Source organism: Candoia aspera, chromosome 4 (genome assembly GCF_035149785.1).
Source record: "Candoia aspera isolate rCanAsp1 chromosome 4, rCanAsp1.hap2, whole genome shotgun sequence".
NCBI classification, from domain to species: Eukaryota; Metazoa; Chordata; class Lepidosauria; order Squamata; family Boidae; genus Candoia; species Candoia aspera.
In genome coordinates, this window is record NC_086156.1 from 97,851,054 (window position 1) to 97,955,148 (window position 104,095).

The window sequence follows — 104,095 nt, forward strand, 5'->3', positions numbered from 1 at the left end:
ACCGTTCTCTAGGATGCCAAGAAAAAGGAGCAAAAGAGTTGGTGTCTACAAGTGTCCTCATTAAAGCTTCTTGCTTTAGTGATGATGCTCAGGCTACCCCAGGAAGAGGCTGAATATTCTGAGCACATTTGAAACAAGTGCTATTAGAAGGAAAGGCCCCTCAGCCCTTTTTTTCCAGTAGGACTAAAAAATGGAGTTGTCTGCACTTCCTATAAGTCTTGAGGCCTTTCCTGGCAGGGGGAAAATGTTTGTTATGAGCTGTTACATCAGTTATCAATTCAGCATCTATAGCATTACACAATTCCTAAACAAAAGTAGTTTTGCTGCCAGGGAGACCAAATACTCTGTTTGTACTTGGGGGGTGGTGAATGCAGGTAGTCCTCAACTTACAATCATTCATTTAGTGACCATTTGAAGTTACGACGGCACTGATTTTTTGACTTACAGATGGTCCTCGCACTTATAACTATCGCAGCATCCCCGTGGTCATGTGATCAAACTTTGGGCGCTTGGCAACCAGCATGTATTTATGACAGTTGCAGCGTCCTGGGGTCATGTGATTGCCATTTGTGACCTTCCCAGCCAGCTTCCAACAAGCAGAATCAATGGGGAACCGTGCAATTTGCTTAACAACTACTACAAAAGTTGTAAAAACAGGTGCAGTCACATGACACCTCACTTAACAACAGCACCATTTAATGATGAATTTTCCAGTCCCTATTGTGGTCGTAAGACAAGGATTACCTGTACTGTGGGGAAAACAAAAGGGAAAGTGGCATCTCTGTTCCTTTCCTCCTTTTTTGATCTGGCCAAACTGGCAAACTGTGATTGAACTTTTTCCTATCCCACTTTTCAAGGCAAGGGCAAACCATAGCTTGCCAGTTAAGCCAGCCAACTCATACCAAGAGAGACGAGAGGAAGATCGACCCAGATGTGGAAAAGAGGACATTTGGGAAAAGAGACTTTCCATAGGGCCACTATATTTGTTCCACAAAGCCACAGCAAAAGAGATTCAAGTTGACCTACTCTCATCTCAGCTCTGCTGACTTTAAAACACAGAGGAGGCCCCAGGAGACAATCCGTGCCCCGTCCTGACCCTAAATAGGAAGGCACAAAAAGCAGCATCCAGTTATTGCCCCCTCTCTTTTGATTGGCATTTAAAAGGTCTGAGCTTTCACAATCAGAATCAGCAGCAAAGCCACTAAGGCAGTGTTTTTCAACGTTGGCCACTTTAAGATGTGTGGACTTCAACTCCCAGAATTCTGGGAGTTGAGGTCCACACATCTTAAAGTGGCCAACGTTGAGAAACACTGCACTAAGGTGCTATTTCTTGGTCCCATTTATTAAAACAGCAAAGGGATAATAGCATGAAACTATAATAGCTTAACCCCTGTGGGGAAAGGAGAGAGTCCAAAAACGGGAGCAGATACAGCAAAGTTCCTGACAATGCCAAATGCCCCATCTCCAAGATTAACAGAATCTCAGCATTTGTGCCAGGAGACCAGAGTCAGTATATTGCCTGCTGAGCAGCAAGTGAACTGGGAAATCTTTTGGCTCCGCTGTCAAACAGAGATGATGTTATGGGGCCACCTGAGCAGAGGCAATCTGGGAACTGTGCAAAGGCCATACGTGGATGTGCTCTGAGTCTTGAACATCTAACATTACCTCTCAGTTACCACTCTGCCTTTCCTGTGCCTGTCCTGTGCAGTGGTTCTTCTCCACTGCAGCTTCTCCAAACCATCTCACTGGTCTCTGGAATTAGACAATAATCCCCGTGCAAGAACTTCAGCTCCTTTGTAAATGAGTCGTAACAAAGCCGGATTGTTCGAACAGGGCTCCAACGTATCTGACACCACCCACATTTCCCAGGTGCCATTAACATTGCAGTGAAATTCTCTGCCATTGTTTTCACACAGCATTCATCATATTGGAGGAACTAGGATTATCGTATGTGCCAGCTGGTCTGAGAATGTTCCAGTTTTGCACTCAGGTCCAAGCATCCTGGCTGGTTTGCAAAAAAGTCCCAGAAAGTGGCTTGTCCAGACCCAGAAGGGAGGAGTGTGAGTTTAACCACCTGAGACAACTCACCTCCCGTTTCTTGCACAGGGGAGGGAGGCAAAGGGAGCAGGTTTTGTCAGATGGCGAAGCCTGCGCTCTCCTTTTGCCTAAGGCAGCACAGACAACCATCTGGCAACATTTGCTCCTCTTTCTCTGTGCAAGCTGCACAGGCAAAGGGGGAGCAAGCACTGAAAGAGGGCTAAAGCTTGCCTTCCCCATTTTTGCCTGGCAAACCTGCTGATCATGACATTTGTTCTGGTTTAATTGCTTGAAAATATGGTACTTACTAGTTATCGGTATCATCACTAAGAGTGACCACCTGCAGAAAAATACCAAGGTCTAAGCATGCCTGAAAATTTATTTATTTGTTTGTTTGTTTATTTTATTTTATTTATTTATTCTCTATCCTGCCTTTATTATTTTTATAAATAACTCAAAGCGGCAAACATACCTCATACTCCTTCCTCCTCTTATGTTCCCCACAACAGCCACCCTGTGAGGTGGGTCGGGCTGAGAGAGAGGGACTGGCCCAAGGTTACCCAGCTGGCTTTCGTGCCTAAGGCAGGACTAAAACTCTCAGTCTCCGGGTTTCTATCCCGTTGCTTTAACCACTAGACCAAACTTGCATTTATTTAAACTATAGCATCCTACTCCTAAATCTGGGACTATAGACAGAATTTGGACAGCTGCTTGCAAGATTTTAGATCTGAGTTGTCATCAAATGCAGCAGAACATGGACCTACTTATATAAAAACAGCCCTTAGCCATGGATGGCTGGTTATGAACTCAATGAACCTTTTTGGAGGGTGACAGGAAAGACTAGAGGTTGTCACGAAGCTAGCAGGCCATAATACATGTCGGGAGGCAATGAATAGCTTTTAATCAGTTGTGATTTGAGCAAACTACAAATAGCTCTTGCCTCGTCTCCATGTAACTTTCAGCCTTCTGATTGCACATAATTGTGAACTTCCAAATCAGGCTAGTTTTGCACCACCTAGCTTGATTGCTGATCTGGGCAATGAAAAAAGCCAGAAAGCTCACGAGATGTTTTACCAAAGAATATGTACAGGATATATTCAAGACCCACTCTGCATATTCATCATGACAGTTAAGTACCGCACGTTACTAATATTCTTTAAATAGTATTCTATTCCAATTATTCCAGCCTTGGAATACCCTATAACCTGTCTGCATCTCTGAAACTATTTATTCGTACTTCCATCACCTGACTGGGGACCATTAAACTGCTTGCCATCTGAGGCTACACCTATGTAACACAAGATACATTGGTTTAATTGATATGACAGCCTTCTACCACCATCACAGAATTCTGAGATACATCGTTTGGTGAAAATATGGAAGAGTCTTTGGATACATCTACATGTCCCACTAACAGAAGTTAACCATTCTTGAAGGACATGCCTACATGACATAACTTTCCTCTCATTCCACAGCCCACAGACAAGGCTAGCTAACTTTGCATTTTTCTAAACTGAAGTTCAAGGGTTGTTTCCATCTTCTCCCAACACAAGCCTTATTATTTGCATGACATCTGCACCACTTTGGTGGTGACCAAGCTTATGATGAGGCAGGGCTAGCATCAGTCCAGCTCCTATTAACTGCTTTCAGCTGCTCTAGGCAGTTTTTCCAATTGCCTATTTCAAGTCAAGCTCGCTGCCTACTTACTTCCACCACCACCACCCTACACACAACATATTAATGCCTAGATTGATAGCATGCATAGATGTTTCCCCCTTGGACAAGTGGACTTTTGTTGTCGTCCATGCCCTAATCCTAACCCTTCTCCCACCGTCCCCCTAGCACTCCCAGGCAAGTTTTGAAGTACAATAACTGCTCCCTCAGACAAGGCTACACTCCAAACCAGGTACGAATGACAATTCAAGGCTTCAGCCAAGAGCATGTTGGCAGTTGGCCAAGGGAGACAGCGTTGGCTGAAGCAAGAGGGTCCACCTGTTTTGGCCAGAGCACGTCCTGCCTGCACTGCTCACCCAGTGGGTCAGCTGCAATGCCAAATCCATTGGGGTGGGATGCTGAACTTTCACCCCACTCTTGTAAATCAGGCCTACAAGCTGGATAGGGACTTCCCTGAGAAGCAGGAGGGGAGAGTCTCTCTTGCTTTACCAGGATCTCCATTCACACAGCCTGATCCATGGAAATGAGTTGAGAAAGGTTGCAGTTTCCCGTCAACCCAGCTCCATGGATTAGGTGCTGCAGGTGGTGCACAGAGTAGGTAGAAGCTTCCTACTAACTCTACCTCTGCTCATCATGTTCTGACAAAGGGGTAAACCCACTACTCCACTCATCTGATGACATTAACCTCACCCTATCCCACATTAGGAACATGATTGGTTGATGCTTTTTCTATCAACAAGGTAATCCACCAATTGCTGAAACTTAAGTAAACCATTAGGACCAGGGGCATCCATTGGGGGTAGTCAGAAAAAGTCAGGAGGCTGGCTGTGACTGTGCAATCAAACCCTTGCCCGTTTTATGTGGGTCATGTAGGTAATCCACATAAGAAAGGGGCAAGACTTTGTAACTGCAGCCTTAATTTTGACTTTTTTGACACGCACGCATGCACACACATGCACAGATGCCCCTGATTAGACAAAGCCACTCATCGGCCTTGTGAATAAGGCGAGCAGAGATGTTGGCTATGCAGACCAAACAACTTTATGCTATCATAATTTTTGCTGCCTCACAGCCTGGAGGACGGCACGTTAAAGCAACCGTCTGGATGCACCCAAATTTAGATCACTCACATTCCTGCTCAAAACATCAGCAGTCAGCACAATTTTGAGCAGAGGCTTGAAAACACTTTCGGTCTTTACAGTGGACAATGCAAGGAAGATGCAGTGATGGGATCTTTTCTTGGCTGCTTACACTCCACTAGAGCTTACCTTTCAAAAACAACAACAAGAGGATTTGGGGGCACTCACTAAATCATCACTCAGACCCATTTAACTGTTTCTTGCAACAGCCAGTGCTCACAAACAGGAGCAGAACCGATACAAAAATGCTTCTCAGGAAAGGCTGCAGGTGGGGGTGGGAAGACATTACTAAAATGCCCCTTTGGCTGGCCATCAACGCATCTTCAGATGGCATCCTTGCATTACGGAAGGCAAATCCATCGTCTCTTCTTGTTCCTGAGCCAGCTTGTTTTATGTCTTAATGAATCGGCACCCCTGTTAAATGGACTCTGTGTCCTTTCAAGGAGCCCTGGTGGGATTGTGATGCCTCAATGGTTCGCAAAGAGGCTGCCAGCAAGAGAGAACTGGCTGCTTTCCAAATCCCTGTCTCTGTGCCAGAGATGCTCCCTCAGCACCACCGTGGACAAGGATGCTGGCCGAGAAAAGCGCAGACAGATTGTGGGGGAGACAGTAGGGATGAGGGGGGCGGATGAAATTGGTGCCCTCCAAGGAAGAGAAATGCCATATGTTGTTATCCACCAGACTAACTATTTCTGGGTGACTAAGAACATGTGTAAACATGTCAACAAGATATTTAAAGCTCTCTGAAGCAACTTTCACTGACACCTGTCATTCTGTGAAGAAATCAAGATGGTGGCCAGACTGGAATAACATATTCTCTCTATTAATTCATATAGTTATTATACAAAATTAAAGTTAATCCCGCCTTGACTCTCTTTGGTATATGATTTCAAGATTCTGTTACCATTGCCTGTATCAATAAAGTTCCAGGATTTCTTATAGAGTCCATTTCTGGAGTTGGCCTACTTTTTGAGGGCTCACATCAGTCTAGGCCAGTGTTTCTCAACCTTGGCAACTTTAAGATGTGTGGACTTCAACTCCCAGAATTTCACAGCCAGCACTGGCTGGGGAATTCTGGGAGATGAAGTCCACACATCTTAAAATTGCCAGGGTAGAGAAACACTGCTCTAAATACTTTGAAATGCTTCTTCTCAGATTTCTCTCCACCTGGGCTGAGTTATCCCTTATGAGATAAGCTGCTAAATGAGTTGCCTGCTGATTTCTCTTGATTGCTTATGACTGTGTCCTCTTCTGGTCCTTTCCCAGCCTGCCCACAATCTCTCACAGAAGGCCAGATGAGACATAAAGAGGCAACTGTTCATGTGTTTGTCATGGGGAGAGCAAAGTATTTTTACAAATAAAACTGAGTGTACTGCGTAGGGAATTAAAATTTCTTTCCTCTCCACAGACACACTTTACTGTGCTCTGGTTTTTGGAGTAGCATTTTCTAGCACAATTTCAGTAGAGTGAACCAGGCTTGCTTGGAGAAAATCGCTTAAAATTGGGTTCCCAAATACATGTTACAAAAATCTAGAGGACCACTAGACGCCAGGAAAGAGATATTGAAAATCCTAACCCTTTGCTGCTCTCTAGTGATCACCCAAATGTTTGCAAGCCAATAGCCATAGCTCTACTTAAAAGCAATGAGATACAACTGGTAGGCACCTTTTAATAACATTAATGAACTCCATCCTAAATAGGCTGACCATACATCCTGTTTTGAATGGGACAGTCCCGTTTTTTAACATTTCCAGACCGTCCCATCGTTTTAATATAAATGTCCATTTTGTCCCGTTTTCTTAAAAACCTTACTTAAAAATTTGAAAGTTCCCGCAAACCTGTCAAAATGCAGTGTGACTTTGAGTGGAAGGAGGGGGAGCTCAGCAGAAATGGTGGGAAAAAAGCCTCAGAGTTCAACCCGGCGGGAAACCTAAAAAGGAAAAAACAGGATCAGCTGATAGGCAATGATCAAAGGGCAAACGCGAGCCAATTGGCTCCTACCTTGAAACGGCAGGAAGAAAAGAACGTAAACGCATGGCCAGAGGACAACTGCTCACTAGACTTTCCAGCTCAGCCTTGCCTCTCGCAAACGAAGCAATCCGAAGATTCCCAGCCCGAGAAAACCGGAGAAGTTCCTGCCTGCCGATCCAGCCCATCGCCCAGCCCTGCCCTGTTTTGCCATCCAATGTCCCATTTTTAACCCCATCCCGTTTTGCCATCCCAGTGTCCCCGTTTTTGCCTCAAGGAAATATGGTCAGCCTAATCCTAAATAGCTTTGTTTTATATATGAATCAGACAGACATAAAATACATGGTTTTTGTATTCTGTTAAACAGAGCCTCTCCAAAGCAGTAAACATGTATGTGTTGTACTGTTTCAGATTTTATGGAGGTTTGGGGCTGAGCTATAATATAATAATTCTTGCAAACAAAAACAATAGCATTCAGTAAAGAAGCTAGGATAGAACATTCCTTGATGATGTGGCTACTTGTTAATTTATAAGGCAATTTTTGTGGGAAAAAGTATTTTTGGGAACACTCTAACCTGCTTTCTGGTTATAGTTCAACAGTATCATTGAAAAGTCCGCCTATATAGTAAAGCGTGGCTGAGCTGTAGGGGAAAGAAACATGGGAAAAACCAATTTTCCTCCCTATTCAACAAATCTTCTATCTTTCCAGGAGGCAATGAACAGGACAACAGTTTATAGCTTACTTATTTGCAGCATCCTTCTCTTCCTTCATAGCTAATTAAATGCCTTCACCCAGAGAGGATGAATTAATGAGAGTTGAGTGCATGCTGGCTGGGGAATTCTGGTAGTTGAAGTCCACACATCTTCAAGTTGCCAAGGTTGAGAAACACCCCCCTAGAGGAACCCTGATAACATTTTTCTCCCTGCATTTTGCACACACAGCCAGTACTATCAATACAAATCTATTTCATATTGCAACAAAAAGTTGATATTTATTATAATTAGTTAGTTCAGACATTTTTTCCTTGTACTTTCTTCTAAGCCTTTTCTTCCCCTAAATTGAGGAGCCATATATGCCCACTCTTTTTATTTCAAAATTCAGGGCTTTCACTTTTCCTCTTAATGGAGATGCCAATTCTGTGAATGCCACCATTTTGAATGGACAGCATTACGAACCGTTTGGAGCTTGCTCCTGCCTTCTCTAGTTTGTCACAGTCTCTCTGCCAGACAGAGATGGTTTAAGCAAGTGGGGGTCCAGTGCCACTCCAACTGTGCAGCCTGCTCCCCACCCCCAACATACAGCCCTAGATAAATATTGCATAGTTTCCTGCAAAATTAGACGGAGGAAGAGGCATGTGGTTTTAGAGGACATAGTCTTTTGTGTTGACTAATCTGAGAACAGCACAGCACAACTCACCACACAAACCTTGTGTTGGAGGATGATGCCGTCAGCTGAAACTACCTGTCGGCTAACCCAGAGCCGTGTTAACCCATAATTGGACTGCGCTCCCTGAAAATCCTATCAGCCCAATCTACCTACCAGTTAACATGGGGCTGTGTTAATCAATGTGTAGACCAACTCATTTCCCATTGGGTACCATGCAACTCTGTTCATTTGTGCGGTTTGAAGTAATCATGAGATATTCTCTCAGGAGCAGAGTGGTGAAGACAGGAGATGTGGTCTCTTCACTTTCTTGCCTTCAGATTGCTTGCCACAAGCCACACTGCTTTTCTGCAGCTGCAGTCTTCTTAAATTGACTTTCCTGCCAGCTGTTGTATGCTGACCCTAAGGCAGAAAACCGACCAATAGCCCCTGACAATTAAATTTATATTTTTACTTTGTGGGTATTGATATATTTAACAACATTTTGGTCTCCTTTCATGGCACCCACATTCAATTGCTAGAAATCTTCTGTCTCCTCTGCCCAGGGATGTCCACAGGAGGATCAAAAAAGTCAAGATGGTGCTTGCAGCCAGGCAGTCAAAGCCCAACCTCTTTTTTACATGCATTGCACACAAAAAGGGGACAGGGCTTTTATTGCATGGTTGCGACTGCCATCTTGACTTTTTTGACCCCTCCCTGCAGACAGCCATGTCTCTGCCTGTTTGATGGCTTTCTTTATTAGATATGATTGTGCTGTCATTTACTTCGACACTAAGGAATTGGCAGCAAGTACAGAGCTCTTGATAATTTGCAGTAGATCAACAGGGACCTCAAACTCCTAACTGTTTCAGCATAGTCATAACAAAAACTCTTCTTTCTCTGACCCCAATACACACAGACACATACTCACACAAAACCAGTAATTCCAATTATTCTGCTGACATGAAAAGTCCTTGGAGAAATAAAGGGTAAATTTCTGGGTGTGGAAAAACCTATGAGCTTCATTCAGTGCCATTACTCAACATAATTGTATACAGATGTATATTCTAAATATATCTTTTGCAGCAGGCTGTAGTCAGTGGCTGTTGGGGAACCCATAAAAAAGTAGGTCCTGGGACTTTGAAGGATATTCTTCTCTGTTAAATAATACAAAGAAGTGTAAGGAATGCCTAAGACCAAATAAAAGACTCAGACTCTAAATCAAGTTTAAGCTCTGGCTTTTATTTAGAATAGAATGCACACCAGTAAAAAGCTGAGAGTGAGGGAAGCACACCAAAAGTTGAATTAAATAGTCTCGCGCCAAACAGCGCTCCACCCCCATACTCCCCAGGTGTGCCCCACGAGTTCCACGGAGTGACAGGCCATCAAGACTTGATAGGTGAGAGGTCGTCCAGCCCCATTCGCCCCAGGCATCGCCCTGTTTATCTTCCTGCGAGGTAATGGTCCATTACCGGGCGATTAGACCTCGATGTTCCTCGAAAGCCTGGACGCGCCTTTCCGAACCTCGCCCTGATCCTTTATCAGGGGCGTCAATGGCCAATTACCGGGCGATGGGACCTTGTTTGTTCAGTAGATCTCTCAACCCCATTACCTTCTTTGTCCGGTTTATCGCCCGCACCTCTCCAGCCATTGACACGCATCTGCGCTTTGTCATGCGAGCCGTTATAATGTCGCAAACATCGCAACAGCAATCATGACATACCGCCCCCCTGAAGAAAATCAAGCTGAGGGCTTGGAGGGATATGCAACGTGGAAGTTGCGGACTAGCTCGGGGGCCTGAATGTCGCGGGCAGTGACCCACTCGGGGTGGGGAAAGTGTTTCCAGAGCACTAAGTATTGGAGAGAGCCACGAAGCTTGCGGGAGTCGAGAACCTCCTTGACTTCGAAGTGCTGCTGTCCGTCGATCATGACGGGTGGAGGGGGGGGAGTGCATGGATGCCACCGGGAGGAGTCACTGGCCGGCTTGAGTAAGCTGCAGTGGAACACAGGGTGCAGCCGCTTCAAATTATGAGGCAGATCCAAACGCACCGTGACCGGGTTCACAATTTGTGTAACCTGAAAGGGGCCAATAAATTTGGGGGCCAGTTTCTTGGAAGGCTGAGGGGACTTGATAAATTTAGTGGAGAGATAAACCAGGTCCCCTACTCGAAAAGGTGGCTGTTGGCACCTGTGCTTGTCAGCCTGAAGTTTGTATGAGGTCTGTGCCTCATTGAGAGCATCCTTAATGACGGGCCAGGAGTCTGCGAGTTTAGAACCCCAATCACAGGCCGCCACTACTGGAGACGGCGGCCGTGGGAGCTCGGGAATGGGGACGAAGTCCCGACCCGATACCACCCTGAAGGGGGTTTGTCCCGTGCTTTGATGCACAGCGTTATTGTATGCAACCTCCGCGAAAGGAAGCAAATCCACCCAGTCGTCCTGGTGGTAGTTGATGTAGGAGCGGAGGAATTGTTCAAGGGTGGCATTGAGGATCTCAGTAGATCCGTCAGTCTGGGGATGCCAGGAGGTTGACAATGCTTGCTCAGTGCCAATTAATTTCAAAAAAGCCTGCCAAAACTGTGAGGTAAATTGTGTGCCCCTATCGGTCACCAAGCGAGAGGGGCAGCCGTGAAGGCGGTACATGTGCACCAAAAAGAGCTTCGCCGGCTGTTGCGCCGACGGGATAAGGCACAGGGGACAAAATGAGCTTGTTTGGAAAAGTAGTCTTTGACTACCCAAATGACTGTTCTCTTTTGACTGGGCGGTAAATCCACGATGAAATCCATAGAGATTTCGTCCCAAGGGCGTGAAGGGTTAGCCACGGGCTGCAGCAGCCCCTGGGGTTTACCGGACGGTTGCTTAGACATTGTGCAAACAGGGCAGGATGCCACATACGTTTTGACATCCTTCCTCAGTGAGGGCCACCAAAATTGGCGTCGGGTCAAGTGGAGGGATTTGAGGAACCCAAAATGACCAGCCTGTTTGCTGTCATGAGACCAGCTGAGGATAGTTGATCGTTGCGAGTCAGGGATGTATAAACGACCCTCCACCCAGGCAAGGTCTTGTTCCATGGAAACCTTGTCAGGGTTAGCAAGGAGCCAGGGATCAGACTTTAATGCGAGGGCAAAATCTGCACGCAACCCACCCGGCATCTGTGGTTGCCTGCGGCCTGGGGCGGGCTGCGCCGGAGTCGTTTGCAGGGGGGGGGGAGGCTGTTCCCAAGCGCGGCTCCAGGTGATGGCCAAACCCAATTGAGACTCAGAGAGCACAGTCCCCACGACGTCGGAGACAGGCTCCGCGTCCTGGGGCAGTCGGGAAAGTGTATCTGCCAAAAAATTCTTCTTCCCCGGAATAAACTTCAGCTGAAAGTTAAAACGGCTGAAAAATTGAGCCCAGCGAATCTGCTTAGGGCTGAGGCGCCTGGGTGTGCGGAGCGCCTCAAGGTTGCAGTGGTCTGTCCAGACCTCAAAAGGGCAAGTCGTCCCTTCTAAAAGGTGATGCCAAGCCTCCAGTGCCACTTTTACTGCAAATGCCTCTTTTTCCCAGACATGCTAGCGCCTTTCCGTCTCGGAAAATTTCCAGGAGAGATAGGCACAGGGCTTCAAGAGTCCGGCAGAATCCTTTTGTAATAGGATAGCCCCAATTGAAAAATCAGAGGCATCAGCCTGAACGACAAAAGGCCGTTCAGGGTCAGGATGGGATAAAATTGGCTCCGCTGTAAAGAGAGCTTTCAACCGGTCGAAAGCAGCCTGACAGGCGGGAGTACAATTGAGCATGGCCCCTGGGTTTTTTACCTTGCACATCTCCCCAACGCCTTTGGTCCACAACAAATCAGTCAAGGGCAGGGCAATCTCCACGAACCCTTTTGCGAAGGATCTGTAGAAATTTGCGAATCCCAGGAAACTTTGGAGCTGGCGCCGGGTGCATGGGCGCTCCCAGCTCAAAACAGCCTGAACCTTTGCAGGATCCATTTCGATGCCCTTATCTGAAATCCTGTAGCCTAAGTAATCCAGGCGCGACTTATGGAATTCGCACTTGGAAAGCTTAGCATAAAGTTTAGCGTGCCGGAGCTTGGTGAGAACCTGTCTTACCAATCTTTCGTGTTCTCTCCCAGTTTTGGAGTATATCAGGACATCGTCCAGATAAACCAGTACTCCTTTAAACAAATGGTCATGCAGAACCTCATTAATTAGTTGCATGAAAACCCCCGGGGCCCCTGCAAGACCAAAAGGCAGTACCTTATACTGGAAGAAGCCCAAGGGACAGTTAAAAGCTGTTTTCCATTCATCCCCCTCCCTGATGCGAATGCGGTAATATGCCTCACGGAGGTCAAGTTTGGAAAAAACCTTTCCAGTCGACAAGTGTGCCAACATGTCTTTCACGAGTGGGAGGGGGTACTTGTTTGCCAAGGAGACTGAATTTAACCCGTGATAGTCTGTACACAGTCTTAGGGTACTGTCCTTCTTCTCACGGAACAGAACGGGCGCTCCAACCGGCGAGTTTGCCGATTCGATGAAGCCCCGAGCGAGGTTTTTATTGAGGAAGTCCCGCAACGCCGCCAATTCCTTTTATGTCATTGGGTAAATTTTTGGCTTAGGCAATGGGACATGAGGGAGCAGTTCAATGGCACAGTCCGTCTTGCGATAGGGGGGTAACTGGTCCGCCTCCTCCTCCCCGAAGACGTCAGCGAAGTCTGCGTATTGTTCCGGCAACCCCTCCAGGGGGGAAGCGTGAACTTGAGGGTTGACAATCTCAGCCCTCCCTACAGTCAAAGTGAGGGATTTCCCCTTAGCAGGTGCCTGGTAGAACCCATCCTCAAACGTTATCGTACGGGTCCTCCAGTTAATGTAGGGATTGTGGCAAGTTAGCCAGGGGATTCCCAGAACCACTATAGGCTTGCCCACCGGGTGACCACGAATTCTATGGTTTCCCTGTGCATGCCCATTTGTAGGGTAATGTTCCCTGTACCCTGGGTGGCCGGCCTACCCCCGCTGTGGAACCATCGAGTTGCTGGAAGATCAGCGGCTTTGGGAGGGGGAAACAGGGTAAATTTAGCGCAGTGACTAGGTTGGGGTGGATCAGGCATCTGGAACACCCAGAGTCCACCCAAGCCCCGACTTCGATGGTCTTGGTGCAGTAGCTCAGTTCAATTTTTATGGCCAGGATGGGACAGTCCGCACTCACCCTGGTGGTATCGCGCCCATTCTCCACCACCTGCCCAGCGGCACTGTTTAGGACAGGTGGAAGGCATTTTCCACCAGCTGCTTCGGGGCAGCCAACCCATCCCCCGCGAGGTAGATGTCCTCTTCTTCGTCTGGGGTCGCTAGTGCCCCTGTCAGCCGTCGGGGAGGGTTGGGCGGTTTCTGCGGAGACTTCTGCATCGGTCTAGGTGGGCAATCCACCGTCCTAGCCTTGTGGCATTCTGCCGCACAGTGACCTGCCTTACCGCACTTGATGCATTGCCCACGGGCAAAGCGACGTTGTCTTTCGGCATCCCATGTCGGGCCCGACTGTGGCACTGGCCCTTTCCTGCTGGGAGGAAGCCTGTCTCTCTTAGCCACCAGCATGAAGGTGCGCTGGGCGTGTTCAGCCTTCCCGGCAAGACAGATCCAGTCATGCAGTGAGTCCGGATCATCGCTGTACAGCGCCCATTGCAACACCTCTCGATTGAGGCCATCCTTAAACATATCAATCAGGGTGGCCTCCGACCATTCAGGGACCTTCCCTGCCAAGACCTTAAATTCCAGGGCGTAATCTGCGACCGATTTCTGCCCCTGATTAAGTTCTTTCAGAGCGCCTTTAGCCCTCTCTTTCGCCAGGGGGTCTTCAAAGTACCGCTTCAAGGCGGTAAGGAAGGTGTGGAAGGTAGCCAGGGCTGGGGCTCCGGACTCTGACATTTGTACGTACCAGTCTGCCGCTCTGCCCTTAAGTTTTGTGGCAATAGCTGAGATTTTAGCCCCTTCCGATGCAAAACAATGTCCGTATAGCTGGATGTAGTTTGTTGCATTAGTTAAAAAGAATGACAGGTTCGTGGGGTCACCATCAAATTTTACTGGAAAGTCTTTAGCGATCCCACCAACTGGGGATACCCCAACCTGTGAGTGAGTAGGGGTAACCCCCACCGGAATAAAACCACAGGGCCCTGGGAAAAAGTCCTGCGCCTGGCCCGTTCCTCTCGGGGCCGGCGATAGGGTGGGTGGGATGCCGAGTCCCCTCCCTGCGCCCTGCACAGCAGCACTCTTTGTGAGCTCACTCACCACAGTTGACATGGATCGCAGCATGTGTTCTAATGATTGCACCTTGGACTCCAGAGCCCTGATCCTGTCCGGTGTGACGGGATCATCCATCCTCGGTGCTGTCGGTTGTTGCCCGATCGGCAGTCCTGCGAATTCCCTCTCGGGTGTCTGGGGGTATTGGAGTCTCCAAGTGGTGTGGGATGTCCCTGGCCGGGGGTCCGCTACGCTGTCCCACCTGAAGTGTTGTTGACTCACGACTCCCTCTTCCATTGGGGCCCTCCACTCCGGGCTGGGGCTCCAGGCTCCAAACTGGGGTGCGGTGTGGGTAGGGAGGGGGCTCGTGTCCCATCTCGGGAGCGCCGATTCCAGAAGCTGTCTGGTCGCCTCCCCCACTCGCGTTGAGTCCTTCGCATCTCCGCTCTGAAGCACCGACTCCAGGATCATCCCCGGTTCAGTCATCGCTAGTTGCTTCTCTCGCAAAAAAAAAATTTCCTGGTAGAGGCTAGCGAGGTTCATTCTTAAAAGACTCTCAGCTTTATGTAAGGAATGCCTAAGACCAAATAAAAGACTCAGACTCTAAATCAAGTTTAAGCTCTGGCTTTTATTTGGAATAGAATGCACACCAGTAAAAAGCTGAGAGTGAGGGAAGCGCGCCAAAAGTTGAATTAAATAGTCTCGCACCAAACAGCGCTCCACCCCCATACTCCCCGGGTGTGCCCCACGAGTTCCACAGAGTGACAGGCCATCAAGACTTGATAGGTGAGAGGTCGTCTAGCCCCATTCACCCCGGGCATTGCCCTGTTTATCTTCCTGCGAGGTAATGGTCCATTACCGGGCGATTAGACCTCGATATTCCTCGAAAGCCCGGACGCGCCTTTCCGAACCTCGCCCTAATCCTTTCTTTATCAGGGGTGTCAATGGCCGATTACTGGGCGATGGGACCTTGTTTGTTCAGTAGATCTCCCAACCCCATTACCTTCTTTTGTCCGGTTTATCGCCCGCACCTCTCCAGCCATTGACACGCATCTGCGCTTTGTCATGTGAGCCGTTACGATGTCGCAAACATCGCAACGGCGATCATGACAAGAAGATCCAAGGTGGTTTAGTGGTTAAAGCAATTCTTCCCCAAACTGGTGTCCTTTTGACATGCTGGATGTCAACTTTTCCCAATATTCTGGAAGTTGAAATCTGTTTGGACAGCACCATAGTGTGGAAGCCTGGTTTAGACAACTGGATTGAGCCAGGGGAAAGTCAGGGTCAAAGCTGTTTGAATTATAGTGCTCACTATCATTCAGTCCAATATACCCCACAGGCTTGTATTGAAGATGAAAGGGGACAGACTTATACACCCTTGAATTCTTAGGGTGAAACTTGAGAGGAAATAAATATGGGCTATTCCATATTGTTAGAGAGCCAGTTTGGTGTAGTGGTTAAGGCACCAGGAGATTGTGAGTTCTAGTCCCGCCTTAGGCACAAAGCCAGCTGATTGACTGTGGGCTAGTCACTCTCTCAGCTCTAGGAAGGAGGCAATCGCAAGCCACTCCCAAAAAACGTTGCCAGGAAAACTGCACGGACTTGTCCAGGTAGTCTCCAAGAATCAGACACAATTGAATGGATAAAAAAATCCATATTATTAATATTTATTAATTAATGTTCATATTCATTAATTAGTAATAAATTATTATGAAAAATCCAAATATGGATTATTCAAGTCCACATTAAATAAATGGAGATGGAAATAATTCAAGAACCCTAATGACTCTTGCATCAAATTCTTTCCCTTAGAGCTGGACTATTTTCCTTTAAAAAACAAATGTTCATTCTCTTAGATTGTTTTGTTCCTAGTTCTAAGGTTTAGTTTTTTTAGCCTTCTAGATCAGTGTTTCTCAGTCTCAGCAACTTTAAGGTATGTGCTGGCTGGGGAATTCTGGGAACTGAAATCCACACATCTTAAAGTTGCTGAGGTTGAGAAACGCTGTTCTAGATAGAGGAATGATAGAGACAGATAAATATATAATAGAGATATATAATCTCTAATATAGAGACATAGATTAATGAGAGATTCATCTGAACATATGCAGAATGCCCCCAAGGGAACACTTTTGTTTGTAAAGGCAAAATGCAACCTATGTGTCATGAGTACTGATGGTGAGCAGGAGGGGGCCCCTATCCAGGGGGGAAAATGCATGCGTAGTACTGAGGAGTTAAGCAGCCATTCAAAGAGACACAGATCAGACCCGCCTTAACTTTTGGGGTTTATCTGTCTGGGTTTTTCCCACGCTTCTTCAGTTTGTTAGGATTTTCTGTCTGATGTAGCAGTAATAAACACTAGAGACCTATTCCTTGTCTCAGCATGGTTCCTGGCTGTTAGGACACTATGAGAGGTAGTGAATAACAACAATACAATACTCCATATGCACCTTCTTCACCAACCGAACTATCCCCAATTTGTGCAGCCAACATCTGGAGCTTAGCAGAGCTGTGAAGTTCTACCTGACTGGTAGCTCTGATGGAAAGCTGTGAGCCAGCCAGAACAGAAGACTTGGCTGTCTTACATCCATGGGTGGATCAGGCTGAAGGATGGAGCTTAGCCTTACAGAGCAAAGATCTGAGATAGTGATGGATCAGTGAACAAGGAGCAGGATAAAGTGGGAGCAAAGCAACATCAGTCCCCTACTAGGGTTAATAATCAAGTCAAGGTCAATTTCTGTTGCTCTTGGCAAACATGTGGAGGTTGTTTGCCCTTACATTTTTGACCTCCCAGTCCAGTTTACAGCTCTAGGATTTCCTAGTCGTCTCCCATCCAGGTATTAGCCAGGGCTGATCCTGCTTAGCTTTGGGGGTTCGACCACAGTCATCTAGTGCACGCTGTGCATGCTCCCAGCTTGGATAAAAATAGGTTTTTCTCCTGGGGACTCATAACGGGACTGTGGATCCAGAAATAAATCCCATCTGTTGGGGCAGTGGTGAAAGAGGAGGTACAGATAGCGTAATGCAGCTTGGCAGGGCTGACCTAGATTTCCTCTAGAAGGGCCTCAGTGCAATTTCTTAAAGGAAAAAAAAGTGATTTTTGAGGCAGGTAAAAAAGTGCCCCTCTATTACCCAGGAGCTTTCTATTACAGAATCACACTTTCCTTTACTATTTTAGTAGTAACTTCAGGATAGAAGGCACTCAACAGTCCTTCTCATTCAGCTCACAACAGCTCCCTTAAAGCATGCCACTACTGTAGTCACAATTTACACAGGGAATAACTGTGGCCACGAATGAATGTGCAAGGCCAAGGCTGAGCAAGGTTTTAAAATCACTGCTGCGTATTTTGGAGATCACAGCCCATTGACTCTCTGCTCAGAAATTGTCCCATGGAATCCAGTAAGTTAAATCTCCCTGTAAATGGGTTCAGACATGGATTGTTCAACTTTCAGACAACTAATTCAGCTAAGATTTCTTAAAGATCTCTTGATGGGAAGCATACCTACTTGATCCACTAGGTCAGTTTTAAAAGGGAGATTGTGGGGCAATCAGGATTACCTTCATCACCATTCTGAAAACTGCTTGAAGGGAAGAGGGGCTGTCTTTCAGAAACCCTCCCTTTGTTTAACTAACAGCAGACTGCTAATACTACTGCATTTCCCCCAGCCACATTGCCCTCAAAACATCTAATTTCATTGTCCTGCTCTCCGTACCGTGTGCAAGAGGCTTCGGACAAAGAACAAAGTTTGCCGCTTGGTCTCACATTTCCCTCCTTCATTTCTGACTATGTTTTTTTTCAGGATGAGCAGAGATAAAGACCCCTGGTCAGCAGACTCAGCAGGCTGCCGTCCCCCAGAATGAGTGGGGCTAACTTACCCTCTTTTGAAGGCGGTGGATGAATAATACACATTATTCAATCTTTATAGGTCGCAGTCTAAAGAGGAGAAACCACATCAGAATTTTAAATACAGAACAAGGGAGCCATTTCAGGCAGCAGGGGGTCCGTGCGGTGTGGTCAAGAAAGTCAAGATGTCAGACGTGATGCTTCAATTGGAGCTCTACTTTGTTTGCATGTGCAACACATTTAAAAACCAGGCAGAGCTTCAATCACACCGTTGAGGCCGCCATCTTGACCTTTTTGACCACAGACCCTACAGACACCTTTGATTGGCAAGATGGCACCCCCCACTTCCAGCCATTATTCCCACATGAACATGCAAACTGAGGCATTATACTTTCAGTGACAAACCTTGTTTGCAGAAAGGCCTACTGGCTGTCTCCTTCAGCATATCCCAAACAGTGGCCCTGGGGCAAGGCCTTGAAAAAGCGGCAGGGAGAGAAACCGCCAGTGTGTAAGCCACATCAGCATCACCGATGCGCACAGGCTGCAATGCCCCTGTGCTATCCACTGGCAGCGGCACTACCCCTGTATTGCAGCCTTTGCTTGAGCAGGCCCCAGACAGAGTGGGGAGCCAAAAGCCAACCTCCTTTGTGCCCTCAAAGGGACTGCATTGCCCGCAGTAAAATAGGATTTCACTGCCAGTACAGTCATCTTCATAAGGGATTGGGGGCAGCTTCCATTTTGTTTGTTCCTTACCTCCCTTAGCAAAGAGCCTTGGCTGAGCCCTGACCCAAAGGCCAATGAACAAATCTGGCACATGGAGGCACGTTTGCCCTTTAAAGATTTCAGCATCAAAGCATGGCTTATAAAAGTGAGGCAACACACAACCAGGCCCAAAGGCCCAACTGAAATGCTACAAAACAAAGAGTTCTCTGTAGCATTGCATGCCCCTGCATTACTGAAAAATAAACTAGGAGTGCAGTGTAATTTTAGCAGGAAAGAAGGACTACAGCTCAATAGGAGATCACCTGCTCTGATGGTCTTTAATCTGGTTTCTGCCATCTTGATTTAAAGCAGAAATGGGGACTTATAGCCCCTAAACTCCTATTTGGAGACCTCTGAAATCCTTTGGACCACCACAGCTGAATCTGGGGGCACGGCTTCCTGTCATTTTGAGGCAGGAAATACATTTTAAAAACTGGCATCTGCTCTAAAGTAGGTTTTGGCAATAAGAACCAAAACAACCAGCTCTAAAGTAGGTTTTGGCAATAAGAACCAAAACAACCAGCTCCAGGTGAGAACAAAAGCCCTGAAAATTGAAGCCCCACAGGGGTGTGATTCAGCCCCACTCTCTTTGCATCGTTTCACCTAGCACTGTGACCCCTGGGCCCACCTATGAAAAAGCGGCACACCTCAAATCAAAGATTCCCATTTGAATTGCTGGGGGAAAAAAGGCTTGCTGTGTCTGCAGCCAGGAAAGACAATATGGGAGAAGTCGTCGGAGCTGAGCCGTGTTGTGGTAGCAAAACCTCGGGAGGAGTCTGGTAGCACCTTTTCTGACTAACAAATTTGTATCTTATGTCTTTTAATGAAATGTGTTAGGCAGAAAAGGTAGGGATCTAGTGATCCACACACTGATGTAATCTTCCTTTATTCTGTCCCCAGGTGGCTGAGCTTGGAAGTTGCCCTGCTTTAATACACCACAAGGCCCTCATCTCAGCATCACTTCAGTCTGGAAAATACGGTATCTCAGTTCTCAGAGCCAGTCATGTTCTTGCTACTAAAGGGCATCCAGAGCAACCATTTCCATGAGAAGCCCTCCAACCAGTTCTGTTTCCCTGGTTTGTGAAATGACGTGGTTTGAACAAAATTGCAAATATATACACAAATACACTTTCCATTGCTTAGCCCACATTGAAGAACCATATAGTAGAACCCTGGACCCAGTCATGCTAATATCTCTCTCATTTTTATCCTGCTTTTCTTCCTTCCACCTCATTTTTTCCTCACGGTAACCCATGGGAATACAGAATAAGCTAAGCACAATTTAACTCTATGAAAACCCATGATGCATTTATTCTTTTGCCTATCACACTAAAAATATACAATCCTTTCCAGCATCCAATTGTATTGTTTACATAAGCCGGCCTAAATCTCTTAAAGTGTGCAGGAAGCAGATAATACAATACGTACAAGTGTGAACTGATCTACCTCCTCCCTCTCCCACTCCAAATCAGTTGGGTTTTGTCCTTTCTATCAGTATGCTAATCAGGGACCTCCTCAGGGGGTCAAAAAAGTCAAGAGGACAGGCTTTTGATTGCACGGATGTGGCCACCATCTTGACTTGACCCTCCTCCGTGTCCCTGCTGTAAATCTTAATAGCTTTGCTCTTATATTCCACTGCTGTTTCAAGGAAGAACTTTGTGCATCTTAAGAATTTGCTTCTGCCATTTTAAATACCAGCTGGTCCCATAAAGATTATGTTTCACTTATAATTAGGTTTACATAGATGTAATGTATAGATTATGCCAGAATAATATTTTTTTTAAAAAATCATTGCAAGGCAAGCTGGCTTCATTAACGTACATAAAACTTTCAGTTTGTTGAGATACTAGTAAAACATGGAAACAGGGAAGAGTAAAAGTGAGATTTCTTTAGACCTGTGCACCAAGACTTTCAAGATGTCAAGACTTTTTTAAAATACCCCAAACCAAATTTAATTTTGAAAAGGTATCTGAACAGCTTACAGCTATCCCTGAATCTGGAAAAATAACAACTCCAGAGATTCTTAAGACTAGAGATAAGATTCAAATTGCCACTTACCCATTAAATTATCTGAGTTCATATATGGTGCTAAAGTTAAAGATGGAGTTTAGTTTTTGGTTTTACATGTGGTGCATTGTTGGAGATTCCCCCCCCCCCATAGCTAATAAATCATGGTTTATAGTTTAATGCACTATATAAACCCAGTCACTTGTGGCTTCCTAAACAAACCAGATTTACTATGGTACATGAATCCAATAATTGAATGATTAGAGACATTTTCACAAGGAACACTTTCTGTTGTTCAGGGTCTTCAGGGTCAAGAGGATTAAAAAAGGGGAGGTGAGGAGCACCATATATAATGCCAGGCATATCTTGAAGAAAAAGGAGGAATAGAACACTAATATAAATTATCCAGTGCATCTAGACCAGTGCTTCCCAACCTTAGTAATTTTAAGATGTGTGAAGTTCAACTGGCTGGGGAATTCTGGGAGTTGAAGTCCACACATCTTAAAAGTTGCTGAGGTTGAGAAACACTGATCTAGACTGCAAGAGGCCGATCACCCTCAAGCTGGTGCAAAGCAGAAGCTAAAAGACTGAAGGTCTGAACCTTCTCCTTTAAGAAATCTCTGTCTCTCAGTTCCACTGCAGTTCAGCCTGATGGAGCCTAAGATAAATGCATCTGGCTTCCTTCAAATTCTGTTGTGCTGTTTGAGCTGCAAAATCACTTGAGCTTCTGTAGCTGGGCTGCTCCAACTCTGTGCCGTCATCTAGTGGCTATCTGGATTTTTGCAGCCCAGCTACTATAGCTGTAAGAATATACTTGTTCCTGGAATTGAAATGAGGTATTTGTAGTATTTATTCCTGATTCCCATATTTACAGAAAAAGTAAAGCAGTTGGGAACATTTGCTGGGAGGAAAATTGTAGTTTTGACTGCTGGTTAGGGAGGGTGATGGGGACATTACTGTGGAAACACTTTCAAGAGAGAAAATAATTTATAGGATGATGGAGGCCAGCAGTCTCAGGCATGAAGAAAAAGGTTGCAAATCTCCCAAATATCTAGGGTTGCTATTGAGGGAAATTGAGTATTCTCTGGTACCCTGGCTGAATACTGTCTCCTGTAGCACATGTTGTAGGAGTCTATGGTAGCAAAAAATCAAAAGAGTCTAATACCTTATGCCTTTTAACAAGATCTGTTAGTTAGAAAAGGTGCTATCAGACTGCTTCTGTAGTACATAGGAAACCTGGTTGCTGTAAACCGCAGTTTTTAAAAATGCAACAGCAAGCACTGGGGGGCACAAGAGGATGAGCCACAAGATAGCCCATCTGCAGGATTGTGCAAATGTTCTTATTCCCCCCTCCCCCACCAAAAAAAAATCCCAGGGCTCACTGCTAGGTGTTTCAGCAAGGCAAAAGACAAAGGCATAGAAGCTCAAGAAAAGCCTAGCAGCTGGCCAAGCTTGGTGATTCTGGACAAACTGCCATTTAGTACTGCATCACCGGCTCCCTGCATTGCTCTCCTGCAGTGCTTTGGGGGTGAGGGAGGGAGGGAGGAACGAGGAGGGCGATGCTGCATTCACTGCAGTGGAATCTGGTTTGCTGCAGAGAAGCTGAAAAATGTAAGCTCTTGCAGCCGTTACCCTTCACTCATGGGGTGGGGGTGGGGGGTTAACAGTAACACATAATTTTGCAGAGACCAAGGTTTGCACTCTCTGCAGCAAAGACACAGAATTGGGCTATACCAAGAGACAGACACACCCCCCACACACACACACACATTAACACCCCTGGAATCAGCCCCCTACGAGGACACTCTTGATACCTCATTCTCTGGGTAACAGCTGTAACTTATACAATGAAAACCCACAATATCAATGTCTGTTGGCTTGTCTTTTTGCGGATGGAAATGGCAGGAATGTGCCTGGCTCTTTCCCCTTGATCAGTTTTCTGGAGCATTCTGCCTTCTATTCCTCCAAAACCTGTATTGGCCCACTGCTGTCCCGCATAGGCCTCAGCAGGTAGGCATACCATAGAGGCTGAGAAGTTAAGCAGGATCTGACCTGGAACGTATGGGGATGAGAGGCTACCTCACCATCCCAGGGGTGTAGACTGAATGGAGAAGTCACTAAAAAATTCCCAGAAGGCAGCTGTGGCCAACCACATTCGGTACTGTTGCCTGATAACTCCATGGACATGCTCAAGAAGTCTCCAGCTCAACATTGCTTCACAGAGCAAAGTTCAGAACTCTGGGATCCTTCTATTAAATGATCAGAAAACTCTGATTTTCCTGCAAGATCCAACTCATCTCACAGAGCCAGGAATCCCAATTTTTCTCCAAATATGAATGCAGCAGGCAGAAATTTTAAAAAATACTCTAGTAGGAACTTCCATCCCAATAGGGAATGATCTTACTCAGTGGTAGATGCCAGGCCCAATTTCTAGGTAAGGCCAGGGAAGGTTTTTTGAAATTCTGGACAGCTGCTTAATGAAGGCTAAACAGTCAACTTGTGGCCTGCCATGAATTCTAGCCAGCTTGACAGTATTGATGTGAATTGCAATCCAACATCTGGAGCACTACTTCTAGTGTAGATAATGCTCAGTTGGATGGATCAATGATCTGATCAGACATAAGCCAATCACTGCTTCTCCTTTTGATGACAGTGATAGTGGAAGCTGCCCTATTGAACCTATTACCCTTAAATACAGCAGCATGATAAAATGATTTAATTAGGAAGGTAGTGGCTTCCTTATTGGGAGAGAAAGCAACATGAGATAGAAGTCAGCAATGATGGAATCACATGTCAGGGTCATGGAGCCGCCTCTGCACACACTCTTAAAATTACAGATATACCTTAAATATAAGGTGGTCAGACTACTGTGGCTCCCATCAATAACGTTAGCTCCAAGAGGACAGAGTTAATGAAATGCATCAACTCCCAACCTTTGAACTGGGTTTGTGTTAAAAGATCTAGATACAAAATACTGCAACTGCATTCTAAGCAATCATGTGATCTAGGTGTCACTTGTTTAAAAATCAAGTTACAATATTTTGCGTTAAGATGCCACTAAAATAGATCAACTTGATCACTGTTGGATCTGTTTACAATTCCACTCTCTATTTTTTTTCTTTTGTATCTATGTTCGTCGCTAGTTTGTATTTACATTGCATTCATAGATAGTTTTGGTTGAATTGCTGGCATATTATTTACAAAATCTACTTTCCATTTTTTAAAACTGTGTATTTGTTAAGGGGGTCAGTTAACAACATTAAAAAGAGGAGGCTGTTACTCTCACGATCGAGAGTTCTTGAGGGCCATCCACAATCAAACTGGTTTAAAGAAGTGCAGTACCCAAGGGAAAGATAAAAAGGAATGGCCCTACTCCACTCTGATTAGGGAGGACGAGTGGCTTTCAAGCGCTCCTCTTTCATCCCTCCTCTCTCCAGCCTCAGCCCACCCCACACAAATAGCTCAGGCTGAGCAATTTTCAACCTCCAAAGAGCTGCACACTCAAAGGAATGATGCAATACTTTTAATGTACTTTATAAAGGGGGAGAAAGCCAAGGTAAGGGCTGAGAAAGGTGCTGTTTGGTGGGACGTAGAATAGTATGTGTTCGCACACACAGCTTCAGATCCATGTGCCTGCTGGGCTAGAGAGGCACCGAAAAACCAAGTCTGACAACCTTCCCTCCTCAATGTATTGCGGTTAGTTTATAATCACGTGTTCAAGAGAAAGCAGCAAGCAGGGCACGAGATGAACCTCCAGCCGAAGGAAGCACGAGGCAGCACATCAACAGGAATTCCTTGGCAAAATTCTAAGTAACTTAGGAGTTGGGCCTTCTAGCCTCTATTCCTGTAAGCTGTGATTCTGTGTTTCTCCTAGAGAGAACCCCGCTACAGTAATCGGTTTTCCAGTATGGAACTGTTCTAATCAGCTTTCCTGCATTTCTTCTTAGCAAATAGCTTGGGCATCTCTAACTAACTTCTGTAAGCCAAGGCAGAGGCTTCAGTTAGCAGAAGAAATAGATGCTGCTATAAGATTGAATCTCAACACACAAACCTGGGCCGGGCGGGGCAGGGGGCGTTGGGAGGGGCGGAAGATAAAGATATGTCACCAGACAGACAGCAGAAGCAGAATTTGGGAGGTTCGGAACCCAAATCAGAAAAACAGCGGGATGACAGCTATTAACCTGCTCCTTTCTGTCTTTTTGCACAAACCAGAAGTGAAAATGACCAAGACCTGGGACTTTTCAAGGAAGCCTTAGGTTACGGGTGAAGGCACACTGTGCACACTAAGCCCATTGACTCGATATTCCTACAACTATTTGAACTCTAGGAAGAACACAACTTTGCAAGGCCCCTTGACCTGCCTCCCTCCTAGCCCTCCCCCTGCTCTGATTAAAGTGCTTGTGTTAAGAAGATGGTCATGGTGGCGAGAGTCTTTCACGGAGACAAGCTCTGGGAGGTGGAGGCATCCTCGGCAGGCAGGATTTCGATGCTGCTGTCTGGCTGGCTCGGGGAAACGCTGTCTGTCAACTCCATCTCCTGCACCTGACTGGGTGACAGCGGCTGTGGGGAGCTGGCTGTGTCAGTGCTGGGGGTGGGAGATTTGCCCTCACAGAGGCCCAGCAGTTCCTGGACATTACGGGGTAGATCCTGGCAGGAAGAAAAGCCAAGACTTTAATGGGTAGCTTTTTCCTGCTATGGTTCAAACTTGACATCCCCTAATGTAGCATGCTTAGGTCCCACACAGCTTCTGCGGCATACAAATACCCAGATGATGTCAGTGGCAAATGAAATGTATAAGTTCCGGGCTTCAATTCTTGGATCTCCAATAAAAGAGTTACAATAAATAGACAGTTTAAAGTTTAGGCTGGGACATAATGAACTGATGCATCACTACATAAACTACCATTCACAGACACCAGATATGTGATGGCCATTAGATCTGACAGCCTTAAAAAGGGATTATATATTTATGTATTACTTCAAAATATGAGAGCCAGTTTGGTGGTGTGATTATGGCATCAGGCTAGAAACCGGGAGACTGTGAGTTCTAGTACCACCTTAGGCACAAAGCCAGCTGGGTGACCTTGGGCCAGTCACTCACTCTCAGCCCTAAGAAGGAGGCAATGGCAAGCCACTTCTGAAATCTTGCCAAGAAAACTGCAGGGACTTGTCCAGGCAATCGCCAGGAGTCAACACTGACTGAAAGGCACAAGTATGTATGTGTGTGAGTGTGTGTGTGTGTATTCCTTCTTAATAGCAAAATCCTGCATATTAAAAGCATTTACACATCAGTCTCTCTCTCATTCTCTCACAGCCCAACCCACCTCACAGGATTGTTGTTGTGGAGAAAATAGGAGGAACTTTACATACAACACCTTGAGTTGTACTAAATAAAGGTGGGATATAAATATGATGATGATGATAATGCACCATTTGCACACAAAGCAAACCATTAGCCAGCTTGCAAGAAATTGAAAAAAACTTGGAAAAAACATTCAAGCAGCCCAAGGAAAACTGAGCTTGCTCAGTGTCCATGTAATTCTGACACTGGCTGCAGCCCTGAACAAGGAATACTCCATCCTGCAACACTTTGCTGTAGATCTTGTAAGCGCTGTTGTTAATAACAACACATGACAGATGGAGCACTTATTGTGCTTTTGGGAGGGCAACACTCCACCCAGAAGCCCTTTCAATCTTCCCTGGTCCCAAAGCCACCAGGTTGCTCTTCATTTTGCCCAGCATGAGTCTCGAGCACAGGAAATGCTAAAGGTGAAAACTAAAAGCTGTGCTGGCTGGAAATTTGGGATCAATATTTAAAACATCCAGTTGGGGAACATTCTCTTAATCCAACCAAAGTTGGTTCATTAGTTGAGCATTATTTCATGCATCCCTTTTACTGTGGATGTTAGAAAACAAAGCAAAAGGCTCTCTGTTTGAGCAGTCTGCCTATTGGCTCCAGAAAGGATACTCAAGTGGGAAAGGTTCATGCCTCACTGGCAAAGACTTACTGGAGTAGAAGCCAGCTGCCTGTAGATTGCCTCAGCCCGGCATAAGATGTCTTCCACGCTCATCTTCATGGTCAGTTCGTTAATATGCTTTGGAAAGACACAAGCAAAAAGCAGACACTCTGCTAACCATGAATGTAAAATTCAACTAGATGGAAGGGAACAGTGTGGACAGTGTGAACAATGTTACAGAAAAAGGTACCTTTCTGCAAATGAGAATGCCACATGCCGAGTGGACCAAGGAACTGTCATAAAAGACGTGTAAGAATTATGGATGCAAAGGCCAAAGTGAGAGACCCCAGGAAAAGGAGTGAGATATAGTGAAATAAATACCTTATTCCTTAACCAAGCAAAGCGGCAGCAACTTCACAAAACAGCAGGGGGCGGTAGGGTGCACAACTCCTTGATGGTAGCAGGATGAGGCCAGACCCCAGGAAATCCAAGAGCCGTGCAAAAGAAAGCATTGGCTTTCCAGCATACGCCATTCAGTTTTCAGAAGCAAACTACTAGTATAATTCAATATTTGTTCTTGTAAACTGAAACTGTGAATGGTACCTGTCGATGTGTGGGCAGAGTTCAAACACGAACATACCCTTATGAGCGAGGGATACCAGAAAGAATTCATCTACCCGGCCCTCACCTTGAGGATCTCGCTAAAGCCAAAACCAGAGTTCATAAGAGTCTGTCTCTCTGCATCCAGGATTCCACAAGCCACCAGCAGGTGGAAATTGGGACAAGGTAATTCAGTCCACAATACCTGGAAAGAGGAACAGAAAGACAATTTAGACTGGGGAAGGGTCTTGACTGGCAAAATTATTTACCATACAGGTAGTCCTTGCTTAACAACCATTTATTTAGTGATGGTTGAGCCTTAAGACGGTGCTGAAAAACCAACTTACAACCAGTCCTCACATTTATGACTGTCGCTGCGTTCCTGCAGTCACGAGATCATGATTTGGGCACTTGGCAACCAGTTTGCTTTTACAACTGTCACAGGATCCCATGGCCATGTGATCACCATTTTTGACCTTCCCGGCCAGCTTTTGGCAAGCAAAATCAATGGGGAACCACATGGTTTGCTTAACACCCGTGGTGATTCACTTAACAGCCATCACAAAAAAGGTTTTAAAATCCAGTCAGATTCATTTAATGACTGCTTCACTTAGCAACCAGAATTCCAGTCCCAATTGTCATTAAGCAAGGACTACCTGCATTGCCTAATTAAACACAATATTTATTCTATTATGCCTTTTCCCACCACCAGACAGAGTGCTTCTATTTTTCATTGACCAAGGTTCATCTCAGGGATGAGATGGTGTGGCTTGCCTGATTCTCTCATCTGACCCTCCCAAATCAGTTTCTGCCACAGGACCAGATTGCAACCAAGTTCCTCTGTGACAAAACAACTAAGACTGGGGGAAACTACCTTCAGCAGACCTCATAAAGACCATCCTTGTTAAATTCCACAGTACAGTTCTATGCCAAACAGACAGGAAGAAAACTAGATTTCTAAGCCCAAAACAAGAGCAGCTTATGAAGATCTTCTCAATCCAGGTAGGCTTGTAACACTTGCCTGGTTAATTTACAGCAGGAAGATGAGATTCAAGGGTCTGCTTTACATTCAAAAGGTATTTTAATAGACCCAAACTCTTGGATAAACGTCCCCCATTTAGGATGAGTGAAGATGACTACTGGGCATGAGTATCTCCATACCTGACTAAGCATACAAGCAACAACTCCACAACGAGGTGTCAACATTTCTAAGAGGTTGCAACTGAACCCACCACATTTGTTGTACATGCAGCAATATCACATTTATGTACAAAAGGGGCAGGGCCTCAATCATGACAATAAGCGAGCCATCTTCCAGATTTTGACACACACACACCCCACAGACACCAATGAGTATACAGCGGTCAACCCCATCCTGCTGCCCTCCATATATCCCAGGATTGCACCTTCCAGAATCTGCAGCAAATATATTCAAAATATCTGAAAGGTACCAGGTTTGGAAAGCCTTTGGGAGAACAGGGTACTTAGAAATGTGTAAGACTCTATCTGCATTGTCCTCTTATGCATCTGAATTTATTGCCACCTTCTACTCATCTCTTCTTCTCAGGAACTTTGCATAGTTCTCCTCTCCTTGCTAAGTAATGGTAATCTTGGGGTAGCTGGTATCTAATCTAAATTGGAGGATATTACTATCAGTCCTTTACCATGGTCAGGTCACTGCCTGGTCAATATGCTGCTCGTTGCCCCTGCTGACCTCCAGTTGGGATAGTCCACCCTAGGTATCTTATGGATCAAGGTGGTTTCCTGCAGGTGATGGGGGATTTTCACTGTGATCTAGTAAGTAGTTCCAATATACATTGATCCTTGGAACTCAGAGATGAGAGGAGCACTGGACATGATTGCTTCCGAGCATCAATTCTGAGGACCTCTTTGGCTTATGAAGGAGCTCTGGAAGAAGGTACCGTACACTTAAGAGTTCTGATGGAGGAAGACAAGGGCTGAATTACAATCTAACTCAAGTACAGGCACATATCATGGTGATAAGAGGAGAAACAGTATTTCTCCATTGGGCACTGCCAGAATGATGTCCAGTGACCTAATTCAAAGGGGCCCATTTCTGATTGGAGAGGAATAGGCAGGAATATTTTCATGCAGGCCATGAAACTGCTAAGCAATTTGCCAATAAAATTGCTCATTATGCTCTTAGATTTGGACTCCACATGGGCAGGTGCAGGTAATGTGACTGTGGCACTGTCTTGCAATGTTTATCTGGGATTCCTTGCAGCTAATGGACTCTCTCCAAGGAAGCAGATAGGGTTCTCTGCAGCATAAGCACTGCCAGCTGCATGTTGGGATACCATCTGGGAATGGTATACACAAAAACTTAAATTTGTTGGAGGAATGGCTGGAAAACATCCCTATAAGTCTCTTCCTTCTTAACACTTTTTGCATCTGTAAAGATCCCTCAGACATTTCCCTGCATCTCAATGCTATACAGCAGCCCCCAAAATCTACCTTTCACCAGTGTGTTTTCTCTACTCCCTCCACCAGTCCCCAAACTGAAATGAGTATCATCTATGTTCCCCTAATCCCCCAAATTCCCTTGACGTGACTAAGAATCACGGCCTCCAGTCTCACCTCCCAAAGCTGCAGAATTTCAGGGAAGGGAAATTCTCTCTTGAACCAGATCAAGATCCACCGGAAACAGAAGCACAAGGTGCCAGATTCCTTTGAGTCTGCAGGAAGCAAGAAGAGTAGGGCAGAAGTAGAAGCAAAAGATGATATTGTGTACTCAGGAATTTGTGAGTGTCAAAGGTGTCTTTCGAGCTTTTAAAGGAGTTGTAGGTCAGATTAAAGAAATATGAAAAAAACACTGCATAATTAGACTTAACAATCTTATATCACAACATGAAATACAGAACAAAAACAGACATATCTTAATAGGAACCAGGTCCTTTAACCTTTAACTTCTCTACACCTGTAATACACCTGTACCTAGGAAGTCACAGAGGGGGGGATCCAGCACTCTAAGGAGCAACGTGAGCTGGGAAAGCTGGCGTTTCATGGACTCCTGGCTTTCTTCAAAATTGTGGTGCTGCAAGCAGAAAACAGAAGACCATGAAAAAACCGGTGGGGAGAAGTGATTATTGTTAACTAAATGTATATACCAGCCTCTTCCCTAAAAATAGTCCTCAAGGTGTTCAATAAAATATAAAACCAAGGTTACAATCAAAACACATCATTTAAAAAAATGAAACCACCAGCAAGTCAGGTCAAAGGCCCAAAGCTTCCCTGAATTTCATACTGTAACTTTGTTTGAGAAATGAAGGCTAAGAATACATTAAGTAAAGATCGTTACATGGAGAGTTTTTTTTTATTTTATAACAGGTTGGGCTGACCCAGACAGTGTACTCACCACCAGTTCCATGAAACCACAGAAGCACCAGAAGGCATCTACTTCATTCTGGGTGATATAGAGAATGGGGGACAGGAGATCACTCATACCTTGTACATACCCTGTTCAGGCAAGCAAAAGAAATGGTGTTAATTTCTTAATTCGATCTGGTCTTTCAAGCTTCAAATCAATGCTTCTTTGTCTTTTCTGTGGGCGATTCTTTAAAGAACCTGCACCTTTTCCTGGGCTCACACAGTCCCAGGAAACATGGTGGCATTAAGAAGGCAGTGATGAACACAACAACCTTGTTGCGTCCTGGCAGTGCCTCATTAATTCAAACACACGTGGTCCTGGGCCACATGGCTGCTGGCTCAGCCCCAAAAAAGGTGTGGCTTCTTTAAGGAAACAATGACAGGTACAATGAGCATGTCCGTATTCCCTCTGAAGCACCTGTTTCTTTTCAGATCCGTGTAGCTGCACATGCATCTACTCCTTATTACCCACACTTCTGCTTCCTTCCACCTTTGTCCATTAAGAGGCCCTCCTGTGGCATGATGATTTGGCCTCACATCTGCCCGCCCTGGTGCCCTTCCTCAGAACTCACCCAGATCAAAATTGTACATGCAGTACGTCATCAGCACATCATTTAGGAGCACCAGGCCTGGATTCTCACTGCCCTCATAGAATTTGTTGTTTCTATCTGTGCGGCTGACGTCTCTTTCTGCAAAGGCACACACACTCACAAGTTTATAAAGCTCACTGTACTGCCTCTTGTAAGGGACATTCAGGAAGATAACTTAGGGAAGGAATTCGTAAAAAAAGGCAAACCAAATTAGCAAAACAAAGCAGTAAGAAAAGATGGAAGCATTATAGCCTAAACAAAGACCAAATGGCCATAAGCACGGTTTAGGCCATTTAGTTTAGAAAAAAAGATGTTCCAAAATATTAGGAGATGGGACTGATGGGACTTAATAGAAATCTATAAAGTTATGAATCAGGGTGCTGAGAGACAGAGGAATCGGCCTCATTGTCTTATAATGTAGCATATAAGAGCTTGGGAATCACTCACTGAACTGGCAACAGATTCGGGCCAGATCAAAGAAAGCACTTATTTATACAATGCATAATTCATTCATTCAATTTATTGTCAGAAGAAGTGGTGATGGCTGCTGTCTCGGAAAGCTTTAAAAGTTTCGATCTTCCGTGCATTGACCATTAACTATGAACCAGAGCAGATAAAGGAAAGAACCTCCTTCCTTTAGAATAAAGGAAGAGAGGATTGCTTTTAGAAGCATCTGGCTGAAACATGGGGGTGGGTAGTATGAATGCAATGCCCTTGAGTAGCTCAGCATGGCTAAGAATTCCAGGAGCTGCAATCCCACCATTGGCAAAAAAGATGGGCAAAAACAAATCAGCCACATGTGCTGTTACAGAACGACAGGAAACCTCTGTCAAATCAAAGCCAACAGGCAGCACTTATACCCACCAATGAGGCTGCGATAGCCACGCAGCAAAGAGTTCCGTTGCTCCTGCTCCTCGCTGACCGACTTCCACTGTAGCTTCATGCGGAAGTAGTCGTCTCTGAGGAGAACGTTGACAACGTCATGGGAAAATGTTCAGACTCAGGCCACTCCTGCAGCCCTGGCCGTCCTTCCCGAACCCCGGTTCTAGTTCTCCTCGAAACAGGCCTCTCCCTGATCATGAGACAGGCTTACGTTTTCCGCCTCACTTGCGCCTTGTTCTCCTCACTGGTGTTGCCCCAGGAGTAATAGCTCAGCAGGTACTTCCACACTTCCTTACGTAATGACACGCTGAGACCCTGACAGGGACAAAAAAAAAGCCATTCAAAGAAAGGAACCAATGGGCCAAATTATTATAGGACAAAGCACCTGCCTTGCATCGATTCCAGAGCTTAAATCAGTGGTAGGAAACACAGTATCCCACTTGTCTGCCCAATTTTCATCCACATTCCAACACACAGCCACCATAACCGCCCCGGTTCTCCAGTTCTAGAAACCCATGGCATGCTAGCCCAGCTGTCCCACTTCCCACAAGTCTCACCCCAGCAAAGATCCTCTTCCGCAACCCAATGGGATCCAGCACGCGCCCATCGGGATCCAGATGCTGCTCCCATTCCTGCTCCGTAACAGGGGTCTCCCGTTGGACAGAGGGCCGCTCTCCTAGTTGGGCCTGCTGCTAGGAACAAAGCAAGCTAAAAGAACAATTGTATCTGACGGAAAGAAGTTCCTTAAGAGGAAAGGAGGGAGAGGGGAGGATGAATAAAGCAGCCTTTCTTTTGAATTAAGGGGAGGGGTTTAAAGCTAAAGAGGCTAAAGAACTCTTTCTATATTCAAATGCAAAATGTTTTCATGCTGAGAAGTTCTAGGACCACCTTCCCAGTTTAACTGCAGCAGTAGGTCTAGCAAACAATAGAGAAGCTCTGTTGTGGACCTGCTAACTATTTTAATTTATTTAATCAATTGTTTTAGATACCTTGAAGACCATAGTCTTTTGAAAGAAGCTTATAGAATAAACATATTAGCATAATGTAATCATATTCAATATAATCAGCTCTTCAAACCAGTTCCAAATATAATACGCTTTTAAAATACCCTCAGCAAATATCATTAACACTTTTAGTTAAAATCCAGGAAGAACAAATAAAGTTTTAAGCCCTCTTAAGAGCAACCACAACTGCCCATCTTGCTGGAAGAAATCCCCTAAGTTAAGGGCCATCACCCAGAAGCTGAATCTCTCAGTCCTACAAAACTTTGTGCCTTGGAATCCCCAGTAAGTTTCTATACAAGTAGTCCTCACTTAATAACCATTAGTTTAGCGACAGTTTGGATGTACAACAGTGTTGAAAAAAAAGACTTATGACTCGTTCTCACACTTATGACTGTTGCAGCGTCCCCACAGATCATGATTTGGGTGCTTGGCAACCAGTTTGCATTTATGACCGTCATGTGATCGCCATTTTTGACCTTCCCGGCCAGCTTCTGGCAAGCAAAATCAACGTGCATGGTTCGCTTAACACCCGCGGTGATTTGCTTAATGTCCACCGCAAAAAAGATTGTAAAATTGGTTTAGATTTATTCAATGATTGCTTCGCTTAGCAACTGAAATTCCAGTCTCAATTGCAATGACTACCCGTAGAATGTCAGGACACCTTGAACACTAGCTACTACTAGCTACTACAACAGCAGCTTCATATTAAGTTCTGAGTTCTCTACTCCTCACAAATCACCTACACTGATGGGAAGACTAGATTAGGCAAAATTTGACATTCTGACACATGAAGATATGAAACTGATAGATGCCCATGTAAACATGACAAGGCAGCACGAACCACCTGAGCAAACTAGCTGCCACTCCTCCTACACGCTGTTTTGCAGACTTGCTCTAAAGTTGACATCAGTCCATTTACGCTTCTATGTTTAAGGACGGGCTGGTTGCTCTTTGATCAAGGGGAAGGGATTTCCTTCAAAAGGATTCACCGATCACCTGTTACTTCTACAGTGTCCCCCCTTCTTGCATTTCTACAAGTGCACCCCACAACGTGACCACATTTTCAGCTTCAATTCTATGACTACTGGAGAAAACAGGTGGCAGAAAGGGTAACCAAGCACTCCTTGAGCCAGAAAAACACCTCTCCCCCTTGACTGGTTCCCATTTCTCCTACTCTTCACCTGCCCTCAAAACTGCCTACTCCAACACTTACACAGGTGATGACTTCAAAGCCTGTCTCTTCCTCCACGTTGGCAGCAGCTGAGTCACCGTGGGAATACTGGGCGATACCATCCTCCTGGTGCAGAGCTCCACGGAAGAAATTGGTAACTTTGGAGAAGCCACCAAAGGTGGCAGCGTAAGGATCCTGCAGGAATCGCTAGGAGGAAAAACAACCACAATGTGCTTACAGCTACAAGTAGTCCTCACTTACCGACTGCCTCATTTAGCGACAGTTCAAAGTTATGATGGTGTAAAAAATAGCTTTGTGACCAATCCTCGCATTTATGACAGTTGCAGCATCCTGTGATCTCGTGACACCATTTGGGTGCTTTGCAACCAGCACGTATTTACGACCATTGCAGCGTCCCACAGTCACATGACCACCATTTGTGTGCTTCACAATAGGCTTGCAACAAGCATAGTTAATAGAGAAAGCAGAAGTAAAATCATAAATCACGGTCACATGATGTTTTGCTTAGCAACCATGGCACTTAGCAATGGAGTTGCCAGACCCAATTGTGGTCGCTAAGCAAGGACTGCCTGTATAAACTTCAGTGCATCAAATGTGTGTTACATATTATTCATAGTACCTAACTGATCTGTGATCTAGGAGTGTACAAAACCAACCATCTCAGTAGTACTCATGTTTCTGAGTCTCTGCAGTTAGTTCTCAGGGTATAATGGCAGCCCTCTCCAATGTAGCTTACTTTCTTCTGATGTAAATAGCTGCTGCTGCTGCTGTGAACAGCGCTTAAGTGGCTAGACCTCTTTTTCAACTGTCAGTCTATTATCCGCTACCTGGAACTCAAATCAAGCCTGCCCAGAGCCTGATGGTGCAGCTTTACACATTCAATCATATTTCTAGTTCTGTGGAACCTTGGCAGAGATTCTTCTTATAACCCACTTTGAAGGTAGTACTGTTAAAAAGCATAGTACAAATAAAAATATCCAGTCTGCTTGAGTTTTCAAAGGATCAAAGACACAGTTCTGGAATCTTGTTTGCTGGCCTTATTATCATCTAACTCAGGGTTTCTCGAGCTCAGGAACTTTAAGATGGGTGGACTTCAACTCCCAGAATTCCCCCAGCCAGCACTGCAGGCTGGGAAATTCTGGGAGTTGAAGTCCACCCATCTTAAAGTTCCTGAGCTTGAGAAACCCTGATGTAACTCATTCAACTAATTCCATGTCCCTGCTAAAGGGTGTACCCACCATCTTTAATGTATACTTGATCCCTTTTGGGTTCAAAATCATGCACATATCTGTCCCCAAAGCATTGCAGCATTCCTAAACCCAGGCTAGCTGCCACAGAAAAGTCAAGTCAACAGCTTGACCTTTTTCCCACAAAGCCCCACTCTGCTTTTTGCTCTCCCTCATTCCCTTTCCAGAGTGAGGCACTTCAGAGAACAGTCTTACCGATACTAGATTTGATGAATTCTCATCAAAGAGCTGAAGCTCATCAAAGGAATGAGAAAGGGCATAGGAGTCATGCGTGTAAACCAGGTAGAGCCGAGAATCTTTGGGGGAGCTGCAAGAAGAAAAACAAAAGGAAATAAAAGTGCTTTTTTAAAAATCTGGCAGATGGTTTCAACACTACGATATATTGTCGGGTCCATGTTATAGCAAAGTCCTTCTGAAACTATTCCGCTTCTAACTGCAGCTGGGGATCCTTGTATTTTAACTGCTCTTTGCTACACAAAGAAAACTAGCACATTGGAGGAAGTGCTCTTGCTTTACTCTCTTTTAACTACTATAGAGGAAAGTTCATTTATTTTACACGCAGGAGCAAACACTTTATATCAGTGTTTCTCAACCTTGGCAACTTTAAGATGTGCGGACTTCAACTCCCAGAAATCCCCAGCCAGCCATGCTGGCTGGGGATTTCTGGGAGTTGAAGTCCGCACATCTTAAAGTTGCCAAGGTTGAGAAACACTGCTTTATATAGTTAGAATATTTAGAAACTGTATTTCTCTCATAAAATAAACCCATAAGGTGTGTAGCATGCTATCTTCTCTACTAGTCTGGAGAGAGATACAGAGAATGGTCTCTACAATCAGAATCTGATGAATTTAAGATTGGTTCTTATTCAGTTGAGAAGAAAGCATTTGATTCATTTGAGCAGGACAGGGGGAAAAGCCACCCCAAGGTCACCAAGCATGGCATCTTAACAGTAGCCCCTCAGAAGACTACAAGAACTCCCAAGCAAACCAGGATAACCAGACTTCTCCTGCTGCTGCTTCTCAGAAAGTCATTTGCTACTGCTTTCTCCCCAGATGTTCCCCACTTCCTAGCTTAATCTACAGCTCTGGGATGTCTTGGTATCTAACAATCGCTTTCAAACTTTGCTTTTAGAAGCTGACGTTAGAAAACATTCTCCCATGCCAGGCAATGACTTTAGACTGGATAGAGAATATGTGCTATTTCTTTAATATAAACAGATGCTGAGGTATAATCTCACTCACGTGGCTAAAATAACGTATTTGCAAAGAGCTTTTAGAAGGGCCTTCGTGCCGCCACGGTGGAAATGCAGAGCTTGAATGGAAATGCCCTCTTTGGTGATGAAGATGAGATACGACCAACCAAGGCCTGGTTTACTTTTACGGATGGATTTCAGCTCAGACAAGCTGAGAGAGAAGGCCCACTGACCACGAGGGACTGGAGATTTTGGCCCAGAAACTGGTAAGGAAAAACAACACAGGAAAAGCATCATGACAGAGGACAGAGGGGGGAAAAAATCCTACAATTTCTAGCTACCATCTTTTTCTCATCCCCATCTTCCATTCCTCACTGCAGCTTCGTCAGTAAGCCTGGATGCACACAACTGAAATTCACCAAGGTAAGTTACTGCTTCTCTCTTTACCAGCTGTTTCTTCCTGGACCGGAGACCTGGTCCCCACTGTACTGATCACAGCCCAGTCTGGTTCATATCCTGGATCAAAGCTTTCTTCTTCGGTCTGGGAGCCAATGGTATCCTGGTAAAGAGAAAGCAAGATTAGGGAGCATTTCTATATTTTTAAATATGTCCTTATAGCGTCTTCAGTGCAATATTCCTTTAGGTTCTATTCTCACCAAGAGACATTTGAGCAAGAAAGGAGAAGTACAGACTTCTCCTTTAAGGTAGACACTGTTCAAAAGCTTAACTGATTTGAATTTGCTCTACTAGAATAGAGGATCTGATTCCTAGGAATCAGAATAAAGGAACTGTAGGAGGAGAGCTGTGTCTATGGTGGCAAAAAAATCAGGAGTCTGGTAGCACCTTTTCCAACTAACAAATAGTATTAAATTCTCATGCAGCTCACAAAAGCTTATACCTTTTAATCAAATCTGTTAGTCTGAAAAGGTGCTACCAGACTTTTTCAGAATAAAGGAAGACAATGAGATGTAATTCCAGCATTTCATTCAACATAATCTTTCTTGTGAGGGGGGAAAAAAAGGGAGTGCATTTTGTCCATAAACAATGTGGAAACAATAGGAAAAAATCTTCCCCCACCCTGAAGAAGCCACATAGCTTTGGATCAACCTTTTCTAGGCTCAACATTTCTTCTGGTTTATGATACCACAGGAGACATTTTCTGTTCAGCCATCTCCCACAAGATCTCTGTTGACTAGAAGTGACTAGAAGAAGGTCTACACTCTGTCTAAAGACTAGAACAGAACAGCTGAGCATCTAGCCTAACTTCCCTGATTATCAACTTTAGGCTGAAAAAGCACAGAATATATTCTTGGCTGTGAAGAGCATTTGGGTCATAAAAGTATTAAAAGCACGCTCCTGAATAAATGTTTCAGCTCTATCCAAACCTGCTATGCCCTGAGTAAGACACCACAAGAATAGCTATATAACAATTCTAGCAGAATTTAAGGCACATATAGCTGAAACCCTAGCATTGTTCTATATTCCTGTAACAATTTTCCTCAGGAGACTGAGGGGTTTTTTTAAACTGTTAGGTAGACTGAAAGGATACAACAACATATTGATCTGCAAAGAACAGGCAACCTATACATTGCTTTATAAAACAGGAAAGACTCACTAATCTAAAGAAATTTATTTTTGCTTCTGCCAAAATATTGGAAGCAAATATATCAAAGGTAGAGAATTATATCAGCAGAAAGCCTTACCTTTTTAGTGTACATGATTTGAGCAGTATCTGAAGATTCCTCCACAGGGGTCCACTGTAGTAAAGTATCTGAACCCTGAATAAAAAGAAAAACACATTGTAACAAAATATCCAAATAAAATCCCATATCCCAAACCTTGAATTTTACATTTTGAAACTTAAGTGGTCAAAGCAGTGCTGAATTTCACACATATTTCCTCCTTGAAAAGCAATTAATTTGTAAATACTAAAATGCTGCTCATGCCCCACTTTGTTTTCTAAGATACCATCACAACCTGCCTAATACTTTTTGATGCATACTTCTTAAATCATAAATAGGTAGAAACTTAGAATTTCTTATGAAATAATTAAACCTTTTATGTGCAACATAAATTACTTGTGCACATGAACAAATACAGCATAGGTAGTCCTCGTTTAGCGACTGCCTTGTTTAGCGACCGTTCACAGTTAGGACAGTGATGAGAAAGTAACTTTGCAACCAGTCCTCACATTTACAACTTTCACAGGTCTGTAAAGCAAAGGAAAACTGAAGTAAGACCGTAAAATCATGATGTTTCACTTAGTAACCACTTTGCTTAATGACCAAGTTGCTGGTCCCAATTGTGGTCACTAAATGAGGACTACCTGTAATATGAACAAACTATAGGAACCCTTGGACTTAAATACGATGCTTTCATTATTCTGACCAGTTTTGTTCAAGTGAATCATAACTACCTTTAACCGCAATCTCACAATTAGACAACATGACAAAGCTACAAAAGCTTCAGATTCCTCCTCAAGCATCAAAGAAGGAAAAGAGAAAAGTCTTGAGCCTGCTTTGGCCCACTCACTTAATGGTAAACAAGCCTGAACATGATGCCCCAATATAACCAGTTTTCTCACCATGAGCACACAGCCTCCTGCTTCAGTTTCCAATCCAACCAGTAACCTATTTCAACCCACCTTCTCAATGATGCGGATAACTCCAGGTATGAGGGAATCCTGGTCAGGATGACGCTTTGCACTGGTATGTAAATAGACCCCATCTTTCTCAAATGCGATCTGCAAAAGGACAGAAGAAAAGAAATGGCTCAGGCAGAAAAAGATCCAGAATTCCACTTCTCCAGTTCCTCCCCAATATGCAGCTCAGGAAATAAGATCCAAGCTCCTTTAATGTCAACTCCAAAACAAAAGGAAAGCCCCCCCTTACATAACCATAACGCTGATTAACGAATCCCTACATACTACTGGGGGGAATCTCGTGACACCTAGGTGGTGGTTAGATATCACGTCTCCCTGTAGCTTCCTAGACGGAAGTTAATTTTCCCATTTTAAAAACCCACTGTTTCCATACGGAACGACACAGCCGGCCCTCCACTCCCGGGGAATCATTTTCAGCTCCTGCTGGAAAAAAAACCCTAATCCTCTTTTCCCTTGACAGCCCATTTGTGCTTCACGGAGCCTAACAAACATCATCCGAAGGATTAAAGGCCTCTCTCACCCTGCAGCCCCCTAACTCCATTCTGCCTGACAGCTACTTCCTGAAAAACAAAAACGTCATTTCCTGCTCCGTTTGATCCGCCCTCTTCATAGGGTAGTTTTTTTTCCTGAAGCCGCCATCCTTGTTTCTGGCGCGAAGAAGCTCAAGCTGGAACTGTGGATGCCCTGCCTGGAAGCGCAAATGAAGCTTCTGACGCCATCTTTGGAAAGGACAAAATGGCTGGATCTTTAAACACGACTGTATCGCCAAGTTTTCTGCCGGTATGCAAGTAATACTAAATAATTATGCACTGGGTAAGGAATGTTCATACATTAGAAAAACTTAATAACGCATAAAATAGAAAACATATTTTATGATTTAAAGAGGGAGGGAAGCACGTGGAAACCTCTGGCTGATTTTGGCCTCGGAAGCTAAACTGGGGTCGGTTCATGGTGTATTTGGGAGCTCTTTAAGCAGTATAAGGACTGGATATCGAAAAAATCCCAGAAGAAAGTAATGGCAATACATTATTGCTAAGAAACTTATATGAAGCTCATCTAAAATTTATCTTTGTTGCAATTACTAAGAGACGCACTCGCGAGATAATTTTTATTGAATGAAATAATATATAAAATTAATATTGCAGCAGAGAGAAAGTGAATACATCTCCCACCTTTACAGATAGGGGTAAACAGCTTTCTATAAACTAGCAAATAACTTGCAAACTTTAGGACAGTTTTGAACCGGGGCGGGGTGTTTTCTGAAAATGTAGACTTCAACTCCCAGAATTCTTAGCAAAGTGGCCATGCTGGCTGGGGTATTCTGGGAGCTGAGGTCCAGGTTGTGAAACTCTGCTTGATATCATCATATTCTAGAAACAGACTTGTTTGATGCTGATGATGATTCAATATATATCTCTCCTTTCTGCTACGTTCCCCTCAGTATGTAGAATAATAATTTTGTTGTTTATTCGTTCAGTCGCTTCCGACTCTTCGTGACTTCATGGACCAGCCCACGCCAGAGCTTCCTGTCGGTCGTCACCACCCCCAACTCCCCCAGGGACGAGTCCGTCACGTCTACAATGTCATCCATCCACCTTGCCCTTGGTCGGCCCCTCTTCCTTTTGCCCTCCACTCTTCCTAGCATCAGCATCTTCTCCAGGGTGTCCTGTCTTCTCATTGTGTGTCCAAAGTATTTCAGTTTTGCCTTGAATATCATTCCCTCAAGTGAGCAGTCTGGCTTTATTTCCTGGAGGATGGACTGGTTTGATCTTCTGGCAGTCCAAGGCACTCTCAGAATTTTCCTCCAACACCACAGTTCCAAAGCATCGATCTTCCTTCTCTCAGCCTTCCTTATGGTCCAGCTCTCGCAGCCATATGTTACTACGGGGAACACCATTGCTTTAACAATGCGGACCTTTGTTGTCAGTGTGATGTCTCTGCTCTTAACTATTTTATCGAGATTTGTCATTGCTCTTCTCCCAAGGATTAAGCGTCTTCTGATTTCCTGACTGCAGTCAGCATCTGCAGTAATCTTCGCACCTAGAAATACAAAGTCTTTCACTGCTTCTACATTTTCTCCCTCTATTTGCCAGTGATCAATCAAGCTGGTTGCCATAATCTTGGTTTTTTTGAGGTTTAGTTGCAAGCCAGCTTTTGCACTTTCTTCTTTCACCTTCATCATAAGGCTCCTCAGTTCCTCTTCACTTTCAGCCATCAAAGTGGTATCATCTGCATATCTGAGATTGTTAATGTTTCTTCCAGCGATTTTAACTCCAGCCTTGGGTTCCTCAAGCCCAGCATGTCGCATGATGTGTTCTGCGTACAAGTTGAATAGGTAGGGTAAGAGTATACAGCCCTGCCGTACTCCTTTCCCAATCTTAAACCAGTCCGTTGTTCCGTGGTCTGTTCTTACTGTTGCTACTTGGTCGTTATACAGATTCTTCAGGAGGCAGACAAGATGACTTGGTATCCCCATACCGCTAAGAACTTGCCACAATTTGTTATGGTCCACACTGTCAAAGGCTTTAGAATAGTCAATAAAACAGAAATAGATGTTTTTCTGAAACTCCCTGGCTTTTTCCATTATCCAGCGGATATTGGCAATTTGGCCCCTAGTTCCTCTGCCTTTTCTAAACCCAGCTTGTACATCTGGCAATTCTCGCTCCATGAATTGCTGAAGTCTACCTTGCAGGACCTTGAGCATTACCTTACTGGCATGTGAAATGAGTGCCACTGTTCGAAATAATAATAATAATAATAATAATAATAATAATAATAATAATAATAATAATAATATAATTTATTAAACTTGTGTGTCGCCCAACACGCGGTGACTATGGGCGGCTCACAACAGTCGAACAAAGAAATTAGAATCAATTAAATAAAACATAAAAAAATAAACTATGGCAAGCGTGATGAAGCGAGGGGATCTCATTCGCCAAAGGCGAGAATGAGAAATGAAGGGCTCCCAGGTCTGACCAGTAGATGGCAGCAAATAGCTTAGAGTAGTGTTGAATTCTGGGAGTTGAAGTCTACACATCTTCAAGTTGCCAGGGTTGAGAAACAGTGGCTTAGAGGCTTCGGTCTCTCTTTGCTGCTGCCTGCTGGTCTTTAGAATGCAGCTCAGCAACATTTTCCCTTAGGAACGTGCAGCGTTATCCTCGCCCTGCCTGTAGCAATCTGCCGGTGACTCGTGGCGGATACGGTTTAAATCTCACAGCAGTGGCTGACTGATGTTCTGCATCACTCGTGCGGAAATTCTCAGTGAGGGCGCCATTTTTTAAACGAGTAGCATTGAGATTCCTCGTGTGGATCTTGAGTCCTTGTCTAGCCTCCATCCTTACAAAGTTTCAGCGGATTTTCACTACACAGTGAAAGTGTAGCTTTCTCTCTCTCTTCGTATATGCTAGGGCTACCATATCTAGAATTATCGGTATCTCTTCGCTGCCATCCGGATTTTGGTGGCCCTCATAATGTAAAAATAATTAATAAATCAATTTAACAATTAGTTTAAACTCCTGGCTTTCCTGAACAGTCGTACGCATGCGTACGGGGAAAAGCTCCCCCTCCAATTCCATCTTTGGGTTGGGCATAATAAAACCAATCGACGTCCCAAATTCTTTCCCTTACGCCCTCCTTTGTTCCCCGCCCTCCATCTTTGAAAAGGGCAGCGTGTGGGCGCTGGTTTCATACCTTGTGAGGGCGGTCGGAGGAGGCGGAGTCTTGGGGGTGGGGAGGGGGCGGTGGCGGTTGTTGTTTAGAAGAGGAGGAGGGGGCGGCATTAGTGTCCTGGGAAGGGTTAAAGGTGAGAGGTCAGGATTCCGGCTGCTGACCCCCAAGGGGGCTGGGGAGGGGAACGGGACTCCGGTGCTTAAGCGAGGAAAAAGAATTAAGAGGCAGGAGAAGGTAATATGCGTCCCCCCCACCCGCCGCTTCCTTTCGGAGCCCTGCTCGGGGGGCTGGGGAGAGAAAAGAAAGATTTGTGCCCGTGGGCTCCCTTCTTCCTCACAGTGCTGTCTGTCTGTCTGTCGGTATGTGTCCCCCCACCCCCACCTTTTATTCCAGGGCTGTATCATTTGCTTTGTTGCCTCCTCCTCAGTGGCCCTTTCTGCTCTGCCCCGTTGGAAAAGGGGGCCTTTCCTCCCTGTCGGCATGGCCTCCTCTGCCCCCCCCCCCCCGGGGCATACTCCTTCCAGAGCAGTGTTGGTCATCTGAACTCAACTTTCTGCCCACTGCCCTCCTTGCCAAGCAGACCCCGACTGCTGGCTGCTTGCTTCTTGCAAGCCCACTGCTCTGGCTGCTTCTCCCCATGAGAGGACCCAGAGGTCTGGCCTCTGGCTCTCCCAGATGTGCTGTGGCCCATCTTAGTTTTCATACAGGCTGTTCATCATGGCTTCTTAACTTTTTTGAACTCCTGCTCTATCCTGGTGTTTGGAATTCAATTTTGAACTCCTGCTCTATCCTGGTTACTCTATGCTGCTAAGTTGAATTCCTCTCTGAAGCAGACCAGGTTTCTTGGCCTTCTATTCATTCCAGTTCTCTCATAAAATTGCCCCCAAGGGAACCTGGGCTGTGACATTCAGCTGATTAATTGGTTAGGTGAATTGACTAAAAATATTTTACTTTTTGACTGGGCAAAAGCAACTGTAGGCAGCAGATGCCACCTTATAAAAAGGCATCATGTGAATTTGAATGCCTGTTGCAGTGCGGTATTTGTGTCGCTTAGAAACAGGTGCTTCTTTCCTTCCTGTGAATATTTTATATTTAAATCAGCTCAGCGTTTTAACTATGGATGAGTTCTCTTCCATTGGGCAGTGGTTTAACTTTGATGTCCTTCTCATTTTGTTTGCCTGCAGGATGACAGATATGGCAGATAATCATAAGGAAAATTGGGCAGCCCTGGTGGCTGCAGCGGAACAGTACCGGCGTCAAACAGGCAATGAAATTGTTTTGCTCACAGCCTTCCGGGCAGCACCACCTGGCAACTACGGCTATGCACAGCATGGGAGTGGGGCTCTGGCAGATGCTGTTCAACGCTACCTCGAAGATATTGCAGTGGTTCACAAAACCACTGCTTTCACCTATGCTGCCCGCCCTCCCTCAACCCCTCGTCCGCCTCCCCCACAAGGATCCTACTCCCAGAGTTACCCTCCTACCTATGCTCCAGATGAACCTGCCCCACACAGGACGCCTACCTTCCAGGGGGCCTTGCCTCAGGCTTCTGGAGGCCAAGAACCTGAAGATGAAGATGATGAAGGGGACAGGAATACATTGACTGAGCTGGAACAACCGGGTGGGAGAGAGCCTCCTAGTGACACTACTGGTATGTCCTTGTGTACTGAGTTTGTTTAATGTATTTATAGTTTGTCTTTCTATAAATCATTTCAGGGAGCTTACAATAAATATATAGCTGTCAAAAATCAACTCAATAGTCTGCTCAAAATCACCTCAAAGCTTTTCCTGAAAAGCCAGGCTTGGACAGCACTCTGGGAATCACAGTAAAGTGGTAGAGAGCTATATGGCTGTAGATATGCACTGCTTTTTTTTTTAAGTTCTATAACAAAGGTCAACCTTCCCCAGTCAGGTGTTCTCCAGATGTGTCAGACTTTAACTCCCAGGATCTGCCAGCCAGCATCTGGGTGGAAGGCTCAGGGGAGTTGAAATCCAACCACCAGATCCCTGAATGCTGAAGTCCACAGTGAATAAAGTTAAGAGAGTACTGAACTACATTTTAACTAGATCTGTTGAGAAGAAGCAACCTGAGCCATGTGTCAAACCATGGCTTGCTTAAACATAGTTTTTAGAACAAGCACTGTAGACTTGTATAATAAGAAAAGCCACACTGTCTCAAGTTAAGGCTTGGTGAGATGCCCAAATGCACTAGCTTCATACCACATTCTTTAGCAGGAATAAACACTAGCTATGCACTAGTAGCACATTTCCCTTCCTATTGTTAAAGTTGTGACAAAACCTGCCACTGCTGAAGTGAGAAGGCACATTTGACAGAACAGTGGGTAACAGTTTGAGAATGAGGTGAGCACGCAGTGGTTATGCTCCATTCCTTGTGTTTCTCTCCTCTTCACTTTTGGCCTTTATACTGTACTTTTCTGCTAAAAAGAACTCGCAAATCAGCAAGCAAAAACAGTTTAAAAAGACAATTTTTTTATAGCTAATAAGCCAATGAAAGGGAGCAGAATAATAAATAAATTGTTGTGGTGTCAGAGCCTCAAAGAAAAAATGAGTTCATGTCATTTAAAGGTCACCTGAAAAAGCAATTTCTTAATAAAAATGAAGAGCAATTTCAGTTTGGGAACAAGATGAAACCCCGGGTGAGTGAGTGTTCCAGAATTGGGTTCCACTGCCAAAAAGGCCCAAATATTTATCTGCTGCAGTTCAGAACAAAGTCTTAGCTGTAGATCTAAATTGATTGATAGGCTGATAAACAGGAGTATGAAACCTCAAATTGTTTCTTTGAAAGATGCAATACAGCTATACGTATTAAGTATATATGCGTATTATATATACGTATATATGTAAATTTATCTAGTCACAATAATTCATATTACATATAATTGTAATAATTTACATTTAGAGAACACTTTTTCAGGTGCTGGGAAGCATTTCATGTAGCTTAATTTGAGAATCCTCAGAATTCTTAAAGGTGCATTTGTACTTCACTCATATTGTAGGAGGAGATCGAAATAGAAGTCAATTGTGAGTATGTGGCTGAAAAAGGAGGTGGAATACTTTCATGGCTTCTAGCCTTAGCTCCTGCACTCCAGTAGCTCCACGTTGGGTGTGTCTTTGTACCTTGTCCTCCGAACCTTTAGCCTCTCTTGCTGCGTGTTTAATAAATACAGTGTTCCCAAGTGGAGCTTGAAGTATGCAGAAAGGTGTTTTTAGCTTCCAGGCTTAGGAGAACCAATTTGATACTAGCTGGGATTATTGGGTTGTGTGAAGGGACTTGTTTACTTGCAACTTGTAAAGTATATTGTCCCATGTCTCTTAGGCTCCATTTTGAATCTTTGAATCTATCCTGGGGAGCACACGTAATTTCCTGCAGGCTGCAGCCTGGTTTCAATTCTCAGTTGGCCTGAATGCTCTTACAAGTGCCAGCAGTGGAGGTCCTCCAGATGTGTTGGATGAGAATAAGGGGAGTTGTGATCAAGTGTATTTGGAGGACATCAGGTGGAGTAGGATGCTCTGAACCAAATAGCTGTGTTATACAGTATGTCTCCTGCACCAACATATTCCTACCTTCCCACAGGAATGACCTGAAAGTGTCTGATGTAGTTTCATCTCTCAGCAAAACAGATTTGAGTATAGTGAACACTTGCCTGGAGATAATGTAAGATTATTTTAAAAGGAGCCTTTACACATGCTGTTGGTGTGACATGGTTTTATTCTGCCCTTCTTTCAGGCCAACATGGTTTCCTTCCCCCATTTTTCTTTTAATGATTTATATTTTACTTTTCTTCCCATAAAATGCTCAAAAAGGCCAAACCACACAGCTTAAAATCTCATTAAAACAATTAAAAGGATTATTAAGATAACTCAAATTGAAAAGGCTGAAGGGAAAGGCCTGGACTCCTTTCCTAAGGGTGGAAAGAGCAGGAGCTGTGATTCTCCTTATGGTGCATTCCATAGCTTGGGAGCAAGATAGGGGTCCAACTAATGGAGATCAGAAGATGAAGACAGTGGGATATCTTTAAGAGGACCTCTTCTACTGACCTTAATATTTAAACAGAGGCATATGGAATTAGGCAGTCCTTGAGAAATTAAGACCCTAACAACTTGTTTAACAGCTAGTCTACTACAATCACTGCTGTTATCTTCACCACAACCTTTGGAGGTGGACAAAGAGAGAATAGCTGGTCTAAATAAGATTTATGAGTAAGGCATTGAACCATGGTCTTTCTAGAATTAGATCTAACACTCTAACTATGAAGTCACCCTGGTTGACAGTATAGTCTGAGCTGCTTGAAAAGTAGATCATTATTAGGTATGCAGAACCTAACATTCCAAAATATTCCATTCCTCCTTCAGACTATTCTGATTCTGGCTGTTCAGGAAGTTATTGTGGAGCACCCCAGAACAGCCAGATCAGGCAAAGTCCAGAGAAGTAACAGAATATTATTGTCTCAAAACATGAAGTTGTGCACTACCTATTGTGTATGGAATGCTGTCTTCAGGGAAGTCTGTTTGAGCCCCACTCTTCTAGAATTTAAGAAGATAGCAAAAAATATCATTTGCTAAGCTTTTTAACTTATTTGATTTTGATTTTATTGTTTTCAAGTTTTATATTTTGCTGTAGTTTTGTAAGCTGCGTTGAGTGCTTGTATAAGCAGAAATATGTGCTATAAAATTATATTTATATGACATATCCCACCTTTATTTTATATGTAATATAAAATACATTTTTATAGTGTGCATAATTCTCCTCTCCTATTTTTCCCATAACAACAGTCCTGTGAGGTGGGTCAGGCTGAAGAGAGTGACTGGCTCAAATTCACCCAGCTGGCTTCCACGCCTAAGGGAGGACTAGAATTCATGGTCTTCTACTTTCTGGTCCAGCACCATAGCCACTGCACCACACTGGTTCTCTGTAATGTCCCTAATGTAATAATATCCCTCCTTTTAAAATTGGCTTCTCTTATTTGAAGCGCATTCCTTTCAGATGCCCTGTTGTCATCTACTGGCATGAAAGGGATGTTTGTGTGTGCACATGCGTATAGGAGGACCACATACTCATTTAGGTTGCGACCTAGAACCTTAATCCGCATTTACTAACCAGAGCGGGCCCATTAAGCTATTATGACTTCTGGTTCACCGCGTACTTATTTTTCTTCTCCATCCTTTCCTTCATCTCATATTGTTCCTTGCTGCACCTGAGAATTAAGGTATATTTATATATACTTTCTGCCTTTGCATTCAAGGAAATGTATAAATTAAAGTAACAAGTAGGATCTTCAACCAGCTGTTGAAATGTGCTTTGTTTCAGATTCCCAGTAAGTTGCTGAAAAACTGTTATATTGAGCATGATTGGTTCTAACTGGTCTTTGTTTCAAACACACACACTGTCACTTACGTTGTATTTAGAAAACCTTGATGTCCATCCAAGCCTGTTGATACCTTCCAATGGCAATAGTATTGTTTTTGGATACAAAAGGATTAACACCAAAAAGAGCTGTGGTGTGAGAAAGGCAGCATTTCCATTCAGCTGGGTGATGAAAATTGTAATCCAGCACATGCTGGGGGGCAGGGGGTAACATGAGGGATCCTTGTATGGACAGCCACTGTCATTCTAGATTTTAAGACAACTATCAATTTCTAGGTCTGTTTGTGATGGATGAAGATTCTCCAAGCCAAGATTATGAGCCTTTTTTCGATTCTGATGTAGAGAGCACTGACGGTGAGTGGAGTAGGGCTGTGTAAGAGAGAGAACATTGGACCCAGCTATCCATTTGAGTTTCTCCCTATTTTTCCTGTGTAGGCATTATGCCTTCTGAGAATGGTCCAAGTCTACTGGATCTTCTTATGAATTTTTGGTTTCAGCTTCTCCCATTAAGTCTCCCTTGTTTGTTTTAAGGATCTTCTTGACAAGCCCAGTGGGGTTCAAGGATTATAACTAGCATAGATTAGTGGTTAAAAGTATAAAAAAGAAAGCTGCCCAGCTGTGAAGTTCACTGGATGACTTTGCTAGCCTAGCATACTTTGCAAATTTGTTGGGAGAAGAGAAAGAAAGGGGCAACTCCTTTGTTTGCACCTTGGAGAAAGGATATAAATGTGAGGAATAATTAAACAGAGATCCAGCTAATATGTGGGACAAGGTCTTCTTTACCCAATTGGCTCCCTTAATTGTTTGGTCAAATTAACCTTTAATGGGACTGCTAGGCATGGCTAAGCTTGGATCCAATTCACTTTGTTGGGAAGACTAGTTCTCAGCATTTTTCCTATTTATTTTTAATTTCATTCTTCACAGTTTGTATATTATAACTCCTCACAGTTTGTACATTTGACAGTTTTGTAAATAATTTGTATATAATCACTGGAGTTTTCATATGGCCATTTTTAGTTCGCAAAAACTCAGAACCTTGAATGCTTTATGATAGCCATCCCCAACTTACAGTCTTCAAATCTCTAGAATTTCCTATCTTTGGCCATGCAAGCTAGGAATTATAGGAATTGCAGTTGCAACATAACTGGAAGGTGCCAGATTAGGAAAGGCTGCCGTATATGGAAACTTTATTGATTGGCTGTATTGGTATTTGAAACCGCAAGGAGATGCTTCATTTCATTTGTCTCTTTCTAGATCTTCTATATTCTCTTTGTAATTGAAACTGTATTATGGGGTGAGAGGAAGTTTTAATGTAGATTAAAGATCACTCTACTGGTGAATCACCTTCTGGCTGCTGGACATGGGGATTTTCAGGAGACAGGATATGGAGAAGTGCTGCATAAGAGTAGCCTTGGCCAGATCTAAAATGAGCATTTCAGGTATTATTTGATAAAAGAATATCCTCAAGAATGTACAATCTATGCCAAATACTAACACATTCTTGTAAATTTATTTTTATTTTATTTTATTTTTATCCCTCCTTTATTTTTTTTTCTAAATAACTCAAGGTGGTGAACATACCTAATACTCCTTCCTCCTATTTTCCCCACAACAACCACCCTGTGAGATGAGTTGGGATGAGAGAGACTGACTGGCTCAATGTCAACCAGCTGGCTTTCATGCCTAAGGCGGGACTAGAACTCTCAGTCTCCTGGTTTCTAGCCCAGCACCTTAATACACACTTGAAAAGATTTTTGAATAAAGTGTAGAGAGATGGAGGATCTGAGGTAGTTTGTGGTCATTAGTGTGTTGCTAGACCCCTCCATTGTTGCCCACCTTTTGAAAGAGGCTTGTAATAACCAAAAAGGAAGCCAGCATGCTGTACAACACTGCGCTTGCCTCCAGCATTGTGTCTTTTTGCAGGAATCCCCTTGGGTTTATCAAGGTCACACTGGAATGATAGAGAACATCCTAGTAAATGAGTGTTTTGTGACTGGCCATGAGAGGGCAACTGCCACATGCTGTCAACATTCCAGATGTGCCTTTGTCCTAAAAGGTTGCCTACCTCTGCTCTAGATATTGTTGAGTCGCAACTCCCAGTAGCCCCAGCCAACATGGCCAAAGGTTAACGATTCTGGGAGCTGTAATTCAGCAAAATGAGGGGGATTAATCTAAACCAGGCCACTCCTGCTTTAGATCAAGGTTATGGTGCTTACTGTTTGTTGTTTCAACGTTGTACAGTTGGTCTAAGCATTTTCTCCCCACCCCCACTTTTTCTCAGATGGGAGTCTAAGCGAGGAGGCTCCAGGACAGACAGCTCCTCCACCCCCAAGCCATCAGTATGCCAAATCCCTGCCTGTCTCGGTGCCCATCTGGGGCTTTAAAGAGCAACGTCAAGAGATGCGCTCCTCTGACGAAGAGAACAGTAAGGTGGGTCAGAATAGGATGTGCATCTTGAGAGGGCCGTCAAGTGGGGAAGGGGAATGGCTGTCAGAGCCCCTTCTCAAGGAAAACTTGGGGGTTATTGGAGCCCTGCTGACTGATAAAACCCTTGGGAGGAAGGTGTTGTGGCTGAGCCTGTCTCAGTCTGCAGTCTGAAAGTAGAGTCAAACATCCTTTGATGCAGCATTAAAGCCTGATTAGATTCTAAGGGGCAGGGACTCGACTTCCGTGATGGTCTTTTCAGCATCAGAAGACATTGGGGTGATGCCATCAGAGGGGATTTCCCCTCATTTTGTGGAAGTGGTTGTGATTGGAGGCCTGCAAAAATACATGTGTTATGCTTTGGGTGGGTATAAAATACCTTGTTTTTTAACAGTGGAAAATTGTACCACAACTGAGTCATTTATTTACAAATTTGAGTGGCCATCTTGAGTATATTGTGCAGTTCTGGGTACCACCTTTTAAGGAAGACTCAGAGAATTTACAACAGGTTCAAGGAGGTTGCTCAAGGACTAAAATTATATATTTTAAGAGAGACCTGGGGAACTTTATATATTTTTGCTTTAGAAAAGATGAGTGAGAGGAGAATTGATAGCACCTTCCAAGAACTTAAAGGGGTACCTTACAGAAAAAGGTTGAAATCTGTTCTTCATCATCCCAGAGGACAGAATACAGGGTAATGCTCTCAGGTTACAGGAAAGCAGATCAAAGTAGGCAGACTGAATTCTGTAGAAGGATTTCTAACAGTAAGAGCAGTTCAAGCCAAATACCGAAACAGGTTGTGGGCTCCCCTGCGTTAGATATATTCAAACAGAGTTGTTGTTTATTCGTTTAGTCACTTCTGACTCTTCGTGACTTCATGGACCAGCCCATGCCAGAGCTTCCTGTCGGTCGTCACCACCCCCAACTCCCCCAGGGACGAGTCCGTCACGTCTACAATGTCATCCATCCACCTTGCCCTTGGTCGGCCCCTCTTCCTTTTGCCCTCCACTCTCCCTAGCATCAGCATCTTCTCCAGGGTGTCCTGTCTTCTCATTATGTGGCCAAAGTATTTCTGTTTTGCCTTTAATATCATTCCCTCAAGTGAGCAGTCTGGCTTTATTTCCTGGAGGATGGACTGGTTTGATCTTCTGGCAGTCCAAGGCACTCTCAGAATTTTCCTCCAATGCCACAGTTCAAAAGCCAGAATTTTCCGCGATACCACAGTTCAGAAGCATCTATCTTCCTTCTCTCAGTCTTCCTTATGGTCCAGCTCGGGCAGCAATTTGTCAGCAATGCTATAATTTGGGTTCCTGGACTGAACAGGGAGTTGTGCTCAAGGGTCCAAAAGGCCCCATCAAATTCTCTATTTTTCATAGTCTGTCTTAGTTTTTAATAGGAAATGAAGCACAATCTAATGCAGCGTTTCTCAACCTTGTCAACTTCAAGCTGTGTGGACTTCAACTCCCAGAATTCCTCAGCCAGCATTTGAGGTCCACACAGCTTGAAGTTGACAAGGTTGAGAAACGCTGATCTAATGGTTTGCTCTTTCACCACTATCTTGGCAATTCATTTGTGCCTAGTTCAGTAGTGACTTTTTGCTTTATTTGTTCTTTCTCAACTATCCCTACACGGAGCATTGTGTATCAATAAACCACTTAACTAGATGTAATGATAAAAAGGGAAATCATACGATTAGATACTCCAGAGGGAAAAAACTACAAAAAGGGGCTTGAACGAGTGTGACCAGTATCTGGAGAAAAATCAGGAGTGGCCTGCCATTTCTTAAATAAGTTAAATCTTTCATCCTTCAAGGCAGGTAATGCAAAATGGGCATTTTGTGTGGGAAATCAGCTTTCTGATTAAGAGTGCAAACTGGTCTAGAAGGAATAACAATGGGAGGAAGGGAAAAGTCAGATTCGTAGTGGGAGCGCCTCATCATCAGTGACAGCAGGAACGAGGGAAGCAGCTGAAGGCAGCTGGAGAGGCAGAGGCAGGAGGAAAAGGGGAAAAGTTCTCCGCTTCCTCACTTCCATTCCTCTTTGTAGCATTCATCTCCCGACCTCGAGAAGATTGCCGCCAGCATGCGGGCACTGGTGCTTCGAGTTTCAGATGGCACTGAGATGTTCGGAGACCTGCCTCGGCCACGCCTGAACACGAGCGACTTCCAGAAGCTGCAGCGGAAATATTAATAGATCTGGCCGTTCCTCCTGTGGCGTCGGTGCCATTTTCCTCCACTACCAAAAATCGGCAGACAGGGTTCAGAGCACCTCTCAAGCCATACAGTTCAAATGCCGCCCTCCCGACCAGCCTTTGCTCCCCCAAGCTTTAATTTAAAATGGGTAACCTCAGTTTCACACTACAGATAGGCTGGAAGGGTCAGTTACCTCCTTTTCCCCAACCCGGCAGCCTTGGCTTCTACAATTTGAACCCTTAGATATACCAGCCCTTCCGAGAGGGGCTCCTGACACACTTTGATCAAATGTACGCACAGAAAGACAGGAACACTAGAGACCTCCTGGCAAAAATAGCTCTACCCCAGCGCCCTGCCTCTGCCACCCCCAAGTCTATCTTTCTGCAGCAAGTTCTTCGAAATCCTCCCTGTCCCTTTTCCCTCCCCAATAAGTGTCTTAAAAGAAGATCCTTTGCACAGAAACCGGGCTTGTCTATACTTCAATTTAAATTAACTACCTTTGTGGAACAGCGAATGGAAGGAGGGGACCTTGTCATCTTGCTGTTTTTTGTTCTCCTTTCTCCCACATGTAAATTTCTCCCCATTTCCAGGAGTAGTATTTCAGGGTCCTTTTTACTATTGGGGAGGTTGGTGCAAATGTGCCCTTCTACCCTGTGGCAGATGGGATGTGAAAGAGGGTCTAGGAGCTGTGTACAGCCTCTTGACTATCCCACTCCACCCCAGCATACTTTTGTATCAGATTTTCAGGGCCATTTCTGGCCCTAGCCCTCTATTTTTGTCCAAAGATGATTGGTGAATTGGAAGGGAGAGGATAGTTTTTTCTCCCTCCTGCCAGCCTATAAGCCAATAATAATAATAATAATAATAATAATAAAAAAGTTGTCTTTTACCAGCTCCTTTTGCTGTATTGTCTTTCTGAGAAGAAGTGGGTTTAGGGTGGAAATTGGCTGTGCTGGCTAGGAGTTCTGGAGCACACGTTGGGGAAAGCTAGTTTGAATGGGAAAAGCACCAGGGAAGTTTCCAGGAAGTTAAAGCTTTGAAATTGCACTCCAAGCAAAAATCTGAAAAGACAGAGGATGACTTCTTATAACTACCTAAATTCTGGGACATGGAAGGGCTGCAACAGGAATTTTGTTCAATGAAAAATAGCCATTTCCCATTATTTTTTTAATCTTCAATGGGACTGCTTTGTCAATATGCCCATTTTTCCCTTTGTCAAGGAGAGTGATAATGGGACATCAATAACATGAAGAATTCTAAGGAGTTTATATCCGAAAAAGCTCAGTTATTCGCTTACTCAACCTCCCACCCTTTTTAAGGTACGGTTAGAGGTGCAACTGAATCATAACACAAAGTACAAATAGGCAACAGGTACCAAATGCAGTATCTAAAAGATAAATACTGCTTTATTGGTGCTTAGTATATTTTTGTTATATACAAAGCAGGAGGGTTGAAGGGACTACATCATAAAATATAGGGAGAAGTCAAGATGTATTGAAGGAGCTTTGCTTAGGAGTTAAAAAGCTTATGGGCAACAGAAACAGATGAGGTTCCTCGGGAGAATAGGTTATTCTGGGGAGAAAGGGCCCCTCTTGCAAGCAAGGTATGGACCTACCTTAGTAGGTCCATACCAAGCAGCAGAATTGGCTTTCGCCTGAAGAAGAGGAACTGAAAGATGTGGGAAGGGGCCAATTCAGAAGAGCTCCAGAGGAGCTAAAAATGCCCTTGTTCCTTCTTCTGAGCCTCATGTCTCCAAGTTTGGAAGGACAAGGAGTGGACTGGGATAGAGTCAGTCGTAGTATTTCTCTGCCCTCCGAACTTGGCAATACATCAGCATGGAGAACACGATGCCCAAGACCTAAAAAGAGTGGAGACAGATCTAGTCAGAAAGAGAACAGAAGCCCTAGCCCAGCTTTTCAATACCCTGAAATGCCTGTTCCTCGTTTGCTCCAAAACATAGGCAGGTACTGCCAGCTCTTGCCAAGGCCATGAAGTAATCCTGCTGCTTAATATGTAGAAACTAACCATTGTATAAGCCAGTGTTTCTCACTCTTGGCAAGTTTAAGATGGGTGGACTTCAACTCCCAGAATTCCCCATCCACTGTGGTGGCTGGGGAGTTCCGGGAGTTGAAGTCCACCCATCTTAAACTTGCCAAGAGTGAGAAATTCTGTTCTAAGCCTAGCCGCGTATGGCCTACTCCATCAGAAGGCCTCCAGTTTTGAGGAGCAATGAGTGCAGAAGGTCCCATCTAGCACTGCAAAACGGCTGGGAAAGAACCCCTGTCTGAATCCCAGGGGAGCGGCAGCTGCTGCTAGTAACTGCAAACAGTACTGAGCATATGAACCAGTGCCTACTTTGGTATAAGATACTTTCCTCCCTCTCTTTTTCAAACTGAGTTTAACCAGGCTTAAACCAGAAAGTGAATGGAGCAGGGAGGGCCCTCCTCCACACCCTCCCCCACACCCTCCCCACCAGCCTTAATGGAATCTGGATGGTGCAAGAAGCAGGTAGTACGTGCTATCCTAGTAGCACAACCTTCCTCAGCCTGGCACCCTCCACGTGGGTTGGAAATTACAGGGATCTGGTTGGGGAAAGCCACTTTAGAGCACCTGGTGGGGGTATAACAACAGCCAGGGTGCTGGGTCTGGACTGGCACTGGGGGAGACCCAGGTTCAAGTTCACCCTCAGCCATGGAAGCTCCCTGGCGGTCTTTGGGCCACACCTTCTCAACCAGGAGTGATTGTGAGAATAAAAAGGCAGGAAGGGGCACTATATATGCCGCCTTGAGCTCCTGACAACAAATCTTGAGCTGGATGTTCTCTCTGGGTGTTGGACACATTTAAAAAGTGGCTTAAGCCCAGCTCTATTATCTTCTACTCAGATCTGCAGTATACACAATGCAGACAACTGCTAGATGTCAGCAAAGGAAAACAGAAAACCCACCTCTTTCCTACCATCTAGTGGCTATTGGGAAATTTGTAGTCCAGATACGTTAAAAACCCAGATAAATATTATAAAGTGTAAGCCATGCTTGATGAAACCTTGGAAACCAGTGGAATAAGCTTTTTAACAGTTGGCCAAAGACTTAAATCCTTCGCATTGTTTTTAATTTATATACCGCTTTTCTGATCCCATTGCTCTCTTGCACAACTTTCCTATTATATTAGGACCTAAATATAACACGTTGTCTTTGTTGAACATGCATCATCTTAATGGACTGTACAGCTGGCTTTTCTTCTGCCTGCCCTTTGCCCTTTTTCTCATGGTAGGTAACCCCATTTTTTTAAGGAAAGGAGCACATTTTATTGCACATATTTCTTTTTATCCTCCAAGTCCAGCAGGAGACACTGAGGTGATATATGATATCATCCAAGCAGGCAAAGATTAAAACATTGGCCACTGTTTTGTTTTAGAGTTAGGAGGGGTTAAGCAAAAAAGTGCATTAAGTCTAGTGGGAGATTGCAAGCTCTCTCTTGCTTGTTACTCGTTGAACTAAAAATTGTGCACTCGGATCTGCAAGTGTGACTTTGGGGGATTCAGGAACCTCCCAAGGGGTTGGGAGAGATGCTTGTGCCCCCTTCCTCTATGCCCATTGTGATGAGTATTAAGTTTCTTTCAAGGAAGCCTTGCTAGTTGTCTAGGTCAGTGTTGCTCAACCTTGGCAACTTTAAGGTGTGTGGACTCCAACTCCCAGAATTCCCCAGCCAGCATGGCTAGCTGGGGAATTCTGGGAGTTGAAGTTCACACACCTTAAAGTTGCCAAAGTTGAGAAAGACACTGGTCTAGGTCACTCCATCTGCCACCACTGTTCTGACCACCTCACCTGGACAACAATGATACAGGCAGCAAAAATGCCCATTGCAGAGATGTTCTCCCCTAGCCAGCGTTTCACCTTCTCGTAGCAAGGCTGCAAGGAAGAGGACAAAACAAATAGAAGCACGTGAAACAGAGGTCAGAAACCTTGGGAGGGATGTCCTGTATACTGTGCTGTTGTCATTAACCCTGCTCCTTGAAAAGATCAGCCTGTGATTTCTACCAGCACTTTTCAGGTGCTACTTGAACATAGAGGCATTATACTTCTGTTTAAGCATTTTAAAAGTAAATTTGGGAAAGATGACAGGAGACAGAAAATGAAGGTTGTCAGTACGCTATAATTGGGACGAGATCTATACGTACATGCTTACACACACACACTATTGTTATCTAGTGTTTGAAAATAAATAGACACTCTTAAAAATCATAAACAGACATTTAAAAAATGTAATTCTTACAATCTCTGGAGAAGGCTCTAAATCCGGGAAAGGTGGGAGGAAAGAGAAGATGGGGACAACCAGCAGCAAGGTGGAGGGACTTAGCTGCAGCGGCACTGAGTGCACCGTTGAAGACCAGATTAAGGACAGATCATCATGGGGAATATCTATGTGGCTGCTAAGCGTCGGCGATGACTTGATGGCATGTAACCGATCGATCAATTCTTACAATGCCAATGTCAAGGACAGAATTAACATTCACAACAAAATGTGAATGAGTCTTAAGTTCTCACCCAAAACTAGAAAAGAAGAGTTAGGCCAAAAACCCAGAAAAGGCATTCTGCAATTTAGGTGACATCATCCCAAAGGCCCAGGGCTGAACCCATTTCCTAGATCTCTAATGGCGTCAAGAAACGGGAGAGGCTGTTCTTAAAACATGGACAGGTACACAAGTAAGGACATAGCTCTTAAAATAAAAGCCAGAGCATATCCTGGTGAGCAGAGAAGGCCATTTATTTATGAGTATAAACTCATATTCATACACGTATAAGGCATCTTAATAGACAAGTAAAAAAAATAAATAGTGGTGAATTCATAGTATCTGTAAGGGTGGATGGCAACTAACTAGCAATTCTAAGATGCAAAAGGTTATAAACACAAAGGAATCCCAGCAATTTCTAACAATAGCAAAAGAAAGAAAATCCCAGCAAGCGAAAGGACAGAAAACTACTGGTATATACCTATGGGACTGCAGAACTGTATATCACATGTTGGAGGCCAAAAGGCTTCGGAGGAAACAGAAAAGCACCAAAGGAAGAGGGGCAGGTGAGGCTTTCCTGGTAACCGGTGGTGTAATTATTTTTCCCCCCATTGGGAAGTAAACAATGGTGTTTCACGGTCCACGTTTCCTCACCTTTAGTATCTGCCTCTGGGTTTAATAATTAAGATAAAGGAAAAGAAGGCTTTTCCCTATTATTTAATTCTGTTTAAAGTGAAATGAATCTAGGATGACACCGACTGTCAGTTTTTCACCATGGCTCAGTTTGTGTTCTCCTTGAGCCAGCAGAACACTAAACTAGTGCAAAATTTGCTGTTCTCACTGCCAATCCCTCGCATACCTCTATAGTTTCTGTTCTGGCTTGCTGCTGGGTGGTGATATCCTAATTTTAATCAGTGTGTTACAGAGAGCCAATCTGGTGTAATGGTTAAGGCATCAAGCTAGAAACCGGGAGACCGAGAGTTCTAGTCCCACCTTAACCACAAAGTCAGCTGCACCCACCTTGGGCCAGTCATTCTCTCTCACCCCTAGGAAGGAGGCAATGGCAAACCACTTCTGAAACTTGAGTCAACACTGACTCAAAGGGACACCCACAAAGGGCATGTTATACAAAGCCATGGTGTTGCTTCCCTCCCGCTTTCTGGACTGTCTGCCAATCATGACTCTACTGAGATTGGTGGATGGCTACAAGGATAGACCCATGGTTTTCGCCATCTCTCAAGCCTTGGCATCAAGAGGGCTGATCTACAGGGAATGGTGCCTGAGAAAGTAGGAGAGGCCCTACTGGTTTATTAGGCAGCCCCATCCACACTTGTGAACCAGGCATTGATTCCAAGCTGGTCTGTGGGGAGGGAGGGCTGGGCACGATGAAGAGATTGCTCATCTGGCACCCACCCAACAGTTGATGGGTAGAGGGGGTGCCCATTAAGTAGCTTTTAATGAGCAGCCCTCCCACCCCGCACATTGATTTATTTTGAGAAGTTTAGCACTGTAAACTCATTTACATCAGGTTCCCTCCTGCCAATCAGTTATTTGGGGATTTGCTCTTTTCCCTTCCAGAAAAGAAAAAAGAATGGGGCCAAAGAAGAGTGTCCAGGATCCCAGTGGATGAGGGAGTGAGCAGCACACACCCAAAGTGAGCTGTAGGTGTCAGGCTCATCCCATCCCTGGGGGTCATCAGCCTGTGCCACTGCCATCATGAATGGGAAAATGTGGCCCATGGCTGACACCCTTAAACTGCCACTAACTGCTGCCAACTTAAGTAGAATATGCTACTTTAAAAATGGAACAGCCAAGGATGACCTAAGCCTGTCTCAGTCACGGGCTGAGAATGGGATGAAGGCAATGTACTGAGGCCCAGCAGAATAAAGCAGTTGCCAGGGCATGTTCATAGCATGGTTAGATGCAAGTAGGGAAAGGCCCTAAGATAAGGATCACTGAGGATGTTAAGGGAAAAGAGATGTTGAAGGCCTTCCCCTCAAAGGCTTTTTGTGGGGGACCCTTTCTAAGCAATGTAGAACAGCAAAAACGGACTAACTCAGAGATGATGCAAAAATTATCTTGAACTGAATTTCTAGAATGGCGGCTCTTCCCCTCTATGCGTCTCTAAGGCAGGAGGGTGCAATTTTTTAATGCCAAGAATACAGGGCAAAATCTAAAGTTGATTTCGCCTCATATCAATTTATATTTAATTAAAATTGATATCATACTCTCCTTCATTTAACAATGTCCTCCACTTGGTCACATTAAAAACAACAATTTAGAAACATACTTTGGAGGTCCCTGGGACCTACATCTGGCTATGGAATTTCAGGTTGTGCGTCTTGGCATAAAAACAGAGTCCACCATGGCAATTCAACACTGCATTGGAGTTGGAGAACCTGGAAGGCCACACAGACAGGAAGATGTCTGCAGGGCCTCCCAACCAGGTCCTCTGTGCTTCAATCTGGCATTGAATGTTACAGGCTCCCTTAGAGAAGATGCGATTTGGAAGCCACTGCAGGAAAGGGAATTCCCAATCATCTTTAGCACAATCCTGTTGCTGCTATCTCACCTCCTTCCACCAGCTGGCACTGTCCACTTGACAACCATCACTTCGCTGTAAGCAGCAGGACTCGGGAACCCAAGTGCTGTTCCTCATCTCAAACCAATCTGTGTAGTTCTGCACCCCACAACAACGGAACTGAAAAGCAAGAAGAACGGTGTCTGTCTGTCTGTCTGATGTCAGGAAAAACTCCCAATGGTTTCAATCCAGCCTGCACTGTATGTAGCACACTGAATTGGCTTTTACACGCTCACCTCATTTTGCACAAGGTCCCACGCTTTGGTTAACCCCAAGTTGTCTTCTGTCTCATAGAGCTTGAGTCCTTCCTTGAGGTTGGACTGAGCATATCGGTCAAACTGGAAGAAAGACACACTACATGTACCAATTGATTATTTCAGTGTTGCAAATAAATGCGCAGGGTTGGGGGACAAATGAACCAGGTTTCCAATCCTCACAGTGGTGATTAAGAAGTCTTCTCCAAAACACCTGAGCGGGGTTGGGATGACCGATGCTGAAAGAGGGCACTTTGGGTTGGCTAGAGTCCTGGATAGGAAAACTTGACATTCTAATACACTGTATACTTGCAATCCATATTTGTATACTTAACGCTTCAGTCTGTTCTTTTAATATCACTTTTTAGATGATCAAAATACCATTACCCAGGAACACAAACACTGAGTAATCTGATTGAAGAGAACTCTTATGGCATGGGGAACTCCAAAACAAGCCAACAAGATTCTGTAAGAATATAAAATGCCCTACAAAAGGGCACTTCTGGTGGCTGGAACCTGGGTTAGAACATACTACGCCAGTGGCTGGCTGGCTTGGGAATTCTGGGAGTTGATCCATACATCTTAAAGTTACCAAGTTTGAGAAACACTGTACTAAGTTATGCCCAGATGCAAATTTTCCAGTTTCTTAACAGATTTCTTATAAACCCACAGTTAGGGAAGCAGGAGAGGTTGAAACGAGACCTCCATATTTTTTTTCTCTCATATCATCATCAGTTCTGAACACACTAAGGTAGGGATGGATGGATGGAATGACTACATTGGTATATGATCATTAAATATTGTTCTCTGATGCACAGCCCCAAACTACGTATGATTGACATGACCATGCAGAAACAAAGAAGATGACCTGGCCAGGACAAAATTGTTTCTTCCAATTATTCCGTTTTTAAAGGAATACATGCTATAGCTCTTCTAAGGAAACTTTTGAGGGTGCAAAAATTGAGCTGTATCTTTGTCATCTTTATGGTATGGAAATGATGAATTAAATGCGTATAATGGATTCTTTCCTCATTCCATGAAATTGAGACAGACTTACGGTCTGTATTACGTACTTCTTTGGGCACTGGGAATTCATACTGTGAAGCACGTTTCTGGTAGTGGGGATGCCATGATCAGCTGTTATGCAGAGCACTGAGGTTCTTCCTTAAGTAATCTCTTTCACCCCTATTCCTTCTAATTTTTCTAAATATATGGAAATAAGGATCCTTACCTTATCCCGGCAAGTGACAAAAACTAGCAATCCAACTAGTTCCAGGAGAAAGAGGGTGGAAAGGACCAGGAAGAACTAAGGAGAAATGAACAAATCAATCAGTCCATCCAGGATGGAGGGTTTTATGTTTAGGTACGAGTGTTATGTTTATATACAGATATGTGCATATCTCAGCTAGGATTGTTTCTACCATGTGAACCTTTCTGCTCAGTATTTTTTAATGGACTTACTGGACTGTGCATAGACAACCAGAATGTTAGAAAAATACCTTGGAACACCTTCCTCAACCTGATGCTCTCCAGATGTGCTCCTCAGCTCCACAATTACATCCAGACTTCCCTTCACATAACCCGCCCCCAAAAGTGCACATTTTAATTCTACTAGTTTTAATTCATTAAAGCATTTAGGCCCATTCTTTAAAGCATTTAGGGAATTCAAAACAATTCTCACAGCAGTTTATGTATGATCGTAGAACAAGTCCCTGCCTTGCAGTATATTATATAAAAAGATCCGGTGCAAAGGAAGAAACCTTTCAGAAGAGAAAGAAAAGTGAAGTCCAGCATCCAAAAAAATGAAAGCAATTCTTAGGAAGGTTGTGTGAAATGGAATCGATTTGGGGAGCGGAAAAAGGCAGCGGGGCTTCAAACGCATGGCTGTGGCTGCCATCTTGATTTTTTGAACCCCTCCCTGGGGACATCCCTGGTCAGAAATTTACTGCTTATTATTTTGCATATTCCATGGCTGAGCATGCCTAGCATTTAACCAGGCCCTGTAAACAAATCCTGCTTCAAATTAAGTCCTTTAGATACCACCTTCTCTGACCAGTACAAGTAGTCCTTGACTTACAATCACAATTGGGACCGGAATTTATGTTGTAAGTCGTTGCAGTCGTAAGTCGAATCACCATGTGACTGGATCCAATTTTATGACCATTTTTACAATGGTTGTTAAATAAATCACAGGTTGTTAAGCGAATCCAGCTTCCCCAATGGATGTTTTTTGCTGGAAACCACCAAAAAAGCTCACAAATCACAATTACATGACTGCAAGATGCTGCAACGGGTTGTAAATGCGAGCTGGTTCCCAAGTGCCCAATTGCAATCATGTGACCACAGGGATGGTATGACAGTCGTAAGTGCAAGTACAGGTCATAAAGCACTTTTTCCAAGGCTGTTGTAACTTTGAACAATTGTTAAACAAATGGTCATAAGTCGAGGACTACCTGTATATGCTCCTACCAATGGGCTTATTTGACATTCATTCCACTTGACCCTTGTTCATGCATATGGTACAAAGAGATGCTACTTACCGTCAGTAAGAGGCATCGATGTTCTGTGGCGGCCCCCAAGCATCCGAGGAACCCCACCACCATGATGATGGCCCCTGTTGCCATGAAGAGCCCTGCTGCTGACAGCGATGGGAAGGAGAAGGATAAGGTAGCAAAGCGGCCCTGGGTGGCAGCCAGCCATACACCCACGCCAAGTACCCCACAGCCTCCCAGCTAAAGGGAGAGACAGAGGAGAAGCACATTCACATAATCAAGAATGGAAGGTCAACTCCAGTGTTTCTCAACCTTGGCAACTTTAAGATGGTTGGACTTCAACTCCCAGAATTCCCTAGCCATCATGGCTGGCTAGGGAATTCTGGGAATTGAAGTCCACCCATCTTAAATTTGCCAAGGTTGAGAAACACTGGTTGACTCTTTTCCCATTGTGCTTCAGGACACTGTTGCAGGAGAAATAATTAGCTTAATTCCCACTCTCCCCACCACCCCAAAGGATCTTTCACTTCCCCAGAAGAAACTACTCTAACATTCAATTGTTGTGGACTGTTGGGGTTCCAAGGTTTATAAACATTCCATGACATCATAGAAGTTTAGCCAATGAGCCATACAGGGAATTAAAACCAAGTTTTAGACTGTTTTATCATTACAATATTGAATCGGTAAATATACTCTGTACCTTATTTAATCTCACATCAATCCTACAAGACAGGGGTTTATAACTCTGTTGTTTAGAAGAGCCATGAAGACCTGGCTTTTCACCCAGGCCTTCAGTGAGGGAGAGGGAGACCCCTCACTTCATTGCATTGACATCTTTTACCTTTATCTTTTTAAAAAAAATTTATTGTAATTTCTTTGTTTGATTGTTCTGAGCCACCCAGAGTCTCTGAGAGTGGGGCGGCCTACAAGTTTAATAAATTATGATTATTATTATTATAACAATGAGGAAGTTCCCATCAGAAGAGGATATGAATGTGAGTCGATCACCTATTATTAATTATCATTGTTCATTGCTGATTGTTGTTTTTATCTTGTTTGTTTCTCATAAACTGCCCAGAATCACACTGCTCAAGTTAAATTAGATAGAGATAGATAGAGATAGATAGAGATAGATAGACAGCACAGTCATTAATATAAAATATTCCTGCATCTAGAACAGATCCACCAACTTGTAAGGGATCTGTCCTAGATGCAAAAATTCCAACAATGTGCAGATAGCCTGTTGTGCAGAAAGGTTCTTTGATGCATCATTTTAACTTTAAAACAAGATTCACGTAAAATTCACTATGGAGAGACAGACTTGCCATGACTCACCCAGAAGATGAGATTGAACACAAACATTTTCACTTTAACACAAAGCAAACATCCTCGGCTCACCCCCATGATGCCCAACGATAAACCTAGAAAGAGATGTGGATGAAACACTCAATAACACTGAGTATTTCCACACATTATTCAAGACAACACTCGGCTTGCCAGTAAAAGTACCATGGCCTAAGTAACAGACATACTAAATCCAAAATCTACAGTTGAGTGTGCAAGGGTTGAATGCTCCAAAGTATTTTATCAGATTAGTACCACAAAAGGTAAGAGACAGGGAATTACATTAAAGATTAAAGAATCACATCTTTCTTACTTACTTACTTACTTACTTACTTACTTACTAATTAGATTTATATTACCACCCCTCTCCCCCGGTGGGGGACTGGGCGGTTACATCACATCACTGCCTATAAACAAAGAGTAATACATATTGGGGAGAACAGTTATTGTAACTAGTAACTATTACAATAGAACTAATATTGTAATAAAAACATTAACATTTAAGAGGGAATCAATGGTATCATCTTATAAAAACAACAAGAGTTGGTGACTTTTGATAAGCAAAGTATTTTTTAGTTATTACAATCTTGGACTTCTAATTATTGAAAATTAAGCCTTCTGTCCCCAAACAGGAAAAGAAAACATGAAAGGGAATGAAAAAGGGAAACAAAAGATGTGAAAGAAAGTATGCATGTGTTGCAACAATTGGTACTAATTTCCAGAGTATGTGTTTATGCTGATATAATCATACTTCTAAGCAGTACAGTGCAATTCCAGGTCTCCAATCCCAGTGTCCTCTTAATGGCAAGGCTGGTTCTAGGCCTAGGCAATCCAGGCACTTGCCCAGGGCGCCAATTTTTTTTTAATCTGTTCAATCATGTCTGATTCTCGGAGACTGCCTGGACAAGTCCCTGCAGTTTCCTTGGCAAGGTTCTTCAGAAGTGGTTTGCCATTGCCTCCTTCCTAGGGCTGAGAGAGAGTGGCTGGCTTTGTGCCTAAGATGGGACTAGAACTCACAGTTTCCCGGTTTCTAGCCTGGTGCCTTAACCACCACACCAAACTGGCTCTGCCAAATTTTAGGGGGTGCCGAAATTGAAAAGCCTTCCAAAATACACGAATAGAAAATCTGATAATCTTTCCTGGTTGCTTTAGAACATTTTCTTTCTATGCTTTTTGAAACACCCACAAAGTCAGTCAAGTGGTAGTGAACAACATACTAACCAGACATTGCAAGTCATGAAAAAGAAATTATTAGCACAGCTATGGACCTCAGGAAGCCGATAAGATTAGACAAAGATCTGACCTGAAGGTATTGAACAAGCAAGTCGCATGACCAACAGCTTATCCAAGTTATAAGTGCTAATAGCGCACTCTCTGCACCAGCACACCCACTCAAAGGTTAAATATAATTTCACAAAATGGTTGTCATAGGACAACAATGGGCACTGATATAATTAAAATTATTTACAGTAAATAGGGTGAAAATGTCAGTGAAAAAAAATTGTCTGGGGCTGGAAATCGTAAGCGTAAAGCTCAAAAACTTGAAGAAAGAAAGAAACAAGGGTACTTTTTTGAAATTGCTAAAAAGATCGAAAAATGAGCCAGCCCATAGGGGGTGCCAGACTTGTGACTATCCATACCCCACTGTTAGGTAAAGAGCAAATCATATTTGTGGTCCTATTTGAAGAACATGCTTAATTGAATCACAAGTGGGACTAACTAGTTATACAAACATGAAAACCAAACTGTACTGGAGCAGAAAGGGATAAATATTAACTCAAAACGATGCTGGGCTTGTTCTAGCTTAAATTATCCGACTCTGGTGTGAGCTAAGCCAACAAGCTGTTGTAACTAAGAATTTGAACTTGGTCTTTTTTGTCCAAGTCCCACAAAAAAAGTCATTTTTACCACACATTTGCCAGCTTCACATTGTCCCCATTGAGTTACATGTAAAAAAGGATGGGACTTCAGTTGTGGAATCACAGCCACCCTCTTGACTTTCTTACACACACAAACATGCCCCCGCCCTGCTTAGTTTGGTGTTCTTCCTCTTAAGGAAGTATGCTTCACCAATCTGATGCTGTCTAGATGTGCAGGACTAGAATTCCTCCAATTCCCATGCTAGCTGGAAATAGTCACATTTATAATCCCAACACATTCAGAGAGCACCAGGCTGAGGGTGGCTGGTGTACAGTTTAAAAAGCAGCAACTGTGCAGTGTAGACCAGGGTTTCTCAACCAGGGTTCCCCAAGAGGTCACTAGGGGTTCCCTGGGAGATCACAATTTATTTTAAAAAGTATTTCAAATTCAGGCAACTTCACATTAAAGAGGTAAGTTTCATTCTTTATTTTTAGTGTAAGAACACCGTTAAGACCTCCACGTGAAACGGATGTAATAATTGTGTCACTTCTGGCCTATATTTGAGCCTGAATGTGCAGGGGATCCCCGAGCTCTGAAAAATATTTCAAGGGTTCCTCCAGGGTCAAACGGTTAAGGAAGGCTGGTGTAGAAACTGACCATTTCTAACACAATTGTGAAAGAAACTGGGTTCTCAAAATCTGTATCTCAGTCAAAAATTTGTAAGAAATGGATTCAGCCATTACGTGGTGGAGGTCTTAATGCTGTGCCTGAAAGCTGTCAGAGTCTGGATGGGGAGGAACAGGCTCAAACCAAGCAAGGTGATGCTCAGAAGTCTTCCAACTCTAGGGGAGTTGCCATCTCTGATCCTAGACGGGGTTGTGCTACACCCGAATGGGCAGGCTCACAACCTGGGAGTCTTCCTAGATTCACAGCTCCTGTGAATCTAGAGCAAGTGGCAGCTGTGGTCTGAAGGACCCAGCTAGGGCTGGTGCACAGATTGTACCCTTTCCTGAATCGGGCAGTGCTTCCATGCCTTGTCAATCCTCAACTGGATTACAGTAACTTGCTAAATGCAGGATGCCCTTGAAGACCACCAATGAACTTCAGCTGGAGATCTGAAGCTGGAACCAGAACATGGCTGCCTGTTCAACAGTGGGTCAGACCATTACTGTCATATCACACTGCTATTATCAAAGTGGCATGGGCTTCCAGTCCATTTCTTATTGCAATTCAAGATACTGGCTATCACCTACAAAACCCTGTATGACAACGTGGGGCCTTGGTATCATCAAGACCACCAGTTCTAGGCAGATTCTGCCAGCCAAACATATGCAAACAGAGTCCTTGCTGAGGGTCTCCAAGGACTGGAGAGAACCATGGCTCCTTCATGATCTTCTAAAAGCTTCTTAAAACTTGGTTATTCTAGAACATCTCTGGGGAACACTAAAATTAAGATGTGCTGCTTTCTATTGTAGCTGACTGCTTGGGGGTTCTTTATTATGTATAGTATTGTGTATTTTCATGTATATTGTATATTTTATATATATGCTTTATATATTTATGTGTAATATGTATATAATATAATACACACAATGTATATAGTACAATATACATATATTATATACATTGTTTTGTACACCATTCACAGCCAATTGCAACTGAAGCGGTATAGAAGTTTCATCATTAACTAACTAGCTAATTACAATCTCTCTCACAAAAAAAGGTGGGAGGGGGTCTCCCTCCACAAAGCTAAATGTAGCTTTCCTGCCGTTCTGAGGTGGGAAATATGAAAACAGTATTATAAATCTAAAATAGACTTAACACAATTTAAAGAACCCCCCACCCCACCAAAGGTAGAAAATCTTAGCCTTGCCAGCCTCTGTGATTCTATTTTACATCCTTAATCTGCCCACGGTGGTCCTCAGCCCCTACCAAAAAACATTAACTACCTTCCCCACCAAATGATTGTCCATTCCTGGGCTACTTCTGAGTAAACATGCTTACCATCACCTTTTCAGTTATTGAGCATGATATTATCCTTCAATTTATAAAAAACTGTCTATAAGGGACAAATAACCATGTAGGTTAAGATGCTTAATTTCCTTTTTAATGAAACTGAAGAGACTAATGACTTTAACATCCAGACCCAGTATCTAGGTTCACTTAACAGCTCATGGCGTTAAAGTACTTTATTTCCCCATATCCTGCTTCCAAGAACCAGGCCCGCAACTAGGGTCTATGTCTCCTGGGGCAAACATGGATTCTGTGCCCATTTTGGCACCCCCCCCCCAGCGCAGAGCCCAGGGCACATGCCCCAGTTGCCCCCCCCCCAGTTGCGGCCCTGCCAAGAACAGTGGAAGTGGTTCTCCATTCTGCCCTCACGCCAATCTTCTGAGATAGGTCAGCTTAAGTCCTGTATCCAAGTTCTTGCAGTTCACTGGGTGGCTGAATAAGGATTTGAACCCTAATCTTCCGTAGTCCAACAGTCCCACTTTCTATACCAGATCAACTGCTTCTCCATAACGCTGAACCAAATCCAGATTGAGACTGTGCAAGGACAGCCAGCGTGGTGTGGTGGTTCAGGTGTTGGATTAGGAGTGGGGAGACCAAGATTCTAGTGGCTAGGGAATTCTGGGAGTTGAAGTCCACACCTCTTAAAGTTGACAAGGTTGAGAAACACTGTTCTAGTCCACTCTCAGCCATGGACCAGTCACTCTCAATCAGCCCAACCTACCTCACTGGATTGTTGTTGATCTTACGGGAAAAAAACAGCTCTTGTATGAGCATATACTAAGTAAAACCACCAGAAATGTTAAATATTATACAATGTGAGTTAAAAATGAGGGGTCACAGAAATCAGAGAGATGCAGTAATGGGAGAAGGGGAAGAGGAAAAAAAAACAGGATGGCAGACTGTCTATAAAGACAGAGAACACCCCTTACTCATAACTTCCACATATGGATGGTACAATCTTGGCTTTCAAGACCCATGTATTACCTCTTTTTTAAACATTGCATTTATCTCTTTCTAAATTTCTTCTTGAAAATTGATACCATTTATCATAAAAGCGACCAGGACTGGAAAACTGAAAAGGCAAAGCATTTATTTTGTCTTTAAACATGGGGAGAAATATTTAAGTAATTTTTCAAGGTTATAAAAATATGGCCATTATCTTTTAAAAAGCTGAAATATATCTATATTTAACATTTTAAAAATGGAAACTGTTGCATAAAATTCTCCCCTTTTTCTTTCTTTTTCCCTTTTTCTATTGTTTTGTTTTGTTTTGGTTTGTTTAATTAAAAGCCCCCTCCCCAGAGTTAAAAAATAAAAACACATGTAAAATGTTTATATAGCCTAAATGAAGCGATTTTAAAAAATCAAGTAGAAGTTACACTGAGACAAATCTTAGTTTTGCAAGAAGCGGAGAAACTGAATCAAGTCCTGTTGTCCATCCTTATTCAACAGCATATAAAACAGCCACACTTTTGCCCAGCTCCCTCCCTTTCTAGGATCTTCCCCTCTCAACCTTCTTGCCTTAAATTTCAGTTTCTCTTCCCCTCTCCCTCTCCCTCCCTCTCTCTCTCTCTGCATTTTGGAGAAACCTCCTCCTCTAATTCACTACAGATAGGCAGAACAGACAGACCGCTCTCTTCATTGTAAATTTAGTTTAACAGAACTCTCAGATTTCGACATCTGGTCAAATGTACTTTGTTTGCTTGCTTGTTTGTTTTAATGACATAACCCGTTTTGATTTAATGGATGGGCTCCCTCCCCCCTTGGATAGTATCTCTGAAAGGAAAAAATAAATAAAGAAACCAAAACAACAAATTACTTTTTAAGTCTTTAGAACAAGACCTACTGTTAAAACTGTGTGTGTGTGTGTGTGTGTGGGTGGGTGGGTGTACTTTGTATCCCCCCCCCCCATTTCCTGATCTTGCACCAAGAGGTATGAAGAAGGGGCACGATCAAGCCCATACAGAGGGGTTAGAGGGCAGAATTTCCTCCCCCCCGCGCCTTTCCTCAGGAAAGTCTCTTCTATTTCTTTCCAGAGCATCTTTCTAGCCTTGGTGACGGAGATTGCCTCCGTCGCTCGCCCCCGCGGCTTATCCCCCCTGCCCAATATAAATAACACCAGATGCGCCCCTCACCTTGACTCCAGGTCAGGGGAGTTTGGAAAAAAGAGAGGATTTGGAGCGCGGGCCCTCCCCAGGTACCTCCAAATCTGAAAGCGGCTTCCTCGGAGTGCGAGATGCAGGATGGAAACGGAAGGGGAGCGAATTCCAGCCACGGGACAGGGGAAAGGAAATGGGCGGGGGGAAGGGGGCAGCAGTGCGGGGCGTGTTTGAGGATCTGGGGAGGAGCCCAAGGGGCTCTGGCAAGGGGACGTTTGCTAATACCCGCGAAGCTCGGGACGTCTGCGCCGATCTCAGTCCGCCCCAGTCTAAAAATAATAGTAATAGTTTTACTGGATTCACGCCAATCCGGTTCTGCGGAGCCCTTTTCGGTTGGGGGGGCGAGGGAACGTGGTGGATCTTTCCTGCCCTTCCTGCTTTCCTTCGATTGTTACACCGTCTGCCCCCCCGCTTTTTTTTAAGGACATTCAGCGAAGCGTGGTGTCCAAGTGCAAACGCTTCTTGGAGAAGAACAGCGATGGCACGAGGTGTTTTGAGGTTAAAGGTTCGCGCTCTTCCAAGCGTTGGGGTGCAGGCACAATCTGCAGGGTTTGGGTGAATGCGCATGGAAATAGGGAGTGATAAGCACTCAGTCCCGGGTGCGCGTTCACACGACCACACTGCGCGGGGCTCTAAAACAAAAGGTTAAGCTACAATGTCCCCTGTGCGTTTGCTGCAACAGAGTAACGCCGCTACTTCTCTGCAAGTCGCCTTGCAAATTAATCGCCTGGGAAGTTGTCGCGCCTCGCCGCTCAAGATGACATTGCCCTTCTCTGATATGTTTAATGCACTTTCCCCCCCCCGCAGGAATTGGCGCCTTCTCGAGAGTAAAGCACCTCCCTGCTACGCCTCCCGCCCGGCCAACTTTCGGCGACTTTTCCAAGCAGCCCCCGATGTGCGAGGCGCGAGGAGCAAGCCGGTCCCTTCGCCGCGCCTGGAGTGCCTCAAGCGCGGAGGCGCTTTACCACCCTTCGCTTAATTAAAATGGCCCGGAAAACGTATTGTGGGAGTGAGCGAGAAAAGCGATGCAGGCTGCACAAAACTGCAAAATCCATTAAATGCATTATTCCCAGGAACGAAAGACGGAAAAGTCAAGCCTGCCAACAACAACAACAACAACAACAAAAACCGCTGCCGCGAATTAATGGGATTTATTGTTCAGAAGAGGAAGCAGCCCTCCGTTAGGAAAGGGAGGAGCCCCCCGGCCTTCCTCCGCCTCTTGCGGCGATTCCGCCGCCCTCCACTGCCCTCTAGCGGGCCGAAGCGCGAAGGAAGTGACCACGCTGCTGCGCCACCATTTGCGCCGCGCTCCGAGTGAAAAGCGGACCTCGAAGAAGGTAGGAACGGAGACGGGGCGGGTTGGCGAAAGGAAGGGTTTCTCCGGGCTGCCGCGGACAGGCAGGCAGGGGGATCGATCGGTGCAAGGGCCCGCCGGGTTCCTGCCGGGAGAGAGGGGGAGGGAGGGAAAGGGCCGAGGTAAGGGGGGGCGAGGGACTGGGAGCTGTCGGGGGTGGGGGACTAAAGGAGGGCCGGGGAGCCAGCCCGACCCTCCCTCTCCTGAAAGCAAGAGCCTATTGGGGAACCTCGGGGGAGAATTGACCACCTGCGTTTCGGGGAGGCGTCCCACTCGCAGTAGAGGCAACAATTAAACCGGTGAAGCCTTTTATTTCTCCTCTAAAGCGAATTGGCATAGTACAGTACTGTACAGTAATGGGAAAGCAGCACCTGTTGAAATGTAAGACTGGCGTGCGGGTCTTACAAGCGTAACAAAAGAGGGGTGAGGTCTTCTGGATAATTTGTAATAGTTATGTTCTATCTTTCTGACCAAAATTCGGGTGGGGTGGGGTGGGGTGGGGTGGAATCTGATGGGAGAAATAGGAAGGACTCTCCATTCCTGAGGAGTGAAAGCATAATATGAATAACTTAACCATGGTTTACTAAATTAGCCCATTTGGGGGATCCCCTGTGGTTTAATGAACAAGTCATCCCCATTTGGGATTAATTTAATGTACCAGCTCAGGTTTCCCCAGTTTGTTGGCCCCTCCACTTATTGGAATTGTAGCTCTCAGAACTGCCAGCCAGCATAGCTGAAGACTGGGAATGTTAGGGAGTGTGGTCCCCATGTCTCTGGGGTATAACTGGTTGGGTAAAGCCACCTATAAAGCAGTGTTTCTCAAACTTGGCAACTTTAGGATGTGTGGACTTCAAGTCCCAGAATTCCCCAGCCAGCACCCATCTATTTCTCAAAGACCTCTCCTGCTCCAAGTAGCCATCTGTAGGTCAAGTTTTTTTAAGTGCAATAAAAGAGTGAGGCCCTTTGGTATCTGCTTCTTAACGAAAAACAGTTTTGCCAGGGAGAAACTGAGGCAATATGTGGACCAAATATTAATTGGAGGCAGCAACACTCAACTGCTCATCAAGAAGCCGTGGCTTTGGTGAAATTTCATTGCACTAATTGTGGCGTGCTGCTCTTTTGAAACAAGTGTTTTCTGTTTTACAAGTGGCTTAAAAAGTGTCTTCTTGTTTTATAATCACCAAGGGGGGCAGTAGAGATGTTCATTTCTCACCTCCTCTCTCAGCCCCATTTTGCTTCAAGCAGTGATCTTGCGGTCATCCGTGACTTAGTCTGGAGAGGGTGATGGGTCTTAAGTATTTGAATAGTAGTCGTGGGCACTGCGTGGACTCTGAGTCGCAGAAACTTTTTTCTCCCGTACAGGACTTGGATATGCTGCCTGAAATGCCTAGTGGTCAAGTTATTTTGGCACAAGGTGACCAGATATGGGCTACAAAAATCTGGATGACCAGATGATCTGGTTGGCAGCAAAAAAACCAGCAAGAACTTTTCCTCTAACCTTGATGCAGCACAACACTGTTTCTATGTCTGTTCTTAAAAATAGGACAAACGGTTGAGAAAGATTGGGGGAAATAAATTTGGTCCTATCAGAGGCCTGATTGACTCCAGCTTCCTCTCTCTCTCTAGGCTAGTTCACAATGATCATCCCTGTACGATGCTTCACTTGTGGTAAAGTTGTGGGGAACAAGTGGGAAGCATACCTGGGCCTCTTGCAGGCTGAATACACAGAAGGGTGAGTTTGGAGAAGGTTTTGTTATTTGCTGGCATGTATTGATGTGCTACCAAGTTGGCATTGACTCTTAGCAACCACACTGATAGATTTTCTCCAGGAGGATCTGTCCCAGTCTGGTCCTTCAGGTCTTCCAAGTGGTGCACCCATTGCCTCCGTAATTGAGTCCATCAGCTTTGTTACTGGTTGTCCTCTTTTCTTTCCTTCCACCTTTCCCAGCATTAGAATCTTCTCCAGAGACCCAAGTCTTCACATAATGTGTCCAAAATATGGTAATTTGAGTCTGGTAATTTATGTCTGGAGTGAGAACTTGATTTGTCTGATGATCCATTTGCTTGTTTCCTTGGCTTTCCATGGTATTCTCAGGAATCTTCTCCAACACCAAAGTTCATAAACATCAATACTCTTTCTATTCTGCTTCACAAAAGTCCGACTTCCATTTCCATAGAGCATCACAGAGAATACCATGGCTTGTGCTGTTCTGATCTTTGTAGGTATAGACACATCACAGCATCTGAATATCTTTTCTAAGGCCTTCATGGCTGCTCTACCATGGCTATTTTTTTTCGTGGTATATTTCTTGACCGCTGGTTCCTTTACCATTGATAGTTGATCCTAAAAGGCAGAAGCCGCCCATTTAATTAACTTCATTGTCAGTTCTAAGGTTGGTTGCTGAACCTGTTTCCATTAGTTTGGTCTATATTTGATCTTAGTCCTATTTTCACCGTGTTCCTTGATTTTTATTGTACTACAGTTCACAGACCATTTGCATTTTCAGCTATCAGAGTAGAGTCATCAGCATAGCACAGATTATTGATGTTCCTTCTTCCAGTTTTAAAACCATGTTCATTTTATTTCAATCCAGCTTCCCTCAGTATGTATTCTGCATACAGCATAGGTTGAATAAAGAAGGGGAGAGTATACAGCCTTATCCCACTCTTTTGCCAACCTGGAGTCACTCTGTTTCATCATGTTCTGTCTACACTGTGGCCTCCTGACTTGTGTATTGGTTTCACATGAGGATAATGAGATGTTGTGGGATTCCCATTTTTCTAATCACATTCCACAGCTTGACATGATCAACACAATCAAAAGCCTTTCTAATAATAAAGGCAGGATAAAAATAAATAAATATAATCAATGAAGTATACACTGAATTTTTGGTATTCTTTGTCTTTCTCAGTTATCCAGTGTGCACCAGCAATATCAGCATCAGTCTCGGTGCATATATTAATGTTTCCCAAACTGATGCTGTCTGGATTTGTTGAATTACACATCACCTGTAGATGATTTTCATTATCTGTGATTTTCTAGTGTTTTTGTTTTGTCTTTGTTGTACCCTGCCTAGAATGTTTTTTTGGGGGGTGGATCCAATTATGAATATTGCAAAATATATAAATAAACGGTATCTAAAAGTTTTAAAGATGCACATTATCTGCACCAGTATTATGTATGGTAGCACACTCAAAGTTGTCATGGCCCAGTTTCTCTCACTCTAGCCTACCTCACAGTTTTGATGTATGCATTAAAGAGGTATCCCTGGAAACTGTTGGATCATGGGTGGAATATAAGCATAATTAGGACATTTTAAAAATTAACACTAAATATGGCAACTGTCTAGGGACTTTTAAAAATTTGAGGACAACTGAAAGTGTTTTGTTGGCTACAAAAAATGATTCTAGAAAATAGAGGTACATGGACAAAAGCTTCTGATGTTGCGCTCAATTGAAGGGAAGGTTTATATAAAAAGAGGCTCTTCGGTTTTTAGGGCTTAACAACATTTGCACTTTGCATTTATCCCAGAAATAGTCTAGGAGTTTAAGAAGATACCTTAATCCCAAAGTTGTATAGTATTGGAGGACCATGCTGATTTTTTCCACTGTATTCTTGGAATTTCTGAACCCACCGGCACATTATATAAAATGTTATAAGGATCTGGCTTGAATATTGCTAGAATATGGATAACTCATGGTTGAGTGTATCTATCCAAGAAAGATCTCAAGTTGCACATCAACCATACCTAATGAAAAATGTGGAAACCTACAGGAACCGGTGTGCATCCACTAACTGAATGTGCCAGAATCAGTAAGTAAACCTTAGTAGTAGGCCAGAGATTAGCATTCCTCACCTTCTGAATCAGGCTGCAGGGTAGTGATAGAGAAGTTGGCAGCCTTACACAGAGAAAAGAGATTCACCCAAGTTGCCCTGTGCAAAGATGAGATACACCATTTTTAATTATGTTTCCATTACTTTCCCCAGAGATGCATTGGATGCTCTTGGTCTGAAGCGCTACTGTTGTCGCCGGATGCTTCTGTCCCACGTGGATTTGATTGAGAAGCTGCTGAACTATGCACCTTTGGAGAAATAGCATTAGGAAATCAGAACAGAGCCGAATGGGAATGGGCTATAAACATTTGCATCCCTTAGTTTGTGTTAAAACTGACATCTCCCACTAAATGGCAAAGTTGTGCAGTGGAAAGAGTTCCACTCAGTGATGTATAATAAAAAATAAATACTACGTACATGAAATCAGTCAGGCCTATGCTTTGCTGAGCTAATCATCTATACCAGTTTATACTCAGTGCTGTTTTTAACGGATCTTCATGGAGCTATTGTTTGCTCGCAGAGTGAAAGAACAAAGCAAATATACTAGCAGCAGCTACTGGCAGAACAGAAAATGTTGGCCTGTCCATTCCAGCTATATATTACCACCAGCAACCGGGGTCCAAAGGAGCATGCAGCTCTGAATGTAACAAAGCCACTAATGGCCATAAATTGGAGATTGCTCATGCATGCTTGCTAGCTCCTTAATTGTCAGGAGCACGTGCCTGAACAGAGCTGTCTCAGAAGCAGTTGTTACCTACATATAAATAATGAATATCATACCTTCTTGCTGTATCTGGGTATAAATACAAATCAGGCAGCCAGAAATGTAAGGAACTTAAAAAAAGATGTATAAAACTAAAGGGACTATCATTCCTTAATTCTTTCCAAATGGACCTCTGTGAGTGAGGGAATACACACTGCAGGTGCAGGAGGATTATACTGGAACACACATTGAAATAAACAGTTGTGAACGATGCAGTTGTTTTCAAACATTTGCAGAGAAATTGGGCCATGATAGCTTGTAGAAATAGCCTTCCTTTGTGAGGATAGGGCCCAAGACTGATTCCCTGCCGCAGTCCAAGTAGAAGGAATTTGTTTCAGTACCCAAACCATATTTTTGCTTTCATTGAACCAACAGTGCAATATTAGTATCTTGGTAGTGACAGGGTTTTGTTTACTACAGTTCTCAGCAGCAGTGCATTTTAGAATAAAAATCAGGGATGGGCATCTTTGAAAGGTTGGGGGCCACAACTCAAATCCACTTTCTGAAGGGTCACGGAAAGCAAACTGATGGTGCTTTGATGTCACCAGGGGCACGGCGCATTTCCACTCTGTGTTTGACCACTGGGTTTGTGGGGGTGGGGGTGGCAGAGGCAGACCGCCCCCATTCCCTCTCTCAAAACCATCCAAACACCTGTAAAATGTCCCTTGGTCATGCCTTCAAAATTCAGTGTCATAATCTCAGGGTACTGGGAGGCCTCCAACTGGATGTCAGGGGTGCACAGATCCAGGGGGCCAGCCCTCCTAACATAAATGGTTTAGAAAGTTGAAACATTTCTCTTCAGACTTGTTACTCAAAAATTGACTTTCCAAGGAAGGCAAAACCATTGCATGAGGTAAATGTGGCAAGTTCAGCTATTCAGCACTCACAAGAATCACATAGGAAAAACATTTCATAATTGTGCTCATGCAGTTTGAGACTGCTGAGAAACACAATTTTGCAAACTTATTGGAGTTCACTTAGAAACACATTGCCTAAATTAGATCCATCTTAAACTGGCTGTGGCTGATACATGTTGACAGTAAGATAAGGGGCATATATTGGATGCTGGAAAGAGAGACACGGGGCATCCAAAAAAGAAAAAGCTTATTATTGGTATGAACATTTAAATGCGACTGTTGTCTAACTTCAGATTGAATGATTTTGGTGCCATGTCTCAGGAGGAAGGACTCTTCCTTTATTCAAATTTTGTAACAAGGTGGCCTGTTGAACCATTCAATCTGCCTTCCTTCCATGTTTGGCAGCCTCCATTGCTAGCATCAAAACTATTTTTAACTCCTGGATCCCACAGAAAAGTTCTCTCCCATCACTCACTTCCCTGATTCTTTCACTTCTGAGATTCCAGGGCACGAATCTGCAATCTTCTGCAAGGACGAATATGCCCTCCCACCTCCTAATTCACACTACAGTCAGTCATACGTTGACACTAAATTATAATGGAGTTCAGTTACAGCAACAAATCCTGTTCTTATTTAAGAGTCTGCATAAAGTAGAAACACAAGACAGACAGACTTAAGGAGCACCTTCTAATATGGGCCTTTATTTCAGGAGTGGGTAGCTATGAGCTGCGTGGCATCCCCAATCCTGACCCCAAGATTGCCCCTGCCATTAAATGAACTGTCACTTCACTAAAACTTTCCATTCTGAGTCTAATCCTAATTCTCTGACCCTAATTCTGATATATTGAACACACCAATGCAACTTTAAAACCCATCCTCAAGCCAAGACATTTTTTTTAAAAGGCTTCCTGGAGGCCTCATTGCCCTGCCTTCTGCAACCCTGGACAAACTATTTTAAGAAATATGAATGCATCTGCTGAATCAGTGCTATTTGTTTGTCTCTCCCTACCCATATAGTAGACTAGGACAAGTTTCTGGATATTCACATCCTCCGTGGTAGAACGAAATTTTGGGAAAACAAGATTAGACAGATATTCCTTTACGCAATCTTGTAATATTCTTAATTCAAGCAATTAATACAACAAAAACCCTACATATTCCCTCTTCTGAACTAAATTCCAACTCTTCCTCATCCACTTACTGGATGTCAGCATCACCTATCATCCTAGTTATGCTTGCTTTGATTCTTCGTCTTGAAACGGAATGTGAAGAATTGGGGTTAGTATGTGTTGAGGATGACGACGGAGTCCACCTTTGTGGTGAATGCAGGGGTTGTGTGGGAAAGTGCTCCTGAGTTTCGTAATTCTGAGAGTTTAGGGCTATTCCAGACTCAAAGCAGCTGCCGTGGGCATTGGGGCACAGGACACAAGTGGCCTGCACTGTTTTCCTAGACTGAGCCTTCTTCACCGATGTGCTTATGGAGTCTGTGCTTGAGCCACAGTTGAAGACACAGTTGCTTCAGTTAATTTCTATATATGGAAAGGCTGGGGTGCTATCCTGTCCTTCATCTCTTGGAACTGCCTTGTAAGAAATCCTATAGCTGCATTGGTAACGGGATGGAAGTACTGTGTGTCCTCCTAAATGCCTCCCCAGGTCAGACTGTTTTGGAGTTTTCCACAGCGCAGCCCAACCCACTGTTCTATTCACACATTTTTTCTCACAGAAACTCTGCAGGGAGCCAAAAGAGACATTCTCTTCAAGCACCACCCAAAAGTCATTTGACAGGCAGATGAGCATACAACCACCTTGTCCTATTCTATGAAAAGAAGGAGCAACTGGTTTCAACTTCTTTATTTTTCCTCATGAATGTAACCATATAAAAACCATAAGTTATGAAAGTCACACTATGTCAGCTTTCCAAGGGCAAAGGATTAAAAAACGCCATCACCCTCCACAGATCTGAACAGGAAATTTAAGAGGGAAAAGTACAAAACCGCCAGTGAAAAAACAACACCCACAAAATGGAGATGCCTTTTTCACCCACACCTCCACATGCCCTCTTGATTTAAAAAACCTGTTGGGATGCCCATCCTGCTGACTGGACGCAAGATTGATGGATGTACCCCCGAAAACCAAGCAGCGTTTGCACTGGAGGTGATGACAAGGAACAGTGTTACTCTGAAAAATGGGGGGGGGGGGGAGAAAAATTTTAGGCAACACAGTTTGGCAGAGAAGACCAACAATGATTTAACAAAAATAAAAATTCATGATGGAAGCCTGCTGTTGGCACTCAAGCCTCAGAACAAACGGACGGACAAACCACGTGTGTGTCTTCCATTGTGCTAACAGCCTCAGTTCCTGGTAGTTGGGGAAAGGGAAGTTTTTGAAAACAAGGGGCAATGGGATTTGGGGGTGGGGGATCTTGGCTATTTCCCCCTAGCCTCTAATACTGACCCTCTCCTCGCTGGCCCAGAGGTGCAGCTATAGGGAACTACACAATGAAATGAATTAGTGATACGTCAACTGAATAGGAGGACAGAGGATTTGCTCTGGGTGCAAGGGTTGTTGAAGGAGGAGAAAAAAAACCTGTGGGGGCAAAGGGGCTAACGCATCCGGTAATCCGTTGAACACGACAGCTCACACAACTGGCCCTTGAAGTCCAAGTCGATGGTGAAGTCCAGATCTCGCTGCATAGAGAAAAAGAAAACGAGTCAAAACATTTTTCTTTCCACGCAATGAACTCTACCACACACAGGAAGCTCAGCCTCATCTCCATTAAGAGACAGGTTTACTCGTCATTAGAGTGCTGCAAAAATTGTTATTTCCTCCTTTCGGATGTTAGCCTGCATGTTGGTGTGTTCCTTAACTATTCCATCCCTGCTTCACATAACTGGGGTAAATGGGACTGAGCTTTAGATCCTTCCACAATAAATTCTCCACAGCGTTTTCTTGTCCCCTGCCCTCATCCATCTGCTTCTTCAAGTGGCAAGAAACGTTGCTGCACCAAGCATCACACAGGGTAACAGCAGTAAATGTTGATGGGCGTAGGGAGACGTTAGAATGGCAACCTCCAGTCAAGCACAAACTCTTGTGAAATTGAAACCATCTCATTCCCCTAAGAACTTTAGCTGGAACACCTCGCTGGAGCAAAAGTTAGCCCCCGAATGAATACAGTGATGGGAGCTTCCTGCAGCACATCACCTTAACACACTTAATTTTTGGAACCTAAATACAGATTAAAGTACACTGATGAAAACAGCTGAAATTTCACAAGTTTGCCAAATCTGGCAAGACTTTAGGGTTCTCGCATGACATTTTAAGCGAGAAAGCCCCAAATCCCAATTTTATATTAGTTTTGTACAAGATCTTGCAGGCAAGTTTTTAACAGAGAAAAAACTTTTTTTTCAGAACCAGCTTTATATATTCACAAGCTTATGCAAATTTCATCAGTTAAGCCTGAGTCACGACTAAACAATTTTTCCTTTAAAAAAAAAATAATAAAAGCTATAAATTAGCTGGCCTTCTCCCACAGGCTAAATGCAGTCTATGGTGCAGAGATGAGATGGAAGAGCAACTGGATAAACAAACGGGTAACGTTTTAATGCCTTTTTATGGTTTAAAAATAAGAGGCCAATCACACCCTTTTAAAAAAAAATCCATCTTATTTAAACTCCCAGCAACCAGGAGCATGTAACTGAGAAGGAATGGAGAAATTAGGTTTGGGGGAAGGGAAGGGCAGAAGCCTTTTAAACAGCATATGTATCCACCCTAATGGGGGGAAAATCCATTTCAGATCAGCTTTTGGCCTAGATTATGGCAGGAAGCAACCAATTTTGCCAAACTGGCAGCCTCCTAGACCACTTCAGTCATACCATTGTTGGCAACACAGCCAAAGCCCAGGTTAAGACCTGCCATCTCCTTCACAATATATGTCATTCATCAGTAACTTTAGTTCAACTCATGCACTGTCCACTCAGGGTGTATTTATCAGCTGCTCAGGAGCTAAGAAGATGAAAGATGAGCACTACTAATCCTTTCTCAGAAGTAGCATTTCCTCCTCCCTTTCCAAAGCACACCTTGTCCAGTATTGCAGGACATCCAAGAACATTAGGAACCCAATCCTCCTACGGAAGCAGGAGCTACTAAATCAGATTTTGGTTCTTTAAAGCCCAGAACGATAATAAAGACATGTTCTAATGCCTGGTCATTTTAAATCTATAGGTTAAAGCACTTCCACAGGAATGTGTGTGTATCTGAAACTGACTTTTCTGGAGAAAGATACCAAAGCATGTATCTGCACTTAAGTTTTTTTAATCCGTTCAATTGTGTCCAATTCTCAGAGACTGCCTGGAGAAGTCCCTGCAGTTTTCTTGGCAGGTTTTCAGAAGTGGTTTGCCATTGCCTGCTTCCTAGGGCTGAGAGAGAGTGACTGGCCCAAGGTCATCCAGCTGGCTTTGTGCCTAAGGTGGGACTAGAACTCACAGTCTCCCGGTTTCTAGCCTGATGCCTTAAGCACCACACCAAACTGGGTCTCATGGAAAATTTCCTGGGCCAAAATATACTCTCCAAAAAGTAGTGAATAGTACCAGGACAAAAACTAAACTCAGTTTTATTTCATTAAAATCACAGGGTCTCTGGTCCCCTTCTGTCACATTAAAATTATAATTTGGTAACCCGTTACCTAGGAGCCTTTGGAGTTGCACACACAACTTTCAGAGGGCTCAAGTTATGAACATTTATCCATAGCTGCTCTTATGTCAGAAGTGTATCACATAATAGCAATTATAGGCAAATGTTCCGTTCTGGAACAGAATGTTTCTATGCTCGTTTGTCCAGTCCGTGCATGGATAAATTCACCTCGACCAGAGGAACAAGAAATCCCTGCTTAATAGGAGTAAGTGCTTCTTAACCAGAATTCCATCCAACCATGCCCTTCTCCAGCAAACCATTTCATCTGTCTCCATCACTGCACATCCAACTGACACTCAACACTCCATGGCTATCAATATTCTTGGCCCTCACTGGACTGTTTCTAGTTAGCTGTCTTTTTGCCTAGTATGGCCTTTAAAAAAGGAAATATTTCTGCAAATGTAAGAAACAAAGAAACTTCTGTGGGCTCCATTTCTATTTGTCAAGCAAGTTTGCCATTAAAGGAAATGATGTAAGGTTTCCAGAAAAACACTGCAGGAAAAGAACCACCCTCCTGACTCACATTGTTCTTGGCATTGGGCTTCATGCCAATGGTGCCAAATATCTCCTCTCCTGTCTTCACTGTTAGGTAGTCCTCCATGTAAAAGACTGTCTGTTTCCAGTGGGTGTAGGGAGATTCAGGACCTGAAGGTAGTAAGATGATGAAGCTGAGCAGAGAGGGCAGCCAGGAGGAGAAACCATATGCCCACAACATGTCTCCAACCATTTGCTTGACTTTCGTGGACTTCAGACCTTTTCCTCCAAAAAAGCTGAAGTTCCTCTGAATCCCTCAACAATCCTACATTTCAGTCTCCCAATCAGTAAAACCTACAACAATCTCTACACTGTGGGGATATCCAGGCTCCTGAAAAAACAGACTACACAAACCTGTTGTAATTGATCTATCCCCTTGCCAGCAATAGCCTAGCCCAGTGCTTCTAAACCTTGGGCACTTTAAGCTGTGTGGACTTCAACTCCCAGAATTCCCCAGACAGTCACTGGTCAACTCTTTTTTCATCATGCTCCAGGACACTGTTGCAGGAGAAATAAGTAGCTTAATTCCCACAATTATTTTTTTGTCTCTCCAGCCAAGGTTAAGAAACACCAGGCTAGCCTTTCCCGAAGTGCTGCATTATCATGGATTTTAACTAGTCCTATTTTAAAACTGAAAATTTCATTGACTTAGTTCTATCCTTCACCAAAATATTAACATTTTTAGCACCCAAACTCCCCCACACTGAATCAAAGTCCCTTCTTGACAGATTTCCCAAACTGAAGTAATGAGTGCCCTTACTGGTAGAGAATCCAGTTCGCTTGTGGCATCGGGTAAATTCTATGTTGAAATAGGCAACCAAGGCATGGATGTAGTCGTTGCGTTTCACTTGGAGACAGAAGGGTGATGTGAAGGTCAAGTCCTCCACCTTCACTGTGTAGATGTCTACTTCCTGCCACACATGAGTAGGAAGAAGTGAGAAAACAAGACAGGTTGAAAAAAGTCAACATCCCTTCATTATCCAAAAAAAACAAAATATATCATTCCTTCTGATATCAGTCTTCTGCAGACAAGCCAAAACAGTAACATCTGAAAGCCAAATATCTAGAGGAATCCTGAGGTGAACTAGTGTTTAACACAAAAGGTGAGCGATTTATAATATTTTGAAGAGGATGGAGCATCCGTGCAACCCTCACTATGTAAGTACACCGGTAGTTTGTTCTGCTCTGGGCCTTCAGGTGACTATACCAAATCTGATTGTTTTTCCCTTTTTCTCTGGGAAACAAAAGAGAATACCCCCTTGCTGCTCTTCAATACAACGATCTTGCATTTGTTCTTAGACCCCATTTGCCTATTTCTATCATCTTCTCCAGGTATATGCCAGAGCTGTTCTCTCTTGCCTACAAAGTGCCCAAATGGGTCATCTGCATGCATAATCCAGACCAGCAGGTGTCACAGAAAGAGAAAGCAGAGAGATGCACTGCCAAAAAAACAAGTGAAGCAGAAAGGCAAAGCTCCTATTGCAGTGACAGACACCAAATAATCATAACTAAATACCCAGTAAGATTAGGAGAAAGCTCAAAAGCTGAATAATAAATCCTCTGGGCTGGCGCTATATTTTCTCTAAGTTCTGCAAAGTCCTGGGATGCTGCTCAACCATCTGAGTGGCATTCTTTAGGGATAGCTTAATGTCCCCCCAAATCAGGATCCTTGCAATAGATATTGTTCAGCCTTTTTTTCTACCGGGCGGAAGACCCACTACAACAGAGAAAGTGATCAATGCTAGAAGCAATGTATGACCAGAGAGCACCAACTGTCATTTTAGATAGGGTGCTCATAGCAATGGCAATTAAGGAAAGGGCAGAAAGAGAAGTTATCCCAGCCCATCATACCTTGATGAGACAGGCATTAGTGACCAACTGCTTTGGGTCAACAACATCCACCAAGGGCTCTTTGATTGCCACGTCTTTGATGCATGACATGTCAAATCCATATACATTCTCCCACCCTGCAGTAAGAAACACAGATTTTAGAAGGCGTTCAGATCAGCCTTTGCAATCACAGTCACCCACTAACAATGGGTACAATAAAGAGAAGCCAAGAAAATTTTGTTCCCTCAAAGGAGTCATCAACAAACGTATTTCCCCCCATGGATGGTCCCTTATGTGTTCAAAGGGCCTGGCGTCCTTTCTGGGAAAGCACTTGGTACTTACAGTGGATCTTGTAATCTTTGTACTGCCGATCTTCAATAGCAGTGATATACAGTGTGGCCCGGTCTGGAAAAATAAGTCCATCGGGGGTCTGGGACAAAATGGATGGTAAAAGAAAATTAATTGGCCACAAAACGACAATCCTCCTCCTCCCAAAGAATCCAATTCCTTTTTTTTTTAATTATGGGGTGGGGGGAGGGGGGAAATGGGACACATGATATACATGTTAGAATTCATGTTTCTTACAATTATTTATATTCCAACTTTCAGAATAACAATACAGTACCGTAATACCCAAATGGCTTACAAGCAGCATAAACCATTCTAAATAAAAATAAAGTAAGTATTAGAAAAGAGACAAAGAAAGACACTTCTAGGATCCTTCCCATAGTACCATTGGTACTAATGACCCTATAAGGAGGAGGGGTAATTTAGAGAAGTTAACAGGAGTGTTAATTATGAAAAGTAAAAATGAGTAACTGATCAGGTTTCAAACAACATACCGCATATTCTGACTTCAGCACAAATTTCAAAAAGCCATATATAATTGCTGATATGTATGTCAGTAGTTTGAAACTGCATTCACACTAATAGTCATTACAGTGCAAAACAGATAATGTTAATTCCCTGAGAGCTTGTCATCCTCACAAGTCCTTGAGCTGGGGGTCAGGAATGTGCAGCCGTCTAGATGTTGCTGAAGTACAGTCCCTGCGTCCCTCGCTATGGACTCTGCGATTAGTGTCTGCAGGGAGTGGCGTTCAGTAACATCTGGAGGGCTACAGATTCCACAGCTCTATCCTAGTCTAGTATCGGTATTAATGTTCATAGAAAAGCAGCTTGCCCTGAAAGATACCCCTGAACAAGCTACATTTTCAGAATAAAAGTCAACGTGGCTACCTTCACAGCTCAAGTTACTCCAATGGAAGTGGCTTTAAATACTCAGTGGGATACTTTTGCTCAATGAAGAGGAATATGCCATTTGCCTCATTTTGAGACAGCCTTCACTTCAAATCAAATTCTGTGTTACAGGTCAGCAACCCAGACTGAGTAAAACTTATCAAATAAAACTTACAAAGTAGAGCTACAAGATAGAACAGAGTGAAATAAAGCATACCACATAAAAAATCTACAGTTGTACTTGCACTATTTTGCTGTCAGCAACATACGGTTTTACAACAAACTTTGCAACCTTTACTTGGGCTTCCCTACTATTTCATTAAGAATGAAATTCTAATTATGTTTTATATTTTGTGATTAACAACCAGGGAGAGATTCTTCATGAAGCACAAATGTATTTGGGAGACCCATAAGGCACAGCTTGTTTGAAAACTGAATACCAGGACAGGGCATGGTTTATAACAAGGGCAGAAGAATTTTTTCTGTTAATGGCTACAGTCCCTCAGGGACATATGCCAGTTTGAGAGCAAAATGTGTTTTTATGATTCTCTCTCCTCATTTCTACCCAACAAACTGCTGGTGAATGCTTGGGTAACTTTTGCCAGAGGTACGAATAATTATTTCTAAAGGGGTTTTGAAAACGGATCGAGAGCTGGACAATTCCCCTGCTACTATATATGGTGTCCTTCTGTCTTATTTTTAAAGGAATTAGTACTGTATTGTTCTGAAAGATTAGAAGATTTAGATACTGGGATGAGTCTAATGAATCTGATTGTAATTCTGAGACTTTACAGGGACAAGGTCACTCTGAAATGTTCTCTTGGCCAAGAGAGTAATAGCTGTTATTAGTGGTCCACAAATTTCTGAATTTCAACCAACCTGAGTTTTAAATGTCCTGTTTTGACCTTGAAATAGCTGCTCTGAGATCAAAACAGCTGTTCCATGTGCAAAATTGGACTGCTCCGATCATTCTGGTGGTCTTTTGAACTGAAAACTCTTCATTTCAAGCTAGAAACACTTCCTGGATTATCAGGGCAGATAGTTTTGAATACAAAACAGCTGTTTCGCATTCAAAATGGGGTGCTTCAAATTAAAGTAAGTTCAAAATCAAAAGTTCTACACACATCTCACCACTATTCTACCACTACACTTGTCCTTTTTGTCAAGAGGGTGACATACAGGAATTTTCCATTATCTGGACTTGAAAATAAGGTAGGAACAGCCTAGTCCTAGGAACCACTGGCAGAAATCAAGGACTGGGACTTACCAGCCACTTATCCCGGGCATAGATGACAGTATTGAGCATGGACTCATAGAAGAGGCAGTAACCCATCCACTCACTGATGATTATGTCAACCTTCTCCACAGGCAACTCCACTTCCTCCACTTTGCCCTTGATGATGGACACCACTTTAGGGGAGGAAAACGACAGAATTTAAAATTACCCTTCAGCACAAAAGAAAGGTGCAAATCAGTTTGGCAAAGATGACTTCCTCATATTATTAGTTTGGTCAAGTGATTCTCAACCACAGACAGACAAATCTTAATTCCCACCCCTGTGTAAGAATTCAGCATGAGACACACAAGCTTTACAAAATGCCACAGCACCTCGGAAGGATGTACAACTAGTTAATTTTGGACCAGTTACTTTCTCTCTGCTTAGCCTACCTCCCAGGATCATTGTTACAGGGAAATATTGGAGGAAGAAATATTATGTTGTGTATGCTGGCCTGATCTGCAGAAGGGAAAGGAGTTATATTTCAGTTACACATCACTGGAACTCATTTCAGCAAAAGATGGCCAAAAAGACAGGACAGCGAGTACAGAAAAAGAATATCTGGAGAAGTAAAAAGATGCCTAGCAGCACTGAGAGAGGCAGATCCAGCATAAGGGGCACCAAGGGAAACTTCCAGATGTTCAGTAGAGATGCTGGCATTTTGCTGCAATAGAAAACCAAGAAAAAAAGATGCAGGACAGGAAATGTCTTGAAAGTGAGGACAAGTGTACAGTTCTAAATAGAAATGAGGGGGCAAAGGAATAAAATAACATTACAGATTCGCCTGGAAAATTTTGCTCACGGTTAAACTTAAAAGGCAGAAAAATCAGAGGGGAATTTTAGAAACTAAGTAGAGCAAAATGTAGCTGAACACCTAATACTGACCAGAAATACTTGAAAAATAATTAGGGAGATACAAAGATAATTTCTGAAAATGGCAGCCACATTGGCTCCTTGGATACACAGATAAATGACCCAGAAATTGAGGACAGGAGAGACATTTTTAAAAACAAAATTACTTACCATGGTCGAGTTTGTTGGCTTTGACAATTTTGACAGCATAATCAGAGATACTGGAGCATTCAATCTATTAGTTGAGGGCATATCCAAAATGGGGAGTGGGGTGGGGGGATAGAGAGAGATATTTCATAAGGCAGTGCATTATAAGAAGGATATCCTTTTTCTTCCTCAATTAGCAAGAAAAACCATCGGAAATACACGTGATGCAAAGGCACTGAAGAATGCCAAGCGTTAGCATAAAATCAAATGGTGTTTCTCTCTCTTGCCTGTCATCCCAAATCTTCATAGGAAGAACTAAGGCAAATTTGTACAACTTTACCAGCACTAATTTTAGTACAAGACTCTTAATCTCTGTTTGCCAGTCTGTTTAGGATTCTGCCAAATCCTTTCATCCATTTTGTAACCAACCGACTCCATCACAAAAAAGAGACCAACAGGACACGAGCGTCACACTTACCCCAATGACCCGCTTGGCACCAGCCTTGGCTGCAAACATGCAAAGTATTCCCGTGCCACTGCCAACATCCAGGACCACTTTGTCCTTGAAGAGGTGCCGGTTGTGAAACATGGAATTTCTGTAGGTCAGTGTGCGGACCTCATCCTTCAGCATTTCCTAGGGTGCAGAGAAAAGGTATGTCAGGGAACTCCCCAAAAATCTATTTACACCCCCCAAAACAGACAAGAGTGGATCTCTGTTTTTCATACCACATCCCCACCAACTCTATCACCTCATGGATCCCAAAGTGGGCGTAGGAGTCGAAGTAGTAATCCTTGGAAGTCATCTCTTCCGCTGTGGGTTTGCTGCTGCTTTCTGGCTGGGTGCACGAGACCTGGTGGAAATACAGAGAGGCCCAAGTCATCCCAGGACCCCCTGATATAACTTACAATTTCCCCACTGCTATGGAAAAATAGTTCTATATTTTTTAATTAAACATTTAAAGTTGTGCTGCTTAGCTATGAATTTATTAATACCAATTAATGTGTTTTATGTAAAGCCTGATTAGATGGATTTGAAAAATACTGATACAACTATGTGCTTTCTCAACAATCCATCCTGTGGGCGAGAGGCAAAACACAACCAACATCTTTTTAGGGGAGTCAACGCACAGGTGCTGTATAAAAGCAAATATGCTGCTTCTTTTAGAACTACAGCTTTTTACTCATAGGCAAATTCATGCAACTATCAGTTAGATGACGGCCATAAAGAAAAAGGAGTATTAGTACCTCAAATAGTAGAAATTCACCCTCATATCGCACTCTCACAAAAAAAAATTCAGTTTCTGAAGGTTAATTCAGTGGTTTGGGTTTTTTTTAATTTCACCAAGGAAAAACCAGAGCTCCAATGTTCTTTACAAAAATCTGTTGCTGATACTCTCCTTCTGAACTTGTCACAGTGCATCTATGTTAACAGACTTATGTTAAACAGTCTACAAATGTTACCACAATTCCCTCTTCACAATAAGGCAAATGTGTACTAAGTCACTCTGTTTGTAACCTAAAGGGGGGAAGGATTTGCTTGGTGGAGATAATTAACACACTGGAGAGATACAGGTGGGGGAGGGGGGTTCTTGCAGAATCACAGACTGACAGTGCAAAGGGCTAAGTCAGACTCCTGTCAAGAGGGTGATGGATAACACTGCAGTTATAATGAGAATTTTAACAGTTAATTTGGAGGGTAAGAAAAAGCACACAAATCTCTTACACATCTAGCAAGGTGCTGGTGGCCTCAAGATGCTATTCTATACTTACTGATTTTAAGGAACATTTTTTGGGTCTGCACTGGGCCTAATTCTCATGTTTCATTTTGTTCACCCATGATCTACTAAGCAGCGAAGTCTGTTCTGACTAGTGGTAGCTCTCTGGGCAGAATCCTGAACCCAAGACTAGCTATCCAAGGTCATTGAATCGAGAGGTGAGTAACATGTAACTGAAATTCTTGGGCCTTTTTTTTTTTTTTTTTTTGCAGTTTTGCAGGGTGGTGGTTGGTGAAATTCACAAGTAAAATGAGGAGTTAATCCTAAAAACCCTACAAAATTGGACTGATTTTCCAGTTTGAGGGGATTTTAAGGGGTGAAATTGGTGCCTTTAGTCTCTGGCAAACCAAGCTGAAGTTGCTGAGTAGACTTAATGTTTTTATCTTCAACTGATTAAGATTTCTTACAAAACATAGAAAAGCTGAAGAACAGAGAAAGCAAGAAAAATATATAGCACAAGCCTATGTTAGACAGGCCATAGATCATTGAATAAGACTCATTTTCACAAGCTGCATTTCCAAGCAGTGCGTCCTAAAACAGGTTGTAGGGTTGAAGGTGGAATTTGAGCCTCTCTGAGAACAAACCTCTGAAAAAAAAGCTGCATCATGGACTTGGATTAATACTTTTCACCAACTAGTTAAGATTTCAGTGCTAGACTATTGCAACATACTTTAACTATTCCCAGTGTTGAGTGACTGGAAGCTATAGCTGGTGTAGAGAGCAGATGGCTGACTTCAAGGAAGTAGGTCATCAAGTAGACACTGCACGAGCAAGGATGTCGACACTCAAAATGGTAGGTGTGGCTAGATGATCAAAGCCTGCCCCTTTTAATATCTATTGCAAGTCTCTCTCATACACACAGGTAAAAAGGGGTGGAGCTGTAATTGCCCCAGTCATGTTCATGATTTTCACACTGTTGACACTCCCTCTATCCCCACCCCCCAGAGTGGCCCTGTGCATCAGTGTTCCTCTCTCTGTCAATGCAGATCCTCTCATTTTGATGGCAAACCACTAAAATCTGTCTATGAAATCACACTGAGTCCAAACCGGAATTTCCTGATTTAGAGCTCAATCCTTACTCCAGTCTTGTCCAACTTGGTGCCTTCCAGATATATCTGTTTACAGCTCCCAACATTTCTACCTAACATGGCCAATAGAGGAGTTGCAATCCAACAAATTTTGAGGGAGCATAACTGGAGAAAGCAGGGCAAGCTATTCTGTATCATTCAGTCAAAACATCCCGTCTTAAACAAGATCCAATCATCTAATGCCCATTACAAATAGCTGTAGCTCTTAAATTATTCCTACCTTAAATTACTCCTCAGATTCACAGAGATTGTGAGTCTGTTTTTTTTTCTCCGCATCTAGAAAGGTTTCCTGAAATCCACAAATCTCTGACAAACTGATGGCCTACAATTCCTCCCATTTTTTCCCTTGTTACCTGTTCCCTGCCCTGGCCACAATAGTCCACACTGAGGTTGTCCCATTCTGTATAAACAGTATTTCAGAATACAAAGTGTCACTGCCTGGCAGAGTGATACAAAAAACCCAGCTGATTTAAACCATCCTATAAGTAATCCTATAAATGTTACTAGACTGCTGGACACTAGCAAAACAATTACAGACAGTAGCATTCCTATGCTAAGGTATAGATCAGGGTTCCTCAACCTTGGCAACTCTAAGCTGTGCGGACTTCAACTCCCAGAATCAACTTAAAAAAAAAACCCTCAAAAACAGAATAATCTATTTTTAAAACATCAAAAGAGCAGAATAAAACCTGACATCCATTAAAAGCAACCTAAATGTGGCAATCTCTATGGCTTTGCTGGCTGGGGAATTCTGGGAGTTGAAGTCCACACAGCTTAGAGTTGCCACGGTTGAGGAATCCTGGTATAGATGATAGAAAATAGCTCCCTCCTTCTACTACCAGCTTGTTCAATCACCTGCATGGTATTCTGGAGCACACATGACTACCAGGATACGGTGCCTTATAACTGAGGGGGGACTGAGCCAAGTTATACGAAGTCCTTGGCTGATCTCAGAAAGCTAATCAGAATCAGGTTTATTTAATAGTTGGATGGGATGCATCCAGAAAATCCCGCGGGTGCAGCTGGAAAGTAAAAAAAAAAAATTTTTTTTTACAGAAGACAATGGCAAACCATTTCCATACTGTTGCCAAGACTTCTACACAGGTACTCTGTGTAATCTCCAAGAGTTGAGTTCAACTCAAAGGGGACTTTAGCTCTATATTAAATCCTAGTAAGCCATAAGCGCACGTTTCTCTCACCCAGGCTGCTCGAACACATCTGGAGGACACCAGATTGGAGAATTCTGTTTTCAAGGTTAAATCCTTAAGGAAGCCAGATTGTTAGCATATTTGCAAAGCTTTAGGCAAGCCATAGAGATTGCCACATTTAGGTTGCTTTTAATGGATGACAAGTTTTATCCTGCTCTTTTGATGTTTTAAAAATAGGTTATTCTGTTCTTGAGTTTTTTTTAAGTTGATATGGCCTTGGGCAAAACGGGGATTGATAAATATTACAATAACAGGAAACAGACAAGCTTCAAATGCATCTGAAAAAGCAGGCAATGGTTCACTAAAACTTATTTTAGCTCCCCCCTTAAAAGTTGTCACAAGACCTCAGCCGTATGGATTCTTTACCCCCAAAGGAAGAAAAAAACAGGGAGTAAAAGATCAAGTCTGTGCATTGGGCTAGTCAAACACTGAACAGACTGAAGTTCTAACTGAAGTGCACTAGCTCCATCTGATGGGAGAGAAATTACTGGCTCTGGCAGAAATGGGTAAAAATTTGCCATTTGTCTTCTTAACGCCACCACATCTAGGGGATCAGCTCTTTGTCCTTCCACCCCAATGCTCTCAGGGCAATTCTGTCTCATATTCCCACAATGCACAGGGAAGGTTGGCAGGCTTTATTGTTAATGGCCTACCTCCTGAGCTGCTCTACCCCCTGAGTGTCCCCAGGAGTGGGGAGCTGCGATAAAAGTTAAGGAAACAATGACCAAGTGCTCCCAATGCAAACAACGCCCCCGCTCAGAGCCCTCCAGCTCTACCCCACAAAGTGTCCCCAACATGTCAATGTCTTGCAGTTAGCATTTTGTTTAAGCTGACTGATATGAGAGGAAGAGGGAGAAAAAAACCTCTGAAGTACAAACTCTTTGCCCATATATCAACCAGAAAATGCAGGATAAATATAATTTGAACCCCATTATAATAATTTGTATGTCTGAGTTGCTAGAACTTGAAAAGTGGGTGTTTAGGAATAGATGCTCATAAAACACCATGGGACAGCAGCTGTGCAGCACACTGGAAGTAGCAGCTATGTGCAAATCAAGCAGTTGGGCTAAAGGCAATCATTCTGCTCTGTTCCTTGGCCTAACATCCAAAGCTTCAAATCCAACCCCCATACTTTGTCCCCTTTCAAAATATGAAGAAATGCCTACACATTTTCCATCCCCCCCAAAAAAAGTAGGAAACGTTTTCCACCTCCAAAAAAAAAAAGCGTAAGATGTTGCAGTAAAATACTCTATTGCTTTATTCCCAGCTTTATCAATGGATCAAAAGAGGATAGGCTCTAGTCAGTTTCCACTAAGGACATAAATAAAAGTCTGCATCAGTGTTTCTCAGCCTTGGCAACTTTCAGATGTGTGGACTTCAACTCCCAGAATTCTGGGAGTTGGAAGTCCACACATCTGAAAGTTGCCAAGGTTGAGAAACACTGGTCTACATCAACAGCAGGGTGAACAATCTAAAATAAATCACCATGTCCTGGCTCCATATTTTCAACCAGTATGGTTTAAGAATATCCACTGCACAAAAAAAAAAGGTATGGTCATGAACCCCATTCTTTTTTCATCCTGCACTGTTTAGCCACCCAGATTAAACAGGCACTGTAATCACAGGATTAACTGAAGGGTATGGTCTAAAAGAGGCATATAGAAGCAAGACAGAAGAGACAGGAACATAAACTGATTCTGTGAAGAAGGGGGCAAAGAACCAGAAAGTAGGTACATTCTACATTTAGAGCTCATGGGAAATGGTGTTAAGTTAGTCCTAGCAGTTTTGGAGAAGGGCAGTACATCTAAGCAAGAGCTACAAAAGCAAGGGGATAACTACGGGTGCAATTTTAGCAAAAGACAGATGCAAGGGGGACTAATGGATGATGCATCACCAAGCCAGATACACAACAAGGAAAGATTTGGCCTGGGCTAATGGGCCTCACCACACCCAGGGCTGAGCACTAGCCTAGTGTTCATGAACTCAAAGGATATTTACATCTTCTAGCGGAGTCTGCAGGCTCATCCCATTAGCCAGCGTGGTTACAAAATTCTAGGAGAGAGAGAGTAACAAGGGAAAGAAGGTCAATTCGGAGCTCAACGGGAACTGATCCGGAGCCTGGATCATTTTAACAATTAAGGTTTGGAGAGGAGGTGAGGCAAAAAAGATGACAAAGGTTGACCAACAAACAAGGGGATAATTTTGGGATGTGTTTCTGTGTTAGGGGTTAATGGCAGTTTCTCCTATGCTTCCCACTGGTGTCCAGAAAGACCAATTTTCCTTCCAGAGCTTGAAACCAGCATTTAGGATTGCAATAATCCACCCAGAGTCACATATGTGAGATGGGCGGCTATATAAATTGAATGGATAACTAACTAACTAACTAACTAACTGGGCTGGCAAATGCAAGATCAGAGAGGTAGTCTTCAGTAGTATGTCCTCTATGGTAAAAAAAAAAGGCTGGCACCCTCCCCGCCAAATAATGTATGCACCTTCTATGCAACCATATCACCAAACAAAACTATAGCACGCAGCGCAAGGTTGCCTCTAGTCACAAAGAGGCCTCTTATGGGATTATCACAATCCCATGCCAGGAATAGAAAAAAAAAAGTCATCTGAAATGCCAGCAGAATTGCTATGCCAGAACATCAAGGTCTCAGTTATACACCTACCCAATGACAGCTCTCTCCACCACCTACTCCACTTCATGTATGTTCAGATACAGCATTTCCAAGAGGAGCTGCTAAGCACAGCCAGGCTGGAAGCAGCTACTTAAACATTCCGGAGGTGACACAGAATGCAAACATTGCATGGGTTATTTAAGATGTGCATGGGAGACATCCATCAGGTGACAGGGGCTCCTCATGCTACATTCCTGCTTGGGACCACCTTGCTCCTTGTATCCTTAGTACTCTGCCAATTGGATTCACTACTTCTATAAAGTATTTCTAAAATACACTTATAAATGTTCTGATAAATTTTTAGCTGACAGCTATGCAGCAGCCATACCACAAAATGCCAGAGGGCAAAACTGTAGGATCTCTTTTTGTACTTTATTGTAAGTTACCTGTGCTACTACTGGCTTAGGCAGCCCTGAAAGCCCTGGCCCACCAACCCACCGCACCAAAGCCAAGCATCATCACTACATGCTCCCTAGCTGCAACTGCCCTTGGATGTGGTTGAAGGACAGTTGTTAAGGCAACCAATTACTTACTGAGGCGATATTCTTCTTTAAATTGAGTGAATTCAGAGGGAAGCTGGAGAGTCACTTTTTAGGGTAATTTTAATTTGGATTCCTACCTCAAGCAAGGGGTTGAACTTACTGGCCTAAATCAGCTTTCCTCAACTCATGAACTTCCAAAGTACTCATCAATAAGCAATATATGGTGAATGCCCAGGTGAAGGAAGTCTGGCCTAAATGGATCATTCCAATTCTATGAGCCTATTAAGCCAAAATCTGAAGGGCAAGTGGGTTTGGGGAACATCTAAAATCGTGTGAGCTGGAAAATAGCAAGCATGGCTTCCCTACAGCCAACTATAGGGCCCTTTCATTCCCATTCTAGGAAGGAAACTTGGCAAAGGATTCCCAACATGGGTGTTTCTTTGACCATGTGAACATTGCAAGTGAAATAGGCAGGAGGTACTTCAATTTCTTGCTTAGCTGTACACTACATAATTCTTTCCTCCCAATCTTCTTCAAACTCTGTCATCTGCCAATTTAAATAATTCATCCACTCCCCAATATCTTTCTCCAAAATTTCAGCTCCTTGAAGCCTACATGTTGTAACCTCTTGATATCCAACCATCCTCAATTTAGTTCCAACTCAACATGAGCTTTGCATTTCACACATATCTCACCCGGGCCTTATCTAAGCTTTCTCTGAAGACTCCGGAATCTTACCTTTCCTCAAATGATCTCTTAAAGCAAACCCTCCTAAAAATGTAATCTTGCCCATTTCACCCATGAGGCTTAGACAGTAAATCCACCTTAAAGTGATAGGCTACTACAAGGTGTAAGAACCCTCTTAGCATAAGGGAACAATGAGCCAGAAGGCAATAACTCACCACAAGGTATCAGAGCCCCCTTAGGACAATGAGCACAATGGCCTGTCAAAGTAAAGAGCAATCACCCTGAGGGAATCAGTGGCATTAAGGCCCACAGCTTCCTTTCAGACAGAAGACCAGGCAAAAAGAAGGGGGGCAAAAACCAGTTCAGAAAATCTATGGTGGAAACAGGCACCGTCTTACTCCTACAGGCAAAGAATTAGGAGGTTCACTGGGAGAAAGATTCGGGGAGAAAACATATGGGACGGGGGGATTGGTCTGTGGGTTGATTCTGATTTCTATGAGTGGGAAGGAGCCAGTAATCCATAATATCCAATATTACGAGAACCAGCGGGGCTGACCAAAGAAGGAAACGCCAAGGAGGCACGGGGACAGCCGTCGAAAAAGCCGGAGCTCCGCGAACAAAGAGTTCACCGTCTGCGGCAGCGCCGGCGTGTTTTCCAGCGGAAGGGAAAACAGAAACTTAGCGGGTTTCTGCACCTAATGGTGGACGGGCGTCCCTCAGCCGCGGGAAAAGCTAACCATCCGAGGAGCAGGAACCCCACGCGGTCCTGCCTAACAAGGAGGACCCGCGGCGGGAAGGCTTTGGGGGCCGGCGTGGAGCTCCGAGGCTGGGGGGCGGAGCTCCGGGGGCCTCCCCCGGGCCACAGGGGGCGGGGCCCTATGGGGCAGGCGTGCCATGCGGCTCCCATGAGGAAAGAAACCGCGTTGAAGTGGAAAAAGGGGCGCAAGGCTTTCCGCCGAAATGGACTGAAACGTCGGAAGGGGAGCCGCGGAGGAGATCCTAGCAGACTTGAAAAGGCCGCTTCTTTCCCGCCTAACCCGTCCAGTAACAGCCCCACATACGTATTTCCGCGGGGGGAGCGCCGTTCTCCCTGACCCACTCCTACGTGGGGACAGTCCGGGCGGGGGGCGGCGAAAAAAGGGACTGCTGTGAGGAGAGGAAGGGCGGGGATGGTGTTTATGGGACCGCCAAAGAGGAGAAAGAGGAGAAAGGCAGCCGAGGGGCAGAAGCTGGGGGACTCAGTCACTTGTGCGGCGGGGGGGCAGACGCTCCCCAAGGGCCCCGTCAAGCCTGGGGGGCTGTCACCACGAGGGGGCTCCGGAGGGGTCTCAGTTGGGCAATCCCTCCCATTCCTATGGCGTCATGGGGGTCTGGAAGAGACTCGGTGGGTTAAGGCGGAAGGGCCCTTGGAGGGGACCAGGGGCTGCCTCCGGTTCCCCACTTCTTTCTCTTCCCCCGGCCCCCCCACTCCCTCACCTCCATGATGCAGTTTGCAGCCTCCGCCATCTTGCGAATGAGACAGAAAAAGAGAACCACTGGCCGGACTCCCCCAGCCTCGTTCAGTCGAGGGGAGAGGACTGGGCGTCCCATTGGGCGGCTTCGCCGTCACTCAAAAGGGAAGGGAAAAAAGGGCAGCCCCGCCTCCCAGGTTTTCATTGGCCGGTGGGGCCTCCGTCCGTCGGGAACGGAAAGGCCCCGCCCCCGCGCTATATCAAACCGTATTGGACACTTAGAGGGCGGCTCGGCCTGCACAGGCGCCGACAGCTTTTTGCGGTCAATTAGCCAAAGGTGGGAAGGGCTGGAGAACGCCTCCTCATCATGATCGTGAAACGCCATTGGGAAACCGTTCACCAATAAGGATCAGAGTCGATTTCTTGGATAATTTATTGGGGGGGGGGACTTAGATGTCAGTCACAGTAAGGTCTCTGTGTTTCTCCGAGTCTTTGGTGCCTTAACTTGTAAGGGGCGGGAAGAAGCAACGCATTGATTACTTAAAGTGGCTGTCAAAGAAGAGCGTTTGCATTCAAACCTCATATTGCAACCTATTTCGCCATGAAGGAAGTACAGTATGACAAAGGACGGGAGGGAGGAGGCGCCATTTATTCTGAAGGGGAAAGAGCAGTGGCGGAGACCGGAAACTCTCAATCCCCAAAATTTTTGAAAGATATACTCCTTGCAAGTGCCTTCAGAGGCTAATATGCCCATAATAAAACTAAGGCAAACACGATTGGCTGACAAGGTGCCACTCAACAGCAAAACGCCGCTTATTAAACCTTTTTTTTTTGTCACTGGGGTCATTTGCCATCTTTTATAATATCTTTCGTTCTCTTTTTAACGACCGGTCTGCCGATTTTAGATATGCCATTGGTAGAAAATCAAATCCAGCAGGAGCGGATATTAGTACTGTACAGCAATTCACTGATGTGTATTAATCACTCACGTTCTATTTGGAAGACCGAAGTACCATTCAAAAGCTTGCAGCTGGCCTTTTTGCTCATAGGTAAAGGTAATTGGCTGAAATTACGGTTCAATTAATAAACCAACAGATGCTATTGGCTGTTCTTGTGATCATTTATGGGGCGCAAACCGTCTCCACCAACGAATGAAAGCTTCCTGGAAAGTAGGGGCGGGCCCTCCGAATTCTTTCGTGGAAGCTGGTTGGTAGAACTTTGGTTACTTCCTATTGGTCCGACGTGAGGCCATTGACAAATATGTGTTGGAAGTAGCTGGGAAAAGGCGCGTGTGCAAGTGTACGTGCTGGATGGCTTCGCGGTCACTGCGGAGGAAGTTAAAAAAAAAAAGCAAAGTCGGCTAATCGGAGTCTCTTATTTAGTACAATTAATAGAATAATCTATTGCCAAGAAGAGGGCAGTCTTGAATAAATGCTCAGAACGGTGACAAATTCTCTGCAATCCGAAACTGGGCAGGGATTGTGGGAAGCATGAAAGTGTTTTAAACAGCATCACGGTGTGCCTTATAGGAAGAGATGATACCAAAAGACACCAGATTCCATTGTGCTAAATGAGGAGAAACTGGAACTACGCTTCATCACATGCCCTCCTCTAGTTTTTCTGTTTTGATTTATAATCCTGTGTTATTGAAAATGTTCAGCCTGGTCTTGAATTAATCTCTGTTAGCCTAGCTTACCACATAAGAATTTTGCTAAGATAAAATGGTGGGAGGGAATGGGGGAATTCTTGACTCAGTCTTTCCTGATGTGATGTCACCTAAGTAAGCCAGATTTCATCATAGCTTCCATCCAAACTAGCCTGGAATTGTGGGAGTTGAAATCCAACGGATCTTGAGCTCACGATTATGGGGAGAATCGGCTTGGTCCTCTTGAAGGCTGAAGATGTACATGAAAAAAGTAATAAAATATAAATCTCATGCAACTAAATCTCATATTATAAATTCCTTTGAGTTCTATGGTGCATAAAACCCCACGCATAGGACCGCAGCCCTTATGCTTCATGTAAGTAATCTATTTTGGATGTTTCCTTCCTCCACATTTCCTTTTCCTAGAAACTAGCCCATTAAGCCTTCAGCAAAGGATCGTTACCTTGTCGTGGTGCTGGAGCTTGAGCACCTCAATGATGCCATGAGCTAAATGGTGAAGGGCCACCCAAGACAGGAAGGTCATGACAGAGAGGTCAGACTAAATGCGATCCCTGGGGAAGGTAATGGCAACCCACCCCAGTATTCTTGCTGTGAAAACTAAATAGATCAGTACAACCAGAGATATGTCGGTATACCATCGGAAGATGAGACCCCCAGGTCAGAAGATGGTCAAAATGCTACTGGGGAGGAACAGAGCATGAGTTCAACTAGCCCCAGATGTGATGACGCAGCTAGCTCAAAGCCAAAAGGACGGCTAGCGGCCGACAGTGCTGGTGGTGAACAGCGAATCCGATGTTCTAAGGATCAACACACCATTGGAACCTGGAATGTAAGATCTATGAGCCAGGGCAAATTGGATGTGGTTATTGGTGAGATGACAAGATCAAAGATAGATATTTTGGGCGTCAGTGAACTGAAATGGACTGGAATGGGCCACTTCACATCAAATGACCACCAGATCTACTACTGTGGACAAGAGGACCACAGAAGAAATGGACTAGCCTTCATAATTAATAGTAAGGTGGCAAAAGCAGTGCTCGGATACAATCCAAAAAACAATAGATTGATCTCAATTCAAATTCAGGGCAAGCCATCTAACATCACAGTGATCCAAATATACGCCCCAACCACAAATGCTGAAGAAGCTGAAGTAGAGCAGTTCTATGAGGATCTGCAGCACCTACTGGACAACACGCCTAAAAGAGACATTCTTTTCATCACGGGAGACTGGAATGCTAAGGTAGGCAGTCAAATGACACCTGGAATTACAGGTAAGCATGGCCTGGGAGAACAAAACGAAGCAGGACATAGGCTGATAGAATTTTGCCAAGACAACTCACTCTGCATAACAAACACTTCCAACAACCTAAGAGATGGCTTTATACATGGACTTCACCAGATGGACAACACCGAAATCAGATTGACTACACCCTTTGCAGCCAAAGGTGGTAGACATCTATACAGTCGTTAAAAACAAGACCTGGAGCTGACTGTAGTTCAGATCACAAACTTCTTATTGCACAATTTAGGATCAGACTAAAGAGATTAGGGAAGACCCACAGATCAGCTAGATATGAGCTCACTAATATTCCTAAGGAATATGCAGTGGAGGTGAAGAATAGATTTAAGGGACTGGACTTAGTAGATAGGGTCCCGGAAGAACTCTGGACAGAAGTTCGCAACATTGTTCAGGAGGCGGCAAAATACATCCCAAAGAAAGAGAAAACCAAGAAGGCAAAATGGCTGTCTGCTGAGACACTAGAAGTAGCCCAAGAAAGAAGGAAAGCAAAAGGCAACAGTGATAGGGGGAGATATGCCCAATTAAATGCAAAATTCCAGAGGTTAGCCAGAAGAGATAAGGAATTATTTTTAAACAAGCAATGCGCGGAAGTGGAAGAAGACAATAGAATAGGAAGGACAAGAGACCTCTTCAAGAAAATTAGAAACATCGGAGGTAAATTCCAGGCAAAAATGAGTACGATAAAAAACAAAGATGGCAAGGACCTAACAGAAGAAGAAGAAGAGATCAAGAAAAGGTGGCAAGAATATACAGAAGACCTGTATAGGAAGGATAACAATATTGGGGATAGCTTTGATTGTGTGGTCAGTGAGCTAGAGCCAGGCATCCTGAAGAGTGAGGTTGAATGGGCCTTAAGAAGCATTGCTAATAACAAGGCAGCAGGAGACGACGGCATCCCAGCTGAACTGTTCAAAATCTTGCAAGATGATGCTGTCAAGGTAATGCATGCTATATGCCAGCAAATTTGGAAAACACAAGAATGGCCATCAGACTGGGAAAAATCAACTTATATCCCCATACCAAAAAAGGGAAACACTAAAGAATGTTCAAACTATCGAACAGTGGCACTCATTTCACATGCCAGTAAGGTAATGCTCAAGATCCTGCAAGGTAGACTTCAGCAATTCATGGAGCGAGAATTGCCAGATGTACAAGCTGGGTTTAGAAAAGGCAGAGGAACTAGGGACCAAATTGCCAATATCCGATGGATAATGGAAAAAGCCAGGGAGTTTCAGAAAAACATCTATTTCTGTTTTATTGACTATTCTAAAGCCTTTGACTGTGTGGACCATAACAAATTGTGGCAAATTCTTAGTGGTATGGGGATACCAAGTCATCTTGTCTGCCTCCTGAAGAATCTGTATAACGACCAAGTAGCAACAGTAAGAACAGACCACGGAACAACGGACTGGTTTAAGATTGGGAAAGGAGTACGGCAGGGCTGTATACTCTCACCCTACCTATTCAACTTGTACGCAGAACACATCATGCGACAAGCTGGGCTTCAGGAATCCAAGGCTGGAGTTAAAATCACTGGAGGAAACCTTAACAGTCTCAGATATGCAGATGATACCACTTCGATGGCTGAAAGTGAAGAGGAGCTGAGGACCCTTATGATGAAGGTGAAAGAAGAAAGTGCAAAAGCTGGCTTGCAGCTAAACCTCAAAAAAACCAAGATTATGGCAACCAGCTTGATTGATCACTGGCAAACAGAGGGAGAAAACATAGAGGCAGTGAAAGACTTTGTATTTCTAGGTGCGAAGATTACGGCAGATGCTGACTGCAGTCAGGAAATCAGAAGACGCTTAATCCTTGGGAGAAGAGCAATGACAAATCTCGATAAAATAGTTAAGAGCAGAGACATCACACTGACAACAAAGGCCCGCATAGTTAAAGCAATGGTGTTCTCCGTAGTAACATATGGCTGCGAGAGCTGGACCCTAAGGAAGGCTGAGAGAAGGAAGATAGATGCTTTTGAACTGTGGTGTTGGAGGAAAATTCTGAGAGTGCCTTGGACTGCAAGAAGATCCAACCAGTACATCCTCCAGGAAATAAAGCCAGACTGCTCACTTGAGGGAATGATACTAAAGGCAAAACTGAAATACTTTGGCCACATAATGAGAAGACAGGACACCCTGGAGAAGGTGCTGATGCTAGGGAGAGTGGAGGGCAAAAGGAAGAGGGGCTGACCAAGGGCAAGATGGATAGATGATATTCTAGAGGTGACAGACTCGTCCCTGGGGGAGCTGGGGGTGTTGACGACCGACAGGAAGCTCTGGCGTGGGCTGGCCCATGAAGTCACGAAGAGTCGGAAGCAACTAAACGAATAAACAACAGCCCATTAAACAGCTGTTGTGAAACCTGTAAATTTTGCCTTTTGAATTAAGCTAGCATATGCGGGTGAATAACTAATAATGACACCGAATATAATTAAATCAGGCAAATTTTATAATGTTTATCCCTTTTAATTGCTTCCCATTCAGAGTCTTGGGATAAGCAAAGGTAAAATAGTGCCTAAATAATCCAATTTGTTCTTCACGTTGGCTTTAAGAACTGCATAGTTTATGACTCGGATTACCATCCACATCAGTCATATATGGGGTCTGACGTTATCCTACTTACGTTGTCTTCAGCCTCAGGTACCTGGGTTAAAATTTTGTAGCCCCATTTATCTATTCTGCCCTGTGACTACTAATGTCCTAACTAGCAAACGGTTATTTCCCTTGCAATCTCCGTCTAGTTCTGATTCTCCAGCCTCCCCGTTTCCTTTTATTTGTTTTCTTCATTGTTATTTCCTTTTATCCCATAATCACCTTTCACTCCAAACTTTATGCCGCAATCTTTTACTCCGATTCTTCACATCATTGCCCTATTATTCCTCCACAATCTTTTTTTATCAGCTGTTCTGTCACTACCCGGTGTTTTTACCCTTGGTTTTCTTTCATTACTTCCTAACTACTACACTTTCTTTTTATCTCCGAATCTCACCACATATTCATATCCCCCCCTTTTTTCTCTTTTGCCTCCCCTTCCCACCGAAAATAAATTTCCAGGAAGTCTCAACTCTCCCCCCGCCCCCATCTTCGCGACAGTGGCAACACTTCTCCTTTAAGTCCTTGTAACAGCCTCCTGGGCGTGGCTTCGGGGTCTGCGTGGTGGTGGCGGCGGCGGTGGTGGTGGTAGAGGGGGGAGAGGGACTACTTAGACTTCGGCTTCTGAGAGGTAAGTGCGAACGGGCTTCCCCAGACGCCGCCAAGAGATCAGGGTCCTCCATTCCGTTAAAGGCCAAAGAATCTTGCTGGTTTTTAAATGCGCGCAAACCTTTATTCATTCGCAGCTCCTTCCTGCATCCCCGATTTCTCACGGGACCGAGATTGAATCCTCCCCCCCAAATCTTGCGACGTTGACTTTCCCCTTCATAGTCATTACTCTACCCTCACTATACCCTCACAACCAGCACCACCCCGCAACAGATCTTGCCTCCCCAAATTTAAGATTCTCCCCATCCCCCCTTCCTGTTTCCTGCAGTCCCATTAAGGGAACTTTGTTGCCTGTTCTTTCTTTTTCATGTCACCCTGTCCAAATAAGGGACCCAGTCTATAAAACAGGGATGGAGGGACGACCATTCCTTTTACCCCATTGCTTTAAAGATTCTTTCTTTAATGATTTAGCATTCCTCTTCTTTCCTCGCTGCACCCAGGATCCTCTTAGAGTCTCCTGGCTACTCCCAAATGAACCCCTTTTGGAAAGCTCCAGAGCATAATCTGTTGCAGCCTCCCCCATT

General features: G+C 44.0%; 5 protein-coding genes across 11 annotated transcripts; 2 read left to right on the forward strand and 3 right to left on the reverse strand.

Annotated features, from left to right (window-relative positions):
• Nucleotides 1-24,508: 24,508 nt before the first annotated feature.
• On the reverse strand, nt 24,509-40,277 carry TBC1D17 (TBC1 domain family member 17). 2 transcript variants are annotated; one of them, XM_063301111.1, is made up of 17 exons: nt 40,235-40,277; nt 39,697-39,795; nt 38,756-38,830; nt 37,500-37,611; nt 37,102-37,315; nt 36,056-36,167; nt 34,635-34,799; nt 32,975-33,106; nt 32,629-32,732; nt 32,400-32,494; nt 31,518-31,634; nt 30,935-31,035; nt 30,514-30,613; nt 30,157-30,254; nt 27,647-27,763; nt 27,010-27,096; nt 24,509-25,648 (listed from the first exon to the last, which is right to left on the reverse strand). In XM_063301111.1, the coding sequence occupies exons 1-17, from the start codon at nt 40,253-40,255 to the stop codon at nt 25,436-25,438; spliced, it is 1,962 nt and encodes a 653-aa protein (XP_063157181.1). In that variant the 5' UTR covers nt 40,256-40,277; the 3' UTR covers nt 24,509-25,435. The 2 variants fall into 2 exon arrangements, with proteins under 2 accessions (XP_063157181.1, XP_063157180.1); XM_063301110.1 differs by having other exon boundaries at nt 32,975-33,109.
• A 3,174-nt stretch (nt 40,278-43,451) lies between these two features.
• AKT1S1 (AKT1 substrate 1) lies at nt 43,452-54,279 on the forward strand. 3 transcript variants are annotated; one of them, XM_063301113.1, is made up of 5 exons: nt 43,452-43,519; nt 44,571-45,037; nt 49,049-49,126; nt 51,054-51,202; nt 53,242-54,279. In XM_063301113.1, the coding sequence occupies exons 2-5, from the start codon at nt 44,572-44,574 to the stop codon at nt 53,383-53,385; spliced, it is 837 nt and encodes a 278-aa protein (XP_063157183.1). In that variant the 5' UTR covers nt 43,452-43,519; nt 44,571; the 3' UTR covers nt 53,386-54,279. The 3 variants fall into 3 exon arrangements, with proteins under 3 accessions (XP_063157183.1, XP_063157182.1, XP_063157184.1); XM_063301112.1 differs by having other exon boundaries at nt 43,467-43,620; XM_063301114.1 differs by lacking the exon at nt 43,452-43,519 and adding an exon at nt 43,629-43,745.
• Nucleotides 54,280-54,775: 496 nt separating this feature from the next.
• Nucleotides 54,776-70,711, reverse strand: LOC134495587 (tetraspanin-4-like). Of its 2 annotated transcripts, XM_063301116.1 has the most exons (9): nt 70,577-70,711; nt 70,171-70,217; nt 64,560-64,645; nt 63,273-63,464; nt 61,964-62,038; nt 60,715-60,816; nt 60,470-60,598; nt 57,212-57,295; nt 54,776-55,245 (listed from the first exon to the last, which is right to left on the reverse strand). In XM_063301116.1, exons 3-9 carry the CDS (start codon nt 64,626-64,628, stop codon nt 55,177-55,179), a joined length of 720 nt encoding a protein of 239 aa, XP_063157186.1. In that variant the 5' UTR covers nt 64,629-64,645; nt 70,171-70,217; nt 70,577-70,711; the 3' UTR covers nt 54,776-55,176. The 2 variants fall into 2 exon arrangements, with proteins under 2 accessions (XP_063157186.1, XP_063157185.1); XM_063301115.1 differs by lacking the exon at nt 70,171-70,217.
• Nucleotides 70,712-71,846: 1,135 nt separating this feature from the next.
• LOC134495592 (DNA-directed RNA polymerases I, II, and III subunit RPABC5-like) lies at nt 71,847-79,608 on the forward strand. The gene is made up of 3 exons (XM_063301124.1): nt 71,847-71,937; nt 73,581-73,686; nt 75,943-79,608. The coding sequence occupies exons 2-3, from the start codon at nt 73,592-73,594 to the stop codon at nt 76,049-76,051; spliced, it is 204 nt and encodes a 67-aa protein (XP_063157194.1). The 5' UTR covers nt 71,847-71,937; nt 73,581-73,591; the 3' UTR covers nt 76,052-79,608.
• PRMT1 (protein arginine methyltransferase 1) lies at nt 79,246-97,475 on the reverse strand. 3 transcript variants are annotated; one of them, XM_063301121.1, is made up of 12 exons: nt 97,371-97,415; nt 94,039-94,096; nt 92,698-92,741; nt 88,723-88,824; nt 88,452-88,607; nt 87,998-88,061; nt 86,966-87,108; nt 84,805-84,892; nt 84,484-84,599; nt 83,393-83,543; nt 82,622-82,743; nt 79,246-80,096 (listed from the first exon to the last, which is right to left on the reverse strand). In XM_063301121.1, the coding sequence occupies exons 1-12, from the start codon at nt 97,398-97,400 to the stop codon at nt 80,013-80,015; spliced, it is 1,158 nt and encodes a 385-aa protein (XP_063157191.1). In that variant the 5' UTR covers nt 97,401-97,415; the 3' UTR covers nt 79,246-80,012. The 3 variants fall into 3 exon arrangements, with proteins under 3 accessions (XP_063157191.1, XP_063157192.1, XP_063157193.1); XM_063301122.1 differs by lacking the exon at nt 92,698-92,741 and having other exon boundaries at nt 94,043-94,096; nt 97,371-97,450; XM_063301123.1 differs by lacking the exons at nt 92,698-92,741; nt 94,039-94,096 and having other exon boundaries at nt 97,371-97,475.
• Between the last annotated feature and the right edge of the window lie 6,620 nt (nt 97,476-104,095).

Coding starts and splice junctions, on each gene's coding strand:
- TBC1D17 (XM_063301110.1), bottom strand. CDS start 40,255: ATGGAGTTAGGGGGCTGCAGG. Junction 33,110..34,634: donor GCTTTGAAGTCATCACCTGT/GTAAGTGTTGGA, acceptor CTTTGTTCCTAG/CAGCAGGCCCAACTAGGAGA. Junction 31,036..31,517: donor CATGTACAATTTTGATCTGG/GTGAGTTCTGAG, acceptor TTGCCTGAACAG/GGTATGTACAAGGTATGAGT.
- AKT1S1 (XM_063301113.1), top strand. CDS start 44,572: ATGACAGATATGGCAGATAATCATAAGGAAAATTGGGCAGCCCTGGTG. Junction 45,038..49,048: donor GCCTCCTAGTGACACTACTG/GTATGTCCTTGT, acceptor ATCAATTTCTAG/GTCTGTTTGTGATGGATGAA. Junction 49,127..51,053: donor TGATGTAGAGAGCACTGACG/GTGAGTGGAGTA, acceptor ACTTTTTCTCAG/ATGGGAGTCTAAGCGAGGAG.
- LOC134495587 (XM_063301115.1), bottom strand. CDS start 64,628: ATGGGGGTGAGCCGAGGATGTTTGCTTTGTGTTAAAGTGAAAATGTTT. Junction 60,817..61,963: donor TTGTCACTTGCCGGGATAAG/GTAAGGATCCTT, acceptor TCTTTCTTCCAG/TTTGACCGATATGCTCAGTC. Junction 60,599..60,714: donor GGGACCTTGTGCAAAATGAG/GTGAGCGTGTAA, acceptor CTTGCTTTTCAG/TTCCGTTGTTGTGGGGTGCA.
- LOC134495592 (XM_063301124.1), top strand. CDS start 73,592: ATGATCATCCCTGTACGATGCTTCACTTGTGGTAAAGTTGTGGGGAAC. Junction 73,687..75,942: donor CAGGCTGAATACACAGAAGG/GTGAGTTTGGAG, acceptor TACTTTCCCCAG/AGATGCATTGGATGCTCTTG.
- PRMT1 (XM_063301121.1), bottom strand. CDS start 97,400: ATGGCGGAGGCTGCAAACTGCATCATGGAG. Junction 88,608..88,722: donor CCCACTTTGGGATCCATGAG/GTGATAGAGTTG, acceptor TCTGCACCCTAG/GAAATGCTGAAGGATGAGGT. Junction 80,097..82,621: donor AGCCCAATGCCAAGAACAAT/GTGAGTCAGGAG, acceptor TTCTCTATGCAG/CGAGATCTGGACTTCACCAT.